The sequence below is a fragment of the Astatotilapia calliptera genome, chromosome 3 (genome assembly GCF_964374335.1).
Source record: "Astatotilapia calliptera chromosome 3, fAstCal68.1, whole genome shotgun sequence".
In the NCBI taxonomy this organism is placed as follows: Eukaryota; Metazoa; Chordata; class Actinopteri; order Cichliformes; family Cichlidae; genus Astatotilapia; species Astatotilapia calliptera.
Genome location: NC_137424.1, coordinates 6,185,321 through 6,329,499, shown reverse-complemented (window position 1 = coordinate 6,329,499; position 144,179 = coordinate 6,185,321). Strand labels below are relative to the sequence as shown.

At 42.3% G+C, this 144,179-nt stretch overlaps 3 protein-coding genes and 1 long non-coding RNA gene across 10 annotated transcripts in view; 1 reads left to right on the top strand and 3 right to left on the bottom strand.

Annotated features, from left to right (window-relative positions):
* Positions 1-5,411, bottom strand: part of LOC145424552 (uncharacterized) — a 5,448-nt gene extending 37 nt beyond the window's left edge. Inside the window, exons 1-4 of the mRNA XM_080297954.1 lie at positions 4,846-5,411; positions 1,517-1,637; positions 1,331-1,432; positions 1-1,043 (exon numbers count right to left, since the gene is read on the bottom strand). The exon at positions 1-1,043 is cut by the window's left edge and continues 37 nt beyond it. Of these exons, the coding sequence (XP_080154080.1) occupies positions 923-1,043; positions 1,331-1,432; positions 1,517-1,605 (312 nt within the window). The 5' untranslated portion in view covers positions 1,606-1,637; positions 4,846-5,411 and the 3' untranslated portion in view covers positions 1-922. The remainder of the gene's footprint in view (positions 1,044-1,330; positions 1,433-1,516; positions 1,638-4,845) is intronic.
* A 59,991-nt stretch (positions 5,412-65,402) lies between these two features.
* Positions 65,403-96,080, bottom strand: LOC145419338 (protein NLRC3-like). Of its 3 annotated transcripts, XM_080297164.1 has the most exons (5): positions 86,498-89,855; positions 76,156-76,440; positions 73,517-75,314; positions 70,622-70,795; positions 65,403-65,680 (listed from the first exon to the last, which is right to left on the bottom strand). In XM_080297164.1, the coding sequence occupies exons 1-5, from the start codon at positions 86,544-86,546 to the stop codon at positions 65,458-65,460; spliced, it is 2,529 nt and encodes an 842-aa protein (XP_080153290.1). In that variant the 5' UTR covers positions 86,547-89,855; the 3' UTR covers positions 65,403-65,457. The 3 variants fall into 3 exon arrangements, with proteins under 3 accessions (XP_080153290.1, XP_080153282.1, XP_080153287.1); XM_080297156.1 differs by lacking the exons at positions 65,403-65,680; positions 70,622-70,795 and adding an exon at positions 94,189-96,080 and having other exon boundaries at positions 73,075-75,314; positions 86,498-87,922; XM_080297161.1 differs by lacking the exons at positions 65,403-65,680; positions 70,622-70,795 and adding an exon at positions 94,189-96,080 and having other exon boundaries at positions 73,075-75,314; positions 86,498-86,550.
* Positions 84,536-86,488, bottom strand: LOC145424591 (uncharacterized). Its single transcript, XR_013905674.1, has 2 exons — positions 85,798-86,488; positions 84,536-84,848 (listed from the first exon to the last, which is right to left on the bottom strand). It is a non-coding gene; the product is annotated as an uncharacterized LOC145424591 (long non-coding RNA).
* Positions 96,081-109,189: 13,109 nt separating the features above from the next.
* On the top strand, positions 109,190-132,692 carry LOC145424245 (uncharacterized). 5 transcript variants are annotated; one of them, XM_080297393.1, is made up of 4 exons: positions 109,190-109,284; positions 116,351-116,456; positions 130,054-131,238; positions 131,564-132,692. In XM_080297393.1, exons 2-4 carry the CDS (start codon positions 116,439-116,441, stop codon positions 132,248-132,250), a joined length of 1,890 nt encoding a protein of 629 aa, XP_080153519.1. In that variant the 5' UTR covers positions 109,190-109,284; positions 116,351-116,438; the 3' UTR covers positions 132,251-132,692. The 5 variants fall into 5 exon arrangements, with proteins under 5 accessions (XP_080153519.1, XP_080153534.1, XP_080153529.1 ...); XM_080297408.1 differs by having other exon boundaries at positions 109,191-109,284; positions 116,005-116,456; XM_080297403.1 differs by lacking the exon at positions 109,190-109,284 and adding an exon at positions 113,931-114,076.
* The last annotated feature ends 11,487 nt before the right edge of the window (positions 132,693-144,179 follow it).

Here is a 144,179-nt window from a genome sequence, read left to right as displayed (position 1 = left end):
ATATATTATTATATATTAGTGCACACTTAGCTTTTAGTATATATGTTTGTTACAAAGTTGTATTTACAGCAGAGAAGCTGAGTTAAAGACTGAAAACTATTCAAAGTCTCTTTGAATTGAAGCGTTTAACATTCTTTGTGTTTATTCTGCATTGACTTCATTATATGGTGTAAACGTCTGTTACAGGCTTAAATATAAAGTTGGAAAAATGTAACTGCAGCTATTGATCAAGTAATTGTGATTAATCAGGATTAATGACAGAAGATTGTGTCATTAATTAGTCATGTTTTAATCTACTGACAGCACTAGTGTTCACTCTGGTGCCTCCAACTGTTTTACGCCCTTTCAACACCTTCGTGGTCAAAAGTGTACACGCACAAAATCTACAATAAAACCCTCACGCAGCAATAGGACAGACACACAATCCATTTATCTCTGTGTCTCAAACACACACACGTGTATTCAAAGCCTCGATTTGTTCATATTTCATCTGTTGTGTTTTTATCTTCAGCGTTTTCAGTGTTGCTGCATTTACACCAAAAATGTTTCCATTGATGAATCAGATTGATTTGAATGTGTTTCATCCATACAAATCCCTCCCTGGTGGTCACATGACTCTATAACATAACAGGAGTCATGTGACAAGAGTTTCATGCTGTAAAATGTCAAAATGGTTGAATGTGGTGGAGTAAAAATGTGAGATGTCAACTACTTTTCTTCAATATGAAATGTTTGCAGGGCCTGACAGGAAGTGGACGGACGCTCTGATCACTTCCTGTTTGCTGAAGTGGGTTTTCAGTTGTTTAGAAACCAAAGGCTTGTTTTAAAAGACAGTTTAAATGGGACTGAGGGAACGACGTGTTTGTAGTTTATATCCAACAACATCAAGCAGTTTAATCAAAGAGTTCATGTTGCTAACAGCTCACCTCTCTGCAGCAGACACAGGCTGGGATTTAAAATTAATGAGACGATCTAAAGACCCGTCACTCTGTAAGGACACACAGCTGGGTCCAGGTTCAGGTCCAGCAGGTCTCCCATGGATCCTGTCAGAGAAGAAAAATGTGTTTTGAGAATGAGCAGAAGGAAACTCCAAAGTAGTGTTTCACAGTGTAAGAACAGAGCGCCACCCAGGGGTCATTTACACTGTGCAGGACTATTGATGGTCCCACTGTGAGCAGCAGGAATTTAAATGTTGGACATGTTTGATAGAAATAAGGAATAAAGGTTCAGTGACTTCCTTTGAGATGCAGTTTAGAGACCAGGAAACATCAAACAGTTCATTTAAATCAGATAAACTGACATCAAAGAGCTCATGTTGCTAACAGCTCACCTCTCTGCAGCAGACACAGGCTGGGATTTAAAATAAATGGGAAGATCTTTAGACGCGTCACTCTGTAAGGACACAGAGCTGGGTGGAGGTCCAGGCTGGTTCCTGTGAATAATGATGCAGCAGTGATGTGAGTGCTGAGCTGTGACATGGAGAAGAGTCATGGACAGTTAGAGATGGTCATCTCACCTCTGAGCTTTGGTCTGGCTCTCATGTTCCCCACACAGAGTGCTTTTAGAGGGAGGGGCTCCCTCCTCTCTGTCCTCACACTGATCCATGCTGCTCAATTCAGCTCACACACACTTTCTACCTGCAGAGGAAACACAAATCATTCATGTGCACATCAGCTGAAATCCTCCTTTCATCATGTGTGCTGTCCAAATATCAGCTGCTTCTTTCCTGCTTCATCTCAGTGTCAGCTGGATGCAGTCAGACAGCAGTGTGAGGCAGAGGAAGCTGCCATCAGCTGCTCTGCTATCAGTCCACTAGATGGAGCCTGAAGCACACACGATGCATTCACTGACACACACTGATTCACTGTTTGGGAAACTAGAAAAATGTTGGTCTTGAACTAGCTGCATAATGCAGACAGGGTAGGACCCAAATATAACGGCGAAACATCTTCAAGCAACTTATAGAAGTCCAGATGCTTTTCTTTCCAAGCTCCTTCAACTATGATGACCTGGATGACTGAGAACCTTCACAGGAAAAATGAAACACACTGAACAAAGAATGCAAGACTTTCACAATAAAACAGCAAACAAAGGAACACAACACTGACACGTGAGCTTGACAGAGGAGTGGAGGAAAGGCAGACGAGAGTGAGCGAGGGAAAGAGGAGACAAGAGAGACATGACAGGCTGAGGAAATATAGAATGGAGCACCAGGCCTCACACAAACACACACAAACACACACAAACACACACAGAGACACACAGAGACACACAGAGGCACACAGAGGCACACAGAGACACAGAGGGAATCTAATGATCAAGGAACTAAACAGGAAGTATAAGAAACTCAAAGAAGCATAAATAAGACTGTAAATGAACCAGAACCATAAACCATAATACAAAAAATGCAAAGTGCTTGGTCAAAGGGACCCAGAACCATTAAAGTTCTTTTCTTTGCTCTTCAGTGTTTGAGTGCAAACAGACTCCACGTTAAACTATGACAGCACCGTCCCTGCTGCTGCTGTCAGACCTGTTATTCACTCACTGCTCGCCAGTGTTTCTAATGAGTTTTACTCATCCATGAGAGTTTAAAGCTTGCACTTACAAGCAATGTTCCCTCTAATGTTTCACGTGTCTGAACACACAACCTCCCTGAGCAATCCACTGTGAGCGACATTAGACGTGTGCACTGTGGTCACGCCAGCGTCGAATCCATCCAAGTTACATGTTTATTAAAATAATCAATTTACAGCGTTTACATTTCTGTTAAACTACTTTTAATTAACTGCTTTAGCCCACTTACAATGAAAGTTAAAAAAGAAAATCTTGTTCATGACCTGTAGCATGTTAACACTATTGGAAGGAAAAATAACTTGAACTTCAATTTTGAAAACACAACTTTCTTTAAATAAAGCTCTGACTTGTATTATGAGTCTGTGGTCTGGGAGAGAGTCTGTAACTCTGTCTGCAACATACAGTAAATAATGACCAATGTTGGGCAGTTAATTATATAGTTACTTCTTCAAAAAAGTAACTGAGTTTTGCAAACAGAGTTTTTTGCAGCTGTTTACTGCAAAAAACTACAGCCAAGGTGTTTTTTTTAAAATAAATATTTCAAACTATTTACAGAACAATCAGCTGTTCTGCATCAAATCTGATGCCACACAAATTATTTGTGCCGCTCCAAAAAATAATTTGTGTCCACTATGAGATGAAGGAGAACAACAGCCTGATACCTGCAGGCCTGACAGCAGCAGATGTATCACTGCTGTAACACCTGTAACACTCAGCAGTCGCCTCATTGTTCTGACACACACAACAACACTATTGACTACACACTAACTACACACTAACTACATACTAACTACACAAGATTTGCTCTAAACGTCTCAAATCTCTCACATCTCAAACACGCCGTCACTCCTTTTCTTAACAACTAAATGCCATGTTTTGATTGGTCGGCATGGTACATTTTTCGACCAATAGGAAAGGCTGGGGTTGGTGTTGTCTTTGCTCACAGGCTTTCGAGCGTTTTCCTTATAAAACTCTGTTTTTACCGTTTCTTCCTGCAGTAAATATAAACAACGACAGTATTCAGGAAGAAAACCAAACATTGCAGATATTTTTATCATAACTCTGGTTTTACGTGGCCGATCAACACAATTTAAAAACTGGTATAAAGTCCACACTTTTCCTGTCAGTTGTTCCGTCTGTCCTGCTCACATCTCCAATCGTTGTACATGTTGTCATTAACGTGGCTTCACTCCACATCAGCCGCTTTGCTAAAACACCGGCACATATTTACTTTAATTTCAATTCAGGTTAGAATTCTTTTTGTGTGCGCAATACAGATTTTCTCTGCGCAGAGACCGTGCCAACAGTGCGCAAATGCGCACGTGCGCAGCTTAGAGGGAACATTGCTTACAAGGTGACTACCAATAAAAACGAGTGTGCTTCACTGTCAGAGCTACGGTGATTCAACCAGTAGGTCGAATGACTTGATAATAAAAATATTTGCTTGATGCTTTGCATTGAGGCGCATTGTTGAATTTGCAGGGACACAATTACCACAGATCAGTTGTTCAAATCACTACAGTAGGGAGCCATGTTATGAATAATAAACAAATAATAATACTAATACTACTACTAATAATAATGTTAATTTAAGTAATTGTTTTCGACTGAACATCACATATAATGTAACAAGCAGTAAATTCAGGTTAAGTGCATTATCAGCATTTGGAGGAGCTCCTTATCCTTCACTGCTCACCTCTTACAAAGTGTTCACACAGTTTGCTAGCTTCTTTCAGCCTGCTAGCTATGCTAACAAGTCTACTACACACACTTGACTCGGTCACATGACAGACAGCAGAGATAGCTGCTCTGCTAGCTAAGCTAACTCATGTCAAAGAAATGAGGCGATGCTGCTGGGAGTTACGTCGCAGACTAGCAGAATTTAGTTATTCAGCATAATATTTAATCCTTATTATCTGCTCCTCTCACCTCTGTTTACATCTGAAAACAAGAAAATTTAGCCAACAGTTTATTAGCCTCTCGCCCTATGACAGCTGGGATAGGCTCCAGCGCCCCCCGCGACCCTGAAAAGGATAAGCGGAAGCGAATGGATGGATGGATGGAGTTTATTAGCTTTGGTGAAATTATAAACAGGTATCAGCGCGGTCACCTATACTGTGCTTTAATGCTAGAGCAGCAGGAACACCAGTTAATCTGAAATCTCCTTTTCTCTCTAAAAAGTGACAGCAGACTGAGTCAAAGACAGAAACCTTATTTAAACACCAAATATTCACTTCCTGATCCAGGATTCAAAGAGGACGTTGAACTTACTCAGCTTCTTCCAATGAACGTCTTCACTCTGCAGCTCTCTGCTGTCTGGACCAGGTCTGTGTAGAAACAGAGAAAATCCTCTGCTTCTTCTCCGTCAGCAGTCCTCTGTGTCTGCAGACTGCGTCAGATTAAACACTTCACACCAGCAAAGACTCTGAAGCTCACAGGTCAAAGGTCAGCTGCTGCACCTTTTGTGATATAAATTTGATCAACAATTAACCTGCAGCAGGTTTCGGCTCCAACTCCAACACACAGAAAACAACCCTGAGAACAAATCAGATGATGTGTGGGTGTGTCTGCAGGCTTCAATAGATGAGCATTAAACACTCAGCAAAGAGGCTGAAGCACAGGTCAAAGGTCAGCTGCCTCACTGTATATAACAATTCACTTTTGAACAGTAGATAGCCTGTAGGCGTCTCTGCAGTGATAAACAGTTTACACATTAAACACTGAACCATAAAAGAAGCTTGAGCTGCAGCTCACAGGTCAAAGCTCAGCTGCTGCACCCAGTTATGAGTTTAAATAAATCATTAATCATGATTTTTTTTCCCTCTCAGCACTTTCACTTGGCCTTGGAGTGTTTTGACGGAGCTACACTGTATGTTTCAAATGTTGTAAATAAATTGGGAGTTAGGGCTGGGCAATATGGCCTAAAATCCATATCGCGGTATAATTTGAAGCACGTGCGGTAACGATATATATCGCGATATATTCTTTTCTTCTGTATAACGTATTTTCCACACTATAAGGCACACTTACAATCCTTTAATTTTCTCAAAAATCAAGAGTGTGGCTTATGTATGAATTCTAGATGTGCTTACTGACCTCGAACCGATTTTGGCTGCAGAAATCTGTTAAAAAATGTTTTAGTAGAACTTTGGTAAGCTACGACGCCGCACTGCTTGATGGATCGTCAGAGCATTACGGCTGCCAAAGTGAGGAGCTTCGCGGAGTAATCTGGGTCCTAAACTCCGTCCGCTTCAGGTCCCAAAGTCAAACGAACACTGAGAGTTAAAAACGGTCTAAATTCTTTCATCTTTAATAAAATCATCAGCGTTGCTGCTTTACCAGGTGTAACAATTAAGTTTAACATCCATGAAAACAGAATTTATTAAATTTAACGGAGTTAGAAGTTAACAGGAAGTTAGCTCGCTAGTTTACACATAAACATTTCATACCATGTTCTGACAGAGATTTTTGAAACTAATTCAAACAGCTCTGCTATCACTTCCAACATAAATGAAGACAGAAAACTAAACAGCAGTGACGTTTGCAGGGTTACTGAAGTTGGACTACCTGGTATATAATGTTGTGCTACGTGATTGCTAGCGACACAGCTATGTTAGCATAACATTAGCACAGTGAAGCCGGAGGCTGAACGCCAACTTTTTTTCCACTTGATAAAAGTTAACGTGAGGGATTCTGGTGGTCAGGGACAAATGCAATCGCATAGCAGGATGCTGTACACGGGCCAAACTTCAGTCAGGAGAACAACTGAGATCATTCATCCACAACACGAGGCTAGTTATTAATATACTGCAACAACATGGGAACAGAGCAGCTGCGAGAGAATTCAACATTAATGAATCAATGTTACGGAAGTGGAGGAAGCGCAGTTTTTGGCTTTCCCCGTATTTCAAAAGTGCTTTATCTCTTTGCTATGACTGTCGCCCGCCATAATTTGAAGAGGATAATGGTTGTAGCCGCTGTGATGCTTTAGACCAAAAAAGGCGCAGCTTGATGACATCATCAACATGCGCTATCGCGATAGAGCGATATAGTCAGAGGCCCTTTCTCAATTCTAAGTACGCAAGTACGTACTCGCGTTCTCGGCGAGACCGGATTTGCCGAGACCGCACGGGAGCACGGACTCGCGATTTGTACAATTGGAACGCCAGCATACATGATGATGTCACAGGTCCGGAGTTTTTACTGCCGTCCCCTCTTAATTTAACTGTGAGTAATATGTTATGAAGCTTAACTTTAATCACAGCCAAACCGGTTTACTCAGGAACAAATAAAACACTGAAATAAGCCAAACATTAACATTTAGAAGTGATCTAAGTGACTTATATATCATGTTTAACCTCAGTAGTGAAATCTCTATTAATAAAAATAGTGTACATGTACATACGTGTACATACCTTAATAAAAACAAGCAGGTGAAAACGAACATAAAACATAAAAGGGGTGAAAACGATGTGCTGGGAGTCCGCTGTTCTCGCCGGCTCTAATGGTCCTCGACCTCGCTGTCTGCTATGGAGCTGGCAGGTCACAGACGTCTCCGAAAACGTCAGAGCGCGTTTGGAAATATATGATATCTTGATAAATCGAGCAGATATTTGAAGTTTACACAGCTACATTCTCGCTTGAAATAACTTAAATGTTTATTTTGTGACCCAGAAAGAGTAATATTTAAAAGTTTTCAGCCCCGCTCGTCCGCCATTGCCGCGTTTGAGTTTTGGACGAAATGCATTCTGGGATATTTAGCTGTACCAAGTCCACACAAGTCACCACCGATGCATGCTCGATAAAAAGGGCGGAGCGAGAACTCAGCTTGATGCGTACTTCGAATTGGAACAGTACTTGTTCTCCGACTGATGACGTATCACGAGTAGACGAGAACGCAAGTACGCATATTGAGAAAGGGCCAAAATCTCTATCGTTGACCAAATTTAATCGATTCTATCGTATATCGTTTATATCACCCACCCCTACTGGGTGTGATTTGGTTGTATTGGTTTGTTTTTTGGTTTTATGTTTCCATGTAGATGAATGAAGACAGATTCACTCTTACCTTTTCAAAATGTCTATAAGGTAGACGAGGTCTATGCTTTTCTGCCCCTTCACAGATAATCCCAGTGATTTTCCCTTGGTCTGAAATTTCACCTGATCTTGTGATATTGAGAGTCATCTGCCTTTGAGGCAGCTAACCAAACAGTGTTCTCTAAACTCTAACTTTAATATACTTTGATATATTTCAGATTTCTGAGCTCTGCTCTGACTCCGTGCCAGTAGCTCCTTAATATGACTTTAGTTTGATCAATAATTAACCTGCAGAAAGTTTCTGTTCCCACTCCACCACGCCGAACAACCCTGAGAACAAATAATATGATGTGGGTGTGTCTGCAGGCTTCAGCACTGTGAGCATTAAACACAATAAAAGACTCACAAGTTCCTGCTCAAAGGTCAGCTGCCTTTAGATCAATCATTAACCTGCAGCAGGTTGTGGCCTGATGTGTTTGTAAGAGTTTCACTTTCAGGAGGAGAAGATTTAAACGAGTCACACAAATGTGAACTACAAAGTCTGTGACACACAATTTATGCAAACTGCATGAAATCTGACCTGAAGAAATCCAGTCTTCTGCCTGTTGTGGTTGTGACAGCTGCTCGTAGGAGAGTTTGTTTGTAGGAGGTGGAGATGTTCTCAGATCAAGTGCGTAATCGTCTCTTTGTGTAGACGCTAAAAGCTGTGAGCCAAAACTCTCTGCTCTGAAACTCTTCACTCAGTCCTCACGCTGAGAGTTTAGAGGCTGAACTTCTTGTTCCTCCATAACACTTTTCATGAAACAGCAGAAATGAGCTTGTGTTTCTCAGCAGTGCGCACACAGAGAACCGATCCTCTCTGCTCAGTCTGAACAAATCAAAGTGAAACGTCAGTGAAAACACAGCTGCTGATCAAACTGTGTCAGATTAATGCCTCAATGTTTCACTGTGAGGTTAAAAAATACATAAAAATGATTTAAAGAAGTAGGAGGCAGATTTTCACAATAAGAGCACTTTGTTTTTAATTCAGTTAATGTCAAACTGTCATCAACACCTCTGTGTTGTCTCCGTCTCTGAGCAGATTCAGGCATTACTCAAATAATAAAGGCTTTTTTTCACTATTATACTTTTCATTAGTCTCCAGGTTGATGATTATAAACAGAATTATTAAAGTTTTTATAATTTCAGGCTGAAAATCAACATGAAATTGGTTTTGATCAAAGAAGCTCCTTTAATGTGTGTCATTAAAATCCTCACACAGACTTAAAAAGGCGACATTAACATTAAAATAAATGAAAGAAGCTTCAGCTGAGAGCTTCATGCAGTCATCATCAGCAGCTCATAGCAGTCACAGCTCTTTATTACGCAGCTTTGCAGGAATTAAAGTGGCTGAAGTGTCAGAGTTTGTGTGAGAAGCTGCTTCATGGACAGCTGTACACACGTCTTTATTATTTCTTCATAAATCAAACACACAGGTTTGTCTGCAGATGATTTAAAGTGTGTCGTTGTGCAGTTAAAGCTGTTTGTGTGACGCCCTGACCTCCTGTGAATGAAACAGCCAATCAGATCCATCAGAGAGAGAGCAGGAAGTGTGTGTTTGTGACAGAACAAGGAAACAGTGATGATGATGAACATAAAGGTCCTCTGATGTTTCCTGTTACAGTAACGCTTGTTCATCTGTTGCTCTCCTACACTTTCCTATAAATAAAGGAGAAAAAGTCCGTTTAGTTTCATTTCCTACAGCTCAGAGTTACACTTCACATTCCTGCAGTCACATCAAAAAGCTTCACTTTGGTCCAACATCTACATGTTAACATGAAACACAGACAGACTCAGAACATCTGGAACATCTGCACTTTGACCCAAACTGTTATAGCAGGATATTTTCTGCATATTTCTTATGTTGGACCTGTTTGAACTGTAAACGACCTGTAATCATCTGTAAATGGTGTGAGACACACTGAGGCCACCTACAGGGCAGCTGGGGAACAGCAGGGATCTGAAATCATACGAGACGTTAGTGAGTGAGAAGAACAAACGGACTTAAGATGGCTCGAAGTGATCAAAGTTGATCTAAAACAGAAGATAAATCCACTGATTCTTTGTAAAGTTCATCTGCTGCTCACATGAATCCATGAAAGATTTATTTCACTGAATGTTTCTTCAAAGCTCATTTCAACCTGTTGAAGTCATGAATGAAAGTGCAGACTGAGAGTGGATCACATGATGTTTGAGGTGTGTCATGTGACATGTTCAGTATTGTCACACATGTCTAGATTGTCCCTGATATCATAACTGCTCAAACACTGATGATTATATTTGAAGAATTATTCCTGATGGCAGCAAAGTTTGAATGGAGCTCTCTGTCTGTGCTGATTTGTCGCCCTCTGGAGGTCAAAGCACAAACCTACAGGGCAGCTGGGGAACAGCAGGGATCTGAAATCATACGAGATGTTAGTGAGAAGTTAGAACAAACGGACTTAAGATGGCTCGAAGTGATCAAAGTTGATCTAAAACAGAAGATAAATCCAAAGCAGCATCAGATGAATGTTACCATTTCCAGTTACGGTGCCCTTCATCTAATATGGAAATGTGTTGGTTTTTTTTGCCGTGTTGTTGTTCTTCCTATTGTGTTTAGGCCAGAGATGCTCTTCAAACAGCGGACAGACATGACCACATTACAAGAACATGGTGTGAGAACGCTGAGAGACCTTAACCAGGAAGTCAGAGGTCAGCTGATGCTGCGAGCAGGAAGTGAACCAAGGGAAAGGTTCACTCTACTCAATCTCAAAGAAAATATGCTGGTATTTGTTGATGTTGATGGTACAATAAAAATATATAATATAATAAATAATAAAATATCATGTGATGATGAGATGTGTTGTTGGTGTTTGTATTTTCTGTAAATGTCTTTTTTAATGTAAATGCTTTGTTCCAGACGGACAGGGAATCAGTTGCTGTACGATGACATCATCTTGATGTTGACGAGGAGGGCGAGAAAAACTAGTTTTGTCCTGCAGATGGCGATCTTGCACCGTGTCCAGAGAGCCGACACTTTGATGGTGCTGCTCTACTCAGCTTACTTTAGCCTGGGTTGGACTCTATATGAGCAGCTTCCACTCTGGTTTCACTCTTAAACACACTTGTTTGATTTCACTTGTAAAAGTTGAAGAATAAATATTTTATTACAAAATTATTTGTTGATGCATTTTTTTAGGGTCAAATATCTTGTTTGATTTGAGGAATGAACTGTTAGGGTGGAAAAAGTGAATCAGGTTAAAATAGTGGTGCTTTATATCAGTGAAGATGTATAATGTAATTTAAAATGTTGATGATGGGTTGTAGTGGGCTTGTACTTACAAAACTGCCTCATTTTATTGGAACGATCCACAGTTGCATCCATTCACGGATGACATCTGACATCATTTGACATCTGGTCTGAACACGTTTGTACACAAGATGCCTCAGTTCTGGATGTTTCCACAGACTCCTCTGTGCACCTAAAGGAAAGGTCAAGGGTCAGCAGCACATGTAGTTGGGACAATTCTTCAGTCGCACAAACTACACAATCATTTTCCTCCAATGACGACTTTTCACTTGCAGAAATGGTCCTGTGTGATTTCCAGGCTGTGATATAAAAACTAGTTCCTAATGGCAGCGACTCACTCAGTAAACATGTGTTTCCTTCACCAACCTCACACACAGATCCAATAAGATCAGGAAGTGGGCAGTATAGTACAATATGTGTTATTCTGTGCTGCACTGCCCAAACTAAAGATCTGCTGAAGTGTTGGAAATGATCCAGATGTTTATTTTGGACGATACAGCAGAAGATCAGACATGAAAGTGGAGATAACACAGAAGACCTGCAGCAAAGGTCAGAGGTCAGACTGGGCCCTGGATTCAACAATGAGCCAATGATCATCAAGCAGTGACTAAAGCAGAGCCCTGACGTTCTGACATTCATCACACAGTCAGAACAAATGTCTGCTGATGACTTCATCTCATGAAACGACTGATAGATGTCAGTTCATTGATCAGCTGAGCTGCTGATCTTCATCGTCACAGAAACATTCAGCTTGTTTCAATCAGTAAATAACTCCCACTACTCCCAGTTTGAACTGTTCCCACTCAAAATGCTGAGAGAACAATGATCATTGTAGAACTTCACAAACATCACGTGTTGTTTTCCACATGTAAGATCAGCAAACACACAGAAACTTCCTGTTGCCACACACGGCCTCTAAAATCTCTTCCACGCTTTCTGTCTGAAGTCCACTCTCTGTGTCGGATCCACAGGAAACAACAAGATCTTATTAACATGGTTTTCAATGTGTCTCCTTCCAAAAAGTCCAACCAATGAACAAATGTGTGTATTTGTGGAGGCCGAACAAAAGCATGACACATTTCTCTGTTTCTATAAACTGGAGTCAAACACAAACATGAAGAGTTTCACTGACAGACTCCAAAATGCCCCCACAGTGGATCAAAGGGAAATCCTACAGTGTGGCCAGAGACTCTTAATGGCTCCAACATCAACACATCCACAATGTTGGATCCAGTTCTGCCTCACAGAGTTACTAAGACACACCCTCTGCCAGCATCACAACAGCTCCACCTGCTTCACCTGCCTCCTCAGCATCTGTACACCTGAAGAGAAAAGAAAGGCTCCAACAGCTCAAATCTACAAAGGATTCATGAAGTTTCATCCAACAATAACATGTTTGCCTTCCACAGTGTGCTGTTAGACACCACTGTACCTCTGCCATTTCAAAAAGAGCAGCTTGGGAACATTTTGGCTCCAAACACTTTGTGTTTAAGTTCTTTGTTTTCTTTGTGAAGCCGACAACATCTGGAGCTTTGTGACTCATAGAAACATCATTTTGTTCTTTAGATGACAGCAGATTGGGACTGAATAATCAATCACTATCAAACCAATAAAGACAAACATGCTGATTTTACAGGAACTTTGTTGGAGAAGCTGCAAAGACATGAAACTGGTGGAGATCCCAAACCAGTTGATAGTGCTGGTTATTCCAAATAAAGCTGTTTCCCTTTGAGATGAAATGACTTTCTGTCCTGATATATAATAAAGATGTTGTTGTTTTTGAGCCCCTGTATTAAAAGTAGTTTAAAGTCAGCTTGAGTTTGATGTCTTTATGTCAAAGCTGCTCATGATGTTGAGCTGCTGATGGAATAAAAACAATATAAAAGCATGTAGTCCAGACTTAAATGTAGCCTGTTGTTAGCTGAGGTCCACACACAGTGTTTGACAGTGTAAAGTGTGTGAAAGGGCTGCTGGTGGAGCTCACTAGGATGAGCAGGTGACCACGAGGTGGAGAGCAGCTGGCCTGGCTTTGACCCGGGCCACGCCCCCTTTCTCTCTGCTTTGCTGTCACTTATCTTCACTGCTCTGTCCAATAAAGCTGAAAAAGGCCCCGAATCAAAGAAATCTGCTGCAGCCTCTGAAATGTCTTCTGTTTCCTTCCCGACGGCTTTTTCACCGTCAGCCCATCAGACAGTCCAGCAGCATTTATGATGATGTCATGATGTTGAAGAGGCTGCTACGGTGGCCTCCCATGACCCCCAGCCTCATCACAGCTGAGATGCAGACATTTGAAAACATTCAGCAGACAACTGAATAACAGTCCAACACAACAGTCTGTGTGCAGACACACACTGACCTTTCATAGAGTCAAACACAGCTGGTTGAGTCATTTCTCTGTGAGTCTAAAGTGAATCTAGTATTTGAAAGTCCACTTCCTGTATTTGTTGTTGAAGACTTCTTCAGCTTCTTCTCAAGGACATCAGCTGCTTGTTTGGCAGCAGAGGCAGTTAAGAAGCTTCCTGAAAAACACTGAACAGTGAGTTCACTGTGGCATATGACAGATTCAGCTTTCTGTGTGCAAATGTGTCTGTGTCGACCTTTCAAATGCTGTTGAATCCAAAACATCAGCGGCTCCTCGGCTGCTCGCTTCATGCACTTCTGTCTGTGTGACAGTCCAATGACATCACAGCTGTTTCCAGCCCCAGTGTCTCAGGACTGGACACCTTTAAACATGTCGAGGATCAAACAGCGTCCAGCTAAACACACATGAAACTATCAGAGCTGACAATCATTCCAATAACATCTAATGGTTCATGTATGTAGACACAGGACTACAAGGAAATGGCTCTCAGCATCTGGCTGTGGGAACACATGAGTCCCTGTTTGTGTTCAGATTGTGTGCATGTTTTAGACGTGTGTCACATGTAGAAACACAACAATCCCACAATGACACACAGATGTGTTTGACACAGCTGTGCAGCTGTAAGTTGTTTCTAATGATTCATTGAAGCTCTTCTAACATTCTGGAGACGATCAGTACATGAATCTGTTCAACACGACAACAATTTGACTTCAGTGTGAACGTTTGCATTAAATAACCTTCTTCATCCAGCTGACAGCATCTTCATCCTATGATGTGAACAGTTCCTCCTGTTGATGACAAACCTCTGACAGGATCTGCTTGAGGAGCTTTTTCATGTGCAGCTCTCTGAGCTCAGGGCTGAGCTGCTGTTTCATCTTTAAGAGCTGCTGCCTCCTCGCCGGACTTGTTCTCCTCTTCTTCTCCTAATGACACCATTTCTGCTTCATATTAAATTCAATAAAGATGCTGACATGTTTCTGTAGCAACAACATCATTGAATCTAGAACAACTGGAGCCAAACCAGTGGCTCTGCTGGGATCACTGGTGAGCCAACACTTCCTTGTTGATGCAGATTTCAGGGCTTCCTTTTGCTCCTCCGTTATAACTGTTCTCTCTTCTCAACACATGATGACACAAAGGAATCAGCAGTGACAAAGATGATGCTGAAGAGAAGCACACACTTCACACATATAACAGAGCAGTGCAGTTACACACACCTCTGCTCGACATCAGGCCTCAAACAAAGACACAAAACACTAACTTGACTCTAAACAGAAGAAACCAGCAGCTGTTTCTGTTCTGTGCTTATTTATATTTGACACACATGCTTCTCTTTGTGCAAACACACATCGCACTATAAGGGTAACCTCGCACACAATGATTGGACAGCACAGTGATGATGCTGGGAGATCCTATACGCAGCAACACAGAAACACTGAGAACTTTAAACAATGATGGAAAGTGTTATAAATGACTTGTTGGCCTCTGATCTGTCACAAACAGCTGAAACGTGTCTCTCATGAGTCACATGAAGGTTTTTGACAGAAAGGACAAAAAGTAGCTGCAGTCAGTTTGTGTCATTTTTATATTTATTCATCTGGGAGAAAAATCTGAGGGACATTAAAATGTGTTTTCAACAGAGACAAGAACATGAATATAACAGAACAGGTAAATGAACATGTTTCAAGTAAACAGCTGGACTGATCAGGTCCAAACACAGAGTGATAAACTTGTCAAACAGCTGTCATATCTTTATATAGAAGCTCTTTATAAATGCTGCTCACTGCAGTCTGTTTACTAATAATGTCAAAGTGTTAGAAACACAGAAACATCAGAATGGTCTTTGTTCACAGAAACCTGTCTGGGATCCTTTGTTGTTCTTTTGATGCAGAGTTACATTATAAATATAAAGAGTTATTTCAGAGTCTCATCAGTTTTCCTGCATGTCTTTATTTAACACATCAGCAGGGCTGAAGCTCTCATGTTAAACACACACTGATCTATGGACACGTTCATGTGTTTCTAACAGAACCAGGCTGTTATCAGCCTGCACTAACATTATGTCACACACACTGAATGTAACAGTGACAGTTTACATCATCACACAATCAGCTGTGATTGTTTCACTGTCATCAAACGAGTCAACAGGAAGTAGAATCAATAGAAACCAATCATTTACTGACAGCATGTCTGATGGAAATAAGTGCAGATTATGTATGAAGTCTAACTGCACACAGTAACTGTGTTACAATAAGGACTTAACAGCGCCCTCTGCTGGAGTGTTTCAGTACTGCGTTAACTAGAATACACCACCTCCTCCTCACACCACCTGCTACAGCTCTACTCTTCTATGACTACAGTCATCCACAGCACTGATGTGAGGTCACATGGTTCATATGTAAGGAGCACAGCTGACCTCAGGTCAGTTTAATGACTGTGAGCAGCAGCTGTGTTATTGTCACTGTGACAGGGAGACACTCTCAGACACAGCGCTCATGTCAGCTTGTTCTCATGCAGGAGGATCAGGAGCTCCATGTTTGTCTTTCTGTTTGAATCATGATGTGTTTGTGCCATCAGAGTCTGTCATGAGTACTCAGGGTTTCACAGCAGCTCTTCTGGATGCTGACGAGGACTCCAACCTCATGTTTCACCTCTCTGAGCTTCTGATGTCTGTGAACACTCGTGTTTCTTCTCTGGGCTCATCTGGACAAAAACACCTTTCTGTGTTTGGCTGCAGCCTCATTCTGACTGACAGGAAGTGTGTTATCCATGAGCTGCACTTCTGTGAGGAAGTTTCCTGCTGTGTTTCCTGTCTGTGGACAAACACGAGTGTTCCAGCTGAGGACTTGGTTCCTTCCACCTGTCCATACAGGACATCACGCTGTCTGCAGCTCTGTAAATGCAGCTCCAGGTCCTTCCACGTGCTGCTCTGTATTTGTGCAGTTTGTAGTGTGTCCTGGGAAACGTAGCACACATGGTGTTCTTCTGCTGTTTCCTCCTTTCACTGAGTGTGAAACACTGACGCTGTGCTGTTGTTCACAGAGGGGAGCTGATTCTAGCTGCAGCTGGACTCTGTCATCTAACTGAATGTGTTGGTGCTGATCACGGGGCTCTGAGGGGGGAGCAGCAGGAGGACTCTGGATGCTGACGTCAGTGTATCTGTGGAAGCTCCCACAGCGTGTCTGTCATTCAATATTGTGCTGTATATTGTATCTATGCAAAGATGAACAGACTGTGTGTTCACTGGTCTCTGTGCTGCAGCTCTGATGTCATCATCACTCCCTCCTCCACCCTCAGCAGTCCCAGCATGCTGCTGTGGTGCACCCCACCCTCACTCTACACCTGAGCCACAGACCACACCCTCCACCTCAATATACACCACAGTTTTCTCTGCTGTGGAAATGAGATCAGGAGGAAATCATCATTATTATTATTTAATAAACGCTCACATTAATGTGGGCTTATTTGTTTCATATTAGAAACATTAGTTGAGTGTTTTTAGTATAAAATGGTCAAAGTCCCTCTTTTTGCTCCTCCCCTCACCTGTGGATGGGCGGTGCTGTTACCGTGGTGACAGCTTGGATGTGTTTCAGTCCTGCCTGGTTATCACTGCAGGAATCTTTCACATTTATTACAGGTAATAACTCTGATTTTTCTGTGTATTATGAACCAAATGTATCCTGATACACACAGAGATGGATGAGCAGAGGTCACATGATGAAAGAACAAACATGGAGTCTTTGATTTATTTAGATATTCATTGATGAATGCAAACAAACCTGACACTGAACCATCGTCCAGCAGAACAAACCTGATCACATGACCTGCTGACCCAAACAGTGCAAAGCTCCATGGCAACAACAACAAACAGCCTCACATATGTTAACAGAGGCTGTTAGAAGCACAGAGTCTTTACAGTCTTTCTCCTGCTTGGACACAGATCTCTGCACATCTTCATCACAGTTACTCACAGACGTGCAGAGTGTGTGGATATCAAAGCTAAGTTTCCACCATGTTTGTAGTCTGTACTGGGACTCATGGAGCATCTCTCTATGAGCACTCAGTGCTTTAAACAGTGAGTCCCAGTTTAACCAGCAGCCTTCACACCACACATCACACAGACATGGAAACTTCAAACCTCAGACTGAAGACACCATCAGAAATAAACAGATTGTGATGAAGATGAAGAACTGGACCAGTTTGCTGTGGTTTCTTCTGTTCCTGTCAGAAATAAGAGTCTGGCAGCACTTTGCTCTCCTTCCACATGTTTAAGGAGGAAGTGAAGAAGAGCGAGTGAGTCGTCTTCCTCTGTGGGCCCAACATCAGGCAGCAGCCACGGATTTTTAAAAACCCAGCACACTGCTTCAGAAACACTGAGTCCAGGTGACCAGAGTCATGTGATCAGTGAGGTCTTCACTCAGGACGTCACTGCTTCAGGACCTGATTCAGAGGTTTATGAGGACGTGGATCATTGGTGCTGATGTTGTGTGAGAGCTGGTGAACCATGGGGAACATGAATAACAACCAGGCCATCAGCAGTTCTACCCCCAGCTCTAAAACCTACATAATACACTATACATATAGTTATATAGGTTATAGTATGTTATATATAAACGTAGCTGAAGCAGTTTCATTTGCAGCTTCACGCTGCACTTCACATGTTTGTCCACCAGATGGCAGCACAGAGGCCTGTGTTGGAAAGCTTTGAGTAATGAAGCGTTTTCAATCCAAGCTTCAGAAAGCTTCATGTGGTCATCAAGGAAGCAACCAGGAAATATCTGCTGTGTGTAAAAACAGCAACACAAGAATCCAGGATGAAGACAAGAAACTCAAAGCTCACAAAACAGGTGGAGCTAATTTTGTGACGTGTTTCTGTAAAAACACCACAGAAGTGAATCATCAAAGTTTCCATGTGAGCTGATGATGCTGCTGCAGAGTTTCTGTGAACCTCCTGTGACCCCGCCTCCTCATACAGAGACATCTGATTGCTCTTCAAACTGCATCACGTGGACACATGTGATTGTGTGTTATAGTATTGATCCCAATGCTGGTATCAGTCCTGGATCAATAACACTGGATGGATGCGTTCAGCATGGAGCCCCTGAGCTGTGTTACAGACAAACATGGAAACTGACAGGTCTGTGTCATTCACAGTCTGTAACACCTCTAAACAACAGAGGCTGACCCAAGTGCCTCAGAGCCAGGCACGCTCACATCACAGCTCTCTAAATAAGCCAGTTTCAAAATAAGAGCTGAAAGCTGTGTTTGCTTGTGTTAGCTTATTATTGTGGAGACTAACATTCAGTGATCATGTGTTCAGACTCATAATGATTACTCTCAGAAATCATGATCTTTGTATTTACTGTGTGTTGGATCAATAACTGAGATTCATGGTATCACACAGCTGTGCTGCTGCTGATGTCAGCACATCTGGAACAATACGAGGTATCTGCTACCAGACTGAGCAGGACGTGAGACCTGTGGACTGTTTAAAGCTGTCCCTCCACAGCTCACTCAGACCTGATCCACACCTCAGTGATATTCTCTGACTTCCTCAGTAGAGACAGAAACCATTCAGATCTGGGACCATCAGCTGACTGATGATGTCACACAGACTGTGTTTTTCAGGAACAGTGATTCTGATGTGAGCCTGCTAGCTGACAGCAGACCTGATGAAAGCACATGTTCACATCTGTGAGGACAGACTGGACTCTTTGACTGCACCTTGGTTCTCCTCAGAGGTCTGTACAGGAGCATGTCCACCCCCACTGAAGATCTCAGTCACTGTGAAACATAGAAAGCTGCTTGTGTGGCCTCTGCCTCACATGTAGATACAGCTACAGGTTTCTCTGTCAGTCAGACTGAAACAGTGTCCTGATGCTGCATCATTCAGCTCTGTGCCCCAGTCAGCATCACTGGGAGCTACCAGTGTTTCTGCCCTTTTCCTGTAACACTACACTCAGCACAGGCTCAGCTGGTATCCAGTGTTGGACTTTGGCTTCAGCTGCTGTGATAGATCCTCTAACATAGATCAGCTCTGCTACATGTTGTTAGATAAGTGCAGCTGCTGTCATGTCCTGATGTTTCTCTGGCTCAGCAGCTTCTCCATCAGAGGTTCACATGGAGCTGATCCAGTATCTCCAGTAACTGTGTTCTGTGCCTCACTGGTTCATCCTTCTGTCTGTGTGACGTCAGTCAGATGTTGAAGTTAAACTCTGTAATCTTCACTGTGTCACAGAGTTCAGTGAGTCCCGTTATTCACAGTATCAATCAGATCATCAGAGAACAGCTGATCAGCAATCAGTGGTGCCAACAGCGCCTCCTGTGGTGAGAGGATGCAATAATGCAATGTAGCATTTTTCCACTCAACACTTGCAGTCATGGAAACTGTCTGTTGGATCTGTGTGACGTTGCTTTCTTGGTTAGAGTTCCTCACAAATGTCCAGATGATTCTTCTAATGAGGCGTCGACCATGTTTGCAGCTCTTTGGAAGAAAACGTCGCCCTTTGCCATCCTTACTTTTCTTTGACTTCTTCAAATGCAGCTGAACTCCAGCTGGTATTTTCTTGGACTTTGCAGCTGTTTCTGGTCATCAGTTCATTCCTGCAAACCTCTGAAGCTGAACAACAATGATGCTGCATTGCTGGCTGATCCCAAAAGGTTGATTCTGTTCATCTGGACGTTTTCAGAAACGTTTGCTCACTGATCAGGTGACTTCTTCAGTCTCAGCTGACTGCAGCTTTACAAGCTTACAAACAGCACATTTGCACAATGACTGAAAGCAGCAGCACCTGATATATATGATACTAATATAATACATATACATATATAATCCATACTAATGATGAAGGAACTGAGCTCACAGTCCATTGTTCATTCAGTGAACTACTCAGTTTATTTTGGGCCTCAGAAATGCTCACTCTGTTTGTACATCACTGTCAGCAATAGACTCATTCTGCTGTGTGGACAGGAACACATGTGACATCACTTCCTGTTTGTTTGTGACTGAAGAGGAAGAAGTTTACAAGGAATCATTTAGAAGAGTTTCAAACATCAACTGATTGAATCCATGAATCTGAAAACGTGTTTGTGAGTGAAAGAGACAGACATGTACAGACTGAACTATCTGTTCAACAGTCAGAGTGTTTCTGTAACAGGAGACACTCTTTACACTCCACTCAGCACAGGGACACTGAGCAACCAGGAGACCAGCCATAAAACCTAAACCCAGGATAAAGAGTTTGAGTGAATGTGGTGTTGAAGGTGTGGAGGTGGATCAGAGTGTCAGAGGAGACACTGTAGAAGGACAGAGTGCCAGCAGGACAGTCCACATACACTGCTGCTCTGTTAGAGACAGAGGAGGAGGAGGAGGAGGAGGAGGAGGAGGAGATGGATGTGTCTCTGTAATTGTGCCTGACACAACGAGGACCATTATAATCACAGTACAGACTCCAGGACTGATCATTGCATCCAAACACACAGTCAACACTGTTTCCTTTCCTTCTGATGCTTCTGTAACTCACTGATATAAAAACGTCTCCTCTCCACTCGACCTCCCAGTAACAGCGACCAGTCAGACCATTTCTACACAGCAGCTGAAGATAAACATCAAATCTGTCTGGATGATCAGGATATGACTGAACCTCCTCCACACGTGTCACCTTCCTGTTGTTGTCAGACAGTTGGAGCTTTGTGTTCACTGTGTTTGTGTCGATTGTGAGTTGACAGGAATCTGATGGAGAGAACAAACACAATCCAGCTGCAGTTATTGATCCATCATCTGTTCATTGATTGACACTTTGATGATGACTCCTGACATGATGAAGATGGTTGAATGTGTGCTGCTTTGTTTTCATGAATCCCATTAAAAACACACTTACACTTCCTCAGACCTGGTCTCAACCATCGGACTCCAGCAGGCTCCACCCTGAAAGGAGGAGGGGGGTCAGAGCAGCACAGTCAGCATGCACACATGGACATTACATGGCTCTCACACACACACTGTTACACACTGAGCTCAAAGCTCGGCTCCACTGTTTTATTCAAAGAAATCTACATTTATTTATCAGCACATTTAAAAACAGCTTGAGCCAAAGTGCTGCACAGAGTAGAGAGAAAATAGGAAACATACACAGTAATGACTATAAAGACTGGTCAGGATTGAAAGCTACAGAGTACAAATGTGTTTCCAACCGGCTTTTAAAAATGTCCAGTGTTGGTGACGACCTGATGTGAAGGGCGACTGTTCCAGAGTTTGGCTGCAGCCATCGATAAAGCTCACCTCTGTTTTTACGTCTAGTTCTGGTCAGAAGCTGCTTATCTGCAGACCTGAGGGCTCCACTTGGATTCTTTTGTTAAAGAGAGATAAGATGGAGCCAATCCATTCACAGATTTAAAGACAACCAGATCTGGAAGTGGATTCTACCACGTACTGGTAACCAGTGGAAAAAGCTGGTGATGGGTCGTCTAGCACAGACCCACCGCTGGAACCAGACAATTGATGAGGGAGAGAACTGTGACAGCGCCGTTCCTTCACTTGACCTCAGTCGCTCTCGTCTGCTCCCTCGTAACACTGCTCTTTATTGAGCTTACATGAATATGCACAAGTTCATTATGACGTCTTACACAGGTATGAACAAAGAGTACCAGTCTGTGCATAGTGTGTGTGTGTGTGTGTGTGTGTGTGTGTGTGTGTGTGTGTGTGTGTGTGTGTGTGTGTCTGTGTGTGTGTGTGTCTGTGTGTGTCTGTGTGCGTGTGTGTGTGTGTGTGTGTGTGTGTGTGTCTGTGTGTGTGTGTGTGTGTGTGTGTGTCTGTGTGTGTGTGTGTGTGTGTGTGTGTGTGTGTGTCTGTGTGTGTGTGTGTCTGTGTGTGTCTGTGTGCGTGTCTGTGTGTGTGTGTGTGTGTGTGTGTCTGTGTGTGTGTGTGTCTGTGTCTGTGTGTGTCTGTGTCTGTGTGTGTGTGTGTCTGTGTGTCTGTGTGTGTGTGTCTGTGTGTGTGTGTGTGTCTGTGTGTGTGTCTGTGTGTGTGTGTGTGTGTGTTCCAGATGTGACCCTGTGACCCCAAAGCTGGTGCTAAGAGTCCAGCGGTCCCCCTAACAAAGGGCTCTTATACTTAACCAGACACAGAGCAGGTGTCCTCCTACACCAGGGGTCTGAAACTCGCGGCCCGCGGGCCAATTGCGGCCCGCAGGACGATAGTTTTTGGCCCCACCTTAATATGAAAATGTAATGTTAGTTTGATAATGTATGACACTTTACAGTGTTGTGGGCGGAGCTGAATTAACCCACCAATCAGGGTGGGATATGGATCTCAGGGGACACCAGCCGGGCTTGATGCAAGCAGGGAAACATTTCTCAATGAGTCAAAGTTCCAGCAGCGTTGCCCTGGAGTGTTTCTTTCTTTCTGTGCCTGGCTGGCTTCCTCCTTTCTATTGGGCAAACGCCGACATTCGCCCCAGCGCGCTGCGTTCACAACACTTCAAAAAAAGTTGTTTTTTTAAGTTGCTGCCCAGCGGGACATTATACGTATATAGATTTATACACACGTCAGTGGGATTTAAAGTTATTTTTCCACAGAGAGAGATCTCATATTAACTCTCACAGTGATGCGTAGGCGGCGGGATAAAAGAAAAGTCATGAACTCAATGCAGCCCAATTTAGTCTGCAGTCACATAGCGACACCTGTTCATCGGCAACAACAGTCCCCGGTAACCCGGACTAATTATAGGGTCGCACCGTAATTTGTGGCTCCATGTTTTTATTTGCATCACTGCGTTTGCATTGCAGCAAACATGAACATTACATATATTTCAATATAATGTAAAAGCAGTCAAAACAACTAACATCAGAAACAGCTGATGTTATTTGTTATATGTCACGGTGTCATTTCCGCTTCTTTCTCCTGTAACAACAGCCCGGCGCCGTGAGCAGTCGCCTTTTTTGCGCTCGCTATCCCTGCACTTTCTACCATCTGCAAACGCCACGGTGTTCGTGTCGTCATGAAAGACATGAACATCGAGCGTAAAAACAAAGGAGACTGCTACCGGCTTTTTATCTGCCGATCGCCGTGCTACGGTTGCAAGAAAAAGAAGCAGAAATGACGTTCTCTACGCGTTGAGACGTTCCCCGTCCGTCGGCTAAACGCTTGATTGAAACTTCAATGCGACAGTGACACCAAGTAGAATTATAAATGTCACATAGCCCCAAACATGTCTTTTTCAAAGCCTGCGGTGAAGAGAAAGGTTGGTGATGAGCACCGACAATTTCAGGAAAAGTGGGAAATGCAATATTTCTTTGTTGAGCACAGGGGCACCCCGACCTGTCTTATTTGCACAGAGAAAGTTGCGCTGCACAAGGAATACAATTTGAAACGTCATTACACAACTAGACATGCTGAGCTGGATGCAAAATACCAGGGAGACGAGAGAGCGAACCGGGTTGCCAGTCTTAAAACAGATCTACTGAGGCAGCAAGATTTCTCCAAGAAAGCAACCAAAGAGAATAATGCAGCAGTCGGAGCCACGTGGTTAGTGAGATGATTGCTAAAGCAGGGAAGCCATTCACAGAAGGTGCATTTGTCTAAAAGTGCATATTGCAGGCTGCAAATATAGTCTGTCCGGGAAAGAAAGGTCAGTTTAGCAACATCAGCCTTTCTGCCAACACCGCAGCAGATCGCATTTCTGACCTGTCAAGTGACATTTATGACCAACTGTGTGAGAAAGCCAAATGTTTCAGTGTATACTCAGTCGCTCTTGATGAGACCACAGACATCACCGACACTGCCCAGCTCCCAATGTATGTCCGTGGTGTTGATGACAGTTTTGAAGTGATGGAGGAGCTGCTCACAGTAATTCCAATGCATGGCCAGACCACCGCTCAGCAGATATTTACAAGCTGTGTGATGCCATTGAGAATGTTGGTTTGCCATGGAAGAGGTTTGTTGGAATAACAACAGATGGAGCGCCATCAATGACAGGGAGGAAACATGGACTGGTGGCACAAAACAAACTGGAAGAGGAAGGCGTGGAGGAGGCCATTGCTCTGCACTGCATCATCCATCAGCAGGTCCTTTGCAGCAAATGCCTGAAGTTTGACAATGTGATGTCTATTGTTGTGAAATGCATCAACCAAATCAGATCCAGGGGCTTAAAGCACCGAAGGTTCTGTGCTTTTTTAGAGGAAATGGAGTCAGAATATGGGGATGTGCTCGACTTCACTGAGGTACGTTGGCTCAGCAGGGGAAATGTATTAAAGAGACTTTTTGAGTTGAGAGCAGAAGTGAAGCCTTCATGGAGAAGGATGGAGTTAGTGTTCCTGTGCTAACTGATCCCAAATGGCTCATGGACTCAGCTTTTCTTGTTGATATGACACATGAGCTTAATGTACTGAACAAGACGTTACAAGGCCAGGGGCAACTTGTCAGTGCTGCCTATGACAACGTGAGAGCATTCTCCACAAAACTGGCGCTCTGGAAAGCTCAGCTCTCTCAGACAAACCTTTGCCATTTCCCAGCATGCAAGGCTCTCGTGGATGCAGGCACACCATTCAGTGCTGACGAGTATGTTGATGTCATTTTGAGGCTACAGGAGGAATTTGATCACAGATTTGCTGACTTCAAGACACACAGAGCCACCTTTCACATTTTTGCGGGCCCCTTCTCCTTTGATGTGCAAGATGCCCCTTCTGTGCTTCAAATGGAGCTCATTGAGCTGCAGTGCAACTCTGAACTCAAAGCAAAGTTCAGGGAGGTGAGTGGAAAAGCAGACAAGCTTGGACAATTTTTGAGAGAATTGAGCCCTAGTTTCCCTCGGCTTTCCCGAATGTTCAAGCGGACCATGTGCCTTTTTGGTAGCACATACTTGTGCCAAAAGCTCTTCTCCACTTTGAACTTCAATAAGTCCAAGTACAGGTCCAGACTTACGGATGATCATCTTCAAGACATACTGAGGGTCGCAACTGCTTCCTCCCTCAGGCCAAATCTGGCTCGGCTATGCGAGAGGAAACGCTGCCAGGTCTCTAGCAGCAAGGAGTAGGCAAGAGAAGCCATGTTCAGAAGAACAGTTCATTTTCTACAGTGTTCCATTCATGTTCAGAAGAAGGTTATAGAACTGTTAATACAGACATTTCAATCTAAACACAGCAGATATAGAAGACTGAAAGATACACACAAGTTCACTGACTAAAAATATCTTATTATTATTTTATTTATGTATTACAGATTGATTGATTTTCTTATTAATTCTTAATTTGTTTATTTATTTTTCATATTTTGTGTTAAAAAATAAAAATAAAGAGAGTTGAGAAGATTGGAATTTTTTAACCATGCCTTTCTTGTAGAAAACCTAATGCGGCCCAGCCTCACCCAGACTCTGCCTGCAGCGGCCCCCAGCTAAATTGAGTTTGAGACCTCTGTCCTACACCATAAATCAGTAAGAGAGGGTACGACCTCTCTCATGGCCCCAAGTGGTGTGTGCATGCCAGAGCACTGTGGAAGGCACACAGAGTCTTTACACACTACTAAGGATCAAACCTCTATCATTATGCAATCAATTATACAACTCTAAGCATATATGAGTAAATATTTCTAAGCATAAATGACAATCAACAATATAAACCTTACAGCTGGTTTTAATAACAGAATTTATTTGTTTCTCAAATGAGAAAGAGCTATCGAGAAACACTCCTAAATCTTTAGTTCTGAACTTTTCCAGTGGGCCAAGGTCAACATTATTAGATAATGCTAATTCTTTTCCCTTACATTATAACAATGTGAGGAGTTAATGCTAAGTATACTGCCATTAGCGGCTAATTCTAATTAGGGGTGAATAATTATTAGTAGCTAATGCTAATATCGTTTTCTCTTCCCTTTTAACAATGTGAACAGCTAGTGCTAGGTAGGCTGATGCTAGCAGCTAATGCTAATTTGACGTGAATTAGCATTATATTAGTGAGGAGTTAATGCTAAGTAGGCTGCCGTTAGCTGCTAATGCTAATTTTAGATGAAAAAGCATTAGCAGCTAATGCTCATATTGTTTTCCTTTGCTTTGTAAGAATGACAGCAGCTAGTGATACGAAGTCTACCATTATTCACTATTGTTAATTTGATGTAAATTAGCATTATCCGATAATGGTAACCCTTTTCCCCTGCATTATAACGATGTCAGGATTTAATGCTAACTAGGCTGCCATTAGGGGCTAACTCTAATTAGGTGAATAATTATTAGCAGCTAATGCTATTATTGTTTTCCCTTTTAACAATGTGAGCAGCTAATGCTAATTTGATGTGAATTAGCATTATATTAGTGAGCAGTTAATGCTAAGTAGGCTGCCATTATTAACTAATGCTACTTTGACGTGAATTAGCATTATGTGCTAATACTAATACTGTTTTCCCTTACTTTTTAACAATGTGAGCAGCTAATTCTAAGTACGCTCTTGTAAATAGGTAATTCTAATTTAGTGTGAATTAGCATTATTCAATAATGCTAACACTGTTTTCTCTTACTTATTAAAAATGATAGTAGCTAATACTAATACTCTTTCCCGTTGGGTAACAACGATGTGAGGAGTTAATGCTAAGTAGGCTGCTTTTAGAGGCTTATTCTAATTAGGGCTGAATAACTATTAGTAGCTAATGCTAATATTGTTTTCTCTTTCCTTATAACAATATGAGCAGCTAATGCTAATTTGATATGAATTAGCATTATATTAGTGAGGAGTTAATGCTAAGTAGGCTACCATTAGCAGCTAAAGCTAATTTGAGGTGAATAAGCATTAGTAGCTTATGCTAATACCCTTTTCTCTTGTTTTATAATGATGTGAGACGTTAATGCTAAATAGGCTTCCATGAGTGACTCCTTTCCCTTGCATTATAAAGATGTGAAGAGTTTATGCTAAGTAAGCTGCCATTAGCAGCTAATGCTAATACTGTTTTCCCTTTCTTTATACAACTTGAGCAGTTATTGCTAAGTAGGCCACTTTTCTCTGCTAAAGATTTCTGTGACCATGATAGAAACTCTGATAAGCTAATGCTGCTAAGCTAATGCTGTTTATGGGCCCTGTTAGAATCAATATTTCATTCTCATTCTGTTGTTTGAGAACAATAACAGAAAAATGTGCACTTCAGAACAAATTTATTGTGAATTCAGCTGTGAATGTACAGTTTGTCATTATTTAAGCTTCCATTTCCAAATGTTAGCTGACACTTTATTAGGTACACTGGCATCTATATCAGGTACACCTGTGACCTAAATGTTCCTGCAAACAGACTCCTTGGAGACCCCTACATAAATATCCATGAACTATCCAGCTAGACTAGTGTGTCTGTCCCTGAAAATATTCCTGCATGTGTGATTGTTCATGTGTCATCTGCAGGAAACAAACAGGAAGTGAGTGAAAGACACGGGAAATGTTTCCAGCTCTTCCTCCTCTATCAGATTTTCTCTCCATACCTGAGAGTGTCCAGTCTCCAGCCTGGATCCTTCAGTCCAGCCGACAGCAGCTTCATTCCTGAGTCACCTGGATGATTGTAGCTCAGGTCCAGCTCTCTCAGATGGGAGGGGTTGGAGCTCAGAGCGGAGGCCAGAGAAGTACAGCCTTCCTCTGTGATCAGACAGCCTGACAGACTGCAGACACACAAAACAACAATCTATCTGTCAACAGTTGTTTTCTCTTTGTCACAATAACATCTATCCATCCATTATAACTTTATTTATAAGTGACAATACCCAACAGACAACAACAGTCATCTGAAGCTGTTTAACAGTGTAAGGTAACCGCCACCAGTGTGAGCAGCACTTGGTGATGGTGGGAAGAAGATCTCCCTTTGACACAAAGATCCTCCCAGTGAAAACAGGCTCCAGGAGGAGCATCTACCATGACTGGTTGCAGGGTGAGGGGAAAGAGAAGAGATGAGCTCAGAGAGACAAGAACAAAACAGAGAGACAAAAGTTAAGGACATGCAGTAGTGACATATAAAAGCATCAGGAGTGAAAAGAGGGGAGAAGAAAGCAGAGCATCATGGGAAGTCCACCAACAGCCCGAGCCTATAGCAGCATAACTAAGGGATGGTTCAGGGTCACCTGATCCAGCTCGAACTATAAGCTTTATCAAAAAGGAAAGTTTGAAGCTGATCTTCAAAGTAGAGAGGGTGTCTGTCTCCTGAACTCAAACTGGGAGCTGCTGCCACACCCAGTCCAACATAGCCAGGCTTTCTTTGCTGCTTTGACAAAACCTCAAATCCCAGTCAGAGATGATGAGCATCATCACAGTGATGATCATTTCTCTGTAACCCAGGCTTTCTGCTTCAGGATCTGTGCACGCTCACAGAACAAGGAGACCTTTAAACATCATTTCACTAACTGGATGGACTGAGCTCAGCCTACAGATGAACTGTTGCCAGAGATCATAAAGAACATCAAACAGTCAAATTCAACACTTTTAATGGAAATATGAGATTAATGCTGCAGACAATCATGAAGCTGCTGAATTCATGAACATCAAGAATGCAGCGAGTGGTAAAATAAAGATCTGACCTCAGTGTGCTCAGTGTTCCTGTCTATTCCTAACATATTCCTAACATGATAGCTGCACTTTAGAGCTCTAAAACTGGAACTGACACATGTTTAAACTCTACATGTTACTCAGTACATTCAGTTCTGACACTCGCCCACAGTCCAACAAAGGAAACATGGAGATCACATCAGTTTGTCACCAAAGTCTAATTATTAGGGCAACTTAACCTGTTATTATCTCGTTAACTCATTAACTGATTAACGTCAGCAATTATTTTAATCACAGTTTTTAAAATCATGATTATTGTGAAAGTGCTCACTGGCTCTGAATATAACAGCCATGGGTCACAGGAGGGATGTTGATCAGTGCTGGCTTGAAATGGGCATCATTATGCGTCTCAGCCAATGGGAGCATTGAGGGTGGGCCTAATACTACTGCAGCGCTCACATGACCCAGGACAGAAAGAAAGGGGCGGGGACAGAAACATGGAGACAGGTACAGATCTTTGACATGTTCATTTTAAACTGCTCCAGGAGGCAGTGTTGATACAACTAAAGTTATCTGTTGTTGAAGAAGTCGGTCTGAGGAACGTTCTTAGGATCAACAAATGACGGCATGTATGAGCCTCAAGACGCAGCATCACAAGAAGAACACATGAGCTGTAGAAAAAGGAGAGACTACGAAAGCCACGGTGTTACAACATGAACCAGCTGTTACAGATGTAACACATGAGCTGCTATTAAACATGATGTATTTCTCAGTGTCCTGTCGGTGTGTGAGAGACAAACAGCCTCTGTATGTGTGTGTAAATACAGCATGAATATGTAGAGGACATGTTTGTGGATATAAGTAAATGAAAGCTCTGCGTCATTTGAATCTTCTTGTTTCTGTTGCAGGTCTGTGACTGAACTTCTGGGAGGAGAAACGTTGGTTTCATGCTCTGTGATTCTGTGTTTTGTCATCTCTCTCAGGTGATGGACAGCTCAGATGATGACCCCGCCTACGTGGTCAAATTCAAGTCTACATTCAGAACAGACCTTGAGACACGCAAGCAAAATGCCAACATTGTATATGTGAAAACTGCTGCTGGAGCCAGATTCAAGGAGCTCAAGTGTTTACCCAGATCTTACTGAACTTACTGCAGGAACAGAGGGTTGTTGGAGGGAAACCTGTGGAAGCAACAACATCCGAGCCACCAGAGAAGAAGTTGGCCCTGTTGGTGCTTCATCAGAGTGTGAACAGGAGGAAGACTCAGCTGAGAACAGTGTGGTGGATACAGAGCAGAGCCCACCATCAGTACAGAGGCCTGTCCATTAGAGTGCTGCTCCAACATGCAGCACATGTACTTGGCCACAGCTGCAACATCTGTACCTGTGAAAGCTTCTTCTCTGTTGCTGCTCATATTGTGCAGAAGAAGAGAGTTTCTTTATCATCAGAAAATGTCAATGAGCTTGTGAGTCTTAGCAGCTGGCTCGGTGCAGAGGAGGAAGAACATGTCAGTCAGAGGAAGATAAATGCAGTTCATGTTGTCAACTCAACCTGGACTGTTGAAAGAGTTTTTCTTTGTCTGGTTTCTGACTGAGATTCTCCAAAGGAAATCCAGCACAAACACACACTTCACACACTCAAAGTCCTGCACAGTAAATGAGCTGATGAGCGTTTGTGCTGCTGCCTGATAACAGAACAATAGTTCTGCTGCTTCCTGTTCTGCAAACACACATTTATAAATGTTCACTTGCTGTTGATCAAAGGTATGTTGGTGGCTCTGGACGCTGAGGGAACTTTGTAAAAAACTAGATCAAATGTTAACGTCCTGGCAGAGGCAAAGAACTTTGATTTGATATTTGATTAGATTCATGTTTCAGCTCAGACTGACAGAAATATTTGAACTGCTGCTGTGTTAAAGGGAACACTGCTGTTAGAAAGCACCTGATCTGTTTCTGCACACTGAATGTTGCACTTCTCATACTGCAGTACTATTAAAATAAGTACACAATGCACTACTTTTGAACTCATGATTGAATGTTGCTGTAACAAAGCCATTAATGTGATTCAAAGTGTTCATGGTTTCCCAGCACAACAAATGATTGCACAAGTGTGACTGATCCACTTTCTAATGTGTGTGTAGCCACACTGTGTGTCACTGTGTCACAGGTGAGTCTGTGTGTCCAGGTTCTATGAGGACAACAGGATATAGTGACTGAGTCCAGCAGCTTAAAGTCTGACTCCATCCTCCATTTAAATAACTCACAGCAACAACTGAATAGCTTTGCCTTTGTGTAGCTGACACTTCATTTTAATGTCCTTCTATTCTGGTTCATCTGGTCTCAGTTTCTATAAGCACACAGGTTTCATCAGGACTCTATGACCTCAGTAATCTTTGCTGGGCCTTAATGCTCTGAACAAAGCTGCACAGCACAAGACTAAATAGAAATGAATCAGTCTTTCATTCTCACTGCTGTTTGACTTCAGCTCTCAATGTCCCACCATAACCCATGGAAAGAATTACTGTCCATCCAGGCTGCTGAACATGAAGCTGAAGAAGGTGGAGTATTGTGAGGGCTGATGGAGATGATGATGAGGAATCCAGGAGCAGTGGGTGGATGGCAGCATCAGCATGAAGGATCAGTGTGAGAACACATCATCATCCACAAAGGAAACCAGTCTGAGTGTCTGACGCTCTTGTTAGAAAGACGCAGTCCCAGCAGTTAGCTTGTCTGCTAGTTAGCTGAGAGCTAACTCACTTGTACATTGAATACCAAATGTGTAAACCAGGGGTGTCAAACATATGGCCCGTGGGCCAAATCCAGCCCTTGACATAATTTCATATGTCAAATATTGATGAATTTTCAGGCTTGCTGATAATTAATGTGAGCACGGCTGAGGTTTTATTCTGATGAGCAAACCATGTGGCCAAACACTTTAAGAGACAGACTGGGATCATACCATTATGTGAAAGAGGACGGAAATGTCCCATAGACAGCAAGGGTAGTGGTAGAGACCAGTACACAGAGAAATGGGAGCTGTACTGAAATGCAAGCATGTCAGGAAAGAGTGAAAAGGCAAAATGAGCAGCATCTGGCTGCATTTCAGTGATATTGGAGACCACAAAGCTGAGTGCAACATTTATACAGGAGATATACAGGAGACGCTGAGAGTAGAACTGATAAAATTAGGAGCTGGCTAAAGTGAGACCCATTTTTATTTCCACCCATTTTCCATTGTGGAGGACAAAAGGTTTCAAACTGGTCCAGGTCTTAAACCTCACGTGTTCTTCCTAATAGCAGTAAATGGATAAAAATAAGGCTTTTATGAAAACACTGAATAAAACTTGCTGCCTTTAAAAAGACTAAATGTACAGTTCAGTATTGAATCCTACATAAAATAAACTATATATAAAGTGTGTCTGAATGGCAGAGATGCAGAAATATGTGCATGTAGCACAGAGCCACGGCTCAGTGTCTGAATGAGTCTCACAGACCTGAATGTGCTGTTGAAGCCATTTATAATTATAATGTAATTCTTTACTCGTTTGATCTGCTCCTTACCACAAGCCACCAGACGTAGAAGGTTTTGGACTTTTAACTATACTTTCTGAAGTTTTACAACTTTTCTTACTGTTAAAAACCTTGTTATGGCCATTCATGCTGTACAAAGTAATTAGACATGTGTGGTATCTACAGAAATGTCAGAATCTCAGCTAAAAGTTCACAAAACCATCTCAACAACCACCAAACAGCTGAAACAGCAGGTGAACAGATCACACAAAAAAGATGTAAACACAAATCCCCCTGATCATCTGTTTTTTAAACATGAAGTGTAGTTTTGGACGTTCATTTACTGCTGGTTCAGTGAATTTTGGTTGGACAGTGATGAAACCTGCAGCCTCAGAATCTGTGAGAAGTCTGCTTTCAGCACGCAACTGCATTGTTGTGTTGTGTGCTGTGGATTCACCTCTGCAAACTCATCACTGTTTTACCATCATGTTTCTACTTAGACAACAACAAAGGAAGCAGTTCCCAGGAACTACTTCCTGTCTTGTTAACATAAGAGTACGTTGCCCTCCAAAGCACCTCCACTTCTCCTCTTATTAGAGGACTGCCTTATTATTAATCTGCTAATTCTGTCAGTTGATGAAAGAAAAATGCTTGATCTCACCTGAGAGTTTCCAGTGTACAGTGTGGACTCTTCAGTCCTTCAGACAGAAGCTTCACGCCTGAATCCTTCAGGTTGATGTTACTCAGGTCCAGCTGTCTCAGATTAGAGGTCTGAGAGCTGAGACCTGAGGCCAGAGCTTCACAGCTTCTCTCTGACAGGTCACAGTGACTCAGTCTGAAAAATAACAGATAAACAATTACAAAAATAAAACACTTCTGTTGAAGCGTAATGAGATACTATTATATTTAGCAATATTTCATCTTGTTTTGTCAGGAAACTGAGCACTGATGCAGAGCAACATGTGGAGAGAATCAGAGGAGAAGAAGTGAAGAGAGAACAGCAGTAAAACAACACTGAATTGTTCAGTGTGCTTTTGATATCAACAGAATGTGTCAAATTTCTTTATTTTGTATTTGTTTTAGTAGAATTGATGATTATCACTTAGATAACAACCACAGGCCAGGTCTAAATTGCACTTTGGTGACAGTTACACCCAGAAATATTTCAGAAACGTGGACAATTTGTGCTCCATTGTATTCAGTATTGAACAAACTGAGTACCGATGACCACTTAATATTTTTGATATTTTATTTGAGTTGTTCCACCTGATCTGTGTTAACTAGAATAAACATTTAAAAGCTAAAGCTATGATCACATATGTACTTACAGAGCTTTGTTGGAGGCTTTGACCACTGGCAGCAGCCTCAGAAGAGCCTTTTTAAAGGCTCATGTTCTCACTTAGATCACTTTATAGCTGTATATCTCAAATTTCTGTAAAGTTATTTATTTCATATTCTGTATAGTTTTTCATATTTATATCCTGTTCATAGCCTGTACATAGCTTTTACTCACTACAGCCTGTACATACTTAGTTAAAGAATATTCACAACATACTTCATACCGTGTACATTATAACATACCATAATAGACCCATTTCTGTAATATACTTACATATCTATACTATTGCTAATATATATTGTAATATACCTATATCACTAAAGCACTTCTGGATGGATGCAAACTGCATTTCGTTGCCCTGTACCTGTGCATGTGCAATGACAATAAAGTTGAATTCTATTCTAATTCTATTCTATTCTATTTATTTCTACTTACATTTCATTCTGGGAAAAATGGGGATTACTTTGAAAACAGGAAGTATTTTTCCCAAAAATCAGCCCTGGATTAGTAAATCACTCCAACATGTTCTCAGGCAGAAGACGCTGTCTTGTTATGAGGGAGAGAAGAAAAGCAGCTAAAATCAGGTGTAAAAGTAAAGCAGAGGATGAGCTGAATAAAGGACACTCAAGGCTGGCTTGGAAAGGAATGAAGTCCATGGTGGGGATGCAGAACAAGGAGCAAAGATGAATGTGATGCTGAATCAGCAGAAGACTTGGACTCATTTCATTCCCGCTTCTTTATTTTTATTGACATTTTAGAATCACTATACAATACCATCAACTTCAGCTATCTTTCAGTACATATATTTTTTTCTTTTTTTCTATATTTAAACAACTAAAATATCCATACAATAAGAATGAAAGAAGAAGAAAAGAAAAAGAAGCAAAACAGGAAACAACAAACAACATAAATAAAAAATACATAAGGAAAAAGAAAAAGGAAAGAAAAATAAATAAATAAATATAGGGAGTGTGTTTTTGTTTCCATTAATGTAACTAATTTTTCCTCTAGTCTTCTAGTAGTTAACAAAGTCAAAATCTAACGCAAAAGCAAAAACTAATTAGTCTGCCTTCCTCCATTACCATACATAAAGCTGTTAATCCTTTATATGTCCAATCTTTGAATCTGGTGTCCAATTTATTTGGAGCAAAATGTGTGTCATATGCACACCACTTAAGAACTGCTATATCCTCTTATAGTTTATATTCTTTTATTACTGTTTCCCAAATTTTAAAAGTCAACTTGATCCATGGATTTTCAATAGTTTTTATTGAATTTTGCAAGCTTCTGTCTGCTATAATAGCTTATATGGGGATGGAGGTCAGACTCTCCTCAATAACTTTCCATTGAGCGTCATATGAAGGATTACATCAGCATATCATAGGCCTTAATTGTGCTGCCCAATAATATTCCCTAAGAGAAGGTAAGCCCCACCCCCCTTTTCCTTTGTTAAGTTGTAGGGTTTTAAATCTAATTCGGGGCCTTTTTCCTTGCCATATGTATCTTCACAAAATTTTATCCCATTCATTAAACTGTTTCTGGTTAATTTCTATTGGTAATGTTTGAAATAAATATAATAATTTAGGTAGAATATTAATTTTAATTGAGTCTATTCTCGAATATAAACTTAAATATGGAATTAGATTCCATCTCGCTATATGTTCCTTAATTTTTTTCTGTATTGGTAAATAATTTCGTTCTAATAGTTCTGTAAGATCCTTAGGTATTATGACTCCTAGATATTTAAAGTACTCTGTTTGCCATGCTAATTGATACTTATTTTTAATTTCTTCTGATGGAATATAGCTGTACTTAAGCAATTGTGTTTTACTCATATTAACCCTATATCCAGATAGTCGACCAAAGTATTCAAATGATTGCATTAATTTAGGTAAAGAGTTTGATGGTTGACCCAAAAATATTAAAATATCATCTGCATAGCAGGCTAATTTATGCTCCTTTTCATGGATATGAATACCTTCTACTTCTTTATTTTGTCTTATATATTGAGCCAATGGTTCCAGATATAACGCAAATAATAATGGTGAGCACGCACAGCCCTGCCTTGTTCCTCTTTGCAGCTTAATACTATTTGATAGGTAGCCATTAATTTTAATCCTTGCCGTAGGGTTATCATAAAGTGCCTGTATTGTCTTAATTATATTTTCGTGAAAGCCAAATGTATGCAAGACTCGGTAAAGAAAGTTCCAATTAACTGAATCGAATGATTTTTCTGCATCGATACTGATTACCATTGCTTCTATTTTATTCTTTTGAATATGATTAATAATTTGTAATGTCCGTCGCACATTATCTTGTATTTGGCGCTCTCGAATAAAACCTGTTTGATCATTATGAATTAGATTAGGTAAGAACTTTTCTAATCGTCGAGCCATGATAGATGTAAACAGCTTGTAATCTGTATTAAGAACAGATATTGGTCTATATGACGCACATTCTAATTTATCCTTGTTTTCTTTTGGGATGGCAGAGATAATTGCTTCTTTCCAGCTAGAAGGTACTTGAGCCTTCTTTAGGATCCAATTCATTGTTAGAAGCATCACTGGTATTAATTCTTCTTTTAGCTCCTTGTACCATTCTGCCGTATATCCATCTGATCCTGGAGATTTATTTCTGTTAACTTTACTTATTGCTATTCTTAGTTCCTTTTCTGTTATATCTTCAATCAAAGTTTTATTCTGTTCTTCATTCAGTACTGGTAAATCAAGAGAATCTAAAAAACTGTTAATTTCAACTATACTACTCTCTGTGTTATTAGCATACAGAGTCTTATAAAATGTTTCAAATGCACTCTGAACTTCTATTGGTTTATTTTTTTATTAGTTTTGTCACTGGATGTTTAATTTTGTGAACTGTATTATCTGCTATTTTCTTTTTTAGTTTCCAGGCTAATACATTCATTGCTTTTGATCCTCCCTCATAATACCTTTGTTTAAGAAACATTGATTTTTTTTAAATTTCATATGTGGTCAAATCATTTATTTCATTTCTTGCTTTCCTAATTTCCTCCAATATATCCTGAGATGTTTTTCTTTCATGCCTTTTCTCTAATTCTTATTTTGTAGCTCTTCTAATTTCTTATTTCTCATCTTTTTCTTATAAGAGGATATTGCTATAATTTTCCCTCTCATGACAGCTTTTAAGGCATCCCACAGTATAGGACGAGACACCTCACCATTGTCATTAGTTTCCATATAGAAGTGAATCTCTTTCTTAATTTGTCCTTTAAAGTGAGGATCATTCAGTAAGCTTGAATTTAATTTCCAATTATTGAGTTTTGGTTGCACGTTTAAATCAACAGACAGGTATACTGGTGCATGATCGCTTAACTCTATTGCTCCAATTGCACAAGTGTTTATTTTATCTTTATTTTTCCCAAAAGTTATGAAATAATCTGTTCTTGTGTATAACGAGTGCGGTGAGGAAAAATAAGTATAATCCCTTTGGTAGGGATGCAAGTCTCTCCATATATCAATTAGTCCCACCTCCTTCATCAATGTATTTATATTCTTAATTAATGTTTTAGTATTCTGTGCTTTTCTATTGGAAATATCTAGCTTTGGTTGTAGATGTATATTTAAATCTCCTCTGCAAATTAGGAAACCTACTGTCTCTGTTACCATCACATCTATAATTTTCTTAAAGAAATAAATATCGCTTCCAGGGGGTGCATATATATTTAACAACGTGACTGGGTTCCCCTCAATGTTTCCCCTTACCAAAATATAACGTCCCTCTTTATCACTTATCTCAGATATTTTTTCAAAGAGTAATTTGCTTGATAACAGGATAGCCACTCCTCTCCTTCGTCCAGTTTTATAGGAAGAGGAGAAACTGTTGTATAACCCATTCTTTTCAGTTTTTCATGCTCCTTACAGTCTAGATGGGTTTCCTGTAGATACACTATTTGTACTTGTTCTTTCTTCATTTTAGTTAAAATTTTATTACGTTTAATTGGATTCGACAGGCCATTTACATTATATGATATGATTTTTACCTTATCTTTAAGCATACCCTTCCTATTTGAATATTATTAATGTAACAACGACATGTACCATCAGACCACTCCCTAAACATACATAAGCAAACATTAATATTAACATTAAAGCTGTATAAAACAACAGCTACAGAAATAAGCTTTATTTGGTCAAAGAAAAAAAAAAAAAGACTTCCAACTGTGGGGTCCCCGATATGACCCTAAGTAAGCCCCGATAAAAGAGGGGGCTTCGAGGGGGGCCTCTCTCACCTCTATGTGAGACAGGGCCTTCCTTAGCCAGCAGGCCAATGTCCATTCTACTAATAGCATAGGTAGCACGTCCGCCTATTTTCAATTTCTGCATTGCCACTTCAGTATATTATTTCGAGATAAGAAGTCTTTACCAGTGTATATGGCTATAGCTTGATTCCAGCTTTGATATCATTGATTTCAATGAAGAGCTTTGTGATTGTAGCAAAGGGCTGGTAGCTCTGAGAGTCCCACTGATGAGGAGTTTGTGAAGGATCGCAGTTATCTAAAGAGCTTAGAAAAAAAGGCATCTGGACTTCTTTAAGTTTTTTGAAGACGTTTCGCCTTTCACCTCTCATCCAAGAAGCTTCTTTATTTCTAGGGTCAAATGGTGGAGAGTCCCAGATTAGCCTGTGTACAAACAGACTTCAGCCATATGAGAGTGAGTGTGAGTGAATGAGAGCACACACAGGACACTCTGATCTCTGAATGTGTGTGACGCAGTGAAAAAGAGGATTGTACTGGATATACTGTGACTGACAAACAGAGTTTAAAGAGAAAGGTGTTTGGATTAAAATGGATTATGCTAAAGTGAACGTGCTAATGAAATCTGAACTGACTGAAATGTGAAGTGAAGATTATTCAGATGTAAAAGAGAGAGAAACTGATAATAAGGTGGGGCTGGAGATCAGTGAAGGGCATGTAAACACCTGATTGGTTGAGTAGATATCAGATCGACAGTTTCACAGTTTTCCCTGTGGATTATAACTTTAAGAAGATGTGACATTCATCAAGGAATCCTGCTCTCCGGATTATTTCCATGAACACTGAGCTGGATCACATCTACAGTGCTGGAAGTGCCCGTCTCACCACCAACCTCTCTGTGCACATTCACTTTTCAACCCTTTGTGAGACACTAAAGGTGTAAATCTGAGTATTTATCTATGTTAGTGCGAACACCTCTAATACGTTGGTTTAGTCTTTCCAAGTCATATCTTCCCTTAGATCTGCGGTCCAGGCTCCTAAAATCATCCTAGTTTAACAAGCACTACAATCTAGAGGAGAGCTGCACTAACAGGTGTGACTGATGAGATCTGACCTGCAAGGATACTCATGTTTATGTATATCAGGACAAGCAGGGAAGACCTGGACATCAACTCTGTCAGGCTGCCTGAGTCCTCTCACCCACATCAGCTCAGAACTCTGCATTATTTACTGAGTCAGACTCAGAGGATCAGGGATCAGAAGTTCTACAAAGAGTAGAACCAGACTTCCTGTATAGAGGTGTGTGGGCCTACTGATCCACAGTGTCAGCACAACTTTCACATCATATTCATCTCAGCACAACTAAAACATGTGACTGACCTCAGAGTTTCAAATCGACATCGTGGATTCTCCAGAAGAACACACAGCTGCTTCACTCCTGAATCCTGCAGGTTGTTGTAGGTTCCACTCAGGTCCAGCACTCTGGGATACGAGAGGTTGGACTTCAGCGCTGCTGCCAGATAATCACAGCTGATCTCTGACAAATCACAGTCTTTCAATCTGTAAAAAGAATGAAAGATGTAAGTTTATTAGACAAAGTGTGAGCTTGAAATCATTCAGTGTTTCATCATCTGTTCAGAGCTGAAGAAGGTTCAGAATGTAGAAGTTTAGAAAATGGAAACTCCAAACAGCTGAAGCCAACAGGAAGCAGCTTCAAACAAACAAGAGAAAAAAATGAATTTTTCACATTGAAGTCGTACATTTATCATAAAGTTGTCAAGTTTTGCCGTGTGAAATAAAAAAAACTGAACAGGAATCCTCAGAGTTGAACCCTCTGCACAGAGGTTCAGGTTCCTCTTCAGGTCCCAAAGTGCAGAACAACAAGGTTTCAAACAGCTTCGTTCCAGCAGCATCAGCCACAGAAATGCAGAGATGATTCTTTGGATCTCTTGGTTGTGTTGTATGATGCTGTGTTTGCATATCTGGTGTCTGTGTTGCTTTGTGAGGACGGATCATTTACTGCAGCTCCAGATAAACAGAGCTGGACCTGAACCTGGTAGCTTCACTTAGAAGACACTTGTGACGGGAACATCAGGTCAAAAAAGTGCCCCTCCGACAGCCAAACCCATCTGTTCTCTGATTGGATAGTTACATTTGTGATTGACATGACATTGACCAATCAGATGAAAGGAAGAAAAATAGGGTCAAAATTCGTACTTGTAACTTGCAGGTTTTTTTTTTTTGGCTAAGTCCACACACAAATCTTTTTTACACACACACAAATCTTTTTTTACACACACACAAATCTTTTTTACACACACACACAAATCTTTTTTACACACACACACAAATCTTTTTTACACATACAAATTTTTTTCACGCACACACAAATTCTTTTTACACATACAAATCCTGATTTACAAGTACAAAATATTTATGACCACATTTTGAGCCCATACAAATGTTCTGCAGACGAGTCCATGCGCTCACAACAAAGCTCAGTGTGGACGACGCTGTGCACGCTCCAATGCTGATTGGTTAGAAAGTGGGCGGGAACAGGGAAGAGAGCGACAGCAGTGTTCAGCACAAACACGAAGGATCAAAGAAGAAGAACATGACAAGCTCAGATGGAGGCTGCAGTGGACACTTTTCATTGTTTTAACACTCGCTTTCACTTCAGCTTCACCAACATTAGCACAAGCAGAGCAGCCCACTGACTGCGTGGCCGTGACGGCGCCCCCTGGTGACTGTAAACCACTACAACATGTAGACAGCCGTCTGCTGCTCATTTCTTTGCCACCATCACAGGAGCTTTTTATCATGTTCTACACTCTCATTGGTTCTTTGTGTGCTTGTTTTTTAGAACAGTAGTCATTGTGATTGTTCAAAGAAGACAGTCAGCTGTGACTAAATGTAGCTCCTACAGCAGTGATGGGAATAACTACTGAAGCTAATCCAGTATCAAAGCTCAGGAATCAGCAGCTCCCACCTCGTTTTCTTTGAACAACTATTTTTAGCTGCTGTGTTTTTGTGTTTCTGCGGACCTCAGACATCCTGCTGCTCTGGAGAACTGAAGCTCTAAAGGCTTAAGCCTTTATCTCCAAGAAACAAAGCTGATCATGGAGACCCAGCAGGTCAGCTGATCTGTGGACAGCACCAGCATCTTTAAGTAAGTCTGAGAGGTGAGCAGTCTTTGGAAGCCTTTACTGTCTGATAGTCTCAGAGCAGGATTTGGATCATTATTTGGCTTTTCTTCTATTATTATGTTTAGTTTCTGCTTCACAGATATTCTCTGAGATGTTCTCTGAAATGTTTCCCACTGTTGGACAAACTTTCACAGTTTCTTCATAAAGGAGATCTCCTGTGCAGTCCATCTGTGATAATATGTTAAACACTGAATTATGATTCATATCTGAATGTACTGACTGTTAATTATTGATGAGAACATAATCAGTAAATATAAATATGTTTGAGTTTGGCTTTGATGAATCAGAATAAAAGTAATAAAATAATGATTTTGGAGACAGGCCGAACTCAGGCCAGCTGACAGCCTGTGTACAAACAGACTTCAGCCATATGAGAGTGAGTGTGACTGAATGAGAGCACACACAGGACACTCTGATCTCTGAATGTGTGTGACGCAGTGAAAAAGAGGATTGTACTGGATATACTGTGACTGACAAACAGAGTTTAAAGAGAAAGGTGTTTGGATTAAAATGGATTATGCTAAAGTGAACGTGCTAATGAAATCTGAACTGACTGAAATGTGAAGTGAAGATAATTCAGATGTAAAAGAGAGAGAAACTGATAATAAGGTGGGGCTGGAGATCAGTGAAGGGCATGTAAACACCTGATTGGTTGACTAGATATCAGATCGACAGTTTCACAGTTTTCCCTGTGGATTATAACTTTAAGAAGATGTAACATTCATCAAGGAATCCTGCTCTCCGGATTATTTCCATGAACACTGAGCTGGATCACATCTACAGTGCTGGAAGTGCCCGTCTCACCACCAACCTCTCTGTGCACATTCACTTTTCAACCCTTTGTGAGACACTAAAGGTGTAAATCTTAGTATTTATCTATGTTAGTTTGAACACCTCTAATAGGTTGGCTTAGTCTTTCCAAGTCATATCTTCCCTTAGATCTGCGGTCCAGGCTCCTAAAATCATCCTAGTTTTACAAGCACTACAATCTAGAGGAGAGCTGCACTAACAGGTGTGACTGATGAGATCTGACCTGCAAGGATACTCATGTTTATGTATATCAGGACAAGCAGGGAAGACCTGGACATCAACTCTGTCAGGCTGCCTGAGTCCTCTCACCCACATCAGCTCAGAACTCTGCATTATCTACTGAGTCAGACTCAGAGGATCAGGGATCAGAAATTCTACAAAGAGTAGAACCAGACTTCCTGTATAGAGGTGTGTGGGCCTACTGATCCACAGTGTCAGCACAACTTTCACATCATAGTCATCTCAGCACAACTAAAACATGTGACTGACCTCAGAGTTTCAAATCGACATCGTGGATTCTCCAGAAGAACACACAGCTGCTTCACTCCTGAATCCTGCAGGTTGTTGTAGGTTCCACTCAGGTCCAGCACTCTGGGATACGAGGGGTTGGACTTCAGCGCTGCTGCCAGATAATCACAGCTGATCTCTGACAAATCACAGTCTTTCAATCTGTAAAAAGAATGAAAGATGTAAGTTTATTAGACAAAGTGTGAGCTTGAAATCATTCAGTGTTTCATCATCTGTTCAGAGCTGAAGAAGGTTCAGAATGTAGAAGTTTAGAAAATGGAAACTCCAAACAGCTGAAGCCAACAGGAAGCAGCTTCAAACAAACAAGAGAAAAAAATGAATTTTTCACATTGAAGTCGTACATTTATCATAAAGTTGTCAAGTTTTGCCGTGTGAAATAAAAAAAACCGAACAGGAATCCTCAGAGTTGAACCCTCTGCACAGAGGTTCAGGTTCCTCTTCAGGTCCCAAAGTGCAGAACAACAAGGTTTCAAACAGCTTCGTTCCAGCAGCATCAGCCACAGAAATGCAGAGATGATTCTTTGGATCTCTTGGTTGTGTTGTATGATGCTGTGTTTGCATATCTGGTGTCTGTGTTGCTTTGTGAGGACGGATCATTTACTGCAGCTCCAGATAAACAGAGCTGGACCTGAACCTGGTAGCTTCACTTAGAAGACACTTGTGACGGGAACGTCAGGTCAAAAAAGTGCCCCTCCGACAGCCAAACCCATCTGTTCTCTGATTGGATAGTTACATTTCTGATTGACATGACATTGACCAATCAGATGAAAGGAAGAAAAATAGGGTCAAAATTCGTACTTGTAACTTGCAGGGGTTTTTTTTTTGGCTAAGTCCACACACAAATCTTTTTTACACACACACACAAATCTTTTTTTACACACACACAAATCTTTTTTACACACACACACAAATCTTTTTTACACATACAAATTTTTTTCACGCACACACAAATTCTTTTTACACATACAAATCCTGATTTACAAGTACAAAATATTTATGACCACATTTTGAGCCCATACAAATGTTCTGCAGACGAGTCCATGCGCTCACAACAAAGCTCAGTGTGGACGACGCTGTGCACGCTCCAATGCTGATTGGTTAGAAAGTAGGCGGGAACAGGGAAGAGAGCGACAGCAGTGTTCAGCACAAACACGAAGGATCAAAGAAGAAGAACATGACAAGCTCAGATGGAGGCTGCAGTGGACACTTTTCATTGTTTTAACACTCGCTTTCACTTCAGCTTCACCAACATTAGCACAAGCAGAGCAGCCCACTGACTGCGTGGCCGTGACGGCGCCCCCTGGTGACTGTAAACCACTACAACATGTAGACGGCCGTCTGCTGCTCATTTCTTTACCACCATCACAGGAGCTCTTTATCATGTTCTACACTCTCATTGGTTCTTTGTGTGCTTGTTTTTTAGAACAGTAGTCATTGTGATTGTTCAAAGAAGACAGTCAGCTGTGACTAAATGTAGCTCCTACAGCAGTGATTTGAATAACTACTGAAGCTAATCCAGTATCAAAGCTCAGGAATCAGCAGCTCCCACCTCGTTTTCTTTGAACAACTATTTTTAGCTGCTGTGTTTTTGTGTTTCTGCGGACCTCAGACATCCTGCTGCTCTGGAGAACTGAAGCTCTAAAGCCTTCAGCCTTTATCTCCAAGAAACAAAGCTGATCATGGAGACCCAGCAGGTCAGCTGATCTGTGGACAGCACCAGCATCTTTAAGTAAGTCTGAGAGGTGAGCAGTCTTTGGAAGCCTTTACTGTCTGATAGTCTCAGAGCAGGATTTGGATCATTATTTGGCTTTTCTTCTATTATTATGTTTAGTTTCTGCTTCACAGATATTCTCTGAGATGTTCTTTGAAATGTTTCCCACTGTTGGACAAACTTTCACAGTTTCTTCATAAAGGAGATCTCCTGTGCAGTCCATCTGTGATAATATGTTAAACACTGAATTATGATTCATATCTGAATGTACTGACTGTTAATTATTGATGAGAACATAATCAGTAAATATAAATATGTTTGAGTTTGGCTTTGATGAATCAGAATAAAAGTAATAAAATAATGATTTTAGAGACAGGCCGAACTCAGGCCAGCTGACAGCCTGTGTACAAACAGACTTCAGCCATATGAGAGTGAGTGTGAGTGAATGAGAGCACACACAGGACACTCTGATCTCTGAATGTGTGTGACGCAGTGAAAAAGAGGATTGTACTGGATATACTGTGACTGACAAACAGAGTTTAAAGAGAAAGGTGTTTGGATTAAAATGGATTATGCTAAAGTGAACGTGCTAATGAAATCTGAACTGACTGAAATGTGAAGTGAAGATAATTCAGATGTAAAAGAGAGAGAAACTGATAATAAGGTGGGGCTGGAGATCAGTGAAGGGCATGTAAACACCTGATTGGTTGACTAGATATCAGATCGACAGTTTCACAGTTTTCCCTGTGGATTATAACTTTAAGAAGATGTAACATTCATCAAGGAATCCTGCTCTCCGGATTATTTCCATGAACACTGAGCTGGATCACATCTACAGTGCTGGAAGTGCCCGTCTCACCACCAACCTCTCTGTGCACATTCACTTTTCAACCCTTTGTGAGACACTAAAGGTGTAAATCTTAGTATTTATCTATGTTAGTTTGAACACCTCTAATAGGTTGGTTTAGTCTTTCCAAGTCATATCTTCCCTTAGATCTGCGGTCCAGGCTCCTAAAATCATCCTAGTTTAACAAACACTACAATCTAGAGGAGAGCTGCACTAACAGGTGTGACTGATAAGATCTGACCTGCAAGGATACTCATGTTTATGTGTATCAGGACAAGCAGGGAAGACCTGGGTCCTGTTCTTCGTACGTCGCTTACTACATCCAAGATCAAATGACACATCCAAGACCAAACCATCGCGCTAACTGTGAGCTCGCTAATCCGGTTCCCCGAACACACCTGCTGTTGACGATTAGTACAGCTGGACGCAGTAATGTGACATCACTGGGTGTCGTAAAAGGGGCTACGCATCGATAGTAGAAACATTGATCGGCAACCCGCTGATTGGTCGGCGAAAATGTCGAAGGGGCGCGCTCGGTATTTTCCGGCAGCAGAGCAAGAACTCATGAGTGAGGGATTTCAGGAGTTTCAGAGTTTAATTAAAACGCAAGAGAACACTGCAAAGGCTGCAAAAGCAAGGAGAGAGGGCTGGCAGAAAGTTGCTGACAAATCAAACTCGTAGGTAATTTAATAATAATAATGGATTGGGTTTATATAGCGCTTTCCAAGGCACCCAAAGCGCTTTACGATACCACTATTCATTCACTCCCACATTCACACACTGGTGGAGGCAGCTACGGTTGTAGCCAGGCTGCCATATCGCGCCATCGGCCCCTCTGGCCAACACCAGTAGGCGGTAGGGTAGATCTATCATATGACACTATATTGTCCAATATCATATGGCATTATATTATATTATAATATGTTATATTATATCCCCTTTCACATTAGAGCCACAACAGGACCCACAAGAACATGGGAACAAGTAAAAGTGGAATACAGGAGTATTCTACAGAATGGTAATATTTATCTCTTAGATTGCTTTGCGTCTCTTGGCAAGGTAATACTGGCCTGTAATACTCTGTTAGTTTGTTCATAACAGCAACCAAGAAAAGGGCAGATGAAAAAAAGACAGGTGGTGGTCCTGCACCCCCTCGTCAACAAGTTGGTTAAGTAAATAATACCCTCACGGGAATATCGATATCTCTCAATGAGCACACTGTCGCGCTGAGCTAAAGAATCCTGTCTGTCCCGCAATATACGCTGAATTCTGACAACTCTCCTTATCAATCCTGCACCTTCCGCAATGGGTTGGTCGCGTATACGGACAGGACATGGCTGCGACAGACTTCCCAAATCCACCCTCGCTTTTATAGCCGTGGTCTCTCATCTTGATTACACGAAGTAATTTACAATTACTACTGTGAAATATGAATTACATCTGTAATAATCACATACATGTAATAGAATGTTAATAGTTCATTTCCCTTTTTTAGGGAATGACCTGTATGTATCTGTGTGACATCAATAAAAGGATCAAGTGCTGCAATATCTTTAGTTACATTGATGTTATTTATTTATGGTGAAACAGTGGTAAAATATCGCTGTTGCTTTCGTATACATGAAGCGGACATACCTGCGTGGCCGCGATCTAATCCTGTTTACATAAAGTAAACCTGCTCCCGAGCAGGTTTACGCTTACGGCTCTGTTGCTATGACAGCAAGTCCCGGATGAGCTTCGGGGAACCGAACGATCCAGGATCACGCGAAATCGTCAACAATCTAATCCAGCTAACTTACTTAGCAAGGTACGAAGAACGGACCCCTGGACATCAACTCTGTCAGGCTGCCTGAGTCCTCTCACCCACATCAGCTCAGAACTCTGCATTATCTACTGAGTCAGACTCAGAGGATCAGGGATCAGAAGTTCTACAAAGAGTAGAACCAGACTTCTTGTATAGAGGTGTGTGGGCCTACTGATCCACAGTGTCAGCACAACTTTCACATCATAGTCATCTCAGCACAACTAAAACATGTGACTGACCTCAGAGTTTCAAATCGACATCGTGGATTCTCCAGAAGAACACACAGCTGCTTCACTCCTGAATCCTGCAGGTTGTTGTAGGTTCCACTCAGGTCCAGCACTCTGGGATACGAGGGGTTGGACTTCAGCGCTGCTGCCAGATAATCACAGCTGATCTCTGACAAATCACAGTCCTTCAATCTGAATAAAAAATGAAAGATGTAAGTTTATTAGACAAAGTGTGAGCTTGAAATCATTCAGTGTTTCATCATCTGTTCAGAGCTGAAGAAGGTTCAGAATGTAGAAGTTTAGAAAATGGAAACTCCAAACAGCTGAAGCCAACAGGAAGCAGCTTCAAACAAACAAGAGAAAAAAATGAATTTTTCACATTGAAGTCGTACATTTATCATAAAGTTGTCAAGTTTTGCCGTGTGAAATAAAAAAAACTGAACAGGAATCCTCAGAGTTGAACCCTCTGCACAGAGGTTCAGGTTCCTCTTCAGGTCCCAAAGTGCAGAACAACAAGGTTTCAAACAGCTTCGTTCCAGCAGCATCAGCCACAGAAATGCAGAGATGATTCTTTGGATCTCTTGGTTGTGTTGTATGATGCTGTGTTTGCATATCTGGTGTCTGTGTTGCTTTGTGAGGACGGATCATTTACTGCAGCTCCAGATAAACAGAGCTGGACCTGAACCTGGTAGCTTCACTTAGAAGACACTTGTGACGGGAACATCAGGTCAAAAAAGTGCCCCTCCGACAGCCAAACCCATCTGTTCTCTGATTGGATAGTTACATTTGTGATTGACATGACATTGACCAATCAGATGAAAGGAAGAAAAATAGGGTCAAAATTCGTACTTGTAACTTGCAGGTTTTTTTTTTTTGGCTAAGTCCACACACAAATCTTTTTTACACACACACAAATCTTTTTTTACACACACACAAATCTTTTTTACACACACACACAAATCTTTTTTACACACACACACAAATCTTTTTTACACATACAAATTTTTTTCACGCACACACAAATTCTTTTTACACATACAAATCCTGATTTACAAGTACAAAATATTTATGACCACATTTTGAGCCCATACAAATGTTCTGCAGACGAGTCCATGCGCTCACAACAAAGCTCAGTGTGGACGACGCTGTGCACGCTCCAATGCTGATTGGTTAGAAAGTGGGCGGGAACAGGGAAGAGAGCGACAGCAGTGTTCAGCACAAACACGAAGGATCAAAGAAGAAGAACATGACAAGCTCAGATGGAGGCTGCAGTGGACACTTTTCATTGTTTTAACACTCGCTTTCACTTCAGCTTCACCAACATTAGCACAAGCAGAGCAGCCCACTGACTGCGTGGCCGTGACGGCGCCCCCTGGTGACTGTAAACCACTACAACATGTAGACAGCCGTCTGCTGCTCATTTCTTTGCCACCATCACAGGAGCTTTTTATCATGTTCTACACTCTCATTGGTTCTTTGTGTGCTTGTTTTTTAGAACAGTAGTCATTGTGATTGTTCAAAGAAGACAGTCAGCTGTGACTAAATGTAGCTCCTACAGCAGTGATGGGAATAACTACTGAAGCTAATCCAGTATCAAAGCTCAGGAATCAGCAGCTCCCACCTCGTTTTCTTTGAACAACTATTTTTAGCTGCTGTGTTTTTGTGTTTCTGCGGACCTCAGACATCCTGCTGCTCTGGAGAACTGAAGCTCTAAAGGCTTAAGCCTTTATCTCCAAGAAACAAAGCTGATCATGGAGACCCAGCAGGTCAGCTGATCTGTGGACAGCACCAGCATCTTTAAGTAAGTCTGAGAGGTGAGCAGTCTTTGGAAGCCTTTACTGTCTGATAGTCTCAGAGCAGGATTTGGATCATTATTTGGCTTTTCTTCTATTATTATGTTTAGTTTCTGCTTCACAGATATTCTCTGAGATGTTCTCTGAAATGTTTCCCACTGTTGGACAAACTTTCACAGTTTCTTCATAAAGGAGATCTCCTGTGCAGTCCATCTGTGATAATATGTTAAACACTGAATTATGATTCATATCTGAATGTACTGACTGTTAATTATTGATGAGAACATAATCAGTAAATATAAATATGTTTGAGTTTGGCTTTGATGAATCAGAATAAAAGTAATAAAATAATGATTTTGGAGACAGGCCGAACTCAGGCCAGCTGACAGCCTGTGTACAAACAGACTTCAGCCATATGAGAGTGAGTGTGACTGAATGAGAGCACACACAGGACACTCTGATCTCTGAATGTGTGTGACGCAGTGAAAAAGAGGATTGTACTGGATATACTGTGACTGACAAACAGAGTTTAAAGAGAAAGGTGTTTGGATTAAAATGGATTATGCTAAAGTGAACGTGCTAATGAAATCTGAACTGACTGAAATGTGAAGTGAAGATAATTCAGATGTAAAAGAGAGAGAAACTGATAATAAGGTGGGGCTGGAGATCAGTGAAGGGCATGTAAACACCTGATTGGTTGACTAGATATCAGATCGACAGTTTCACAGTTTTCCCTGTGGATTATAACTTTAAGAAGATGTAACATTCATCAAGGAATCCTGCTCTCCGGATTATTTCCATGAACACTGAGCTGGATCACATCTACAGTGCTGGAAGTGCCCGTCTCACCACCAACCTCTCTGTGCACATTCACTTTTCAACCCTTTGTGAGACACTAAAGGTGTAAATCTTAGTATTTATCTATGTTAGTTTGAACACCTCTAATAGGTTGGCTTAGTCTTTCCAAGTCATATCTTCCCTTAGATCTGCGGTCCAGGCTCCTAAAATCATCCTAGTTTTACAAGCACTACAATCTAGAGGAGAGCTGCACTAACAGGTGTGACTGATGAGATCTGACCTGCAAGGATACTCATGTTTATGTATATCAGGACAAGCAGGGAAGACCTGGACATCAACTCTGTCAGGCTGCCTGAGTCCTCTCACCCACATCAGCTCAGAACTCTGCATTATCTACTGAGTCAGACTCAGAGGATCAGGGATCAGAAATTCTACAAAGAGTAGAACCAGACTTCCTGTATAGAGGTGTGTGGGCCTACTGATCCACAGTGTCAGCACAACTTTCACATCATAGTCATCTCAGCACAACTAAAACATGTGACTGACCTCAGAGTTTCAAATCGACATCGTGGATTCTCCAGAAGAACACACAGCTGCTTCACTCCTGAATCCTGCAGGTTGTTGTAGGTTCCACTCAGGTCCAGCACTCTGGGATACGAGGGGTTGGACTTCAGCGCTGCTGCCAGATAATCACAGCTGATCTCTGACAAATCACAGTCTTTCAATCTGTAAAAAGAATGAAAGATGTAAGTTTATTAGACAAAGTGTGAGCTTGAAATCATTCAGTGTTTCATCATCTGTTCAGAGCTGAAGAAGGTTCAGAATGTAGAAGTTTAGAAAATGGAAACTCCAAACAGCTGAAGCCAACAGGAAGCAGCTTCAAACAAACAAGAGAAAAAAATGAATTTTTCACATTGAAGTCGTACATTTATCATAAAGTTGTCAAGTTTTGCCGTGTGAAATAAAAAAAACCGAACAGGAATCCTCAGAGTTGAACCCTCTGCACAGAGGTTCAGGTTCCTCTTCAGGTCCCAAAGTGCAGAACAACAAGGTTTCAAACAGCTTCGTTCCAGCAGCATCAGCCACAGAAATGCAGAGATGATTCTTTGGATCTCTTGGTTGTGTTGTATGATGCTGTGTTTGCATATCTGGTGTCTGTGTTGCTTTGTGAGGACGGATCATTTACTGCAGCTCCAGATAAACAGAGCTGGACCTGAACCTGGTAGCTTCACTTAGAAGACACTTGTGACGGGAACGTCAGGTCAAAAAAGTGCCCCTCCGACAGCCAAACCCATCTGTTCTCTGATTGGATAGTTACATTTCTGATTGACATGACATTGACCAATCAGATGAAAGGAAGAAAAATAGGGTCAAAATTCGTACTTGTAACTTGCAGGGGTTTTTTTTTTGGCTAAGTCCACACACAAATCTTTTTTACACACACACACAAATCTTTTTTTACACACACACAAATCTTTTTTACACACACACACAAATCTTTTTTACACATACAAATTTTTTTCACGCACACACAAATTCTTTTTACACATACAAATCCTGATTTACAAGTACAAAATATTTATGACCACATTTTGAGCCCATACAAATGTTCTGCAGACGAGTCCATGCGCTCACAACAAAGCTCAGTGTGGACGACGCTGTGCACGCTCCAATGCTGATTGGTTAGAAAGTAGGCGGGAACAGGGAAGAGAGCGACAGCAGTGTTCAGCACAAACACGAAGGATCAAAGAAGAAGAACATGACAAGCTCAGATGGAGGCTGCAGTGGACACTTTTCATTGTTTTAACACTCGCTTTCACTTCAGCTTCACCAACATTAGCACAAGCAGAGCAGCCCACTGACTGCGTGGCCGTGACGGCGCCCCCTGGTGACTGTAAACCACTACAACATGTAGACGGCCGTCTGCTGCTCATTTCTTTACCACCATCACAGGAGCTCTTTATCATGTTCTACACTCTCATTGGTTCTTTGTGTGCTTGTTTTTTAGAACAGTAGTCATTGTGATTGTTCAAAGAAGACAGTCAGCTGTGACTAAATGTAGCTCCTACAGCAGTGATTTGAATAACTACTGAAGCTAATCCAGTATCAAAGCTCAGGAATCAGCAGCTCCCACCTCGTTTTCTTTGAACAACTATTTTTAGCTGCTGTGTTTTTGTGTTTCTGCGGACCTCAGACATCCTGCTGCTCTGGAGAACTGAAGCTCTAAAGCCTTCAGCCTTTATCTCCAAGAAACAAAGCTGATCATGGAGACCCAGCAGGTCAGCTGATCTGTGGACAGCACCAGCATCTTTAAGTAAGTCTGAGAGGTGAGCAGTCTTTGGAAGCCTTTACTGTCTGATAGTCTCAGAGCAGGATTTGGATCATTATTTGGCTTTTCTTCTATTATTATGTTTAGTTTCTGCTTCACAGATATTCTCTGAGATGTTCTCTGAAATGTTTCCCACTGTTGGACAAACTTTCACAGTTTCTTCATAAAGGAGATCTCCTGTGCAGTCCATCTGTGATAATATGTTAAACACTGAATTATGATTCATATCTGAATGTACTGACTGTTAATTATTGATGAGAACATAATCAGTAAATATAAATATGTTTGAGTTTGGCTTTGATGAATCAGAATAAAAGTAATAAAATAATGATTTTAGAGACAGGCCGAACTCAGGCCAGCTGACAGCCTGTGTACAAACAGACTTCAGCCATATGAGAGTGAGTGTGAGTGAACGAGAGCACACACAGGACACTCTGATCTCTGAATGTGTGTGACGCAGTGAAAAAGAGGATTGTACTGGATATACTGTGACTGACAAACAGAGTTTAAAGAGAAAGGTGTTTGGATTAAAATGGATTATGCTAAAGTGAACGTGCTAATGAAATCTGAACTGACTGAAATGTGAAGTGAAGATAATTCAGATGTAAAAGAGAGAGAAACTGATAATAAGGTGGGGCTGGAGATCAGTGAAGGGCATGTAAACACCTGATTGGTTGACTAGATATCAGATCGACAGTTTCACAGTTTTCCCTGTGGATTATAACTTTAAGAAGATGTAACATTCATCAAGGAATCCTGCTCTCCGGATTATTTCCATGAACACTGAGCTGGATCACATCTACAGTGCTGGAAGTGCCCGTCTCACCACCAACCTCTCTGTGCACATTCACTTTTCAACCCTTTGTGAGACACTAAAGGTGTAAATCTTAGTATTTATCTATGTTAGTTTGAACACCTCTAATAGGTTGGTTTAGTCTTTCCAAGTCATATCTTCCCTTAGATCTGCGGTCCAGGCTCCTAAAATCATCCTAGTTTAACAAACACTACAATCTAGAGGAGAGCTGCACTAACAGGTGTGACTGATAAGATCTGACCTGCAAGGATACTCATGTTTATGTGTATCAGGACAAGCAGGGAAGACCTGGGTCCTGTTCTTCGTACGTCGCTTACTACATCCAAGATCAAATGACACATCCAAGACCAAACCATCGCGCTAACTGTGAGCTCGCTAATCCGGTTCCCCGAACACACCTGCTGTTGACGATTAGTACAGCTGGACGCAGTAATGTGACATCACTGGGTGTCGTAAAAGGGGCTACGCATCGATAGTAGAAACATTGATCGGCAACCCGCTGATTGGTCGGCGAAAATGTCGAAGGGGCGTGCTCGGTATTTTCCGGCAGCAGAGCAAGAACTCATGAGTGAGGGATTTCAGGAGTTTCAGAGTTTAATTAAAACGCAAGAGAACACTGCAAAGGCTGCAAAAGCAAGGAGAGAGGGCTGGCAGAAAGTTGCTGACAAATCAAACTCGTAGGTAATTTAATAATAATAATGGATTGGGTTTATATAGCGCTTTCCAAGGCACCCAAAGCGCTTTACGATACCACTATTCATTCACTCCCACATTCACACACTGGTGGAGGCAGCTACGGTTGTAGCCAGGCTGCCATATCGCGCCATCGGCCCCTCTGGCCAACACCAGTAGGCGGTAGGGTAGATCTATCATATGACACTATATTGTCCAATATCATATGGCATTATATTATATTATAATATGTTATATTATATCCCCTTTCACATTAGAGCCACAACAGGACCCACAAGAACATGGGAACAAGTAAAAGTGGAATACAGGAGTATTCTACAGAATGGTAATATTTATCTCTTAGATTGCTTTGCGTCTCTTGGCAAGGTAATACTGGCCTGTAATACTCTGTTAGTTTGTTCATAACAGCAACCAAGAAAAGGGCAGATGAAAAAAAGACAGGTGGTGGTCCTGCACCCCCTCGTCAACAAGTTGGTTAAGTAAATAATACCCTCACGGGAATATCGATATCTCTCAATGAGCACACTGTCGCGCTGAGCTAAAGAATCCTGTCTGTCCCGCAATATACGCTGAATTCTGACAACTCTCCTTATCAATCCTGCACCTTCCGCAATGGGTTGGTCGCGTATACGGACAGGACATGGCTGCGACAGACTTCCCAAATCCACCCTCGCTTTTATAGCCGTGGTCTCTCATCTTGATTACACGAAGTAATTTACAATTACTACTGTGAAATATGAATTACATCTGTAATAATCACATACATGTAATAGAATGTTAATAGTTCATTTCCCTTTTTTAGGGAATGACCTGTATGTATCTGTGTGACATCAATAAAAGGATCAAGTGCTGCAATATCTTTAGTTACATTGATGTTATTTATTTATGGTGAAACAGTGGTAAAATATCGCTGTTGCTTTCGTATACATGAAGCGGACATACCTGCGTGGCCGCGATCTAATCCTGTTTACATAAAGTAAACCTGCTCCCGAGCAGGTTTACGCTTACGGCTCTGTTGCTATGACAGCAAGTCCCGGATGAGCTTCGGGGAACCGAACGATCCAGGATCACGCGAAATCGTCAACAATCTAATCCAGCTAACTTACTTAGCAAGGTACGAAGAACGGACCCCTGGACATCAACTCTGTCAGGCTGCCTGAGTCCTCTCACCCACATCAGCTCAGAACTCTGCATTATCTACTGAGTCAGACTCAGAGGATCAGGGATCAGAAGTTCTACAAAGAGTAGAACCAGACTTCTTGTATAGAGGTGTGTGGGCCTACTGATCCACAGTGTCAGCACAACTTTCACATCATAGTCATCTCAGCACAACTAAAACATGTGACTGACCTCAGAGTTTCAAATCGACATCGTGGATTCTCCAGAAGAACACACAGCTGCTTCACTCCTGAATCCTGCAGGTTGTTGTAGGTTCCACTCAGGTCCAGCACTCTGGGATACGAGGGGTTGGACTTCAGCGCTGCTGCCAGATAATCACAGCTGATCTCTGACAAATCACAGTCCTTCAATCTGAATAAAAAAATGAAAGATGTAAGTTTATTAGACAAAGTGTGAGCTTGAAATCATTCAGTGTTTCATCATCTGTTCAGAGCTGAAGAAGGTTCAGAATGTAGAAGTTTAGAAAATGGAAACTCCAAACAGCTGAAGCCAACAGGAAGCAGCTTCAAACAAACAAGAGAAAAAAATGAATTTTTCACATTGAAGTCGTACATTTATCATAAAGTTGTCAAGTTTTGCCGTGTGAAATAAAAAAACTGAACAGGAATCCTCAGAGTTGAACCCTCTGCACAGAGGTTCAGGTTCCTCTTCAGGTCCCAAAGTGCAGAACAACAAGGTTTCAAACAGCTTCGTTCCAGCAGCATCAGCCACAGAAATGCAGAGATGATTCTTTGGATCTCTTGGTTGTGTTGTATGATGCTGTGTTTGCATATCTGGTGTCTGTGTTGCTTTGTGAGGACGGATCATTTACTGCAGCTCCAGATAAACAGAGCTGGACCTGAACCTGGTAGCTTCACTTAGAAGATACTTGTGACGGGAACGTCAGGTAAAAAAAGTGCCCCTCCGACAGCCAAACCCATCTGTTCTCTGATTGGATAGTTACATTTCTGATTGACATGACATTGACCAATCAGATGAAAGGAAGAAAAATAGGGTCAAAATTCGTACTTGTAACTTGCAGGGGTTTTTTTTGGCTAAGTCCACACACAAATCTTTTTTTACACACACACAAATCTTTTTTACACACACACACAAATCTTTTTTACACATACAAATTTTTTTCATGCACACACAAATTCTTTTTACACATACAAATCCTGATTTACAAGTACAAAATATTTATGACCACATTTTGGAGCCCATACAAATGTTCTGCAGACGAGTCCATGCGCTCACAACAAAGCTCAGTGTGGACGACGCTGTGCACGCTCCAATGCTGATTGGTTAGAAAGTGGGCGGGAACAGGGAAGAGAGCGACAGCAGTGTTCAGCACAAACACGAAGGATCAAAGAAGAAGAACATGACAAGCTCAGATGGAGGCTGCAGTGGACACTTTTCATTGTTTTAACACTCGCTTTCACTTCAGCTTCACCAACATTAGCACAAGCAGAGCAGCCCACTGACTGCGTGGCCGTGACGGCGCCCCCTGGTGACTGTAAACCACTACAACATGTAGACGGCCGTCTGCTGCTCATTTCTTTGCCACCATCACAGGAGCTCTTTATCATGTTCTACACTCTCATTGGTTCTTTGTGTGCTTGTTTTTTAGAACAGTAGTCATTGTGATTGTTCAAAGAAGACAGTAGGCTGTGACTAAATGTAGCTCCTACAGCAGTGATTTGAATAACTACTGAAGCTAATCCAGTATCAAAGCTCAGGAATCAGCAGCTCCCACCTCGTTTTCTTTGAACAACTATTTTTAGCTGCTGTGTTTTTGTGTTTTTGTGGACCTCAGACATCCTGCTGCTCTGGAGAACTGAAGCTCTAAAGGCTTCAGCCTTTATCTCCAAGAAACAAAGCTGATCATGGAGACCCAGCAGGTCAGCTGATCTGAGGACAGCACCAGCATCTTTAAGTAAGTCTGAGAGGTGAGCAGTCTTTGGAAGCCTTTACTGTCTGATAGTCTCAGAGCAGGATTTGGATCATTATTTGGCTTTTCTTCTATTATTATGTTTAGTTTCTGCTTCACAGATATTCTCTGAGATGTTCTCTGAAATGTTTCCCACTGTTGGACAAACTTTCACAGTTTCTTCATAAAGGAGATCTCCTGTGCAGTCCATCTGTGATAATATGTTAAACACTGAATTATGATTCATATCTGAATGTACTGACTGTTAATTATTGATGAGAACATAATCAGTAAATATAAATATGTTTGAGTTTGGCTTTGATGAATCAGAATAAAAGTAATAAAATAATGATTTTAGAGACAGGCCGAACTCAGGCCAGCTGACAGCCTGTGTACAAACAGACTTCAGCCATATGAGAGTGAGTGTGAGTGAATGAGAGCACACACAGGACACTCTGATCTCTGAATGTGTGTGACGCAGTGAAAAAGAGGATTGTACTGGATATACTGTGACTGACAAACAGAGTTTAAAGAGAAAGGTGTTTGGATTAAAATGGATTATGCTAAAGTGAACGTGCTAATGAAATCTGAACTGACTGAAATGTGAAGTGAAGATAATTCAGATGTAAAAGAGAGAGAAACTGATAATAAGGTGGGGCTGGAGATCAAACACCTGATTGGTTGAGTAGATATCAGATCGACAGTTTCACAGTTTTCCCTGTGGATTATAACTCTAAGAATATGTGACATTCATCAAGGAATCCTGCTCTCCGGATTATTTCCATGAACACTGAGCTGGATCACATCTACAGTGCTGGAAGTGCCCGTCTCACCACCAACCTCTCTGTGCACATTCACTTTTCAACCCTTTGTGAGACACTAAAGGTGTAAATCTGAGTATTTATCTATGTTAGTGCAAACACCTCTAATAGGTTGGTTTAGTCTTTCCAAGTCATAACTTCCCTTAGATCTGCGGTCCAGGCTCCTAAAATCATCCTAGTTTTACAAGCACTACAATCTAGAGGAGAGCTGCACTAACAGGTGTGACTGATGAGATCTGACCTGCAAGGATACTCATGTTTATGTGTATCAGGACAAGCAGGGAAGACCTGGACATCAACTCTGTCAGGCTGCCTGAGTCCTCTCACCCACATCAGCTCAGAACTCTGCATTATCTACTGAGTCAGACTCAGAGGATCAGGGATCAGAAGTTCTACAAAGCGTAGAACCAGACTTCCTGTATAGAGGTGTGTGGGCCTACTGATCCACAGTGTCAGCACAACTTTCACATCATAGTCATCTCAGCACAACTAAAACATGTGACTGACCTCAGAGTTTTAAATCGACATCGTGGATTCTCCAGAAGAACACACAGCTGCTTCACTCCTGAATCCTGCAGGTTGTTGTAGGTTCCACTCAGGTCCAGCACTCTGGGATACGAGGGGTTGGACTTCAGCGCTGCTGCCAGATAATCACAGCTGATCTCTGACAAATCACAGTCTTTCAATCTGTAAAAAGAATGAAAGATGTAAGTTTATTAGACAAAGTGTGAGCTTGAAATCATTCAGTGTTTCATCATCTGTTCAGAGCTGAAGAAGGTTCAGAATGTAGAAGTTTAGAAAATGGAAACTCCAAACAGCTGAAGCCAACAGGAAGCAGCTTCAAACAAACAAGAGAAAAAAATGAATTTTTCACATTGAAGTCGTACATTTATCATAAAGTTGTCAAGTTTTGCCGTGTGAAATAACAAAACTGAACAGGAATCCTCAGAGTTGAACCCTCTGCACAGAGGTTCAGGTTCCTCTTCAGGTCCCAAAGTGCAGAACAACAAGGTTTCAAACAGCTTCGTTCCAGCAGCATCAGCCACAGAAATGCAGAGATGATTCTTTGGATCTCTTGGTTGTGTTGTATGATGCTGTGTTTGCATATCTGGTGTCTGTGTTGCTTTGTGAGGACGGATCATTTACTGCAGCTCCAGATAAACAGAGCTGGACCTGAACCTGGTAGCTTCACTTAGAAGACACTTGTGACGGGAACGTCAGGTCAAAAAAGTGCCCCTCCGACAGCCAAACCCATCTGTTCTCTGATTGGATAGTTACATTTCTGATTGACATGACATTGACCAATCAGATGAAAGGAAGAAAAATAGGGTCAAAATTCGTACTTGTAACTTGCAGGGGTTTTTTTTGGCTAAGTCCACACACAAATCTTTTTTTACACACACACAAATCTTTTTTACACACACACACAAATCTTTTTTACACATACAAATCCTGATTTACAAGTACAAAATATTTATGACCACATTTTGAGCCCATACAAATGTTCTGCAGACGAGTCCATGCGCTCACAACAAAGCTCAGTGTGGACGACGCTGTGCACGCTCCAATGCTGATTGGTTAGAAAGTGGGCGGGAACAGGGAAGAGAGCGACAGCAGTGTTCAGCACAAACACGAAGGACCAAAGAAGAAGAACATGACAAGCTCAGATGGAGGCTGCAGTGGACACTTTTCATTGTTTTAACATTCGCTTTCACTTCAGCTTCACCAACAACAGCACAAGCAGAGCAGCCCACTGACTGCGTGGCCGTGACGGCGCCCCCTGGTGACTGTAAACCACTACAACATGTAGACGGCCGTCTGCTGCTCATTTCTTTGCCACCATCACAGGAGCTCTTTATCATGTTCTACACTCTCATTGGTTCTTTGTGTGCTTGTTTTTTAGAACAGTAGTCATTGTGATTGTTCAAAGAAGACAGTAGGCTGTGACTAAATGTAGCTCCTACAGCAGTGATTGGAATAACTACTGAAGCTAATCCAGTATCAAAGCTCAGGAATCAGCAGCTCCCACCTCGTTTTCTTTGAACAACTATTTTTAGCTGCTGTGTTTTTGTGTTTTTGTGGACCTCAGACATCCTGCTGCTCTGGAGAACTGAAGCTCTAAAGGCTTCAGCCTTTATCTCCAAGAAACAAAGCTGATCATGGAGACCCAGCAGGTCAGCTGATCTGTGGACAGCACCAGCATCTTTAAATAAGTCTGAGAGGTGAGCAGTCTTTGGAAGCCTTTACTGTCTGATAGTCTCAGAGCAGGATTTGGATCATTATTTGGCTTTTCTTCTATTATTATGTTTAGTTTCTGCTTCACAGATATTCTCTGAGATGTTCTCTGAAATGTTTCCCACTGTTGGACAAACTTTCACAGTTTCTTCATAAAGGAGATCTCCTGTGCAGTCCATCTGTGATAATATGTTAAACACTGAATTATGATTCATATCTGAATGTACTGACTGTTAATTATTGATGAGAACATAATCAGTAAATATAAATATGTTTGAGTTTGGCTTTGATGAATCAGTATAAAAGTAATAAAATAATGATTTTAGAGACAGGCCGAACTCAGGCCAGCTGACAGCCTGTGTACAAACAGACTTCAGCCATATGAGAGTGAGTGTGAGTGAATGAGAGCACACACAGGACACTCTGATCTCTGAATGTGTGTGACGCAGTGAAAAAGAGGATTGTACTGGATATACTGTGACTGACAAACAGAGTTTAAAGAGAAAGGTGTTTGGATTAAAATGGATTATGCTAAAGTGAACGTGCTAATGAAATCTGAACTGACTGAAATGTGAAGTGAAGATAATTCAGATGTAAAAGAGAGAGAAACTGATAATAAGGTGGGGCTGGAGATCAGTGAAGGGCATGTAAACACCTGATTGGTTGACTAGATATCAGATCGACAGTTTCACAGTTTTCCCTGTGGATTATAACTTTAAGAAGATGTGACATTCATCAAGGAATCCTGCTCTCCGGATTATTTCCATGAACACTGAGCTGGATCACATCTACAGTGCTGGAAGTGCCCGTCTCACCACCAACCTCTCTGTGCACATTCACTTTTCAACCCTTTGTGAGACACTAAAGGTGTAAATCTTAGTATTTATCTATGTTAGTTTGAACACCTCTAATAGGTTGGTTTAGTCTTTCCAAGTCATATCTTCCCTTAGATCTGCGGTCCAGGCTCCTAAAATCATCCTAGTTTAACAAGCACTACAATCTAGAGGAGAACTGCACTAACAGGTGTGACTGATGAGATCTGACCTGCAAGGATACTCATGTTTATGTGTATCAGGACAAGCAGGGAAGACCTGGGGCCTGTTCTTCGTACTTCGCTTACTACATCCAAGATCAAATGACACATCCAAGACCAAACCATCGCGCTAACCGTGAGCTCGCTAATCCGGTTCCCCGAACACACCTGCTGTTGACGATTAGTACAGCTGGACGCAGTAATGTGACATCACTGGGTGTCGTAAAAGGGGCTACGCATCGATAGTAGAAACATTGATCGGCAACCCGCTGATTGGTCGGCGAAAATGTCGAAGGGGCGTGCTCGGTATTTTCCGGCAGCAGAGCAAGAACTCATGAGTGAGGGATTTCAGGAGTTTCAGAGTTTAATTAAAACGCAAGAGAACACTGCAAAGGCTGCAAAAGCAAGGAGAGAGGGCTGGCAGAAAGTTGCTGACAAATCAAACTCGTAGGTAATTTAATAATAATAATGGATTGGGTTTATATAGCGCTTTCCAAGGCACCCAAAGCGCTTTACGATACCACTATTCATTCACTCCCACATTCACACACTGGTGGAGGCAGCTACGGTTGTAGCCAGGCTGCCATATCGCGCCATCGGCCCCTCTGGCCAACACCAGTAGGCGGTAGGGTAGATCTATCATATGACACTATATTGTCCAATATCATATGGCATTATATTATATTATAATATGTTATATTATATCCCCTTTCACATTAGAGCCACAACAGGACCCACAAGAACATGGGAACAAGTAAAAGTGGAATACAGGAGTATTCTACAGAATGGTAATATTTATCTCTTAGATTGCTTTGCGTCTCTTGGCAAGGTAATACTGGCCTGTAATACTCTGTTAGTTTGTTCATAACAGCAACCAAGAAAAGGGCAGAGGAAAAAAAGACAGGTGGTGGTCCTGCACCCCCTCGTCAACAAGTTGGTTAAGTAAATAATACCCTCACGGGAATATCGATATCTCTCAATGAGCACACTGTCGCGCTGAGCTAAAGGATCCTGTCTGTCCCGCAATATACGCTGAATTCTGACAACTCTCCTTATCAATCCTGCACCTTCCGCAATGGGTTGGTCGCGTATACGGACAGGACATGGCTGCGACAGACTTCCCAAATCCACCTTCGCTTTTATAGCCGTGGTCTCTCATCTTGATTACACGAAGTAATTTACAATTACTACTGTGAAATATGAATTACATCTGTAATAATCACATACATGTAATAGAATGTTAATAGTACATTTCCCTTTTTTAGGGAATGACCTGTATGTATCTGTGTGACATCAATAAAAGGATCAAGTGCTGCATTATCTTTAGTTACATTGATGTTATTTATTTATGGTGAAACAGTGGTAAAATATCGCTGTTGCTTTCGTATACATGAAGCGGACATACCTGCGTGGCCGCGATCTAATCCTGTTTACATAAAGTAAACCTGCTCCCGAGCAGGTTTACGCTTACGGCTCTGTTGCTATGACAGCAAGTCCCGGATGAGCTTCGGGGAACCGAACGATCCAGGATCACGCGAAATCGTCAACAATCTAATCCAGCTAACTTACTTAGCAAGGTACGAAGAACAGGCCCCTGGACATCAACTCTGTCAGGCTGCCTGAGTCCTCTCACCCACATCAGCTCAGAACTCTGCATTATCTACTGAGTCAGACTCAGAGGATCAGGGATCAGAAGTTCTACAAAGAGTAGAACCAGACTTCTTGTATAGAGGTGTGTGGGCCTACTGATCCACAGTGTCAGCACAACTTTCACATCATATTCATCTCAGCAAAACTAAAACATGTGACTGACCTCAGAGTTTCAAATCGACATCGTGGATTCTCCAGAAGAACACACAGCTGCTTCACTCCTGAATCCTGCAGGTTGTTGTAGGTTCCACTCAGGTCCAGCACTCTGGGATACGAGGGGTTGGACTTCAGCGCTGCTGCCAGATAATCACAGCTGATCTCTGACAAATCACAGTCCTTCAATCTGAATAAAAAATGAAAGATGTAAGTTTATTAGACAAAGTGTGAGCTTGAAATCATTCAGTGTTTCATCATCTGTTCAGAGCTGAAGAAGGTTCAGAATGTAGAAGTTTAGAAAATGGAAACTCCAAACAGCTGAAGCCAACAGGAAGCAGCTTCAAACAAACAAGAGAAAAAAATGAATTTTTCACATTGAAGTCGTACATTTATCATAAAGTTGTCAAGTTTTGCCGTGTGAAATAAAAAAACTGAACAGGAATCCTCAGAGTTGAACCCTCTGCACAGAGGTTCAGGTTCCTCTTCAGGTCCCAAAGTGCAGAACAACAAGGTTTCAAACAGCTTCGTTCCAGCAGCATCAGCCACAGAAATGCAGAGATGATTCTTTGGATCTCTTGGTTGTGTTGTATGATGCTGTGTTTGCATATCTGGTGTCTGTGTTGCTTTGTGAGGACGGATCATTTACTGCAGCTCCAGATAAACAGAGCTGGACCTGAACCTGGTAGCTTCACTTAGAAGACACTTGTGACGGGAACGTCAGGTCAAAAAAGTGCCCCTCCGACAGCCAAACCCATCTGTTCTCTGATTGGATAGTTACATTTGTGATTGACATGACATTGACCTATCAGATGAAAGGAAGAAAAATAGGGTCAAAATTCGTACTTGTAACTTGCAGGGGTTTTTTTTGGCTAAGTCCACACACAAATCTTTTTTTACACACACACAAATCTTTTTTACACACACACACACACAAATCTTTTTTACACATACAAATTTTTTTCATGCACACACAAATTCTTTTTACACATACAAATCCTGATTTACAAGTACAAAATATTTATGACCACATTTTGGAGCCCATACAAATGTTCTGCAGACGAGTCCATGCGCTCACAACAAAGCTCAGTGTGGACGACGCTGTGCACGCTCCAATGCTGATTGGTTAGAAAGTGGGCGGGAACAGGGAAGAGAGCGACAGCAGTGTTCAGCACAAACACGAAGGATCAAAGAAGAAGAACATGACAAGCTCAGATGGAGGCTGCAGTGGACACTTTTCATTGTTTTAACATTCGCTTTCACTTCAGCTTCACCAACAACAGCACAAGCAGAGCAGCCCACTGACTGCGTGGCCGTGACGGCGCCCCCTGGTGACTGTAAACCACTACAACATGTAGACGGCCGTCTGCTGCTCATTTCTTTGCCACCATCACAGGAGCTCTTTATCATGTTCTACACTCTCATTGGTTCTTTGTGTGCTTGTTTTTTAGAACAGTAGTCATTGTGATTGTTCAAAGAAGACAGTCAGCTGTGACTAAATGTAGCTCCTACAGCAGTGATTTGAATAACTACTGAAGCTAATCCAGTATCAAAGCTCAGGAATCAGCAGCTCCCACCTCGTTTTCTTTGAACAACTATTTTTAGCTGCTGTGTTTTTGTGTTTTTGTGGACCTCAGACATCCTGCTGCTCTGGAGAACTGAAGCTCTAAAGGCTTCAGCCTTTATCTCCAAGAAACAAAGCTGATCATGGAGACCCAGCAGGTCAGCTGATCTGAGGACAGCACCAGCATCTTTAAGTAAGTCTGAGAGGTGAGCAGTCTTTGGAAGCCTTTACTGTCTGATAGTCTCAGAGCAGGATTTGGATCATTATTTGGCTTTTCTTCTATTATTATGTTTAGTTTCTGCTTCACAGATATTCTCTGAGATGTTCTCTGAAATGTTTCCCACTGTTGGACAAACTTTCACAGTTTCTTCATAAAGGAGATCTCCTGTGCAGTCCATCTGTGATAATATGTTAAACACTGAATTATGATTCATATCTGAATGTACTGACTGTTAATTATTGATGAGAACATAATCAGTAAATATAAATATGTTTGAGTTTGGCTTTGATGAATCAGAATAAAAGTAATAAAATAATGATTTTAGAGACAGGCCGAACTCAGGCCAGCTGACAGCCTGTGTACAAACAGACTTCAGCCATATGAGAGTGAGTGTGAGTGAATGAGAGCACACACAGGACACTCTGATCTCTGAATGTGTGTGACGCAGTGAAAAAGAGGATTGTACTGGATATACTGTGACTGACAAACAGAGTTTAAAGAGAAAGGTGTTTGGATTAAAATGGATTATGCTAAAGTGAACGTGCTAATGAAATCTGAACTGACTGAAATGTGAAGTGAAGATAATTCAGATGTAAAAGAGAGAGAAACTGATAATAAGGTGGGGCTGGAGATCAAACACCTGATTGGTTGAGTAGATATCAGATCGACAGTTTCACAGTTTTCCCTGTGGATTATAACTCTAAGAATATGTGACATTCATCAAGGAATCCTGCTCTCCGGATTATTTCCATGAACACTGAGCTGGATCACATCTACAGTGCTGGAAGTGCCCGTCTCACCACCAACCTCTCTGTGCACATTCACTTTTCAACCCTTTGTGAGACACTAAAGGTGTAAATCTGAGTATTTATCTATGTTAGTGCAAACACCTCTAATAGGTTGGTTTAGTCTTTCCAAGTCATAACTTCCCTTAGATCTGCGGTCCAGGCTCCTAAAATCATCCTAGTTTTACAAGCACTACAATCTAGAGGAGAGCTGCACTAACAGGTGTGACTGATGAGATCTGACCTGCAAGGATACTCATGTTTATGTGTATCAGGACAAGCAGGGAAGACCTGGACATCAACTCTGTCAGGCTGCCTGAGTCCTCTCACCCACATCAGCTCAGAACTCTGCATTATCTACTGAGTCAGACTCAGAGGATCAGGGATCAGAAATTCTACAAAGAGTAGAACCAGACTTCCTGTATAGAGGTGTGTGGGCCTACTGATCCACAGTGTCAGCACAACTTTCACATCATATTCATCTCAGCACAACTAAAACATGTGACTGACCTCAGAGTTTCAAATCGACATCGTGGATTCTCCAGAAGAACACACAGCTGCTTCACTCCTGAATCCTGCAGGTTGTTGTAGGTTCCACTCAGGTCCAGCACTCTGGGATACGAGGGGTTGGACTTCAGCGCTGCTGCCAGATAATCACAGCTGATCTCTGACAAATCACAGTCCTTCAATCTGAATAAAAAATGAAAGATGTAAGTTTATTAGACAAAGTGTGAGCTTGAAATCATTCAGTGTTTCATCATCTGTTCAGAGCTGAAGAAGGTTCAGAATGTAGAAGTTTAGAAAATGGAAACTCCAAACAGCTGAAGCCAACAGGAAGCAGCTTCAAACAAACAAGAGAAAAAAATGAATTTTTCACATTGAAGTCGTACATTTATCATAAAGTTGTCAAGTTTTGCCGTGTGAAATAACAAAACTGAACAGGAATCCTCAGAGTTGAACCCTCTGCACAGAGGTTCAGGTTCCTCTTCAGGTCCCAAAGTGCAGAACAACAAGGTTTCAAACAGCTTCGTTCCAGCAGCATCAGCCACAGAAATGCAGAGATAATTCTTTGGATCTCTTGGTTGTGTTGTATGATGCTGTGTTTGCATATCTGGTGTCTGTGTTGCTTTGTGAGGACGGATCATTTACTGCAGCTCCAGATAAACAGAGCTGGACCTGAACCTGGTAGCTTCACTTAGAAGACACTTGTGACGGGAACGTCAGGTCAAAAAAGTGCCCCTCCGACAGCCAAACCCATCTGTTCTCTGATTGGATAGTTACATTTCTGATTGACATGACATTGACCAATCAGATGAAAGGAAGAAAAATAGGGTCAAAATTCGTACTTGTAACTTGCAGGGGTTTTTTTTGGCTAAGTCCACACACAAATCTTTTTTTACACACACACAAATCTTTTTTACACATACAAATCCTGATTTACAAGTACAAAATATTTATGACCACATTTTGAGCCCATACAAATGTTCTGCAGACGAGTCCATGCGCTCACAACAAAGCTCAGTGTGGACGACGCTGTGCACGCTCCAATGCTGATTGGTTAGAAAGTGGGCGGGAACAGGGAAGAGAGCGACAGCAGTGTTCAGCACAAACACGAAGGATCAAAGAAGAAGAACATGACAAGCTCAGATGGAGGCTGCAGTGGACACTTTTCATTGTTTTAACATTCGCTTTCACTTCAGCTTCACCAACAACAGCACAAGCAGAGCAGCCCACTGACTGCGTGGCCGTGACGGCGCCCCCTGGTGACTGTAAACCACTACAACATGTAGACGGCCGTCTGCTGCTCATTTCTTTGCCACCATCACAGGAGCTCTTTATCATGTTCTACACTCTCATTGGTTCTTTGTGTGCTTGTTTTTTAGAACAGTAGTCATTGTGATTGTTCAAAGAAGACAGTAGGCTGTGACTAAATGTAGCTCCTACAGCAGTGATTTGAATAACTACTGAAGCTAATCCAGTATCAAAGCTCAGGAATCAGCAGCTCCCACCTCGTTTTCTTTGAACAACTATTTTTAGCTGCTGTGTTTTTGTGTTTTTGTGGACCTCAGACATCCTGCTGCTCTGGAGAACTGAAGCTCTAAAGGCTTCAGCCTTTATCTCCAAGAAACAAAGCTGATCATGGAGACCCAGCAGGTCAGCTGATCTGAGGACAGCACCAGCATCTTTAAATAAGTCTGAGAGGTGAGCAGTCTTTGGAAGCCTTTACTGTCTGATAGTCTCAGAGCAGGATTTGGATCATTATTTGGCTTTTCTTCTATTATTATGTTTAGTTTCTGCTTCACAGATATTCTCTGAGATGTTCTCTGAAATGTTTCCCACTGTTGGACAAACTTTCACAGTTTCTTCATAAAGGAGATCTCCTGTGCAGTCCATCTGTGATAATATGTTAAACACTGAATTATGATTCATATCTGAATGTACTGACTGTTAATTACTGATGAGAACATAATCAGTAAATATAAATATGTTTGAGTTTGGCTTTGATGAATCAGAATAAAAGTAATAAAATAATGATTTTAGAGACAGGCCTAACTCAGGCCAGCTGACAGCCTGTGTACAAACAGACTTCAGCCATATGAGAGTGAGTGTGAGTGAATGAGAGCACACACAGGACACTCTGATCTCTGAATGTGTGTGACGCAGTGAAAAAGAGGATTGTACTGGATATACTGTGACTGACAAACAGAGTTTAAAGAGAAAGGTGTTTGGATTAAAATGGATTATGCTAAAGTGAACGTGCTAATGAAATCTGAACTGACTGAAATGTGAAGTGAAGATAATTCAGATGTAAAAGAGAGAGAAACTGATAATAAGGTGGGGCTGGAGATCAGTGAAGGGCATGTAAACACCTGATTGGCTGAGTAGATATCAGATCGACAGTTTCACAGTTTTCCCTGTGGATTATAACTTTAAGAAGATGTAACATTCATCAAGGAATCCTGCTCTCCGGATTATTTCCATGAACACTGAGCTGGATCACATCTACAGTGCTGGAAGTGCCCGTCTCACCACCAACCTCTCTGTGCACATTCACTTTTCAACCCTTTGTGAGACACTAAAGGTGTAAATCTGAGTATTTATCTATGTTAGTGCGAACACCTCTAATAGGTTGGTTTAGTCTTTCCAAGTCATATCTTCCCTTAGATCTGCGGTCCAGGCTCCTAAAATCATCCTAGTTTTACAAGCACTACAATCTAGAGGAGAGCTGCACTAACAGGTGTGACTGATGAGATCTGACCTGCAAGGATACTCATGTTTATGTATATCAGGACAAGCAGGGAAGACCTGGACATCAACTCTGTCAGGCTGCCTGAGTCCTCTCACCCACATCAGCTCATCAACTCTAAACAGGAATGAGCAGCTCATTTCAAAATAAAAGGTTGGAATTGTAAAGAAAACAAACAGAGCTCATAAACTGAAACTGATTTCATTTTTCAGCTGGAACATTTTAGTTGTTCCTTTTTCAATACATACATAATTATATTTACAGTAAGTCTTATCATTCCCCTTTTCCCTGCCAGTCACCGCTAATGTTTCATGTGTCTGAGCGAACACACAAACTCCCTGAGCGTCCCTTGGACCACTGTGAGCAACAGCAGACGTGTGCACTGTGGTCACGCCAGCATCTTATCCATCCAAGTTACACGGTTTATTAAAGTAATCAAATTACAGCATTTACATTTATGTTAGACTACTTTTAATTAACTGCTTTAGCCCACTTACAATGAAAATTAAAAACAACCTTGTTCATGACCTGTAGCATGTTAACACTATTGGAAGTAAAAATAACTTGAACTCCAATTTTGAAAACACAACTTTATTTTTTCTATTTTTATAAAGCTCTGACTTGTATTATGAGTCTGTGGTCTGGGAGAGAGTCTGTAACTCTGTCTGCAAAATACAGGATATAATGACCAATGTTGGACAATTAATTATATAGTTACTTCTTCAAAAAAGTTACTGAGTTTTGCAAACAACAAAGTTTGTTGCAATAAATACTGAATACTATCGTTGTTATAAACAACAATACTATTCAGGAAGAAAACCAAACATTGCAGATATTTTATCATAGCTCAGGTTTTACGCGGCCGATCAACACAATTTAAAAACTGGTATAAAGTCCACACTTTTTCCCTCAGTTGCTCCGTCTGTCCTGCTCACATCTCCAATGGTTGTACACGTTGTCATTAACGTGGCTTCACCTCATCATCAGCCACTTTGCTCGCTATAACACCATTGTCGGCACATAAGGACGCTGTCATAGCCTGTCAGCGACGTTGATTAGCTGCGTATATACGAATGTGAATCGCATCATTGGCTGGACTACGGGATAAGGTGGCATCGTTCTAATCCCATATGGGAGCAGCCAGTCACTGACTAACACTGCAAAACAGAATTGTTAAAGATTTAATTTTAATTTCAATTGAGATTTGATTATTTTTTTTGTGTGCAACACAGATTTTCTGTGTGCAGAGACGTGCCAGCAGCGCGCAGTTGCACGACCGCAGCTTAGAGGGAACATTGGGCACCACCACAGTTCACTTCAACAAAACTTTACTTCAGATTTGTTTTCATGTTTTGATCCAGTGATGAGAGCCGTTTCCCCCATGTCCAGTCCTTGTACTAAGCTAGGCTAAACACGTCCAGTGCCTGTCTCTGTGCAGCTTTTAATCTGATGTTAATAAGGTAGAAATGGAGGAAGAAGAAAATGACTTCATCAATCAACATGCAGCTACCAACCCAAATGGTGAGGTGGTGGTTAGTTATTACTGTTGTTTATGATCCCCTACATTATCCTACATTCAAATATATTCTCCAGCTACAATAGTGTTTGTGTTCCTAAAAGGATTTCATGAACGTGTTATTGTTCATGTCACATCTGTATGAAACAAAGAGGAAGTGAGGTTTATCCTTCATGATCACAAACTGTTCCAGCATGTAAACCTGAGATCTGTGTAGAGCAGCTGACCTGCACGATGTGCTCAACACAAACATTATTTACCATCAGTTACTGTGTGACTGAACCACGTGGGTGTATGAAACATCGCTTTTAGTTTTAATAGCACATGGCAACATTCAGACGTGAATCTATACAGTAACACTTTGATTTGTTACAGTGAGGAGACTGTTGAAGGAACGATGAGGGGAAACTGTAACAGCAGCAACAGAAACCAGGAGACAAAGCTGAGGTCTGGGTTCCTCTATGCTACACACAGCCTCATGCTCCTGGACTTTAGTAAACACATAAATGTCTCCAAGTACACTTACTTCAGAAACTCTATTAAACTCATTACAAGTTTACTTCAGCTTTAAATTACTCACAACATCAGCACACATGAGTAAACAAAGTAACTCACAGCTACTGTTCACGTTTAGTCATCTTTAATACAAATATACCTCATGATTATGAATCTCACAGCTACCTGCTCATTGAACTGAACAATAATTCTGTTTGACCATTAAAACAAAATATGTGACTGTAAAAAATGTTCAGACAGTAATTAAGAATCTCCTAAGCAATCCAAAGATAAAGAAAAGTTCACCTGCCAATTCTATAAAGCTTGGTTGTTTATACAATAATATCATTTAATGATATGTTTGGATCCTGACCTGAGAGTTTCTAGTGTACAATGTGGACTCTGCAGTGCAGCAGACAGAAGCTTCACCCCTGAATCCCGCAGGTCATTGTTACTCAGGTCCAGCTCTTTCAGACTAGAGGACTGGGAGTTGAGAACTGAGGACAGAGCATCACAGCTTCTCTCTGAGAGGTTACAGCCACTCAGTCTGGAAGAAAACAAACAAACAATTAAATCAGTCAAATGAAACATTTTTAATGCCAGCATGCATTACAATTATTGGTTAACTAAATAGCTTCAATAAAACACAACTCTTCTTCTATAGCAGCACTTACTCCTTGTAAGCTCCACCTGCTCCACCATCTGAGTCAGAAGACATGAAAACAAACTGTAAATCTAGTAGAAACATGATTGGAAATCTTCTCAGATCCATTTGTACATTTAGAGCCTGATCCTGAAATATAGCAGCACGGACATTCACAGCAGCAAAGGGTTCTTGCTGATCTGAGCTGGCTTGGCCCTGGCTTATTGAAGATTAAAGAAAGCGGAATCAGCTGTTCAAACCCCCACAAGGCTGCCCGCTGTGACTGAAACAATGGGACGGGTCGTGACTTCTCAAAATGGGCTCACTGAACGCAGCACGGATAAGATCTTGAAGAAGCTCATGGCGGTCGTGAGTTCTCAGACTTTGCTCTTTGAGCACAAAACCGATAACCTCTCGGAGAAGCTCGTGGCTCTCCAACGGGAGATTGAGAGACGAGTGACGGACTGTTAGATCAGCTGTGAAATTGACATGCAGTTGTTCGCACCAAAGAAAGCCACCATCAATTCATGCGGCTAACATGCCAGCGCCAGCTGTGGTCTCAAGGCTGGAGCTGAACATAACAAATCTCACCCTGATAACAGACGGTGTTTAGACTGTTCCTTCCCATCCTAAGCATGCTTATCCCCTCCCGGTGCAGACAGTGGGTTGAGGGGACCAGCGCAAATGCTGCAGGCCCGGATGCGCTGTCTACACCGGCTGTCTCTCACCTTTTACCCATCCCTGTTGCTTGTCATGTGTTTCTATGGCGCATTAAGAGTTTTCATGTGTTCTGCGCTAACGTCATTTTTTTTGTCTGTTCTCAAACTGATCTCCCTGTTGGAGCTCAGTCTGGGAGGAGTTCTTTTTTCTCCTCATCTTTCCTGATGTTGTGCATTTTCTGCTGTTCGGTTCCGGGTCGCTGCTCTAGCAGCTGACCGGCCAGCTACCTAGCCTGACCTGTCTCCCCAATGTGATGTTTGTGTATTGTATGTACGGTTGGCAAGGTCAGTATCCTAATTGCCCCTTGAAAATAAATACAGTGTTCTGAATCTGAAAAGATTACAGAAGAGGACTCTGTTCAGTAAATATTACGCTCATGCTGTCAAGAAATACCAAAGGTAGGTAAAACTCTGGTTGTTGCAGCCATCCAGTATGACATGCTTTGTACATCATCATTTTTGTACATCATCATCATGCTTTGTACATCATCATCATCGTCACAATCAATCAATCAAGATTGTGAAGAGATTCTCTACTCAGAGAATACTGGAGATTTTAGATGAGAGAGATGGAAGATGATGAAGGGGAAGAGTTTTCACAACTTGAGGCCTTTTGTCTTCACTGTATAGGACAAAGAAGACAGGAAGGGAGGGAGAAGTGAGGAGAATAACACACAGGAAATGGTCTTGGGCAGACTCAAACCAGGCCCTGGAGTCACGACTCTTACTTTCAGTACATGGGTCACCTGCTCAGCCAGGTAAGCTACAGCAGTCAGCAGTGTGTGAGTTAATTTGAAGACAATGACGACTATAAGTCAGGTAAAAAAAATACTTATCATCAACCAACAAGGGGAAAACAGTGAGCTTGAATGACCAAGCTTTGACCAAGGGTGGCTCACTCCTCGGTCTTCTTGCCCAAGGAGTGAACCACCCTGCATGGCTATCAATGTGGTGCAACCAAGGCCATCATACAGTACAGGCCATCCAAGCTGATTTTAACTTTTCCTCCCAGATACCACCTTAGAAATCATCTAGATTAGGATATGTTGGCTGTTCTAGATCCAATCACAACAAACAGAGAGCTGTTGTGTGTCCAAGGTGAACAGGAAGAATATATACATGCATAAAGTCAATAAAGTCAGAAGGTTTGCTTTAGACTGTGCTGCAGTTTATCATCAAAGACAAACAGGCACCATGCTGCCAACAAATGGCATCAAGTCTGACTTGAGGTTTTTTTGTTCTTTTTTTAAAATCAAGATTAAATTTTATAGCAACCACAGCAGAGATGACCAGGGAAGGTGTGCTTGAGGGGATATAGCTACAACAGCTGGTTTCAGACTGAAGATGAACTGAGGTGCTGCACCCAAGTCTGCAGGTTCAGGGAGGGACAAACATCTGCTGCAACCAGATTGGAGTGAGAGGAGAGAGCAGGCCAACAACAACAAAGAAACAACAAACACACTGTGGAAGACCGAAGCAGAGTTTAGTTTAAAGTGGAACTAAGGATGTTTCTCTGGCTGCCAGGATTCACTGAGTAATTCAAATGCTTTCTTTAATGCAGGACCCACCATGCATGTAAAAGCAAGTGTTTCACCAACATTTGTGACTAAAAATAGACCTGCAGTAGAAATGTATCTAGGAGCATGCATGTGAAGATAAAGTATCACAACATCAGGCACATGCAGCCTAAGTGTTTAAACAAAGACTGATAACATAACAGCAGCAGTGATGATCAGAGTTTATGGTGAATCCAGCGTCTCGAGTTCTGGAGGCATCAAAGAGGTCACAGTTGTATTGGAGAAATCCCAAAACTTTACAAATTCATACAAAGACAGAAAGCCTGGTGAAATAAATTATTGACACAGTTGGATGTTAAAAGTAAAGACATGAGTACAAATGTACTCACAGAGCTTTGTTGGAGGCTTTGACCACTGGCAGCAGCCTCAGAAGAGCCTCCTCTGAAGCAGAGTATTTCTTCAGGTCAAACTCATCCAGATCTTCTTCTGATGACAGTAAGATGAAGACCAGAGCTGACCACTGAGCAGGAGACAGTTCATCTGTGGAGAGACGTCCTGATCTCAGGGACTGTTGGATCTCCTCCACTAGAGAACGATCATTCAGTTCATTCAGACAGTGGATCAGATTGATGCTTTTCTCTGCAGACAGATTCTCACTGAGCTTCTTCTTGATGTACTGAACTGTTTCCTGATTGGTCTGTGAGCCACTTCCTGTCTGTCTCAGCAGACCTTCTAGGAGACTCTGATTGGTCTGCAGTGAAAGACCCAGGAGGAAGCGGAGGAACAAGTCCAGGTGTCCATTTGGACTCTGTAAGGCCTTGTTCACAGCACTCTGGTGGAGAGATTTTAAATTATTTTTCTTTTTAAATAATTTAGACCATAATTTTGCTCGTTGTTGTTCCATCAGATTGAGCCCAGAGTTGATGAAGGTCAGATGGACATGAAGAGCAGCCAGAAACTCCTGAACACTCAGATGAACAAAGAAGAACACCTTCTTCTGGTACAGTTTTCTCTCCTCTTTAAAGATCTGTGTGAACACTCCTGAGTACACTGAGGCTGCTCTGATATCGATGCCACACCCTGTCAGGTCTGATTCATAGAAGATCAGGTTTCCTTTCTGCAGCTGATCAAAAGCCAGTTTTCCCAGAGACTCCATCATCTTCCTGCTCTCTGGACTCCAGTGTGGATCTGTCTCAGCTCCTCCATCATACTTGACCTTCTTCACTTTGGCCTGAACCACCAGGAAGTGGATGTACATCTCAGTCAGGGTGTTGGGCAGCTGTCCTCCCTCTCTGGTTTCCAGCACATCCTCCAGAACTGTAGCAGTGATCCAGCAGAAGACTGGGATGTGGCACATGATGTGGAGGCTTCGTGATGTCTTGATGTGGGAGATGATCCTGCTGGCCTGCTCCTCATCTCTGAATCTCTTCCTGAAGTACTCCTCCTTCTGTGGGTCAGTGAACCCTCTGACCTCTGTCACCATGCCGACACAGTCAGGAGGGATCTGATTGGCTGCTGCAGGTCGTGTGGTTATCCAGAGGCGAGCAGAGGGAAGCAGTTTCCCCCTGATGAGGTTTATCAGCAGCACATCCACTGAGGTGGACTTTCTAGGGTCAGTTAGGATTGTAGTTTTGTGGAAGTCCAGAGGAAGTCGACACTCATCCAGACCATCAAAGATGAACACAACCTGGAAGTCTTCAAAGCTGCAGATTCCTGCTTCTTTGGTTTCAGTAAAGAAGTGATGAACAAGTCCCACCAAGCTGAACTTTTCCTCTTTCAGCACATTCAGCTCTCTGAAAGTGAATGGAAATATGAACTGGATGTCCTGGTTGGCTTTGTCTTCAGCCCAGTCCAGGCTGTATTTCTGTGTTAAGACTGTTTTCCCAATGCCAGCCACTCCCTTTGTCAGCACTATTCTGATCAGGTATTGTCTTTTGGGTGTGTCTTTAAAGATGTCTTCTTGTCTGATGGTTGTTTCTGGTCTGTCTGGTTTCCTGGATGCTGTTTCAATCTGTCTGACCTCATGTTCCTCATTGACCTCTGCAGTCCCTCCCTCTGTGATGTAGAGCTCTGTGTAGATCTGATTCAGGAGGGTTGGGTTTCCTGCTTTAGCGATGCCCTCAAACACACACTGGAACTTCTTCTTCAAGACAGACTTAAGTTTAGGCTGACACTTCTGAAGAGCATCTGAATCAAAAAAAGGAAAAAAGAAGGAAAAGTACAAATCTGGTCTCAAGGAGCTATCTGACATACTTTGCCCTTTGTTGAGCCTATCATACATTTTAGTTTTTAATATACTCATTCTTCCAGAAATTCATCAAAAAGGCGCTACAGGAATTCCTAAATGTATTTCCTGAAAACAGCCACATTAAATGTTTTGAACCTCCACATCTGCATTGCTTTGCAGCTTTTCATATGTACCTGATGCCAACATGTGCAGGCTAAACAGGTTTATGCTTTCTGTGCCTCTTCTCCAAACTTTGTAACCAAAAAAAACAACATTGAAGTCTCATAATGTTCCCCACTGCTATGTTATTTAAAGACGCATCTGAGAGAGATTCATTAATTCTTCTCATATATTACAATGGCGAAAGACAATGTAAACCGTTTCTGGCCACACAAAACACGTGCTTTACTTTATGATATATAAATGTGGCATTTTTTTCATTAAACATTTAAGTCAAATGACCGATGCTTAAAGAGTGTCCTCTTGTTAGAGAAACACTCTGACTTTTCTTCTTTAAGGCAATCAGTTTGCATGGTTTTTAAAAGTAAAGAACACTTGTGTTTAATTAAATACAGCTCACATTAGATCTAAGTAGTTTCACAGGTTTATGATGATCATCAAAATTCCTCCATGTAGTTTAGAAAATACATTTGCAGGCATGTAACAAATCCAAACATTCGTCGTAGAATGACGTTCTTGCCCTCTCCTTTTTCTTACAATGAATTCTGAGGTTTCACTTTCACATCTCAACAAACTGCAAGGTGACCATTTTTATTCATGGTATATGATGCATGACCTCACCTTGTTGAGCAGATGGATCAGAGTTCAAACGCAGCTGAGAGAAAAGAAAAGGATCTTTGATCTGAAGATGCTTGATTGTTATCTTGCATGCTTTGTCTCCTTTTTTCCTCACTGTGTCGATCAAGCTGCGTGCCTTATCTGCTCTGAGTGGGCTCCCCTCCAGTATCGATTCTTCCTCCAACTTATTTAAGATACCATCACTTACAAGGGCCTCAAGGAGCAGTTTAAGGATTTCTATTGTTACCCTCCAGACAAAGGCTGACCGTACCCTGGCAAGCTCCTCCTCTACAGGAAGAAGAAAGAGACATAAACATGCTTCTCAGTCGAAATCATGTGAAAAATACAGTGGAACCCCAACTTACGAATACCCCATTTAACAAAAAATTCAAGTTACGAAGGCAATGAACGGCAATATTTCTGCCCATGGTACGGCAAAATGCCGGTGTAACGAAATCCGCTGGCTCTGATTGGCTGAGCCTACAATGCCCACAAGGCCTTCCGAATCATGTGACAACCCCTTGGCTTCCGTACTCGTGCTTCGCTGTTCCACTTGAACGACATATTGTTGTTCTAGTTAGCAATTAGCCTATCGTTCAGCATCACCTCACTCAAAAGGTGCAATGGCTGTTTCGACTTAAGAAAATTTTCGACTTACGAAAGACCCTCGGGAACGGATTAATTTCGTAAGTCGGGGTTCCACTGTATTTTAACTTTGTTCAATTAACACTTCAACATCTCATCAACAAATACTAAATTTTAGGGTGTGTAGGGTTAAAATGATGCCAGCTTAAAATGAAACTGAAGAAAAAATTGAAACTGAAAAATAATGAAAAATATGAAAAACAAAATCTTGTCATTCATATCCTGCATTCCAGATTAAGTTTAAAATAAGAACGAGTGCAAGTACGAACGTGAGAATTATGTATATTGTAATAGGTATATTGTACCTAAATGATAGTATATTGTACAAACATGAAAAGTATATTGTTAGAACTATATCTAATATTGTTAGAACAATAGTATACTATAATAATAAACTTTTCACGTTATAATGTGACATAGCTCTATTTTTCTTTTGCCTGGGTGGCGGCTCTACGCTTCCGTACTACGCTTCTGTATCCAACACTTTTCAATGTGGCCTCACAAAATTATTATGACTACAACAACCATGAAAAGAGTTGGATGGACATTGCTACTCAATCACAGCTGCCTGGTCAATGTTTTTCATTAGTAATTTAGCAAAGTTGATGGTGTGTGTGTCTGTAAGACAGAGAGAGGGAGAGCGAGGGACAGATTTTGTATGATAAGCTTCATGTTATGAAGGCACAGTTTGAGCACTCTGGTCGCATCAGAGCATCAGGCCATATAGTGTGAGACCCTGCATCGTGACCTATGAACTTCTAACCTCTGCGATTTAATTGTACAGTTTGAGCAGGAGCTGAATAACGCGACTGAAAAAAAAAAATCGCACAGTGTTTGCCCAGCTTAATGCAGACTGTTTAAACTAAACAAGCTGCTGTTTCACATAATAAACCCTGTCAGCTGCAGTATTGTCTTCTGTTTTAACAGTTAAAGCAGTAGAGACGAGCTGTTTGCATGTGCGTGGAACTCTAGCGTCATTAACCATGCTAGCTGTTAGCTTATAGCTCACGCTAGCTAACCAGCGAGCAGTTAAAAGGACAGCTGAAGCTGCACAAAATACCCACAAACTTATCTCACTACAATGTAGCGCCGAAAATATGACTCGCAGCTCAAGCTCGACACAGCGTCTGTAACATAAGACTGACATCCAGCTAACCACAGCTAAAAGATATTTAGAGAAAACTTACAGTTTCCTCAGGTTACATGAACTGAGTTGTTTCACGCTGAAAAGTTGGTTTGTTTTGGCTCTCACTGAAGACATAGCTACTCTTTTGTGCTGCTTTTACCCAATGGTATCTTTTGCGAGTGTGGACGCGTCATCTGTTTGCTCCTTAAATGCTTTTCTTCTTTTATTGATTTTTATGCTGATTTTTTCCCTTTTTTCCGTATGAGCTTACCTGCGATAGCCTCTGGACACTTATAGATCATTAGGACTAAAGTGTTCTTAACAGAAACAGCAACATTTTTATAGTTACCTTATCATCAGCGCTCCGTGTGTCTGTGGCCTAGACACAGCTGAAGCCTGATTACAGTGTCTGGGCACCGAACAGCCCCAATAGCCTGGAAAGGTGCTAACCGCTAGGCTAACTAGCAACAAGATGCCTTCCCTATCCACAGATGACTACCACAGCCTCCTGCAGAAGATTGCAGTACTGGAGACAAAAATTCATCGCTTAGAAGTAAACGTGGAGGTAAATGGACTGTGTGGAAATGAAACAACCTTGCCTTTGATTCAAAACAATGGCGATGAGCAAGCTAGTACACAGCTAAGGAGCACAGATAACATGACCAAGAAAGTAGACTCTGTGCATTATTATAAATCCTCAAGTGATAATCCCCCCTTGGACTGTCTTGGTGCAAAACCAAGACATAAATCATGTCTCCTGGAAGGCGGAGGACGTATCACGGGCAGAGCACAGCGAGCTGAAATCTCTGAAACCGACTGGCCTTCACTTCCTACGAGACAGAGAAGCTCTTCTACCCCTGTATACGAGAGGAAACAGGACTGGACAACAGTGAATAGGAAGGTTAACAACAAACCTCCAAAACAACTGAATGTGAAACTGCACAACAGATTTGCTCCACTATCAAAGGACCCTGGATCTATATCGGACAACCATCCATCTAAAAGCAGCGAAGTAAGGTCTGAAAATCTGTTGAAAAGTAAAAGACCACAGGGAAAGCTAAAGGCTAGGCCTGAAACTCTGATTGTGGGTGACTCTGCCGTAAAGGATGTACAAATGATGTGCGGTAAGAACACTAAAGTCCTCTGCTTTCCTAAGGATATGGTCAACAACCTGAAGGAGAGAATTCTTCAAATTGCAGATGAATATCCAACTGTGACAAACATTGTCCTGCATACAGGGTCAAACGATGTGTCCAAACAACAGTCGGAGGTTCTGAAACGGGACTTTACTGGATTATTAAATACTGTAAACTCTCTGAATGCAGCTGTATTCATCAGTGGACCTGTACCGCCGGTCAGTCTCGAGAGATTCAGCAGGTTGTTTACACTGAATAAATGGCTTATATCAGCATGTACTGACCACTCGGTGCATTTTATCAACAACTTTAATATTTTTTGGGAACGCAGGCATCTGTTCAAAGCAAATGGATTTAATTTTAACAAGTCAGGGGTGAAACTGTTCACCTCCAACTTGTTTTATTCCATACGTCATCCATCCGTGCTTGGTGCCAAGGCTGAGATAAACGAGGAGTTATCTCATAAAGAGGAACAAACAGTACTCCAAGAACAGACAAAGCCCAGCAGAAACCTTGAGGAGGAGCTCCATCTGCCCCCACCCGGGAAGAGCCTCAGAAAGGAGAGACATCTGAGGCAAGAAGAGGGGTCCCTATTTGCCTCCAACTCTCTCAACAACACCAACGACCAGGACCAGGGACCACGATCTTCCCCAGTCCCCCAAACCCCTGACAGGCCATCACCCTCCTCCCCCTCCCTTTCTCCCTCCTCCCCACACCTGAAATTCACTGAGGAGATGATGGAGCGAGTCAATGCTGGGCTCAGATCTACCCCCCGGCCCAATCCCTTTTTGTCCCCCATAAACCCCCCACCAGAGCGGCCAAAGGTTCGCCATCGAGCCCCGCCCTCATCAGAGCAATCGAAGTCACATTGCCCAGCCTCGCCCCCCTTAGTTCCTCCTTACCACCTTCACGCTCTGTCTCCGCAGTCTGATGTGTGATGTGTGAAGGGTCCGGGCTGCGAGGATTATGGCAGTGGTGACTTTTCCCAGGAGAAGCTGGGACCCTGTTTACTAGAAGGTTTTAAAATCTCTGTACTTTTAGGTGACAGAAGGAGACATGTGGCCTGGTCAAAACACAGAGAGCTGCACTCTAAAAGATCTTTAAACATAGTAAACATACCTTGTGTGCCACAGACTGCTCCCAAACACGAGGGGACAAGTAATGCCTCTAAAACACTTAAGTTGGCTTTATTAAACGTTAGATCTTTAGCTGGGAAAACATTTTTAATTAATGATTTAATCACTGAGCACAGCCTTGATTTTATGTTTTTAACTGAAACTTGGTTGGACCAAAGTAACAGTGGAGCTGTTCTCATCGAGACGACCCCTCCTAACTACAGTTTTATCAGTGAGGCCAGGGTGAGCAGGAGAGGAGGAGGGGTTGCTGTCTTATTTAATGAATCATTTCAATGTAAGCAGCTATCTCCTGGAAGTTTTCAGTCTTTTGAATATGTGGCTTTACAGCTGAAGGCCCCATCCAAAGTTGTGTTTCTTAATGTTTACAGGCCTCCCAAATACTGCACAGACTTTTTTAATGACCTCAGTGAACTGCTGTCTGTGATCTGTGTTGATTTCGACTGTGTAATTATTGTTGGGGATTTTAACATCCATGTGGACAACCCTCAGGACAAAGGGACTAAAGACCTGAGTAACACTCTGGGCAACTTTGGGCTGACTCAGCATGTAACAGAGGCCACACATAATAGAGGACACACTCTTGACCTACTGATCTCCAAAGGCCTGAGCATTTCAAAGGTTACTGTGTCTGATGTGGGCCTGTCTGATCATTACTGTGTTTTCTTTGAAAGTAAAATCTCAGCCCACATAAATATATCAACAACAGTGATCACAAAACGGTGTATAACTGAACACAGTAGTGCAATTTTTAACCAGGTCTTCCCATTAACACCTGACCTGTCCAGAGGGTCAGTCAATGAGCTCGTCAATAGCTTCAATGCTAACATGTTAAATGTAATGGACACTATTGCTCCCATTAAGGTGAAGGAAGGAAGGAGTCTCCATGGAGAAACTCCACACTGGTGAAAAAAGAAAAAAGAGAGTGTAGGAAAGCTGAGCAGGTTCACTATGACATCTATAAAGAGAAACTTCACAATTTTAATTTACAACTGAGGAGTGCAAGGAGGTCCTACTTCTCTGACATCATCACTAAAAACAGCCATAATGCTCGGGTCTTATTTTCTACAGTTGACAGGCTAACGAACCCTCCTGTGTCAGTGGCAGCTGAACTTCATTCGACCATGGCCTGCAATGACTTTGCCAAATTCTTCACAGAAAAAATCCAAAAAATTAGACAAGCAATTGGTACATCAACAGAAGATTCAGGATATGTACTGTGTCCACCAAAAAACTGTTTAAACACCATGAAACAGTTTCAACCTATTAACAGCAAAGACCTGGAGGACATCTTAGGTCAACTGAACTCCTCCTCCTGCTGTTTAGATGTCCTGCCAACAAGTTTTTTCAAAAAGGTCTCAAAGACTTTAGAGTCAGACCTGTTACAGATCGTCAACTTTTCTTTATTATCAGGTGTGTTTCCAGAATCACTAAAAACTGCTGTAATAAAACCTATACTGAAAAAGGACAATCTTGACAAGACACAAATGAACAACTACAGGCCGATCTCAAATCTCTCATTTTTAAGTAAGATCATTGAAAAAGCAGTTTCTCAACAGCTCAGTTACTTCTTAAAACAGAATAATTGCTACGATGCCTTCCAGTCAGGTTTTAGACAGAACCACAGCACTGAAACCGCTCTGACCAAAGTGTTTAATGACACATGTCTGAATACAGACAGTGGAAAAATGTCAGTCCTAGTTTTACTGGATCTCAGTGCAGCATTTGATACAGTTGACCACAACATATTACTCAAACGACTGGAGAACTGGGCAGGTCTTTCAGGAACTGTACTAAACTGGTTCAAAACATACTTAGAAAACAGGAAATACTTTGTATCAATAGGTAACTTCACATCTGAGCAGACAAGTATCACATGTGGAGTTCCCCAAGGTTCCATCTTGGGACCCTTTCTGTTTAACATCTACATGCTCCCACTGGCACAGATTATAAAGAACAACAAAATAAACTGTCGTAGCTATGCAGATGACACACAAATATATATCACAATGTCACCAGGAGACCAAGGCCCCGTACAATTTTCTCCAGCTAAACAAAAACAAAACTGAAGTAATAGTCTTTGGCGCCAAAGAAAAACGATTACAGGTCACCAGAGAACTTCAATCTATACATCTAAAAACCACAAACCAAGCGAGAAATTTGGGTGTAGTGATGGATGCAGACCTAAACTTAGAAAAACACATTAAGACAATAACAAAGTCAGCTTACTATCACCTCAAGAATATTTCAAGGATAAAAGATCTGATGTCTCAACAGGACCTGGAAAAACTAGTCCATGCATTCATCTTTAGTAGGCTTGATTACTGTAACAGCATCTTTATAGGTCTACCTAAAAAAAAATCAGTCAGACAACTACAGCTCATTCAGAACTCTGCTGCTCGAGTCCTCACTAAGACCAAAAAAGTGGACCACATCAGTCCAGCTCTGAGGTCTTTACACTGGCTGCCTGTCCATCAGAGGATAGACTTTAAAGTTCTGATGCTGGTCTATAAAGCTCTGAATGGTTTAGGACCAAAATACATCAGTGACCTCCTGACCCAGTATGAACCTTCCAGATCCCTCAGGTCATCTGGATCCGGTCTTTTATCAGTTCCCAGAGTCAGAACCAGACACGGAGAAGCTGCATTCAGCTTTTATGCTCCTTATATCTGGAACAAACTCCCAGAAAGCCTCAGATCAGCTGAAACACTCAGTTTATTTAAATCCAGGTTGAAGACTCACCTGTTCTCAGCTGCATTTGAATAAAGCACCAAATCCACACTTTAAGCTTAAATTTCAAAACTTACATTTAACTACTGATTTTATCTACTGTTCTGATTTTATCTGTTTTGATTTTATATACTGTTTTGTTTGTTTGTTTGTTTGTTTTAATCAATTTTAAATCATGCTTTTTATTTGTTTTTGTTTCTAATGTCTCTGTAAAGCACTTTGAATCACCTTGTTGTTGAATTGTGCTATACAAATAAATTTGCCTTGCCTTGCCTTGCCTTTAAGCGAAACATTCTTTGTATGTGAGGAAAATGCTGTTCATCCTCTTCAGCTCTAGCGTAGACAACTGGCTTTGCCATGTTTTCATGTGTGTCTTCTTTCCGTGTGTCCGCTACTTTGAAACGCTTGGGCCGCTCTGCCCGCCACAGTTTCAAGCTGGTCATGTGACTGCATGGCCACATCTGATTGGTAAAAAAGTTACCGGAAACTCCACTGGCGGCATGTTATCTAATGTGTTAAACTAATTATTTTTTAAAAAGTAACGAGTCAAATTTTGGAAATGTAGCAGAGTAAAAGTACCGTTTCTTCTTCACAAATGTACTCAAGTAAAAGTAAAAAGTATCGTGCAAAAAGGGTACTTTAAAAGTAAAATTTTTTTCCAAAAACTTACTCAAGTAAATATAACGGAGTAAATGTAACTCGTTACTACCCACCTCTGCAGACGGGCAAGTATACAGGTATACTATGAACAAATATACATATATAAAGATGAAGCACTGTGAGGTAAACAGATCTACAGAGTGCTATGAAAATATCTACAGTAGTGGAAGCGTAGCTCTCTGAACAGACTATAACAGTGTAGGCACTATAACAGAGACTACACCATGTCAGTGTCCTAAAACTACAGCAGTAACCAACGTGGTGAATGTTGATAATGAAAGGATCATGGTCACTGGGAGGAGGAGTGTAGAAGGGTTAGGTGAGTGTGGATGGAAAGGCTCAGCGGGGACTGAGTTCAGTAGGGTGACAGCTGTGGGGAAGAAGCTGTTCCTAAACCTGCTGGTTTTAGTCTGAAGGCTCCTGTAGCGCCTCCTGGAGGGGAGGAGGAGCTGGAAGAGTTTATTGGCAGTATGAGAGGAGTCTGAGAATGATGCATACTCGGCGTAGAAATCTCTTTTTGAGCGTTGTGTGATGGAGAACTTTGCTTTGTGTAATGTTATAAATACTTGGATAATCCTCAGAGTCTCTGGACTTTTACTTAGAGATATTATATTCAGTCCTGTGGATAGTTATATATTTAAAAATATATTATCCTCTCTGGTTACTCTGGTATGAATGACTCTGAATCACTTTATGGTAAATAACACACTATTGGCAAAAATAAAAAACTGTGAAAGAATTCCAGATGACAAGTCTGTAGTTCGACATACAAGTGACGACCTTTGACCTTCATCAGTTTTTATTTAATTGTGTCAGAGAAACTCAAACGTGCTCTTCATGCAGCTGAGTACATTCAGTGTTTAAAACGGAAGCTGTGCAGGTCTGAGATCAGCAGCTTTGTGAAACACCAAGCTGAGGTCCTGTTAATGCTGATATATAGTGACACAGTTACATTTCAATTTAATTCAATTTTATTCATATAGCGCCAAATCACAACAACAGTCACCTGAAGGTGCTTTATATTGTACAGTAGATCGTACAATAACAGATACAGAGAAAAACCCAACATTCATATGATACAGGGGTGATTAATCCTTTTGACTTTGTTTTTATCAATAAAACAGCTGCAGCTTTCACTACAGCACATGTGGTGCTTTAACCTTTGTACTGTTTGCATCAGTTCATTCTGCAGTTAACATGTGAACATGTTGGATGATCTGTCTGCTGTCACTGGGTGGTGCTGAGGTCTGAATCTGAGGGCAGCTCCTGTAATCACAAAGAGAACTGAACCATCACAAACTGAAATATAAAGTTTATCTCAAATCTGAAATAGAGCTGATCCTTCTGTCCTCACACACCCAGGATCTGAAGTTCTTCTCTTACATTTCTTTAGTTCTTCAGCTCTGCTCACATACGAGCTGTTTATTTTTTAAAGCCGTATATATACCAACAGATTTTCCAATATAATGTTAACCTTTGAGTTGTTGGTGCTTTGTGAATGTGAATCTGCATACATGAGCAGACGGAGCAGGTTTCAGTCCTGGTTCAGTCTGCTGCTGCACCGTGGTCACCAACATACAGAGGTATCATAACAAATATTAATGCTTTTTTCCATCTCAAAGGATGTAAGCTGTACTGCACATGTAACTTTGTGAACTTACCTCAATAAGAATGATTCAGACTGTTTTATTTAACCTGAATATGTGAAACAAACTTAGTAAAAACAATACAAAGAGTCAGTGCTAAAAATGTAATCCGAGGAAAAATGAAACACACATTTTAACTTAAGCTGCCAAGCAGAAGTATTTGGTTTGAGTACATAAATATTAGGCTTTGCTATTTAATCTGTAATTAATGATTAATGAGGGGTTACTGAAGTGCAAGCCTTTTTTAAAATATGTGTTAATATCCTTACAGATGTGGCAAAAGAGTGAAAACATGCTGCTGTTTGCACATATTGAATAATCAGCTCTGCACAGGAGCTGCAGCAGAGTGCAGCCTGTTGCTCTTACAGTGTAATACTCATAATAAAAGTACAGTAACTGTGGTTAGTTACTGACTGAGCAGCCCGGTGCGTTTCTGCTCATTTCGTTCACCTGCACGGGTTAGCTAAACAAACTTTACAAAACAAGTTTTGCCGATAGCCGAGTGCCCATCTTAGCTAGCTAGCTAAGGATGTTAGCTACAGATTAGCTTACAAACACCTTTCACTTACCAAAAATATTGTGGCGGCTCTCAGGTCCTTCTGTCAGGCAGACACTGAAGAACACCTGAGTCTGTCAGTTTGAAACAGTCGGTAAACGCTGGACCTCCTCTCAGCGTCCCCGCTCTATGTGCCGTTCAGAGATACGCAAGTTTCTTCATGACTGCGGCTGCTGCAGATATTAGGTCGTCCATGATTTCTACAGTCACTGGTCAGCAATATAATGTGCGCAAACATATGTGGCTCATATATGTGGCTCTGAAGCCCCGCTCCTCAAGCGCACCCTCAGATGCCGAAGCAGTGCCAACTAATTGAAGCTGAAAAAATAACTGTACGTGGAAAAAAACGATGTAAGTGTGAAAACCACATGAACAGTGAGTTTTTCTTTAAATTTCTATATTTATGTTTTTTCACTATCATTTCACTTTCAATACATTTGTTTCAGTTTCAATATTTCTTCAGTTTCATTTTAAGGTGGCATCGTTTTAACCTCATATGTGGGTTCAAAGTACAAAAAGGTCCAGTTGTTTCTCTGCCAAACTCCTTAGACTGGAAGTTCTCATGTTATATTAATGTCCCACAGAAAGATTAAGGCAAAGATTAGGACAGGTTACAACTCGTGAATTTTATGTACTTGTCACAGTTACAAAAAAGAATCTGCCTGAAGTCTATACATCCATACGTCTCATCATACAAAGCACTGATCTCCTACCTGCTGATGGAGCTGCTTTGGCTGGCTGTTCTTTAGGTTCTTCCATCATCTTTCTATAAAAACACGAGAAGATGATTTTACCAAAAGAAACAGTGAACACAGTCTGGGTGTCACATCATATGAATTTGTGTCATGGTTTAGTGTACGGGCCACACACACTGAAACTGATCTGTGTGAAAGAACACATCGACGACATGTGAATGTAGTGATAACCTCATCATAATAGAGGTTTTTACTTTTTCACATATTTGTTCAGTATAATGATTAAATAATCTGACAATACAAACCTAAAATACTTTGTTCCCTGTCTGCGACTTTGTGCGTCTCTGCTGTTAGTGCTTACAGGAAGTTTTAAACTTAAAATCCTTCCCCACATATGTGACTGTGGTCTCTGGGGCCATTATCCTGAAACACTGGGGCTCAGCCCTGAAAGCTTTGCTATCTTCACCTGATAACAGCAGCTGTTTAAAGTTATTGAGTTTGACAGGGAAGTGAATGTAAATGTGAGACACTGTGTGCTCACAGCTAAAGGCTGCAGTCAGCTGTGTCAGAGCGTCCAATGAGCCTTTAATAAACACTCAGAGCTCCATGTTGATGAAGCTGTCATGTGTGAGCTTGTGAGGCTCCTTTAAACTGGCTCTGCTCTGTCAGATGCTTCACTGTCTCATCAATCTGCTGCACTCTTCATCTCCTCCTCTCTCTCTCTCTGCTGTACTGTTTGAAAAAACAAACAAATCAGCGTTAGCCAATCAAACTCTGTGCAGATGCTGCAGCTACAGCTGATATGTCATTCAGCTGTTCATCAATCAGCTTCTGCTGCTGTTTATTCGGCTCTTACTCTGAACACGTGCAGATCTAGGAAGATTTTCTTGGGGTGTCAAAATCAAAGCGTTTGTTTTTTCAAACACACGTGCAGGTGTTTATATCACATATGGTTTAAATGATTCAAATGCAGTAAGTATACATGTTTCATATATCGTCTATAACTGAATTATGTTCTGTAGCCTACATAATGAAACACTTCAGTTGCATAAAACGTGAATTTTGATTTTACAGTGGGGCAAAAAAGTATTTAGTCAGCCACCGATTGTGCAAGTTCCCCCACCTAAAATGATGACAGAGGTCAGTAATTTGCACCAGAGGTACACTTCAACTGTGAGAGACAGAATGTGAAAAAAAAAAAAATCCATGAATTCACATGGTAGGATTTGTAAAGAATTTATTCGTAAATCAGGGTGGAAAATAAGTATAAATAAGTAAGTAAGGATCAGCAGAGTTGAGGTGTTGGAGGATTGGATGTTCCAAACACAGCTGCAGTCAGAGAAACAGATGCAGAGACAGACGAACATCATGTGCTGAAGATCAAACTCTGTACAGACACAGGAAACAGCAGCACCGACTGAGATGCTCTCAATGACCACGTTCCTATTAAACACAGTTAGCAAAAGAAAATGAAAAAGAGAGAAAAGCTTAAATAAATTGCTGATTCTTACAAATTTACTTTAATAAGCCCCACGCCCGTACCGGGGGCAAAAGACATGTGTGGTATCCACAGAAATCTCTGCTAAAGTCTGATAGAAAACATTTCTACAACCACCAAACACACGAAACAAGCAATGATTAAAAGAGTAGTTACATAAATGCCCAAAAGTCCATAAACAAACAAAACCATACAGACTTCATGTAACCGGCTAAAGAAAGGCTAGTTAGCTCCCAGAGCTATCACCGATTCCAAACACCAAGTTTCACCGCACTCCGACTAAAACTCACTGAAATAGTTCCAAAAGAAGACCACAAAAACACACAGCGGCGCAAATGTGCTAAGACAGATTTCCTCCTTTTTGCCAGTACCTGATAGCATCGTGATTATCAGCAGCTACCACGGCTGCATCAGAGCCACATCCATCATCAACTGCCATTATAGAGACTGAAAATGTGACGTCAGTCCAGGGTAAAAGCGCAAAGGATTCTGGGAACGAGTGGCAAGCGGTACTAGTGCAAGCAGGCTTTCACATGAAAACAGTCACACAGCGATAAAAAGACACACAAAGAATGGCAAGAAGCTGTTGTGTTATTAAGTGCAATAGTCGCATGACAGCCACAGGAAGCCGACGGATAAAGAGATCGGTTTTTATCGGATTGCGTCGTGGAAGAGAAATTGTTTAAGCCATGTTTCCGAAGTAACAAAGAGCTGACAGATGGCCTGGTTTACATCTGTAATGCCAAAAAAATCCACCAGAAGGCGCTGTGAATGTAAACGGTTGGCTCTTCTTATACCTCTCCCAAACAGGAAGTCAGAAACAAAAAAAAAACATCCAACATATTTTCAGTGTTTTTGATTAAACTAAGATAGGAAGATATAATTTTTGATATATGATAGTGTTAGAGGACTTACTAAACAGATGTATGTCACTTGACAGCATTAAGAAAGTGAAATTAAATATTTAATTTTTTTTTTTTAAAAAGTAGTCAGCCGAACAGTTGATTTGTCCCTTCATGGTGCTAATGCTAACATAACCTAAATGTTATTAATGTTGATTATTTGCTATAAAATCATTGTTTATCCATTGCTGTTGATAAATCAAATTAAGTGTTAATTTGATTAACATGATCCAGCTCTCCAAGACCACAGAATAAATGCTACACCCTAAGACCCCAATGACCAAAACCACAAGCAGATGTGCTTGATTTGCACTGTTTTTTTCTCTTTTTTTAAAAAAACAAAAATGATCTTGCACAGTAGCATTCAATCAGAAGTGGCCTGAATGTGAGTATTTTGTGCTGTATCACATTTTTCACATTTGCAGATGAAAAAACTATGTATTTTGTTGTTTGATATTATACTGTCCTTTGATGGAATGAAAACAGCAATGTTCACTGGCATGCTGCTAGAAATAAACTGTATCCAATGCCCTGGATAGATTTTGTTATTCATTTAATTTTAATTCGGCACTTTATTTAATTTTTTTCAACTGTATTATCTAATGTACTTGTATTTGCATGACACTCAACCGTTTGGTACAGATCAATATTTTAAAAACTACAGGGTCTATTGAAAAAAATGATTGTGGTTATTACTCACCCAACTCAATAAGGAATGGAAAAAAGAAAATTACATTGCTTTTTTTCTTGGTGAGGACTTCAAAGGGCTAAGAAACCTGGACTTGATCACAACGTTTTAGCTAATTATAGGCCTATTTCCAAGCTGCCTTTAGTTTCCAAGGTTTTAGAGAAAATTGTTTTTAGTCAACTGAAAGATGACTAGTTGATAACGGCATCCTTGAGGTTTTTCAGTCAGGTTTTAAAACCCTTACTAGCAATGAATCTGCATTATTAAGGGTTTTTAATGACATCCTTCTGGCATGTGATTCTGGTAACCATGTTGTTCTTGTCTTGCTTGATCTAACTGCTGCTTTTGACACCGAAGACCGCAATACTCTAATTCCTCAATTAAGTGATGTGATGGGTATTGGTGGCCAGTGTTGGGGAGTAACGGAATACATGTTACGTATTTAAAATACAAAATATGAGTAACTGTATTCCGTTACAGTTACAGTTCGGGTTGTTGCGTGGTTGAGAGGAGGCGGCAAAACACCTAGCAGGCTAGTCGGAAGAACACACACCCACGCTGGTATCGATAATCCACGGTGGTTCTTTAATACGCCTTCTTCAACAACCATATAAAAGCCCGGTTGAACGGCTGTGGCTCAACAACATAACGCCCAGCGTTCATACAACCCAAGCGTTGCAAATAAAACAAAAAAAAAGGTCTGGAGAAGAAAACATAAATCCGTCCCTCGTTAAGCACAAGCGTGAAGGCATGTGTCCTCATAATCCCAGAGCGAGAGAGAGAGAGACCAGTGGCACACACTGATGACACCCTTAACCCTCGACTTGGGTGTCTTAAAGGGACACCACACCATAGTGGCTGTTACATTACCGTTTAAAAAGGTGGTATTCAGAATACAGTTACTTTGTTGAAATAAATGGATTACACGGCGGTACTTTCCTGTTTCATCTTGTCGCGGGTCAGGACTGTTTGGGTTTTGTTTGACAGCTACGTTCTGTTGTTCCAGGCGGCAGCGTTACGGTTGCCATGGTTACAGGGTGACGCTCTCTCTCTCTCTGCGCGTTTCCTGGGTGAGAGAGCGCATTTTTGTTGTTGCTGTTGTGGTTGTTGTGCTAAGCTAACAGGCAGAATGCTACATGTATAGCTCTAAAGCATGTAGCCTGATGGGCAGTGTAGTTCGTGCTGCAGGGAGAATGGACCGTCATACCCGTTATGTGTCTGTGAGCGCGAGGAGGGAGAAAAAGGAAAAGTACGAGTTGTCATCGAGCAGAAATGGGAGCTGGAAGCATGTAAATATAATAATAACCACTGCAGCCAAGAAGAGTGCCTGACGAGCCCAGCTGTAAGTAAGCTATTAAGACTCGACTGTACACCGTGTTCGTGTTTTCCTCCGAAACAATAAGTTCTGTTGGAGCAGCCTTTCAACGCCTCTCTCTGTCTCTCGCTAGCAAAGTTGACCCAGACAACAAAGTAAAGCTAGTTTTCAGCTATGAGCCCGACACGAACCCGACGTATTAGTCAGAGGTCCTTTACTACAGTTCGGAGCCGCGGACCTTCAGTAATAGTAATAAATCACAGCAATAGTACATTCATGTGTTAGGAGGTGGTGGGTAGGTGTATTGTTGTTGTTTGGGTTTTGTTTTCCTTTTTGGCATAGGTAGGCGAGGCAGGGCTTGATGGCATTCCGGCACACCTGCGGCACATCGGACGTCATCAGTGAGCGCTTTTATGGAGCCGAGTCACGGACGTCTGGTGTCGGAGTATTGCTGCTGTCACAAGTGGTAACGTGTTAGTGCAAGCTGAATCTGCTGATTCCACGCTGTGGAGCTGCATGTTTTAAGGATCCACTTTTTGCCTGCTTCTCTTTTGTTTTAGCCTGTTCCGCTGCTTGCTCGCCTGCCTCGTTTTTGGTGTTGGCTACTGTGGATCCGCGACGGAGAGCTACGTTCCATCACGCTGTGATCACTGCTGCAGCTGTAGTTTGTGTTTCAAGTAAGCTCTCCAACTCTCCCCGTCCACTTTTGTTTAACTTTCGGCTATCAACGGTACTCCGTAAACTCTGTTTTGTTCCTCGTTGTCAGGTAGCTCCGGTGCGTCATCTGCATACCTCGGCTTCGTCTCATCTCTTCGGTGTTACTCTCCTGGCACATTTTTATCTGTCACTGTATATAGCCCCCTTCCTTGTAAATATTCCCTATTCTGGTATATAAACTTGCATCACAACTATCCTGTGCCCGTGTGTGTTTCTGCCACTTAATCCATCCGTGTAAGATTACCTAACATCATGTAGTTGTAAACAGCATGATAATATGTTAAGTAATCCAAAGTATTCAGAATACGTTACTCTCATTGAGTAAAGTAATGGAATACGTTACAGAATACATTTTGGGGCATGTATTCTATAATGGAATACATTTTAAAACTAACCTTCCCAAAACTGTTGGTGGCACTGCACTCAATTGGTTAGGTTTATTTGTCAGAACTTTCTCTGTCAGCCTTCTCGGTTCCAAGTCATCTTCTGCTCCTCTGTCATGCGGCGTCCCACAGGGTTCAATTTTAGGGCCACTGCTCGTTTTACTGTATTTATTGCCTCTGGGTTCCATCTTTAGAAGGCATGGGATCGCATTTCATTGTTATGCCGATGACTGCCAAATTCATTTGCCACTGAAGCAGAAGGGTGGCATCTCCATAAAACCTCTCATGACATGCCTAGATGACATTAAAGCTTGGTTGGCTATAAACTTTTTAAATTTTAATGAAAAGAAAACAGAAGTGTTGCTGTTTGGACCCACTGGTCCCTGTGAGTCCTCCTCTGTAGATTTGGGACCCCTGGAAGTCTATTTTAAACCTGTTGTTACTGATCTTGATTTTAAGTCGGACATGATTTGAAATTGGAGAACCAAATCAGAGCAGTGGTGAAGTCCAGTTTTCATCATTTAAGGCGACTGGCAAATCTTTTCTTTCAAAGCAGCACCTTGAAACAGTGATCCATGCTTTTATTTCTTCCCACCTGGACTGTAACGCACTTTATGTGGGGGTCAGTCAGTCATTGCTCTCACGTCTGCAGCTGGTTCAAAATGCTGCTGCACGACTCCTAACAGGAACTTGTAAAAGAGAGCATATAACCCCTGTGCTGGCCTCCCTGCACTGGCTGCCTGTGTCTTTTAGAGTTCATTTTAAAATTTGTGCCGTTTGTCTTTAAATGCTTTCACAGTCTTGCCCCGCTGTAGCTCTCTGAGCTTCTTCATCTCCACACAGCATGTCAGTCCCAGGTCAGCTGACCAGCTGCTCCTGGAGGTACCGAGATCCAGGCGGGATTTATTTTTTCTTTCTTTTATTTGGCTTTTATTTATACCTTATGTAATTTTATTGGGGGGGTTGGATTTCACAAGGAAGTCAAACAAAATGCAGTAATTTGCAAAACATGCTGCTAAACACAGCAGTACTACAAATTATTCCACCTGCTGAAAAGTGGATCTAATGTGGGCGGACTCACACTTAGCAAATGGTAAATGGCCTGCATTTGTATAGTGCTTTTCTAGTCCATAGGACCCCAAAGCGCTTTACACTACATTCAGTCATCCACCCATTCACACACAGGCGATAGCAAGCTACATTGTAGCCACAGCTGCCCTGGGGCGCACTGACAGAGGCGAGGCTGCCGGACACAGGCGCCACCGACCACCACCAGTAGGCAAACACAGGGTTAGTATCTTGCCCAAGGATATTTGGCGTGCAGCCTGGGATCGAACCACCGACCTTCTGATTAGTGGCTGACCTGCTCTGCCACCTGAGCTACAGCCACCCTACCCCAAATAAACCTGTGATGTGAGAATGTAATCAAACTGTTGATCAGAGGCAAAGTAATTTAAAGTTTATGATGCTATCGTCTAATGTTAGCTGACATGATGTTAGCTTGTAAACTTATGTTGTTGTCTGGGTCTCATGTCTGATCTGATGATAATAACTGTGACAACACAGAGATTAAATAAAGGACGTTGGTGGGACTTCTTATGTTAGAACTACAACTTCAGTTAAGGAGTGAGACGTAAGGTGACAAGGAGAATGAAGAGAATGAGAAAGAAGTAACTGGGAAGAGAAAATGAAAACAAAAATTTGAAATGATCAAATTTGTGTTAACAGATGATGGTGATTTTAAAAATTCAAGTAATTTAAAGGTTTTATCCTATTTGTTGTTGTTTTTTTTCATATTCTTCTATTTGCAAGAGGTTATTAATAAAACAGGTTCTCTTTCTGGTTTCTCTTTTTGGACGCACTCTCTACAGCTTATCACATCCAAAATGGGGGATGTCAAGTACAAAACCTCGACAGAAACAATCAGCAAGAATTTTAGCATCAGTCCAAAATAAAACTGTCCACCTACAGAGTTTTAAAATCCAACTAAACTATGAACAGAGATCTTTTACCAATAGGCTATTGATGAGATGACAGTGGTAACAAAAACGTACACATCCGCGCACACAGACAAAATGGCGGGAGAGCGTTTAACGGTCGACCTCATGAGTCCGTTACCGTGAACTATGGAGCGGCAGATTTGTGCTGGAACTGAGCTGCACACAGCTGATGTTAGCCAGGAAACATTACACACTGCTAACGTTACCTTCACACGGAGCTCCACACGGAGACGATCAGCGTCAGGCACAAACACCAAGTTCAGAAAAGAGGAACTTTGAGCAGGAAGGAAAGAGTCAGAGCGGCGTTTGAGGACACGTTTACAACCACGAACATCAGAATCTGTCTGTGCTGCATTCAAGTGCAAGTTGGAAACTCACTAATCTCTGTCATGTTGTCCAAAGATGATTTATTTCTGCTGGTTTTCTTGTTTGAAACACAAACATGTGTCAGCACTTTGTTGTTCTTCACCCTGCAGCATTTGAATATTTCAGGAGTAAACTGATCATAAATTCATGAAGTCATGACTGAAAGTGCAGACTGAGAGTGGATCACATGATGTTTGAGGTGTGTCATGTGACATGTTCAGTATTGTCACACATGTCTAGATTGTCCCTGATATCATAACTGCTCAAACACTGATGATTATATTTGAAGAATTATTCCTGATGGCAGCAAAGTTTGAATGGAGCTCTCTGTCTGTGCTGATTTGTCGCCCTCTGGAGGTCAAAGCACAAACTGCATGATGTCACTGTAACCACCACAGTGACAGGAAGTGTTTTTAAATGATGAAATATGTCAGTGATGCTGATAGTGTGTTCATCACAGACGTTCAGGCTTCATGTTGACATGAATCAAAGTTAATGTCATTATGGACCAAGGACAGTACTCTGGGTCTCCTGCAGAACAACTCGAGCTGTGATACCTGAATGAAGAGCCTCTGCTGCTTTAAAGAAGGAGGCTCGAGGCAGCGGTGAGGTGCAGACCAACCAGCTTTTATTCAGCAACTTTAACAGAAGGATCAGAAAAATAAAACTATACAGCACAGTGATGCTGACTGAAGCCACAGCATTAAACTAAACAAGCATCGGATCATCTTTAACAACATCTAATAAATAATGACAACTATTTACTCCTGTATTTCCTACAATAAAGCCTGTTCAGATATTTGTTGCTGATGGAAATGTAAAAGGCTCCCAGGAACCAAAGGACAAAAACAGAGGCAACAGTCACAACTGCAAAGGATCCCCTAACACATAAACTGGTTCGAAGATATTTTCTAGCTCTGCAGAGGAGCTTGATTGCACGGACAGTAAAAAGTGGATTCAATAACAGCAGCGAGCGCTGAGTGATATAACGGTGCTGCGAGCAGCAGTGCAAAGGCTCACACAGAGACAGCAGCTACACTGTGTGTGGATGTGATCCACAGTCACAGCTGTGGGTTTCAGTCAGTGTGTCTCTAACTTCATGGTCACATTTCAAAGCTTATTGGAGCCAGAAGATGTTCAAGTAAAAGATTTATTGCTGTACTCGTCTACCAGGATAACAGGAGGTTCATAAAGCTGTGTAATACTTCAGCTTTACATCATGGAGTAGTAGTTGTGTCCCTTTGTGTTTATTAGTGTGTTCACACGTCTACTTTAACTTCACTCTGTAATGAAAGGATTCAAATCACTGATAAATACATACATGCTGACTCTGAGTCTCAGTGAAGGAGGAAAGGATGGATGAAGGCAGCCTAGTGTGGGTCATGTGTGTCCAGCAGTCATCCAGGGCCTGGATCCATCTGTAACAGGAAGACAAAGTCCAGCCTGTAATCATCCTATCAGGCACAGCGTTTCCATCCAGCATCCTGACGACGCTAACAACCCGTCAAACGTCTCCTCTGGTCCACAGAAGTCACACTTCCTGTGTCATGTTTACCTTTTTAAGTGTGCTATTCAAGCCTGTGTGACCAACTCTGACTCTCCAGATTCCATCCTGGTCTCTGCTGCAGCTTCTTCTACACGACTGTTTTCTGTATAATAATATCTGCCTTTCCCGTCTCTGTCCCAGTGTGCCTGCCACTCGTCCTTCATCTTTACCTTCATTATACTCTTCACCTCACTTTTACTTTTACTTTTGTTTTTATGTTTTTTGAGCTGAGCACAGGCCCACTCTGTGACACTCAGAGGTTTGTGGATATCATACTGAGAGTATTGGACACAGTGCAGCCAGCTTGCAGCCACTTTCCCACCACTTTAGCACAATGTTTACATGAGACTCAGCCACACTAATGTTCCTGGGCAGACATGTGGTGCAGCATGGCTGATGGCACTGTACCTGCAGCTGTCATGGACAAGAACCACTCAATACCTCACCCAAGCCAAGCCTGTGCTGATGTTGTGATCTGAGACCGAGACACTAACCCAGGATCATGATATGATGTTGTGAGAGTTTCACTAAGAATTAGCTCTGATTACAAGATTTCAATCTATGGTAACTCTAATTTGTATTTACTTCAGTTTGTTCATCTTGGAGCTGTGTGCAGCTGAGGACAGTCTTATTATTACCAGGTGAGGATATGTAACAGCCACAGTCTGTAGAGATGATGTCACCATGGAGTGGTGATGTCACTGGAGCTGCCAATATGTGCTCCAGCCAAAGCTACACCAGAGGGTTGTGCTGTGTAACAGGTTGGTGCAGGTGGTGTTATCTACATTTGAACATTAGGCAACAGTCTCATGAAGACACTTTCTATTGTTCACTAAAGACCAACAATAACAGAGACAAAGGGAGAGCAGCAGAACTAGTGCTAACAATTAGCACTGCTAGCCTGCCCACCAACACCAGCTAATGTTCTAAAAACGATGATCAATGATTTTGCTGTAACGGCTCCAGCTGTCTGTGTCAGGGACTGTCACAGGCTGGGTCTCCGACCCAGCACTCTGAGTTTTCTTTGTATTTTTTGATATGTTATTAGTTTGTGTTATTTCCTATTTGCCTTTAGTTTAGGCAGTTATTGTTCCTGGGTTTTCTATGTTTTGGGGTTTTCTATTTATTTCATCACGTATTAGGTCTGTTAAGTTGTGTTGTCATTTCCTGTTTTATTCTGACAATGTCATGTGTTCTTTGTTCATTGTATTTAGCTTTCCTCTCCTGGTCCTGTCATTAGGTTTATGTCTGTCAGCCGTTTTCCCCCATGTGTCGCCACTTCCCCTGATCACCTCATGTCTGTATTTAAGCCTTTTGTTTTCTTCATGCCATTGTCAGTTCGTCTGTTTATTCTCACCAGAGTTACAGTCATAGTCATAGTCTTAGCCTGTTTATTTTCCACCTCGGTCATAGTTATAGTTTTTGGTCTTAGTACCTTTAGTGTTTTGTTTCTTAGTGTTTTGCCAGTTCAGTGTTTTGTTTCTTAGTGTTTTGCCTGTTTGCTTTGGTCTCTTGGTTCATTTCCTGCCGTCATCGCAATAAAGGTTCACTTTTCTGTTAATCATTACTATTCCTCGTCATCATCTGCTTTTGGGTCCTGTTTCCGCACACATCGGCGCACCCCGCCGTGACAGAACGAACTGACCAGTCATGGACCCAGCGGATTCTGCTCTCACCGAGTGTCTGGAGGAGACTGCTCGGATCCAAGCGATCCTCGACTGCTTCTTTACAGCGCCCGATTTGAAGAGCAAGCTGGTAATGATTAACGCTGCTGAAGCTATTATGGAGAGGGATCCCCGCCTTCTCCAGCTCCCGGACTCACCTGCCATAGTTGATGCCTTTACGAGGATAAAGGAGATGCTGCAGGCCCAGGGACTGTCGAGTCAGGAAATGGCTTCCAGCACCCACCAGTCACAACAACCCCACAATCAGTCATCTCCATTGCTGCCTCCGGAACCTGAGTGTGTTTGTGTCGGTTCGCTGAGATTCGCCGCAGCGTCACCACCTCTCAGCTCACCAGTTTCCACGCCCTCATCACAGTCTCGCCATACTCCTGTCACAGTTCAGCGCGAGGAAGCGCCGCACACCATAGACTTGGACGACGACGAGCGCCAGTCTATATTCTGCGCTCTCTTGGAGGAGGAGCTCCGGTGGAAGCCGTGGCTCATTCCGGAGCACGAGCACTCTTTCCGGGGAACTCGACTGGCTCTCGGGGGACCTCGGAGTTACCAGGGACTTCCACCCATCGCTCCGCCGTCTTCCACTCCTAAGAAAAAGCGGCGTGCGCGCCACCGACGCTCCGTATCACAAACGCAAGTGAGTGATTACATTTTGGCTCCTCATGTTTTCTCTCAGGAAGTTGTTGAAATTGACACTACTTTTCCGGTTAATGAGCCCGGCTATACAGAGACTGTTTGCCCTGGAAAAGCTAGCCATCAGGCTCAGCTAAGCTGCTGTGGGACTGCTATCCAGGCCGGTTTGGAGCCGGAGACGGAGGTACAGCTGGTGCAGCCAATTTCAGTGTCAGCCGGAGGGCCCGGGGAGCCCGTCCGGCCTCATGTTTCGTCTGCTGGAGGTTCAGGAGAACCCAGCCAGCTTCATGCTTCATTTGCTGGCGGTTCAGGAGAACCCAGCCAGCTTCATGCTTCGTCTGCTGGAGGTTCAGGAGAACCCAGCCAGCTTCATGCTTCATCTGCTGGAGGTTCAGGAGAATCCAGCCAGCCTCATGTTTCGTCTGCTGGAGGTTCAGGAGAACCCAGCCAGCCTCATGTTTCGTTTGCTGGAGGTTCAGAAGAATCCAGCCAGCTTCAGGCTTCGTTTGCTGGAGGTTCAGGGGAATCCAGCCAGCTTCATGCTTCGTCTGCTGGAGGTTCAGGAGAATCCAGCCAGCTTCATGCTTCGTCTGCTGAAGGTTCAGGAGAACCACATCAGCCTCGCCATGTCCGGCCTCAAGCCACGTCAGCTGGCGGGCCCGAGGAGCGCGTCCAGCCTCACGCTACGTCAGCTGGCGGGCCCGAGGAGCCCGTCCGGCCTCACGCCACGTCTGCTGGGGGGCCCGAGGAGCCCTTCCGGCCTCAAGCCACGTCTGCTGGGGGGCCCGAGGAGCCCTTCCGGCCTCAAGCCACATCTGCTGGGGGGCCCGAGGAGCCCGTCCAGCACCACGCCACGTCAGCTGGCGGGCCCGAGGAGCCCTTCCAGCCTCACGCCACGTCAGCTGGCGGGCCCGAGGAGCCCGTTCAGCCTCATGCTTCGTCAGCTGGAGGGCCTGAGGAGCCCGTCTGGCCACCTTCTGCTTCACCACCTGTGGCTGCCTCACTGTCACCTGGTTCTGCCTCTGCTACGCCAGGACCAGCTCCGGTCTGTGCTTCGCCCGGTCCAGCTTCAGCCTCTGCTTCGTCAGCCGCAGCTCCAGCCTGTGCTTCGTCAGCTGCAGCCTCAGGGCCTTCATCCTCGCCCGGTCCGGCCTCTGCATCAGCTGCTCCTGCTCCACCTGGTCCGGCTCCGGCTTCAGCCTCAGAGTCTTCGTCCTCGTCTGGCCCAGCCTCAGAGTCTTCGTCCTCGTCTGGCCCGGCCTCAGAGTCTTCAGCCTCGTCTGGTCCGGCCTCGTCAGAGTCTTCAGCCTCGTCTGGTCCGGCCTCGTCAGAGTCTTCAGCCTCGTCGGGTCCGGCCTCTGCCTGTGCTTCTGCTACGCCTGGTCCGGCCTCTGCCTGTGCTTCTGCTACGCCTGGTCCGGCCTCTGCCTGTGCTTCTGCTACGCCTGGTCCGGCCTCAGCCTCTGCTTCAGCGTCACCTGGTCCTGTGCCCTCCAAGCCTCGGCCGGTACGCCTGACACTTGGGCGTCGCCGCCGCCTTCCGCACGGCCGGCCCCCTGAACGGTTCCCGCCCCGTCGCCTTCCGCACGGCCGGCCCCCTGAACTGTTTCCACGTCACCGCCGTCGAGGTCGGCCCCCTGAACCGTTTCCGTGTCGCCGCCGTTGCCGTCCGCACGGACGGCCCCCTGATCACATGAACTATGACTTTCTGGACCGTCACCCTCCGGGTCGGCCCCCTGAGGAGTCATGAACTGTTCCCTGCGCTCCTGTGATTTTGATGGACGTTTTGTTTTTGGTTTTTTGTTGGCCTTGTTTCTATATGTATGCTATATGTATGTTTTAAACATCAAATAAAGATTTCTTTCAGATGTTACATGTGAATGTGTTTTCTTAGAAATATATGAAGGGTTAAATTTATATTTTTTTGAATGATTTTAAATACATTTAAATTGTATTTTGAAATATATTTTATTAATATATTTCAAAATATACAAAAAATGGCCAAAAAATATATGTGCTAAAATACATTTTAAATATATAAATATATTTTAAAATGTATTTTAAAATATATTTTTTTACCGTATGGGCAAAGCTACACCAGAGGGTTGTGCTGTGTAACAGGTTGGTGCAGGTGGTGTTATCTACATTTGAACATTAGGCAACAGTCTCATGAAGACACTTTCTATTGTTCACTAAAGACCAACAATAACAGAGACAAAGGGAGAGCAGCAGAACTAGTGCTAACAATTAGCACTGCTAGCCTGCCCACCAACACCAGCTAATGTTCTAAAAACGATGATCAATGATTTTGCTGTAACGGCTCCAGCTGTCTGTGTCAGGGACACGTTGGAGATGAAGTGAGTGATCCAGTGACAAAGGTTTGGAAAGCTGCAGTCAGCTGAGACTAAAGGAGTCACCTGACCGAGAGACCAAATGTTTCACTGAGAACGTCCAGATGAACAGAATCAACCTTTGGGATAATCTGTTCCACACATCCATGTTTCACTTACTGCATTATATTTCCTCATTGCTGTGCACACAGGCCTGTGGCTTATAACCAACTCCAAGTTCAGACTCAGAGGCTGCTGAAGCTGTTTTCTGGAACAGAGACGTGTTGGATATAAAACCAACTCTTCTTTATGTGTCAGCACTGAGGAAAGGAGCAGCTTCGTTTCTAAGTGTATGAAGGACTGTAGCAGTGTGTGTGTGTGAGCTTTATTTCACAGACAGAACCATGTCAAAAACACAACTTCAGGTAAAAACAATACAAAATCAAAGAGTCTGATCAGAAGGATTAAACAGAGGAGTGTGGGACTGTTTTTAACAGACAGCAGGTTAAGCCAGGCTGGAGGAGTAAACTGAGCCTCGGTGTGAGCAGCAGTGTGTTTGACAGGAAGCTGAGATAAACAGTCTGGAGCCCATTTAGTGCTTCATATGAAAGTGTGAGGATTTGAAAGCAAATCTAAAATCAAGCAGGAGTCAGTGTGAGAATGATTTGTGCTTTTCCTCAGTCAGATGCTGGGAGTTTCAGTTCATCCATGTTCAGCGTGCTGTGCTTTGTGTAACAGGAGAATATGACAGTATAAATCAAGTCTTCATGTCACTGAAAGCCTCCACAGTCTGCTATGGAGGTGCATCAGTTTGGATTTACAAGAAGAACATTTCTTAAACCTGCCACAAGATGGCGCTCCAACAGAAGGGATGTCCACAGTGTAACACAGACACACACATACTGTGTGAATGTGTGAGTGAATGGGCTTTCAACACAAGGCTTCTGCTGCTACCTTTAATGACATAATTAGCTAACAAGAACAAACTGTTAATTACCACCAAAGAACGGCTCCAGATTTTAGCTGCTGACCATTTTGTGAAACGTTGATTACATCAGCTTATTGTTGATTTTTCAACCTTAATATCAGCTGCTTTAAAGGAGCCTGGTTCTCTCGCAGTAACAGTTTTCTTCACTAGATGCAGTGCAGGCACAGTCTGTGTTTCTAAACTACACACTAATGTTCATTGTTGTGCAGCTAAATCCTCCCTCTGGATGGGAAGAATCCCTGTCAGGCTTCAAACACCTGGCTTGGTGTTCTGGAGCTAATGTGTCACCTGTGAGGACTCTGAGATGAACACACAGCAGACACTTCAGTTCTCCGTCTGTGTGTCCTCAGTTTCCCAGCATGCCTTGGCTGTGGTGGTGGAGGTGAATGAGGGGGAAGTGTCTGTCAGCACTCAGGTTTCATACCTGGTGATCTCAGAGGACAAAGCGGCGTTACAGCAGCGCACGTTGATGAGACCTGATGCTCTGAACAGTTCAGACTTCAGCCTCACTCTGAGAAAACAAACGACTGACTGTCAGCAGCAACTACACCTGCTCCATCAGTGACGGAGAGAAGAACTGAGACTGAGAGACATACAGCTGCAGGTCAAAGGTCAGAAACGCCCGCTCTTTGTACGGGTCAGGAGTTAGTACTGCAGAGGTCAGAGGTCAGCTTGCTGACAAACCATTTGAAACAGTTTGGAGCTAAAAGCACAACAGCAGAGGAAAGAAGAGACACTGCAGAGATGATGCAAAATATTGTGTTTTGTTCTCAGCTGTCAAAAAGTGTAACACACGTGTTCCAGCACAGCCTTTGTGTACTTTCACTTCTCCATACTGTCCATTGGAAATCCTGTTTGTTACTTTTTGATTTCAGTCCATGTGTCCAAAGCAAACTTCTGTCCCACACTTTCTCTGCTGACTCTTCACCGATGCTCAGATGATCTCAGATGATTTCACCAGAACTCATCAAAATTCGGGCTCCACAGAAACCCAGACGTCACTAAACAAGCGTAACAAGCAAAGTGAAAACTGGTCGTTCAGCTTTATTGACCAAAGATAAGCTCACATGTCACCTCATGACACAGACACTTATTTCCACAGCATGCACGAGGACTGACAATAAGTGTCTATAAAGCCACTTCTATCTGCCACACCTGTGCTTCTGTCATGGTTGCTCTCCTCTCACTCTGTCATTTATCCACAGTCTGCCTCCCTCTGCTCCGTCAGCTGACGTCCTCTCTACACCACCTGCTGTGTTTTATCCTGCAAAAACACATTTAAGAAGCGTTGCACCGAGTAACGGGAGGAACTGCTATAAAATCCATTTAAAGGAGGTGGTGCTGAGTGCTGTGACTGGGGTCCCACCACTGACATCACGGGTGGAGGACATGTTGGAAAACTGCTACAAAGTGCTGTGCAGCCAGCAGAGCTTACAGTCTGTCCTGTGTGTCATACAGGCTCTCACACTTAGTGTTTCTGTGACACATTGAAGAGAAGTTTGTGTTGTTCACAGTTGTGCTTGTACTGAGTGACAGCTGACATGACCTAACAGGAATAATGTGTCTGTGCTGAATGAGAAGTAACACACAATGAAGTCTTGATGCATCTCAATCATCCAGGAAAGTGAGTCTGTTGCTTCTGTTCATCTGGACGCAGCGTTTTGTGGGAGAAACGTGTCGTCATCATCAGGTGACGTCTTCAGTCTCAGCTGCAGGTTTCAGTCTTACAAACAGGACATTTGCATAAAGACTGAAAGCAGCTGCAGGAACGATGGGCTGGGAGCTCCGTTCCTTCATCTTAATTATGCAGATTCTCAGGACCATTGATCAACAACCACTGATCCATGTCCATGAGTCCCATTCACAGAGATGTGGGAATGGCTGCAGTCACAGCATGTAAGATGGAAATAAATGAGAAGTATTTAGCTGAAGTGGATTTGATTTATGTTACTTCTTTTTTAACTTGTAGTTCTACATTGGAAGATTATTGTGATATTGAAATATAAAAATACATTTATATTCTATTATTTTCTCAAAATTAGCGTCACACTCGTGGAAGCCGGTGTAGCCGCCGAAACGCCTGCATTTATGGAGACTTTCAGCCCCAGGTAGGCCAGTTATGGATCTTGGATCCACATTATGTCAGCAGCTGTTCTCCACCGTGAACTGTGTTCAAACAAACACGCTCACGCCTCACAGACGACAGCTCACAGTCTGTAGAGATAAAGTGACTTCGTACAGCCCCGTCTTCAGTCTTGTGGAGATGATCTCGACGCTTTGGTGGATGTTACTAGCTCCTGTGCAGTATTTTGTAAAGACATGATTATACCCCGTAAGCGCGTTAAAATTTACGCTAACAATAAGCCATGGGTCACTAAAAGTGTCAAATCCTGTTTAAGGAAAAAGAGACAGGCCTTTAAAGAGGGGCTGTTACCGATTTTCAGACAGCTACCAAGGAAATGAAAATCGAGATCTTGAAAGCAAAACAGACAAAAACCTTCTTGAAAGCAAATTTGCTGCAAAAACTTTTGGGTCTGCCTGGACTTGTATGAAAACCATAGCAGGGTTTCAAAACCCCCAGAGCAGCAGTCAGGTCATTTTAGATGTTTTAATTCAGACAGAGATTTTCAAATGCTTTAAACATGTTTTCTGCTCATTTTAGTTCTTCTGATTTCAGCGAGGATATTTGGGAACTGAAACAGAAACTGGGAGATACTCAGCACTTTATCATTGAACTCAGCGATGTTAAAAAGGCCTTTCATACAGTCAATGTGAACAAGAGCCAGGTCCTGATAATATTAGTGGCCGCCTAATTAAATCTTGTGCTGATGAACTCAGTCCTATATTTCAGGTTATTTTTAACAAATCCTTGCAAACACAACATGTGCCCTCTCTTTGCAAAGAAGCAGTCGTGGTTCCTGTCCCTAAATCTAAACGACTTCAGGCCTGTTGCCTCACTTCAGTTGTCATGAAAGTCTTTGAAAAAATCCTCAGAAATGTGATTATGAAGAGACTGAAGGTCAGCTGGATCCAATGCAGTTTGCATACAGGCCCAACAGAGGAGTGGAGGACGCACTTTTGACTTTACTAAGTCTGATTCTTAAACATGTAGAGAGTAAAGGGACTTTTGCAAGACTTCTTTTCATTGATTTTTCTTCGGCTTTTAATACAACACAGCCCCATATTTTAATTAAGAGACTTTTAGAACAGTTTGAAATCAGGAAAAACCTGCTGGGCTGGATTTTAGATTTTCTAACTGACAGGTCACAAAGAGTGAGAATAAATGGGGTTCTGTCTGACCCAGTGTTCTCCTCCACAGGTTCTCCTCAAGGCTGCGTCCTATCGCCCTTATTATTCACTCTCTATACAAACATGTGTCAGGGCAGACATGAAAACAGGGTCATTATTAAATATGCAGATGACTCTGTTATTGTCAGCTTACTGAAAGAGGGTGAAACTAACCACGGCCCAGTCACTGATGACTTTGTTCAGTGGTGGGAGGAGTCTTATCTCCAGCTGAACATATCTAAAACAAAAGACATGGTTGTTGATTTTAGGAAACAACAAAATGGGCACGGAGTCACTTTAATTAAAGGTCAGAAAATAGAGCAAGTACAATCATATAAATATCTTGGGACCATAATCAATGAAAAACTGAACTTTGATCAAAATTGCAAATCAGTTTGTAAAAAGGGTCACCAGCACCTTTATTGCCTTAGGAAACTTGTTCATTTCCACATTGACCAAAACATTTTAACTTTGTTTTATCGTTCTTTTATTGAGTCTGTTTTATCCTTTTGTTTGGTGGCATGGTTCGGTCAGACCTCTGTCACAGAGAAAAACTCTCTGAATCAGATAGTGAGATGGTCCAGCCGTCTGATAGGTGAGCCACAGTCTTGTTTAGCCTCCCTGTACTCTGAGCAGGTACAGAGGATGGCTTTATCAATCCTTAAAAATGCTTCCCATCCTCTAAGGGGTGAATTTCAGCTTCTTCCCTCAGGACGGAGGTTTCTATTTCCGAGATGCAGGACAAAGCGTTATAAAAATAGCTTTGTCCCCATTGCTGTCACTGAATTAAATAAGAACTGTTTTTGATTCGAAATATTAAAGTATGTGTCACAGTGAGCTTTATATATTTACTAGGTATGTGTGTTTTTAAAGGGATGTCAAATGCTGCCATTTGTCTGTAAAGCAAATTTACCTTGCCTTTGGGTATAAATAAAGTTACCTTACCTGCAGACGCTGTGCGCAGAGGTTCAGGAGCAGAAGTCCCGTTGTAAACATATCACGGCAGACCCGACGATGTTTGCATGAACGCGCTTTTTTTAAAAGTCAGGTCAAGGCTCCAAAAGCCCAAAGGCGATATAACAGTTTGTGTTTGCTACATGGATCATTGTAGTTCAGCTTTCCTTTGTTATATTTCTTTAAGAGCTCAAAATGTGTTCATTACATAAATCAAATGTAATTTTCTCTGTAGCACTTCATGGATTTCATAAGCAACACACTGTAGTTGTTCACACAAAGCATAAAGGTAAAAACAATATACACAGTGTTGTCTTCATTTTAGATGTCACAAAGTATTTGCGGCTCCCAGTGTTTTCCCGAACCCTGACCCTTTGTGTGGAAACCGGGTCCAAAAGGCTCTTTGGGTGTTAAAGGTTGCTGACCCCTGCACTAGGCCCAACTGACACATATATTTGATTCCAAATACAAAAAATAATGTGTAACCTGCTGGAAGAATGTAGGAGGTTGAGACAGGATCTCAACACTTGGTGTCTGCAACAAAAGACAACAATATGTGGGCCGATCGTGGCTCAAGAGTTGGCAGCTCGTCTTGTAATCGGAAGGTTGCCGGTTCGAGCCCCGGCTTGGACAGTCTCGGTCGTTGTGTCCTTGGGCAAAAAAGCACTTTGGGGTCCTTAGGGACGAGTAAAGCGCTCTACAAATACAGGCCATGTAATGGCAGAAACATTCTCTAGTGTAAATCCTGACTAGTTCATTAACTACAGATCAGTTTCAGTGAACATTATTCACAGAGGGATCTGAGTTCCTTATACCAGACTCTACAGAAACTGTAACACTGTACAGCTCTGCGACTCAACAATATGACAACAATGTAACACACACTAGAATCATCAAATAAAGCCCCACTAACCACTAGAACTAGAACTAACTAACTAGCACTGGACACTTGCATATTAGAGATTTCTACCACCATAGGAGGCGAGATATCATCCTTGAACCAGAGCATCCAGCCCTCAATTTCGGACATAAAAAGCGACGTGGCCAGGCATGATAACACTTTGACTGAACTGCAGGACTGTGCCTCGAACCACTCTGACACCATCGCCACTCTCCAGGCCACTGTGGAGCGTTTGTCTGCGGAGGTAAAGAAGTTAGATGAGAGATGTGGAGCTCTTGAGGCACTCCAGGAGGAATCATTTAAGAACTGCAGGAATACCAGAAGGCACAGAGGGACCCAAGATGACTGAGTTGGTTCACACCTGTTGGCGGAGGCGCTATCTCTCGAGGAGAAGCCACTCATCGATCGAGCACATAGAGTGAATCGCCAGCGTCCCAAACAAAGTCATCTTCCTCGGCCCATCATCTTGAGATTGCACTACTACCACATTGGTGAGGAAATTCTGCTGAAAGCTGCAGAGAACAAGAACCTGATGTATAAGGGTTTTTAAAATAAACATCCTCCCAGATTTCCCTCCCTCTGTTGGAAACGCAGAGCCGCATTTGCAAATATGAGAGGAAGACTACGTGGGATGACCGGCGTCAGGTACAGACTGCTATACCCTGCAAAGCTGTTAGTGACCCATGGTGATGTGAGGAAAAGCTTTACCGATCCCAAAGAGACCGTAGACTACGCGGAGAAGCACCTCTCCCACCCACCTTCAAATGTATTAAAAGCAAGGATATATCTATATGTCTAACGCTGACACAGCACTGTGTTTCTTCTTTTCCCTTTATATTCCATGTAAAGGTGAATATGGAGCGTTTATGGAGCTCGTTTATTGACCAGCTGTCAGTTAGAAGGTAAGAGTTACTAGGTTAACAGAGGTTAGCAGTAACAGTACGGGGAAGTATATTGTGTTGTTCTTTTGTTGGTTTTTATTTTATCGTACTTTACTTTGTTATTTTGATTTTACCTGTTGTGAGTGCTTCCCGTAATTCTCCTTTTTCTTGCGCCGCTGCGGCCAGAGTTCACAACATTACATATTTTTGTATCTATAAACAGGAAGCTGACACTCTCCAGACTTTATCAAAGGTGTGAGCGTCACAGCAGAGGCCTTTGTGTCAACGTAGCTGAAGACAAAACACAGAAACACATGAAGGAGATTTTCCTGGCCTGGATTTTATACAAATATTCTGCAGTACATCAAAAATGAAAGAAAACCATTAGTCAACATATGAACATCACCTCTGAAGTTACAGAGCTTTGATTGGAGACACAGCTGAGCGTTTTGCATTTTGCATAATTAATTACATAATTAATTTTGTAACCATAATTAAATGGTTACATCATCTTTAAAGTCCCCAGAGATCAGGAAAAGGGCCTGAGCGTGCTGTGTTTGGAGTCTGCTGGTTACAGTGTGCAGGACCTCACAGGCTGCTGCAGCGTTAGCAGAGGGCGGGACATACACAGCTATCATAATCACGTGTGTAAACTCTCGTGGTAGATAGTACGGTCTCACGCTAACCGCTAGCAGCTCAATGTCCTTACAGCATAGCGTCTCTTTGATAGAGAAATGCCCAGAGTTACACCATCTATCGTTCACAAACACAGCCAGACCCCCTCCTCCCTTCTTACCACTCTCCGCTGTTCTGTCATAAGAGGCTCAGCAGCTAAAGCAGCACACCTGGGTCTCCCAGCCTATTAAAAGCAGCCCTTTGCTTCACCTGCTTCACTAAACATTATTATTTTAAGCAGAGTGGTGTGATTTATGTAGGCATTGCTGTGTGACAGGATGACTTTTCTTGCACACCCACCAAATGAGGGCGCACATGCTTCCACGCCCACTGGTGACTGCACACATCCTTTCAAGGAAGCATTTCATTCATCCCTAACAAATGGAACAAAACACTGTGCAGCGTGTTCAGGTTTGAACGTGGCCCTGGCCTCTCTCTGCATCCACCTGGCACATGCAACACACATCCACTCCCTGCTGAACTGCTTGTATTTGATGTGTTGAAGTTTTGGTAAAGTTTGAATAAATTCCACTTTATTTATAGGAACATTTCATCTGTGGACTCCTGCTTCCCCTCTCCTTGAGCCAGTTTGTGACGGGAACATGGCATAAGAAAACTAATTTATCCCTTTTTGATTCTGTGTATCTGGCGCTCATCCAGTGAGTTCACACTTGGCAGAAACAGACTGAATTTGTCTGGAGAACTTTGGCTTCAGCCAAGTTAGATAAACACACTGTGTCTCTGTCAAAACAGCAGTGTAGTTGTGGCACCCCTGTGAGGGAATGACCACATTAATATTATTTTGTGTAAAACACTCATGTAACGGGACATTTTTCATTGCTATATGTATTTATTTTCAGTTTCTTTAAGAGGATAGAAAATCCATGTAACAGGGATTCATTTTATGTTAGAAAGCAGTGAGGGCGGAACTTTGGTGCTTGCTCCGGGGTTTCGGGGAGCAGTAACTGGAGCCCACCTTCCGCTGCTTCCTCAGACACGTTCTGGAGGAAAGCAGAGACGCATCGTGTCTTCCTTACTCTGCTCTTCACCTGCTTTTACAGGTAACATATTTGTCATCGAGGTCTTCATCCTTGGGACCCGTAACATAGTAACTTCTTCATTGTTATACTTCTATAGTTTTCCCATTTTGTGAGCTGTGGATGTGGAAAGTGTCTCAGTGACACATCCACATGAAAACGGCGTTACCTTCGTTCATTTGCACGTCAAATGAACGAGCTGTTTGGACTTTAACGTCACAGCTGATGCTTCGATACTCGAACTCAAGAGTTCAGCTTCCACTCAGAGGTACAAGTACACACAGCAAAGATAAACGTGTACACAAGGTGGAACCCACAAGTGCACAGCTCCAACCAGAGATGGGAAGTAATCCGATTACTTTTTTCAAGAAACGAGTAAAGTGAGGGATTACTATTGCAAAAAAGGTAATTAGATTACTGTTACTTTGCCGTAAGCACGCTGCGTTACTGCGTTACTAAAACCGCAGCTGTGTGCAGATGAACAATGGATAATCTATCGAGTGTGGAGAGAGTGTGAGCGTGCAGCGTTTAAAGCGTGGAAGCACTGACCTTACTTTGAGTTTGACTCTGTAAAAAGTGACAAAAACATTAGCGTCCGCTGTTCACTGCGTGGGAAGACAACATGCTCACTCACTATGTGTTAATGGGCATGCTTATTTATAACTTTGATAAAATGTCATAAAAATAATTCCATGCCAGCTCACCATTGGTGATCAGGTAGTTTCTGTTCCAGTTCCAGTCCCATAAATCATGAAGCTTGCTGCCAGAAAAGCTTCAAATCTCCTTTGAAAGCTGTTTGTGGTCTTGATTGTGGGAGCTTCAGTTGTCTGACTCCAGCTGCCACACAGTGCTCACTGATATCATTTGCAAAAACCCCAGTGTGACAATATTTATCAGTGAAGCAGAAATCAGGAAGTGACGACTTTTCTTTGAACATTTGCTCAGGCTAAGCTGTGCTTTCTACCACAGTTGGGAATTTCCTGGTTTACAACAAATTATTGTGTCAACACCGCATAAGATTTCAAACTACAGGAAAATCACTGGAGTTATAAGAGCCAGACAACGACACACACACCACATGCATGCTGTTGCTATTTATTGTGGATTAACCTGTCAAGGGCAAGAACAAAATAATTCTGCCTCAAATACAGGAAATCATAGCTTTCCTGTATTTCCTCCATTGTTGGCATGCTGGTTAGTGCTGTTGCTCCACAGTAAGAAGGTCCTGGGCTAAATTATCCATGAATGTAAACGGCTGTGTGTTTCTATCTGATAGACTGGTGAGCTGTCCAGGGTGTACCCTGCCTGGTAACCTATCACTTCAGGGTTATTTCCCAGCCCTGCTGCAACCAGGATAGAGATAGGAGGATGGTAGTTGTTGTAGACCCATTCAATTTCAATTGAAGGATTAAAATGTTCCAGGAGCTCAACTTACTCCATCTGAACATGTTTCAATCGTGTTTTATGAACACAACATGCAGCTTTACTGAATATGAAAAGGTTGTGTTGATTTAACTCAGTTGTTTAAGTTTCTGCCAAAGCAAAACCTTTGTGTGCAACCAGTGTCCACTATTGAATCAAGTAAATCCAACATGTTTTTGTCAGTGCAAAAGGAGTTACGGTGCCTGTATTCCTGCACAATATTGTCCCGGGAGGGAGGAAAACTTTCTGGTGAAGTTTTGGTTGATTTTTGGGTTTTGCTTGACACTAGGTTGATTTTATCAGTGAGGTTTGGATTGTTTTCTTTCTCTAAGAGAGAGAAAGATGGTTTTATGCTTGGACATGTTTGCAATGGGCCCCAGTATTTGTTACTTTATTAGTATTTTATTGGTTGCGTTTGTTTGTGCTTTTGTTACAGTGCACTGAGATAAGAACATCTGAGAGGTGTGATCCACCGGTGGTGATATTTTGGTATTTTGTGAGTTCCCGATTTAACAAATCAGCTCTTTAATCCAGACCTGAGAGGTTGAACTTTAAAGCGCTATAAAATATTCTTACTGGAAACAGTGGCAAAGTGTTTTTCTCCATGATTATAATGGGCTTGGGAGAAATTCACTTATATGTGACATTGATCACATGAGAAGTCCTGAGCCTAAAAGGATTGCAGCGAGTCAATCCAGTCCAAAAACAAGGAGCTGTTTTCCTTTAAAATGATGACGTCATCTTGCTGGTGATGGAGGCTCGAATAGGCTGCGCGTGAGACTCCATTATCAGCAATATCTGGTATGAATGTGTGTGGATGTATGCATGTGACTGGACTGTGACGGACTGACGACTAAAAGTTTAACTGACTTGATACTGAGACAAAAACGGTGCCGACTTTAGGATTAGTGAATGTCCACAACAATTCACCCAGCCTGTAGAAGAAGGGTGGAGGTTTTGTCTTGCTTTGTTGTTGCAGGAGCAGAAGGATGACAGAGACTAAAGGGGGAGGCTGTAGCTTCACATGAGTGTGAGCTGCAGACTGAACCCTTTGGTTGCTAATGTTGAGTCACTGATGTTTGCATTAAGAAAATTGTGTTTTAATTAAGGTATCACATTATATTGTTGGGAATGTTAAATGCTAAAGTGAAGAAAAGCTTTGATTTCACTCATGACTGAACATGTTATTATTAACCATAGCAGGCCACTGTAAAGAGTCAATTAACTGTTATAGAGGAAAAAAAGGCCAAAAACTCTGTTAATACCTATGAATAACAGGCAATGATAGACTTGTCACATTCAAAATAGAGATATGTAATAACAAACACGGGTCCGTGTCATTTAGGTTCTCCACTGAAATAGTCAATCATTTAGAAAAGTAGAATATATATATATATATATATATATGTCTCAACGCTGTTTCTCAATAATATTAAAAACCTAAAAACTATTGTTGTGGAAGATAGAAGTCACTGTGACAGCCCTCTGACTGTGGAGGACGTTTGTAATCCTATTTCTGCACTTAAGGCCAACAAATCTCCCGGCACAGATGGTTTAACTGCAGAGTTTTATGAATCATTTTCTAATCTCCTGGCTCCGTTCTTACTGCAGCTTTTCATAGGAAGTGTAGAGAATAACATCCTCCCTCCTACTCTTACTCAGGGTCTCATAACACTTATTCCAAAGCCAAACAAAGACTTACTTCTTATTGATAATTGGAGACCCATCTGTCTGCTCAATGATGACTATGAGATTATGGCTTTAGTACTTGCTAACAGAATGAAAGAGTTCTTGGACACAATTATCGATGAGACACAATCAGGCTTTATGAGAAACAGACACCTTTCTAAGAACATGAGACTGGTTTTAGATCTACTTGATTACTCTGATTTGGTATCTGACTATAGCTTCATTCTCTTCCTGGATTTTTAAAAGGCTTTTGATACAATTGAACATCAATTTATTTTCCAGTCTTTGGAAAAATTTGGCATTTTTCTGTAAAGCTATCAAAACCTTGTACACGAATGGCAATAGCTCAATTAAAATGATTAAGACTCCACCCCGAGATTTGACCTGTTATACAAGGAATCAGCACAGCTGATAAGGAGCTCATCATCAGCCAGCTAGCTGATGACACCACACTCTTCTTGAAGAATGCAAATCAAATCCGTCCAGCCCTTAGTGTTATTAGTGATTTCTCTGAGGCATCTGCTTTATGTCGAAATCTAAAAAAATGTGAATTACTAGCAATTAAAGGCTGCACTGCAAATGCTCTCTGTAACATTTCTGTTAAACAAGAAGTCACATACCCAGGACTGTTAATATCCAAAGACCAAAAGTCAAGATGCTCGTCAAACTTGTCAAACAGTGTTGGGGAATTCTCAATGGTGCTTGGTGCCATACCCTCAGGGACTTTAATGTTATATAAAAACACTGACAGCTCAATATCTGCCTCAGTCACTCTCCCTGATCCAGCTGAGTCAGCAGTGGGAAAAATCTGCTTTTCACAGGAACTTGGTAACAGCAATAAGAGAATACGTAGTTTATTCCAAGAAGATATCATGTCTCTCCCATATATAGAATATCTTACTGGAACCGACATGTTCCAGGATATCACCTGGAAGACAGTCTGGATGATCCCATAAATATCTAATTGTGAACAAGGTGAAGGAAATCTCCTATAAAATTCTTCATAAATGTTACCCAGCCAGTCACTATATGGTAACATTTAAAAGAGACATAAATACTAATTGAACTTTCTGTGGGGATCATCCAGAAACTGTGGCACATGTCTTTTGGTTCCTCTACACAGAGATTCTGGAAGAATTTAGCAGTTTTGTTATTGTCCATATTTTAAGGGAGTTTTCTTTACGATGGGAAAATGTTTTATTCTGTTTCTTTAAGTTCCCCAGGAAGAATGATAAATGTTTTTTTATAAAAAATTTGTTAATACTTTTAGCTATTTTATATCCATGAATGTAAGTTTATTAATAAAACACCATATTTCTGCCTTTTTATAAGGATATGAATTGTACATACAATCAATTTCAGACTCAACCAACAAAAAGCCTCTCAGAACAATATTTATATGTTGATTTTTTTCGCCTACTCATATCATAAGTTTTTTACTCCTGGTTCTGTATGTTCATGTTCTGTTCTTTTGTAAACTTCATCTGTTTGTATGTTGTATACTCATTGTGTTTCAATAAAGTTTGATTTAAAAAAAGGTACGTTCTAAACGAAGCTTCAGACGTCACTGATCACGTGACTCTGGCCAAACGAATCAAGCCTGGACACGGTGCTTCTGAAGCAGCGCGTTGATCTTTCTGACACACGCACCGGAGCGTCAGCTTCAAGCGGACCATCACTACGTCTCACATCTAAAGGTGTCAAGGTAACTTTGAACTGAGTTCAGTCAATCTGGAGTTTTTCCAAGTTTTCTGTTGCTCTCTGTGAGAGAAGAGCGTTAAAGGCGGGGCTCTCCAGAGTCCAGCAAAACAGGAAACCACAGCTGGGTGTGTGTAAGTGTGCAAACCAATAGAATGCATCGTGGTGGGGGGGGGGGGGCATCACGGGCAAGAAAAAAATAAAATAATCGGTCGTACCCATGCTTCCCCGACGTCATGCCAGCGCATATTGGGAAATTCGTAGGCACCGATCGGTTTTCTATCAGCCATTTGCTGGGAGTAAGGGCGCCCTCCGTTTGCGAGGTGCGCCTGCTGCTGGCGGCACAGGGAGGAGAGGGCGGGGCGGCGGGGAGTCTCTGGCTGGCTGGAGCGGCATCTAATAACAACTCGCAAAACAAAATAAAAACAACAAACAGATATTATGATACAGACTTATAATCTGCACCCATGTTTTTTCTACATTCTATAAAGTGAGCGCGAGAGCCCTCTGTGCGCCTGCGCGCTGCTGAAGTCAAAGTAAACTTTATTGTCATCTCCGCTACAGACAGTCCAGCATATAGAGAGACGAGACGACGAGGCTGCAGTTACAGCGGTGCAAGTAAACAAACAATAAATATAAGAAGAGTAAGAAAATAAATCTACACTTTAGGACTCGGGGTAAAGGATCAATAACAATTTAAATTTATAATTTACAGTTTGATGATTTAAAGTCTCACACAAGCCGTCAAAAGGGGCGGGGCCGGCTGCTTCCAAGTAGAGCACATTTCATTTATAATGATGTAAATCCAAGCCCATCATGGATTCACGATCTGAATCCTGGGTTGTGTGAAATCCCAGAAATCAACCTTAGACAAAGTGAATCTGTGAACTAAGGTGTAGGTCTGTTAGGTTAATTGTGCTGATCCTCGGGTTGGGGGATTTGTGTTTGTACTGGAGCGCAAAATTCAAACCAATGGAAGATGGACAACAAAAGTTCAAAGCCATCAGGTGCTCAGGTTAGAAAAAAGAGAAAAGATGCAGGTAAGCAGATGTGTGATTGGATAATGGCAGCTCATCCTGAACCAATCAGACTAAACTCCAAACAATACATTATGTTACAGATTTTAATATTAATTAGTCATTGTTACTTGTTGATTTGTCCTTTTCTCATTGTGTGACGAATTATGACGACTGTTTGGTAGCTGTTATTGTCTCTCTCTCTCTCTTCATGTGTGTTTCTCTGGTGAAACAATAGTTTTGTGTTAATGTTAGGGCTGCACGATTTTGCATAAAATGAGAATCACGATTTTTTGGCTTAGAATTGAGATCATGATTCTCTCATAACAATAAATAAACATAAAACAACAAATGTCTCACGTTTTGTTGTTGCAGCAAAATGTTGTCCTGCTTGAAATTCCGTCTCCACCGTTGCTCGACGCTGCGTGTACAGAGCAGGTAGTGCAACAATAGAAAAATAGTTGCGGGACGGCACTGTGTAGCGTTTGTCTAGGGTGTTGATCGTTTTCCTAAATCCCTCGTTTTGCACAGTGTTGATGGAGCCATATCTTTGGTCAGGTGATAAGTGATAGCCTCCGTGATGTCTTTGTGCCTGCGGGAGTTCGACGTGTATAGGGAAGCGCTGTATAAGGTTCCCGTTATTGATGTTTGGGTGGTTGACCGGGACGGATTTTCTCCTGTCACTTTCTCGTCATCCCTGACGTGCTCTCCGTTGTTGTTTCCCTGCTAATTTTAGCATCACACGGCACAGCTTCTGTATCACGTGGTATAAGGCTCCGCCCTTGTCATTTGTTGAGCAGGAAGAGTGAGCGCTTGTTTTCATGCAGAGTACGTCCCGGATCAAAATGTGAAGTTTTACAAATCACCACTTCTTTAGTCAATATCATTTCAGTCTCAGACAACCTCGTTTCTCTTACAGAGGTTGAATGCACCTTCTGCGGATGGCGGTACCACACAGTGTGCGTGGACTTCCCCTGCACAGAAGGCAACTACAAATGCTGTGAATGCTAAATAAACAGAAACAAATGATCCCTGTTGTCTTTGCTTGATGATTGGTTTGAGTCTTGACAATCCACATTGCTGGCGTTGCATCTTTCAATGCCAGCAATGGCAGGTATCAGTGCTCAAAGCTTTTGTGTTGTTTCCAACAAGTTGCCCACCTCGGGAAACAAAAATGTGTTCTTTTACTTGTCAGATGAACATATGAGACACTTTGACTCTTCAGTGCAGTGTGGAGCCTAACAAAGATCTGTTTTGTGTCCCAGCTGATCAGCAGGAGGAGGAGAGTCTGACGGAGCAGCAGAGGAACATTTTCAGCTACTTGGACTCAGCTCAGCCACTACAGAGGAAACAATGAGCTCAACACAGAAGGTGACAGACAGAGCAGGACCATATGACCAAAGATATTTATCACCATATACATTTGAACATTTGCCATAACGATGTAGCTGACGATAGAATTGACACCAGACAAAATACTTTACAGCTCCACAATGTCATGATTCGAGTTTTGAGGAGAAGACAAACGACTGCATGGTCTCAGTAGATGCCAGAATAGTGATCTTTATTACACACTTCTAAGACAGAAGCATGGGAAGACAAGCGTACAGCCACAGATCTCCGCCGGGCGGCGGCTCTCCATATCTTTTATATTATTCATGATGACGTCACACAGACCTTACTGGAAATGATATCAAGTCCCCACAAACCCAAAAGTCTTCCTTATATAGACATCAGATGGTACTTTTAGAGAAAAACAAGTGTGTGATCTGTTGTGCATTTTGTGAAACTGTGAGTCCACTAGAGAGGATGTCCTGAGACGACCTCCCTTTGTTAATAAGTGTGTATGTGAGGGAACGTGCGTGTCTTTCATAAGTCTGTATATATGTGCACGTTAGTGAGGCCTGACTACGTGCATAACTGAATGTAACAGTCCAGCTCGAGTGGAGTGGTGATGTTGCAACAGTTTAAGCAGAGAGAAAGTAAGCTGGTGGAGAATTACCTTGTAGCCGATTTACTAAGAATGATATGATGAATGATACAATGATATATTGCTGATAAACTGATGCAGACTAATGAAATAATAATGAACTAATAACAGTGCATGTAAATGATATCAGTGAGATTAAAATAACATCCATTATCCTAACAACTCCTTTGAAACAATGTAAGACATTCAACATAATACAGGTCAATCCAACAGATCTAATGATTTTCACACTCTTCTAAGTCAGAGGTCTAATGCAAACTAAAACTACATACCATATTATAATGCAACTACTTTGATCTCATATATAAGGTAACATATGATAACAAATTAATCTCCACATTTCCCCCTTTAATCTCTTATCTCAAAGAGATTCCTTACATCATACACTCTAATGTTGCAACGTCCACATCTCCTTGGTCCCGAGACCCTCTGTCCCCCTTTAACGGGTGGACTGTATGGGGGATGACCTCTGCGTTTACGCAGTTCAGATGCAAACAAAATTAGATTTACACCCATGACAGCAGTTACAGATGACACTCCCATCAGTCCCCAATTCTCCCACAGCTTTATTTTGGTGCTCCGGTTTTCCACCCCCTTTTTACCACTTATACCCTTCAAATGTACTTAGAATAGCCCCTCTGTCTAACGGGCTTTTAACCTTTATTTTATTGGTGCAGCTACCAGTATCTTCCAGTCGGGTGATTCTCAGCTTCTTTCTTCGACTTCCGGGGTTAGACCACCCTTTAGTCGTTACACAGATCTGGGGATTATTCTGCCCCACTTTCAAACAAAGATCTGTGTGTTTGTTGTCCGTTATCACCGCCGTGTCCCCCTTTTTGCCAAGAGCCTCTCGAACCTCGTCGGTCTCTTGTGTTCCTAGTTTTCGCCAACCCCTTCCTGGTTATTGCTGTGGTTATGGGATCCATCCTCTCAAGGAGCCCCAAGGCCATGACACTTGACCCCAGTTGCTATCTCGGCAGTTCCTACATCTGTCTCTGCTGTTAGGGGTCCTCCTAACTCCATGTCCCCGTCTGGTGTCTGTTCCTTTCTCTGCAAGAGACAGAAAGCCAACACCTCTCCCTCGCTGGCTCTCCTATCCTAATGTTGTTGACTTTGTTTATTCCAATCCTATGCCATGCTTATGTGTGTAAGCGTGCATGCATTTAACCCTCTGCACGTGAAGTCAATAGCTCCAATATATCAATCCGATCCGTTGTCGGATGAAGCTTTTGACCTTCACAGACTAAGTGCCAGCTCCTTATAAGCACATTTGCAATGTGTGTACAAGTGAACAACAAACCTCAAACAAATTGGGCATTCTTAATTCCAACTTAAGTGTAGTACTCAGTTTCTGATCATCTAATTATGCTTCTCACTGGTCCCGTAAATTGTCTAAAAACCTTTAATTTTGCCATACCTAAATTATTAAAACACAAACCAAATCATAGACCCCCTATATAGCTTTTGCCTTTATGAACCTGAGCACAATTCTATAATGAGCAACAACCTGCAATACGTACCAAAAATCTTCATGGTCACACCTGCAATTAAAGATCAAATGCACTTTATACCTGTTTTAATTCTTCCTTATATAGAACCTCCTCAGTGTCAGGTTAGTTTTAATTAGTCTCAATTAATTGTTCTAGTTGTATTTTGCAATCTCCCCACTGCAAACTGCACAAGAACACTACACATCCTCTCTAAAACACTCTCCCACCAACCTGTAACCCTGTGTAAAACATTAGTCAGCAGTTACCTGTTAAGCTCCTTTAACTCCCAATTCAGCTAAAAAGCAAACCTGTTAAATCAAACAGCTTATTTACAACCACCTGCAAATCATAAGAGTAATAAGAGATTCAGCACAACAGACAAGTATCATGTTCCGGTTTTCTCCAATCATTAAATCACTATTATTGCCGCAATTTGTTTTATTCACCCTTTGGGCAATGTTACTCCAAGAGCCCCCTAATTGGCCAGTTAGTGAGCTCTATGTCAAACTGTCCCCAAATTTGTTATTTGTTTTATTATTATTCTTTGTTTTCATGTCACTTGTCTGTTTTCTCCTCACGCATTCTTAACAAAGCAAAGCAAACATTAGCAGCACATTGACCGCGGTCAGCCATCTACCTCCCAGAGATGCTATAAAAGATTTCCTGTAAAAAACATCACAGTTTTCAAGACAGGATGTGTCTTATCCAACACCCTCCCAAGAATACAGTGTAATGGCATCACCAACTCCTAACCTAAAACACCGTTTCTTCACACATCAGCCCAGAAATCCTGTAATAAAAAACTTATTGGCAAGCATCAACCACTTGTCAACTTAAAAAGAGAGTGTTAACGCTGCGCAAGTGTGTACACACAATTTCACATACACAGAAAGTTAAAGTTAAATTGTCATGCAACCTCAGATGTCGCTGTCCTCCTTCTGCTCCTGTAGAAAGAAACACATAAATTCATCCACCCTTTTATCCTATCTAGGTGGAGGTTAACCTTGAGTCATGGTCAAGTCTTGTTATCTTTTACCAGTCAGTCCGTTTGTTTTTATTTCCATCCATTCTTTCTTTCTTTGCTGATAGTGGAAACCATCGCCGCATTTAGATTTCCGCCCTCAGCAAAATGAGCTCATTTCAAAAAGAAAAACAAGAACTTGAGATCGGATTACCTCGCTGAATCCTTTTTTAGACAGGGACTCTCGTTTCTAATTGTCCCCATAAGTGTTTCCTCCAGAACCCATTTCAATGCGGAGAAACTCACTTACAACAATTTTCTCGCCGACGTGTAATGCTTGTAATTTCCGATGTGCAGATCTGCTTAAAGAAAAGATTCACAAACCAAAATCAGTGCACTGTTCAAAATATAGAACAAAATAAAATGAAAGATAACAAAAACAAAAATGCAGATGCCCGGGTCTTAGGACTTGTCACTGAATATTCCTCCTATCAGTAAAAATACCAACCTAAACCTACACAGAGTCAAATCAACACCACCTCAACCTTTTCATATTCATAAACCTATATATTTTGCGTTCGTGCAACAAAATAGAACCATTTCCATATTATGTAATTTGAGCTCTTGAAATGTTTTAGTGCTCTTAACTCTGGCAGTTTACCCCAACACTCATTCAATAACTTTCATTCAACTGCTACTTGGTCACTCAGATTTTACCTGTTCAAATTGCCTAGGGTTCAACAAAGTCTAGATCCTAGTTATCATGAAACTTGAACGGGTCTACAATGATTTACTTACACTAATTTAGAATCATCACTCAACCTAGCTCTAAGACTGGCACTGCGTGACTTTTCACACACTGGAAACCAGAATTTAGTACAGATCTTTAATACCTCAGGCAATCGTGTTCAACAACAGAGCTTTCTCTTCTTCTCTTTTTTTAGTGTACAGTAAACAATTGAGTCGAGGCCTTAAGCCCCAGATATCTCGCACGGGCATCGTTTTCATAACCAAACTGCTCTGGACTCTGCTCCCCAAACCACACAAATGCCCTCTGGGCTTATTATTATTGTAACAGATTCTGTATTTGGATTTGTTGTGTGCAGCATTGAGCCTTTGTCAATAAAGCATTCTTCATTGCAGCAGCTGGAGCATTGTGTGTCACTTCTTAGTGAATTGAATCAACATTTTGATTTTGGTGCATGGGTATGTATCAATTTTCACTCACTCAACGAGTGCATAAGTGTTCATGTGTGTGTTTCTCTTTTTCCAAGTCGGCGCATGCAGAAGTGTGTGTTTTGTTCATCACCTTCCTGTTCTGTTGTTTGGGTAAACCAGCGGCCTGAAGCATGCCCTGGGGTCCTGCCCTCCTCTTTGGGTCTGTTTGCATCCGTTGTTGCAGCTGCCTGCATCTTCTCCTTGTAACTTGACCCTTTTGCTTCTGTAGCTGCCGCCTGATTTCAAGTCCTGTATGTGGGACTCCAAGTCTGACTGATGGGTTCAATTAGCAGCCAGCTCCTCTGGAGCCATGCTCAGTTTCTGCTTCTGATACCTTAAGCTCTTACTGAGGGCAAAAACCTCAGAGTCTTTTCCTTCCACGTCAGATCAGAGTCTATTTATGTTGTCCTTACTTTGCTCCACGGCCTTCTGCAGCTCTGCTGTTCGGTTCTTCTCAGAGGTCAGCATTCTTTTGCTCACCCTCCCTTTTCCTCCTAGCTCCATGTGCGTCTCGTCACAGCTCTGTCAGCTGACGCAGTCTGGGAATTTCCCCCGTGTAGTGAAACGGGCTTTAGGTTTAGTGCTCTCCGTCTCTGCTGCATGAGATCGCATTCCTGCAGCACTGTTGACATTTTCCGGTCGTTGTTGTGGGTCAAAGATGGTAGCGGAAAGGGCAACGATGGTAGAGGGGAGGGTAGGAGTCCAGGTCAGCCTCGGCTTTTCATAAAGAAAAAACAAAAACAGGCGAACAGGAAAATGATGTTGTGTTGGCTGTGTTATTCGGAGAGGGGAGAAACAACGGGGCCTCCTCTCCCCCCTTTTTGTTTTTTCTCACCCTATAATCAACTCATAACCCCCCAAGTTGGCAGGACAACACAGGTACGTGTTAAAATTCTTAAGATCCTGTTTAGAAACCTAAAAAGGAATTTTCTATCATTCAGTAGTCATTTGTCTTAAACAATCAACAAAAACATGTCCCAATTCGACCCTTTTAACCACTAAATTTGTCGTGTCCTCACTTAATCATCAGACCAATGTCTTTTTCTTTCCAAATTAAGTTGTTGTTCTGCACCCCAGAGAGTTTATTTGTCAGTAGTGGATAAACAATATCCTTTTAAAAACAGGTGTATGTTAAGTGTCGCTGCTTTAACCCTGCTTGTACGTGCACACGTATGTAAGCTGTTTCTTCCTTGCGTATGTTTGTGTTCTTAGCCAGGTTTAATTAATGTTTATGCATTAATCGTTATGCTTGTCCTTATGAGGTTAATGCATTTTCTGCTTATATATGTGAATTTGCATGTGTTGCTCTTGCAGTCTGTCAGACTCCTACACATTTCTCCACTTGAGCCGTCAGTTTTCTTCCCCCAATTTGCTAACCCAAATTTTAAGTTCCCACCTTATTAACAGCATTCCTGGTCCTCAGCCAGAAGTTAGGGCCCACTTGTCAGGTTTCATCGAGACATGGCGCTGTGAACAATTCAACCAGAAACTTGCCTTAACATATCCAGTCAAGTTAACCTATAGGTTTTTCCTCCCGACCGCTGCACGTGGAGAATTGATCCAGGTCTGTTTATTTTCCACCTGAAAAAACATAACTGAGACATTTTATTATCATCATGAGTACTTAAGCTACCCGTTTCCCCCTCTGGCCAGAAATACCAGCTTATGTCAAGTTCATAAGTGTAAGCAGGTCTTCGTTGCTTCTCCTATATGTTTTTGTTAATGTTCAGTGAGTGTAAGCTGCTTTCTTCATTGCCTCTATATGTTATATTCAGAGTGAATTCATGCATCGTTTCACTGATTTCTTCATTCAAAACTATCTCACTTCTGATTCTTTATAAGAGTATAATTTCACATGTAACACTTTGTGTATGTGTGTTTTCCATTCACTCATTTAATTGTCAGTTATTTTCTTTCTTTATTTTATCTTCTTCAGTTTACCTCTTTTAGTTTTCTAGTGGACATCTCTAAACACCATCATGAGTTCAGGCTTTCATTTCAATCTAATTATACCCTGTATTTTCGCAGTCAAGCTTCACCTCTCCACTGGTTCCCGTCCTCTTCTCTCAATGTCCTTTTGTGGTCCAGAATTCTCCAGCACAGTCCGTGACCTCTCCGTTTCTCTTCAGTATTTCCTTCTGGATTAAATCCCAGCCAGCCTACAGTCCACCGTGCATTTCCATCACGTGGTTTCTTCTTCTCTGTTGATGCTTTCAATCGTCTCTTTCACGATTACTCCAAGCATGGCAAATCTGACAATCAGTGTCCAGTGCTTTCCCACCGTTCAACTGTCCAGCCTGTAACTCAGAGTGCATGTCAGTTTGGTTAACAGTTCAGTTGCACTATTTTCGGCTGCTTGTAAATTCTTCTCAAGTTCACGATGTTCTATTGGTCTTCATCAGGAGATTAATTGTCCTTTTGTACTTCTTCTCAGGATAGGGACAAGTGCCAGGTCAAGCTGTAAAATTTTAAGCCAAAATCTGGCCTGTTTTCTCCCAATTATACTACTCTACTGGTTTTGGCGCCGTACTCAAAATTCCAGGTTGAGAGAAGTCCACCTTTATTTATCTGTAACCTGTATTAACACACTAAAACATACAATTAATATCATTTCATTTCTTTCCTTAAAGTCTCCATGGCCTCAAGCCCATTCAACCCCCAAAGAAACAGAGAAAAAACAGTTTTGCACTTTTTCCTTTAATATTAAATGGACGCACGCTGGCCCCCCTTTCTCTCCTTCTCTCTCTGTGCACATACACACACTCAATGCGGGGTTACAGGCCCCCCTTCTTGCAGCTGCTTGAGACAGAGAGAGAGAGAGAGAGAGAGAGAGAGAGAGAGACACTTTTCCTTTTTTCCTATCTGCCTAGAGCTTAACTCTTATCCGGTTGTTCAGTCTGACGTCACTAGCCGTGTCTGGGTCTAAACTCCGCTGCAGGTCCATATATCAAACGATCACTGTGGCATTACTGAGAGTTGAAAAACTGTCTAAAGTCTTTCATCTTTAATAAAATGATCAGCGTTCTGCTCTCCCAGGTGTAACAATTGAGTTTAACATCCAGGCATCCATGAAAACGGAATTTATGACATTTAACGGAGTTAGAAGTTAGCAGGGAGTTAGCTCGCTAGCTTCTATCTAAATACAATATAGCATGTCCTGACTGCGGGGTTTTGGAAACAAATTAAAACGTACAGCTCTGTTATTACTTCCAGCATAAATGAAGACAGAAAACTAAACAGCAGTAACGTTTGTAGGGTTACTGAAGTTGGGCTAGCTGGTATATAATGATGTGCTGCGTGACCGCTAGCGACACAGCTACGTTAGCATAATATAAACAAGCTAACTTTTTTTTCCACTCGATAAAAGTTACCGTGAGTGTTCTCGGTGGTCAGGAACAAATGTAATCGCATGGCAGGATGCTGTAAAAGGACCAAACTTCAGCCAGGAGAACAACTGAGATAATCCATCCACAATACGAGGTTAGTCATTCATATACTGCTGCATGGGCTGGGCTGTAGTTACATCCTAAGGTTTTAAAAACTGAGCTTAAATAAATGATTAGCGGTAATAAAAGCCGAGGGAGGTCAACAGTGATCACTGACTGTTTTAGGAGCTTTTTGAGATCAAATAGAAGAAAATACAAAACATTAAACATGTTAACAACACAAAAGCCATATTAAACGCAGACTACTTTAGACCCGGAAGTAGGATTCGTCGCGTCATCACTGAACAACCGGATATGGGCATGCACACTTCCTGTCACACACACACAGCCCCAACCTTTTTTCCTCCAACACAGAGAGTTTCTCTACTCTTCTCTTTTTTTTTTTTTTTTTTTATCCCTCCAGCACACATACACACACAAAATCCCTTCTCAGAGGGAGAACAGAAAAGAGAAAAGAGTTTTCCTTTTTTCAACAGGCAGTTTCAGATTTAACAAGATGACAGTTTATACACTAATTTACACTTTATTCACACACACGCACACAAGTAATTTACATTCTATTTACATACGGGCCCGTATAGACATAAACACACCGCATGCCAGAACCACTTATCTCGTTTATGTCTCTAGCGGTGTTCCTAAACTTTTGAGTAATTTAAAAAGCCTCTAAGCCCAGGGCCGCGCCCTTACTGATCAATTACACGTTTCAAGTACGCCGCCTTGAAAACGGTCAGATTCCTAAGTCCTAGTAATTTATAACTGCTTCCCCACCAGGAAAAACCGGGACCTCCACCAGCCGCGTGAACTATCCCAGATCACGCTTTTGGCTTTACTTAAAGTTCCCAAGCCCCAATGTTAACAGGATACAGCCGAGTCCGACTCTGTCAATCAATCAATGCAGTAGAAGGCAATCACTCGTAGATTACCTGACCTGTTAACGGGCGTCCGAATCTCCGTGGAAGGTCACTCCAGGCTAGAACCTAACCACGCGTCCGCGATTAGGGGTCAGCGCCACCTGCTGGACAACTGCATTCTTAGAGAGCCGCGCTCTCAGTCCTAAACGAATTTACTTGTTTTAAAAGCCTCACTGTTGGACCCCTGCCATCCAGTTTCATTTATCTGAAGCCCAAGACCGCGTCTCTGCTAATCGATTGGATCAAATCCCCTACACTACCGATTGACTGGCTGGCATTCCCAGTCAACCCACATTTAAACCTTTTAAACCGTATAGACTTAAACACATAACCTCTTAACTCAACAGTTCACTCTCAAAATAAACAGCAATACATTTACTCAGTTCACTATTCCCTGCCTTTAACACTAATTACCCCAAAATCACCCCGGACAGACCAGAAGCCCCACTGAGTGAACATTTAATTTAACTCAATTTCCAATTCAGCACCTTTGGACATCACTCAACAGGCGGTGCTTACCTCTCCTATTTCGGGGCCCATCACTCAGTCGAGCTCCTGGCCGTCCGTCTGACACCACTAGACCGTCAGCCAAGGTCCATTATTAGTCTCCCCCTCAAACCGGTGTTTCGGCACCAAGAATGTCATGATTCGAGTTTTGAGGAGAAGACAAACGACTGCATGGTCTCAGTAGATGCCAGAATAGTGATCTTTATTACACACTTCTAAGACAGAAGCATGGGAAGACAAGCGTACAGCCACAGATCTCCGCCGGGCGGCGGCTCTCCATATCTTTTATATTATTCATGATGACGTCACACAGACCTTACTGGAAATGATATCAAGTCCCCACAATCCCAAAAGTCTTCCTTATATAGACATCAGATGGTACTTTTAGAGAAAAACAAGTGTGTGATCTGTTGTGCATTTTGTGAAACTGTGAGTCCACTAGAGAGGATGTCCTGAGACGACCTCCCTTTGTTAATAAGTGTTTATGTGAGGGAACGTGCGTGTCTTTCATAAGTCTGTATATATGTGCACGTTAGTGAGGCCTGACTACGTGCATAACTGAATGTAACAGTCCAGCTCGAGTGGAGTGGTGATGTTGCAACAGTTTAAGCAGAGAGAAAGTAAGCTGGTGGAGAATTACCTTGTAGCCGATTTACTAAGAATGATATGATGAATGATACAATGATATATTGCTGATAAACTGATGCAGACTAATGAAGTAATAATGAACTAATAACAGTGCATGTAAATGATATCAGTGAGATTAAAATAACATCCATTATCCTAACAACTCCTTTGAAACAATGTAAGACATTCAACATAATACAGGTCAATCCAACAGATCTAATGATTTTCACACTCTTCTAAGTCAGAGGTCTAATGCAAACTAAAACTACATACCATATTATAATGCAACTACTTTGATCTCATATATAAGGTAACATATGATAACAAATTAATCTCCACAACAACTTTATTAAAAACCCATCAATGTATTTTCACTGAAACAAGCAGCTGTTGTTTATGTGCATTAAAGTTATATAAAAATGTAACAGTGCAAATGCAAATTCCTCGCTGACAGTTTAACCAAAAGGCGTTTCCAGTGGAAACTGGCCGACACATCCTGAGCATAACCATGTATAATATCCACTAAACTTCAGAAGAGGTTATACAGTCGTGGCCAAAAGGTTTGAGAATTGCATAAATATTGGAACCTGGAGAAGTTGCTGCTTAAGTTTTTATAATAGCATTTTGCCTGCACTCCAGAATGTTATGAGGAGTGATCAGATGAACTGCATCGTCCTTCTTTGCCATGAAAACGAACTTAATCCCCAAAAAGCCTTACCACTGCATTACATTGCTATCATCAAAGGACCTGCTGAGACCATTTCAGTGATCGTCTTCTTAACTCAGGTGAGAATGTTGGCGAGCACGAGGCTGGAGATCATCATGGCTGTATCCCGATTCAGGTTCTGCAGCTTTAAAGTCCTCAAGGGCCGCGTACTCAAAGACCGCTAAGGCCGAAGTGCGAGGCTCGTAGGCTCGTGAAATGGGACGTCTAGCCTCCGTCGCGCTGCCCAGGTTGCCTAGCAACCATGATACTAACAGCTGGAAACGTTTCATACAGCTTTGTTTGACAGAAATGAAGGAGAACATATTTAGTTCATTTGTTTCTACATGAGCTCTGTGTGATTTGATGAGTATCTGAGGCTGAGACCACAGGACTGTGAAACATGATTGTTGGGCTTCATTTCTGTGCTGAACAGTCGTTTAAGATTAGCTGTAAATAACAATTAGCTGATGTTGTTCATGAGACTAAAGTCAGTGTAAATATAATATGGCCAATATTATAGTTATCATATTAATCACTTCACTCACAGATAAGTATCTGTGACAGTGTGTATACAGATGTATCATATATAAGAGACAAATATTGTTCTTGTAATATGTTGGTACTAAATGTGGCTCAATGCTTACATATATGTGTAAAAAGCAAATGTAGGAGCTGTGATAACTGTGTCTGATAGAATGAAGAGTAGACTGATATATGAAATATTCCTTTATTGGGTGAGAAAATCAGACCATGTCATAACTGCTGTAAGTCACACAGAATAGATATCAGAGCCTTAAACAGGCTGACTTCTGCTAAATGGGTCAAACTGGGCAGAAAGTCTACAAACACATAACATCCTTATAGAATATGATGTAACACTATAGATCAACTTAGCTCAGAATATATAAAGCATATAAACAGTTACAGCAATATGATGCAACAAAGACAGCAGCTACTGATCCAAAACACTCAAAGCTTCAAAGAACTGAAACCAACATTTATTTTTAGCTCCATCCTGCTGCTGATACAGACTTTAGGTTTCTGAACATTAAACTTGTTGCTGCCTTTCATAGTGTGTAACTTGAAGGCCCTGAGTACTTTCTCCCACACTGAAAACACTGGGATGATCACATTATTTGAACATTACCTAATAAGACTGATTCAGCACAGACAGTTATGTTAAACTTTCCTAGCAGTCCTTCACAAACAGGGAACAGTCTGTCTATTCCCTCCATCTGTCAGCAGCTGCTGGCTCTTCCTCCTCCTCTTCCTCACACACTGCTGAGTTTGTCCTGGTGGATCATCAGGGCTGCAAAGCCTCACAGATGATGTGCAGCAGTGGGTCCCTCAGTCTGTCCTCACTCTGGACACTTGCAGTCGTCACACATGGAAATCAAATGTGTGATAAGCTGCAGGATTCAAACACAAGTGTAACTTATAAACACATGTTCATACTTTTATTCCACAATCAGAGAGAAAGAAACAGAGAGAGAGTGCAGGACAGACAGACGGGTGGCAGTCTCAGGTGTACACACTGCTACACAACAACACCAGAGAAGCAGGATTTAGTGTTTGTGTTATTACGAGTGTAAACAAGAAGAGTTCCAGATGGTGCAGTGGACACATGTGTGGCTGCTGTGATTAAAGCATCTTTCTTTCAGCTTAACGAGTGAACCGTCAGCTCGTTCAAACACACGTTAAAGTGCGTTTGGCTCGACACCACCGAACAGAGGCAGCAATATAACACAGCTAACATTAACAGTGCAGTGAATCCTGCTTGTGCCGTGATGTTCAGGACTGCAAACCGAGCAGCATCACTGACTTTCAGCCTGTTGTGTTTGTGGATATATGACTGACTTTAATTATCCACAAAATCATCACATTCTCTGTCAGATTAAGGTCGACTATTGAACGGCGTATATTTTAAAGGCTTTAAAACCAAGTTAACGCTGAAAGTACAAACATCACTAATGTCACATAACTCTGCCGACAAGGCATAGCTATGGCTATGAAATGCTCTTTGTGTATCACTTCTTCATTATGAAAGATGTCATTAATGCACTAGTAATGTCTCATCTGGAGTATTGTTCAATCATTTGGTCAGCAGCTAATAAGACAGATCTTAACAGACTTCAGTTAGTCCAGAATAAGGCGTCCAGATTAGTGTGAAGATGTTCATACTATACTAATATTGATAAAATGCATAATAACCTTTCTTGGCTTCCTGTACAGGCTAAAATATTCTATGGCTTACTTGTAGTTCTAAAGAAAGCAATTCTGTTAAACACACCACATTTATTCTGCTCAGCTGCAGTATCCAGATGAAATACATCATCATATTACACAGTTTTCAACAAGCTGCAATTTAGTAAATGCTCGAGTTAAAAGTAACGTTTTGTAAAACTGTTACATTTAGAGCAACTTTTAAGTGGAATAAGTTGCCTTAAAAAATTAGAGAATTATTCAAAACTTCAATGAACACTTAAAAGCCGATTTACAGAGCTTTTAGTTGTTGTAAATATTGTAAGACATGATTTGTTTTTGAAATTTGTGTAATGTGCCTCAATGTTATTGATATTATTATTATTATTATTATTGATTGCTTATATTTGAACAATTGTGAAACCTCACTGTGGATGTAAGAGTGAAATTATGTGGATATCTTGAATCCACTTTATTGTGTAATATTTTATGTGAGTATTTGACGGAAGACGAGCAACATCTGTTGTGGAAGCTAACGGGGTTCCTTTAGAATAAACAAACATAGGATTTATTATCACTGAATAATTCTGTATAAATCTATACAAATTATAGAAATATGTAATAGGAAACAACAAAATAATCTAAATTATAAAATTGTGTGTGTGTGTGTGTACAATCAGGAGGGATGGGCATGATTTTAGTGTTTGAACAGTCATGAATTATCTTTAACAGCAGGTTGGATGTAATGTGTTAGAACTACCAGCAGGTGGGGATAAGAGACCTTTAAGGTGTTTGGTGCCACGCTCCACCTTCAGGTTTAAAACTAGTGTTAATGGAGTTTGAAGGTTGAGTTTGTTCCACGACTGCATTTCACTCACTGCCTCTGTTTGTATCTCTGTCACTGCAGGACCAACATGGAGCCAGAAGTCAGCGCTCTCAGGAGGCCGACAAACCTCACAGAAGAAAGGGAGAGAAAAAACACACCTGTGACGAGTGTGGGAAGGGTTTTACTGTGAGGGCTAAACTAAAACAGCATCAGGTCATCCACACTGGAGAGAGACCGTTCAGCTGTGACTTGTGTGGAAAGTCTTTTTCCTTCAAGGGTTCCCTAAAAAAACACCAACTCATCCACAGTGGAGTTAAAGCGTACAGCTGTGATCAGTGTGGCAGAGCTTTTACTGACAGTAGCAACTTACAGAAACATCTAGTTACCCACTCTGGAATTAAGCCATACAGCTGTGATCAGTGTGGCAGAGCTTTTACTCAAAGTAGCCACTTACAGAGTCATCTAGTTACCCACTCTGGAATTAAGGCATACAGCTGTGACGAGTGTGGGATGGAGTTTACTGTGAGGGCTTCACTAAAACAGCATCAGGTCATTCACACTGGAGAGAGACCGTTCAGCTGTGACTTGTGTGGAAAGTCTTTTTCCTTGAAGCGTTCCCTAAAACAACACCAACTCATCCACAGTGGAGTTAAAGCGTACAGCTGTGATCAGTGTGGCAGAGCTTTTACTCACAGTAGCCACTTACAGAAGCATCTAGTTACCCACTCTGGAATTAAGGCATACAGCTGTGACGAGTGTGGGATGGAGTTTACTGTGAGGGCTTCACTAAAACAGCATCAGGTCATTCACACTGGAGAGAGACCGTTCAGCTGTGACTTGTGTGGAAAGTCTTTTTCCTTGAAGCGTTCCCTAAAACAACACCAACTCATCCACAGTGGAGTTAAAGCGTACAGCTGTGATCAGTGTGGCAGAGCTTTTACTCACAGTAGCCACTTACAGAAGCATCTAGTTACCCACTCTGGAATTAAGCCATACAGCTGTGACATCTGTGGAAAAACTTTCAGCCAGAGAGGGAGCCGAAATAAACACCTACGCATTCACACCAGACATGATGTGTACTGCTGTGAACAGTGTGGCAAACAGTTTATAACTCACACACACTTACAACAACACATATTTACCCACACTGAGGACAGACCTTATCAATGTGACCTGTGTGAGAAGACTTTTAAAACTCCACGTCACCTGAGACGACACCAACAGATCCACACCAGAAAGAGACTCTACAAGTGCAGCTACTGTGAGGTATGTATTTATATTGTTATCTTGTCATTTTAGCCTGACTGTTTGGAACAACTCTGCTCATTAAACTGTGTTAGCATGTTAGCAATTCTACTGCATGGAAAAGCAGCTCTGAGTGATTATTCAGATTTTCCTTTCAGTTATGATTTTAGTATTACTGTAGTATTATGGTGGTAGTATTGTAGTTATTGCAGCCCAGTAAACTGAGTGTGTTAACTGAAACAGTCAAATGTAGTTGGACGTCTGCAGAGATGCTCTTTATTTCAGGCGACGTTCAGGATACAAATGTTGAAGGACTGACTTACACTGTCTTTGTGTCTTTGTTTAGAAGCAGAGCGACACAGATGGATCCAGTTCTCAACCCTGTCATCACTGTGGTGGTGGGAAAGACTTTCATTGTGACCTCTGTGGAAAAACTTTCAGTCGGCAAGCTGCCCTTAAAACACATCAACGTAGACACACTGGAGACAAACTGAAATACTGCAAAGAATGTGGGAGAAGCTTCACCACACCAAGTGATTTAAAAAAACATGAACTGATTCACAGTGGGGTTAAAAAGCACCTCTGTGATCAGTGTGGGTCATCCTTCACCACTGCAGGCGAGCTTAAATCACACAAACGAGTCCACACAGGGGAGAAACCACACAAGTGCAGACACTGTGAGAGAAGCTTCTCACATTCAGGTAATCGTAACATTCATGAACGTACACACATGGAAGGAAACTACAGCTGTGACCAGTGTGACAAGAGCTTCAGGAATCTCAGTTCATACTCTGCACACAAACGATCCCACGTTACTAATAAACTGTTTCACTGTTACCAATGTGCCCAAACATTCACCTCATTGTCTGCTCTGTGCAAACATCAGCGTGATCACTCAGGGCTGAAATCACTCCCATCACTGGATCACAGTGAATCTGAAGACACAGAAAGATCCTCTGGTTTCTGTGTCAGACTCAAAAAGCTTGAGATCAGGCTCCACAGAGTTCAGATAGAATCATTTGTGTTGAACTGAACTGGTTGCTGGGCTGAACTTCTACATAATACAGATCTACATGGGATCTTCTTTTCTGTTGTTTTACTGAGTCAGTTTTGTCCTTTTTTCTCTGTCCTGGTTTTGCTCGTCTGTAAATGATTGAAACTCAGTCAAATAGTTCATTGTTCTCCAGCAAAACGTTTTGGAAACTCATGTTTAACCTTTAAAACTCTGACATGTTTTAGCACACAAGGCTTCATCGGGGAGTTCACTCATGATTGGACCATGAGAACAAAGGTTTTTAGTTCTTTCAAAGAGAGTCTTGGAGATGTTTGATGTTTCTGTTTTTCTGAAACCACCTGAAAGAAAAACTATTTTTCTTGCTTTATGTAGTGTGGAAGTTTTTAATGTTTCTTCATCTGTGATGTTCTTGAATGTGTTCACGTGAAGATGGTACAAATAAACTGTCCTTTCAGCTTTAGCTCCTAATTTATTCATTATTTATGGATGTAGCACAGCAGCCGTCTCTTGATTAACACATGGAGGGCTCGGGATCTGATGGTGTCGTCTCCCTAATTTTCCCACTCAGTAAATGTCACTCATGGGCAAGAAATTGAAATAAACCTTGTTTCCCTGCTGGATAGTGATCCACTGTAACTCTGCTCCTCCTTCCTGTTTAGGATTTCTGTGGCTGAAGTAAAATTCCCTCCATCCATCACTTATCCGGCGCCCCCCGTGTGCGGCAGCCTGTTACAGCAGCTCTGCTCATTCTGAGTTTCTTTCTTTCTTATCTTTTTCTTCTCGTAATTTTTTATAACTAACGTATCAGTAATTAGACTCTGCAACCATGTTCTACCGTTTTGTGCTAGTTCTGGTCGTTTTTCTTAGTTTATTTCTACTTTTTCCCGCGTGTCTGGGGACCCAGAGCAGGGATCCTTTGTTTACAGTAAGGATCAGCTGTTAGCGCTGCGTCCTGCAGCGGTACTGTCGGCGGACAGACCCGACATTCCCAGCGAGCTGAGGAGGAAAAGACGGGGGTGTCGTGCTGGGAAGGAGCGCCGTCGCCCGAGAAGGAGACGTTATCGACCATCTCTTCCTTCTGTAATCATTGGAAACGTAAGATCTTTGCCCAATAAGATGGATGAGCTCACGTTGCTAACCTGGTCACAGAGGGAGTACCGACAATGTAGCATCATGATGCTAACGGAGTCGTGGCTAACACCGCTAACTCCGGACACGAGCGTGACACTACCGGGATTTCAGATGCTGCGAGCGGACAGGACGAGAGAGAGCGGTAAGAGGAAAGGAGGGGGACTGACAGTGTTTGTGAGCGACAGATGGTGTAACCCTGGGCACATCACTGTGAAAGAACAACTCTGCAGCAGAGACATTGAGCTGTTAGCCGTTAGCATGCGTCCGTACTCTCTGCCCCGGGAGTTCTCGCATGTTATCGCAATAACAGCATATGTCCCCCCCTCGGCCAACGCGGATGCAGCCTGTGACTCTCTCCACTCTGTGGTCAGCAGACTGCAAACACAATCACCGAGAGCCCTTCTCATAATATCAGGGGACTTCAATCATGCCTCACTGGACTCCACACTGCCCACCTTCACCCAGTATGTGACCTGCCCAACCAGAGACAATAAAACACTGGACTTACTGTATGCCAATGCAGAAGAGGCATACAGTTCATCACCTCTCCCTCCACTGGGCAAATCTGACCACAACCTGGTGCACCTTGTCCCTGTGTATGAGCCCTTAGTGCGCAGGGATCTACCAGCCACCCGCACAGTGCAGAGATGGTCGGAGGAGAGCGAGGAGGCTCTTAAGGATTGTTTTGAGTCGACTGTGTGGGAGGTGATCTGTGACGACCACGGAGAGGACATCGACAGCCTTACTACATGCATTACTGACTATATTAATTTCTGTGTGGATAACACCGTACCTACCAGGACTGTACGGTGTTTTTCCAACAACAAACCTTGGATTACCCCAGAAATTAAAGCTGTCCTCAAGCAGAAGAGGGGGGCCTTCAAATCCAAAGACAAAGAGGAGTTGAAAAGGGTGCAGAGAGAGTTGAGGGGACTGATAAGGAATGGGAAGGACAGCTATAGGCAGAAGATGGAGAACCAGCTTCAGCAAAACAACGTTGGTGAAGTCTGGAGAGGCCTCAGAACCATCTCGGGCCACAAACAGCAGAACTCTCTGCCTGGGAGGGATGTGAGATGGGCAAATGAACTGAATCATTTCTTCAACAGATTTGATTCAGCCATGAGGCAGTCTGCAACATCGGCTGCAGACTCACCCACCCCCACTGCTGCTGTTCCACCTCAGACACTTCACACCTCCTCTATTCACCCTGCTCACTCCCCCCACCCCCAACAACAGCATCCAATACACACTCAACACAAGGCTCCAGCCTGTCTCTCTCAACCACCCAGGTTAGGAGGGAACTGAGGAGGATGGCAAGAAGGCAGCGGGCCCAGATGGCATCAGCTCGAGGGTCGTCAGGTCCTGCGCGGACCAACTGTGTGGGGTGATGGAGCACCTCTTCAACCTGAGCCTGAGGCTGGGAAGAGTCCCACAGCTCTGGAAAACCTCCTGTGTTGTTCCAGTGCCAAAGACTTCACGCCCCAAGGACCTCAACAGCTACAGGCCGGTGGCTCTGACATCCCACCTGATGAAGACCCTGGAGCGGTTGGTCCTGGCTCAGCTTCGGCGCCTAACAAGCTCATCACTAGACCCACTTCAGTTTGCCTACCAGCCTGGCATTGGAGCAGATGATGCCGTCATTCACCTCCTACATCGTTCCCTCGCTCACCTGGAGACCGCTGGAAGCACTATGAGAATCATGTTCTTTGATTTCTCCAGTGCCTTCAACACCATTCTTCCCTCGGCTCTGAAGGACAAGCTGGAGAACTCTGGAGTGGACCATCACCTCACTACCTGGATTCTGGACTACCTCACCGACCAACCACAGTATGTGAGGACTCAGGGCTGTGTGTCGGACAGGGTCGTCTGCAGTACGGGGGCCCCACAGGGAACGGTTCTGGCTCCGTTCCTCTTCACCATCTACACTGCAGACTTCTCCCACAACTCCACCCAGTGCTTCCTGCAGAAGTTCTCTGATGACTCTGCAATAGTCGGCCTCATCACTGATGGGGACAACAAGGAGTACAGAGGACTGACTCAAGACTTTGTGGACTGGTGCCAGCTGAACTACCTCCAGATCAATGCCAGTAAAACCAAGGAGCTGGTGGTAGACTTCCGCAGGCACAAGCATTCTCCACTGCAACTACTGAACATCCAAGGTATGGACATTGAGGCTGTGGACAGCTACAGGTACCTTGGTGTTCATCTGAACAATAGACTGGACTGGACTCATAACTCAGACGCCCTCTACAGGAAAGGGCAGAGCAGGCTGTACCTGCTGCGGAGACTCAGGTCGTTTGGAGTGGAGGGCCCACTCCTGAAGACCTTCTATGACTCTGTGGTGGCTTCTGCTATCTTTTATGGTGTGGTCTGCTGGGGCGGCAGCATCTCTGCTGGGGACAGGAAGAGACTGAACAGGGTGATCCGAAGGACCAGCTCTGTCCTAGGATGCCCTCTGGACCCAGTGGAGGTGGTGAGTGACAGGAGAATGGCGGCTAAGCTGTCATCCCTGTTGGACAACATCTCCCACCCCATGCAGCAGACTGTGACAGCACTGAGCAGCTCCTTCGGTGGGAGACTGCGGCACCCACGGTGTGGGACGGAGAGATTTCGCAGGTCTTTCCTCCCCACTGCTGTCAGACTCCACAACAAAGACTTTAACTGAACAAACACACACATCCATACATATGCAATAATACTAAGTGCAATAATCTTTTCTGGCATCGTTGTATTTTTACTCAGTGTATATAGCATTTGTATTCTATTTTTATCTTATTGTATATTTTTATTCTATTTTATTCTACTGTATATAGTATATTATTTTATTTTATTCTATTCTGTACAGTTGTGTACTGTATTTATTCTTATCGTATTCTAATTTTTGCATCATAACTTTTGCACTGTCCACTTCCTGCTGTGACAAAACAAATTTCCCATGTGTGGGACTAATAAAGGTTATCTTATCTTATCTTTATCTTATTACTGATTACTTCCCCAAAAAAGTAATCCCGTTACTTTACTTATTTTCAAAAGTAATTAATTACTTAGTTACTTAGTTACTTTTTAAAAACACGATTTACAACCTGAAGAGGTGATAAAGCGATAGATCTTTCAGCCCAATTCTACTTTTTCTACATAATCCATCATACAAAATGTAATCAAATGGAAAAGTCTCTTTTTTTTACTTGTTTTATCAGTTTTAATCTTTTAACTTTATGCATCAAGCAAAAATTTAATTATATGCAATATTCTCTGACTTGAATAAATTAGTTTAACATTTAAACCTATTTTCTGCACATTCCAGCACATAAAATAAAATATTTTTGTGTTTACACTCACTCTTTCAAATAAATGCAAGTAAAACACAGCAGAAAATAAATAAAGTCAAAGACTCAGCGGTCCTGTTGCTCTATTTTCACCTGTAAAGCAGGAGTGGGGTAGGCGGAGGTTTACCCTGGTGCAGGTGTGCCGCGGTCAGTTGAAGAATCCGCGAGTTTCTCTGTGAATTTCCCATTACGTCGTTGGGCACTCTGAGCTTGCTTGGAAGTTTAGGGTTTTTTTTTTCCTTGTAAAAAGTTTTCTTCCCACGCACAGCGGACGCTAATGTTTTTGTCACTTTTTATGGAATCAAACTCAAAGTAAGGTCAGTACTTCCACGCTTTAAACGCTGCACGCTCATACTGTCTCCCACAATCGATATGTGATCCATTGTTGATCTGCACACAGCTGTTGTCACTGACGGCGCACTCGTCACTGTCGTGAGACATTCTCGCAAAAAATCACAGTTTTAATAACGCAGTAATGCAGCGTTCCTACGGGAAAGTAACGGTAATCTAATTACCGATTTTGCAATAGTAATCCCTTACTTTACTTGTTACTTGAAAAAAGTAATCAGATTACAGTAACGCGTTACTGCCCATCTCTGGTAAGTACATATGTGATCATAGCTTTAGCTTTTAAATGTTTATTCTAGTTAACACAGATCAGGTGGAACAACTCAAATAAAATATCAAAAATATTAAGTGGTCATCGGTACTCAGTTTGTTCAATACTGAATACAATGGAGCACAAATTGTCCATGTCCAAACTGTCACCAAAGTGCAATTTAGACCTGGCCTGTGGTTGTTATCTAAGTGATAACCATCAATTCTACTAAAACAAATACAAAACAAAGAAATTTGACACATTCTGTTGATATCAAAAGCACACTGAACAATTCAGTGTTGTTTTACTGCTGTTCTCTCTTCACTTCTTCTCCTCTGATTCTCTCCACATGTTGCTCTGCATCAGTGCTCAGTTTCCTGACAAAACAAGATTAAATATTGCTAAATATAATAGTATCTCACTACACTTCAACATAAGTGTTTTATTTTTGTAATTGTTTATCTGTTATTTTTCAGACTGAGTCACTGTGACCTGTCAGAGAGAAGCTGTGAAGCTCTGGCCTCAGGTCTCAGCTCTCAGACCTCTAATCTGAGACAGCTGGACCTGAGTAACATCAACCTGAAGGATTCAGGCGTGAAGCTTCTGTCTGAAGGACTGAAGAGTCCACGCTGTACACTGGAAACTCTCAGGTGAGATCAAGCATTTTCCTTTCATCAACTGACAGAATTAGCAGATTAATAATAAGGCAGTCCTCTAATAAGAGGAGAAGTGGAGGTGTTTTGAAGGGCAACATACTCTTATGTTAACAAGACAGGAAGTAGTTCCTGGGAACTTCTTCCTTTGTTATTGTCTAAGTAGAAACATGATGGTGAAACAGTGATGAGTTTGCAGAGGTGGATCCACAGCACACAACACAACAATACTGTTGCGTGCTGAAAGCAGACTTCTCACAGATTCTGAGGCTGCAGGTTTCATCACTGTCCAACCAAAATTCACTGAACCGGCGGTAAATGAACGTCCAAAACTAAGCTTCATGTTTAAAAAACAGATGATCAGGGGGATTTGTGTTTACATCTTTTTTGTGTGATCTGCTCACCTGCTGTTTTAGCTGTTTGGTGGTTGTTGAGATGGTTTTGTGAACTTTTAGCTGAGATTCTGACATTTCTGTAGATACCACAAGTGTCTAATTACTTTGTACAGCATGAATGGCCATAACGAGGTTTTTAACAGTAAGAAAAGTTGTAAAACTTCAGAAAATATAGTTAAAAGTCCAAAACCTTCTACGTCTGGTGGCTTGTGGTAAGGAGCAGATCAAACGAGTAAAGAATTACGTTATAATTATAAATGGCTTCAACAGCACATTCAGGTCTGTGAGACTCATTCAGACACTGAGCTGTGGCTCTGTGCTACATGCACATATTTCTGCATCTCTGCCATTCAGACACACTTTATATATAGTTTATTTTATGTAGTATTCAATACTGAACTGTACATTTAGTCTTTTTAAAGGCAGCAAGTTTTATTCAGTGTTTTCATAAAAGCCTTATTTCTATCCATTTACTGCTATTAGGAAGAACACGTGAGGTTTAAGACCTGGACCAGTTTGAAACCTTTTGTCCTCCACAGTGGAAAATGGGTGGAAATAAAAATGGGTCTCACTTTAGCCATCTCCTAATTTTATCAGTTCTACTCTCAGCGTCTTCTGTATATCTCCTGTATAAATGTTGCACTCAGCTTTGTGGTCTCCAATATCACTGAAATGCAGCCAGATGCTGCTCATTTTGCCTTTTCACTCTTTCCTGACACGCTTGCATTTCAGTACAGCTCCCATTTCTCTGTGTACTGGTCTCTACCACTACCCTTGCTGTCTATGGGACATTTCCGTCCTCTTTCACATAATGGTATGATCCCAGTCTGTCTCTTAAAGTGTTTGGCCACATGGTTTGCTCATCAGTAGTGCATTGTGTACTTATTTTAATAGTACTGCCAGTGGCGTGCACAGACATTTTGGGGGGCAAGTGCTCCAGGGGGAAAAAAGGGCACTTTTTGCATATGTGGAAAACCTTTTCTTTTTATAATAAAAAAATCGCACAGGTTAAATGCAACTTTTAACCGGATTATTCGTCCAGAATTGCTGTGCGTTGCTGACCTACAGCAGACAAGAGCTTCTGGACATCTGGACTCACAACTCCAACAGTTTTATCGCTGATCTCCGACTCATCCCAGAGATCTCCAGAACACCGGAGGCTGCCCACTCTCCCCGGCCGGGCGGAAGTGCACGCAGACGGCGCCGAGATCGTAAACAAAGGCGAGGTAGGCACGGAGGGCTACGGGCTAAGCTAAAGCTAACACCACACCGGCTGCCTTTACCCAGTATTTTCCTTGCCAATGTCCGTTCTCTGGCAAACAAAATGGATGAGATACGGCTCTCCATCACTAACAACAGACGGATTATGGACTCAAATGTCATGTTTTTCACCGAAACATGGTTGAACAACAGCTGCCCGGACAATGCTATCAAGTTAGCAGGACGCCACACACACCGAGCCGACAGGCTAGCAGATGACTCCGGCAAGACCAGAGGTGGAGGTTTGTGCATTTATATTAACAATGCTTGGTGCATGAACTCCACTACTACTGAGAGTCACTGCTCACCTAATGCGGAGTTTTTAATGGTCAAATGCAGACCTTATTATCTCCCCAGAGAACTCACTTCAATCATACTCACTGCCGTGTATATCCCCCCCGACGCTAATGCTAGGTTAGCCATGAAAGAACTTTCTGCAGCCATCAACAAACACCAGAATAAACACCCCGAGGCTGCTTTTATTGTTGCTGGCGACTTCAACCACACCAACTTAAAGACAGTCCTCCCCAGATTCCACCAACATGTCTCCTGCCACACCAGAGGAGACAAGACTTTAGACCATGTGTATTCCAACCTGGCTGGAGCCTACAAAGCCACACCCCTCCCCCACATTGGACAATCGGACCATCTCTCCCTGTTCCTCACACCTAGGTATTCACCACTCATCCAACGTGTGAAACCTGCTGTGAGGACAATTAAAGTGTGGCCAGAGGGGACAGAGGCAGTGCTCCAGGACAGATTTAAAAACACAGACTGGAATATGTTCACCCACACAGACCTGGACCAGTACGCCTCATCTGTACTGGATTACATCTCCGAAACCACAGACAGTGTTACCACCCAGAAACGGATCACCATGTACCCCAACCAGAAGCCTTGGATGAACCGGGATGTTCGTCTCCTCCTGAAGGCCCGCAACACCGCCTTTAGGTCAGGAGATGCACACGCCTACAGTACAGCCAGGGCTAATCTAAAGAAGGGCATCAAAAAAGCCAAACACCATTACAAAAACAAGGTAGAAGAACACTTCTCCAACTCCAACCCCCGACGCATGTGGCAAGGACTCCAGACCATTACAGACTACAGGACCACCAAACCCTCCCCCGCATCCTCTGATGTCTCCTTCCTCAACGAGCTCAACAACTTTTATGCTCGTTTTGAGCGAGGGAACCCCACAACCACAACCAAAGCAGACATGACGCCAGACCACCAACCTCTGACTCTCTCCCCCACCGATGTAGGAGCGGTGCTGAGCAGGATCAATGTCCACAAGGCTGCAGGTCCAGATGGCATCCCCGGGCGTGTTCTCAGAGCGTGTTCTGGGGAGCTTGCAGGAGTGCTCACAGACATATTCAATCTGTCCTTGGCCCACGCTGTGGTACCGGCCTGCTTCAAATCCACCTCCATCGTCCCGATACCCAAAAACTCCAACCCATCTTGCCTCAATGACTACCGCCCAGTAGCACTCACCCCCATCATCACTAAGTGCTTAGAGCAGCTGGTCCTAGCACACTTCAAATCCTGTCTCCCCCCCACCCTGGACCCCCACCAATTCGCATACCGCCATAACAGGGGCACAGAGGATGCAGTCTCCATCGCACTGCACTCTGTCCTCTCACACCTGGACAACAACAACACCTACGCCAGAATGCTGTTTATAGACTTCAGTTCAGCATTCAATACAATCCACCCCTCACAACTCATCAGGAAACTGACAGACCTGGGCATCAGCTCCCTCATCTGCAAATGGTTACTGGACTTCCTGACCAACCGCCCCCAACATGTCCGGCTGGATAACCACTGCTCATCTACCATCACAATGAACACCGGTGTACCACAAGGCTGTGTGATGAGCCCTTTCCTCTACTCCCTCTTCACCCACGACTGCAGACCTGCTGATGGTTCCAACACCATCATTAAGTTTGCAGATGACACCACGGTGATTGGCCTCATCAGTGACAACAATGAGGCCGCCTACAGGGAGGAGGTGGATCGTCTGGCTGAGTGGTGCGACACAAACAACCTGCTGCTTAACACCGAGAAGACCAAGGAGCTCATCGTGGACTACAGGAAGAATGCTGACCCACATCCACCCATCCACATTAAGGGGACGGCTGTGGAGCGTGTGAGCAGCTTCAAGTTCCTGGGAGTCCACATCTCCGAGGATCTCACCTGGACGACCAACTGCTCCAAGCTGGTCAAGAAGGCTCACCAGCGCCTCTTCTTCTTGAGGACCCTGAGGAAGAACCACCTGTCCTCAGACATCCTGGTGAACTTCTATCGTTGCACCATCGAGAGCATCCTGACCAACTGTATAACAGTCTGGTACGGGAACTGCTCTGCCTCGGACCGGAAGGCGTTGCAGAGGGTCGTGAAAACTGCCCAGCGCATCGCCGGAGCACCACTTCCTGCCATAAAAGACATCTACAGGAAGCGGTGTCTGAAAAGGGCTGGGAAAATCATCAAAGACCCCAGTCACCCATCACATGGAGTCTTCACCCTCCTGCCCTCTGGGAGGCGCTACAGGAGCCTCCGGACTAAGACCACCAGGTACCGGAACAGCTTCTTCCCCACAGCTGTCAGACTCCTGAACTCTGCCTCCTGACATCTGACCCACGTTAAACTCATGCACTGAACATACACACCCCCACAATGGACAACTGTACCCTCAAACACACAATAATAACATGGACTGAACCACCACTCACAACCACTAGCACTTCATATAGCCTCTGTAGAAACTATCTACACCCTCACTTATCTTAACTGCACTACTGTATAGCTCTGTGTAAATAATCATTCTGTACATTCAATAATCTTTAATCCTACAACTGTTTACAACTTGCATAGTTCCCATTTCTGTATAGCTGTATATCTCAGATTCTGTAAAGTTATTTATTTCATATTCTGTATAGTTTTTCATATTTATATCCTGTTCATAGCCTGTACATAGCTTGTACTCACTACAGCCTGTACATACTTAGTTATAGAATATTCACAACATACTTCATACCGTGTACATTATAACATACCATAATAGACCCATTTCTGTAATATACTTACATATCTATACTATTGCTAATATATATTGTAATATATCTATATCACTAAAGCACTTCTGGATGGATGCAAACTGCATTTCATTGCCCTGTACCTGTGCATGTGCAATGACAATAAAGTTGAATTCTATTCTATTCTATTCTAAAGTGACTCTTTTAAAAACATGTCTGCCTGAAATTCACATTTCATTTATTTTGGGGGATTTTAACAGAGAGATAGAACTTTATGAATCCCTCATGTTTATCCTCCAGGGAATCCAGTTTGTAGTAGCAGAACACCGACAAATTTTTACACAGCACAGAATTAGGATATCAAATAAAGGGGAATAAGAGAATATGAATATAAGCATAAATACACTGAACAAAAATATAAACGCAACACCTTTGTTACTGCTCCCATTCCCCATGGGATGGACGTAGAGACCTAAAATTCATTCCAGATACACAATATAACCATCCCTCCCAAACAGTGGTCACAAATCAGTCCAAATGTGTGGTAGTGGGCACATCTGCTATATTGAGATAATCCATCCCACCTCACAGGTGTGCCACATCAGGATGCTGATCTGACATCATGAGTAGTGCACAGGTGTACCTCAGACTGCCCACAACAAAAGGCCACCCTGGAATGTGCAGTTTTGTCTCACAGCAAAATGCCACAGATGCCACAAGCAATGAGGGAGCGTGCAATTGGCATGCTGACAGCAGGAATGTCAACCAGATCTGTCGCCCGTGCATTGAATGTTCATTTCTCACCCATAAGCCGTCTCCACAGGCGTTTCAGAGAATATGGCAGCACATCCAACCGGCCTCACAACCGCAGACCTCGTGTAACCACACCAGCCCAGGACCTCCACATCCAGCAGGTTCACCTCCAAGATCGTCTGAGACCAGCCACCCAGACAGCTGCTGGAACAATTGGTTTGCACAACCAAACAATTTCTGCACAAACTGTCAGAAACCGTCTCAGGGACGCTCAACTGCATGCCCGTCGTCCTCATCGGGGTCTTGACCTGACTCCAGCTCGTCGCCGTAACAGACTTGTGTGGGCAAATGCTCACATTCGATGGCGTCTGGCACGTTGGAGAGGTGTGCGCTTCACGGATGAATCATGGTTCACATTGTTCAGGGCAGATGGCAGCTGAGAATGTCCCAGTTCTTGCATGGCCAGCATACTCACCGGACATGTCACCCATTGAGCATGTTCGGGATGTGCTTGACCGGCGTATACGACAGCGTGTACCAGTTCCCACGAATATCCAACAACCTCGCACAGCCATTGAAGTGGAGTGGACCAACATTCCACAGGCCACAATTGACAATCTGATAGACTCCATGCGACGATGTGTTGCACTGCATGAGGTAAATGGTGGTCACACCAGATACTGACCGGTTCTGGGTCCCCAGACCCCCAATAGCGCAAAAAACTGCACATTCCAGGGTGGCCTTTTGTTGTGGGCAGTCTGAGGTACACCTGTGCACTACTCATGATGTCAGACCAGCA

Excerpts from the sequence above, each read along its gene's own strand:
- LOC145419338 (XM_080297164.1), bottom strand. The coding sequence starts at position 86,546 with ATGATGGAAGAACCTAAAGAACAGCCAGCCAAAGCAGCTCCATCAGCA. Across the intron at positions 76,441-86,497 it reads CAAAGCAGCTCCATCAGCAG|AGGAGGAGCTTGCCAGGGTA; the intron begins GTAGGAGATCAG and ends TTCTTCCTGTAG. Across the intron at positions 65,681-70,621 it reads TGTACACTAGAAACTCTCAG|ATTGAAGGACTGTGATTTGT; the intron begins GTCAGGATCCAA and ends TTTTTTATTCAG.
- LOC145424245 (XM_080297393.1), top strand. Across the intron at positions 131,239-131,563 it reads ACAAGTGCAGCTACTGTGAG|AAGCAGAGCGACACAGATGG; the intron begins GTATGTATTTAT and ends GTCTTTGTTTAG.